Genomic DNA, 122,396 nt, shown 5'->3' with positions numbered 1-122,396 from the left:
GTGTGTATAGTAGTATTTAACTATAAAATTCAATATATTTACTCATTCTAGATGATTTAAACTACTCACTTCTTATAACATGTGAGAGGAATTATATAATATATCGGCGGCTTAATAAATTGATTTTATATACAAATATAATCATCGTGACACGCATGCATAAAGATTAGGTAAGGTTCCTTTGGACTTATTTTATTTATATAAATAAAAAAGAAAGTGTTTAAAAGAGGATATAAAACAAATAAACACAATAACTTTTTTGTTTTTCAATTGGCGTTTATTGTTTATATTTAAAGTCTAATTAAATTTAAATTTGTATAAAAAATATCATATTGAAAAGTTCGTTTTTTAATAAAAACGATTATGAAAGAGTATTTATGACTCAACCATAACTCTGATCGGTAACGGAACAGCTCTACATCTACCTACATACAATGTATACAAAAGTATGGTATAGAGCCAAAGGCAGCAGAGAGAAAACATCATGTTTGGAAAACACTGAAGTTACGTTAATTGTTCCTTCTTTTAATTTGGACACACACGTTATCCAGTCTGTTGACAGGTTGGGGGTCCGTTTTGGAATCGTTTTGCAACGTTCAATTAAAAAGCCCCCGCACCCTTCACAGTTAAATTTCAAATCAGATGCATGCAGGATGTTCCATCGTACCCCATGTGTAATCCTCCACGTGGAGGTCATAGTCGAGGAAATAAGATTTCTTGTCCACTTGTAATTCAAATACAAGAAAAGTATATATACTATCGAAGATTTATCGTGAAAAAAAGTTTATAAAATGTTACAAAATTAAATTTCTAGTCAAATTCACGAGAAAAAATTACTCTGATCAAAACTTCCCCAACACTTTCTTCTTGTTGAGTGTGTTTAGTACGAAAGAAAAATATATTTTGATTTTCATGTTCAGTTAATCAAAATATTTTGAAAAAATATAGAAAATAATTTCCATAAAAATGAGAAAAATTATCTATCTAAAAGAAAATTACCACATTATTTCCTCTTCGTCCACCCAAAGCTCCCAACACTTTGACATTCAATTTTTTTTTACACATTTGAGTATCTTCTAGAAGCTAAATAACCAAACAAATATTATGACGTGGTTAATGTTACAATTCTTTTTAAAATCTCTGTACTTCAATTTTCTTATAAAAAAGAAGATTTCTTTTTAAATTTTATGGCGTAATCAAATAAAGTGGAACGAACTAGTATATTATATTATCTTGTTTACCGAAAACAAAATATATTGTTTTTGCTTCCTACTGAACAAGAATAATTACACAGTATATTTCATTTTCATTGACTTGCTCCTCCTTTTATTTTGCATGCGCGCAGTGACTAGATTTTTATTTTATTCCATTTACTTTAGTTTAGGAGGAAGACCTTTAACAGATCTTGTTTGTTACACGGCTAAAAGTTTTCGATTTATGTACGTGTGATAAAAATTCTGACAAAGTCAAATCGACCAATGTGATCATTTAGCAGTTAAAAATGAGAACTGAGAACATAAATATATTAAAGGATTTATAAAATAATAAGTGTGTCATATTAATTGATTTAATGTAAATATCTTGAGCTAGTAAAATTTTATGATCGTGATAATAGTTAATGTCCCTTATGGCCTATAAGTGAACTCGCTTATTCAATGTGTTCCAAAGTGCTCGTCATTTTGCTTTAGCAGGTGTTTGAATTTTGATTAGCATTGTGATTCACTTGATTAGTTGAAATTTGGACTTGCCTGTTTATTTTGCTCCGTTCATTTTGACCTGTAAAACTTAGCTCATATATATGTTGGATTGAATAAGTTGACTAAGACAAAATCTTGTCAAAATATTTATAATATAATATTTTTTTAGTATTTGATATGTTATATTTAGTTATAATAAAGAATTTTTTTAATTTAACTTATCTCAATCCAAATAACTTTTGAACGAATTAATAATCTATTTAAATTCAAGTGTCCTACTTGATCATTTGTTCGAAGTATAATAATCATAGTTGATCAAAGAACGGTGTACCGCATAGTAGATAAACACGGTGGCTGAGGCAGAAGCCGGTTGTGGTTTGGAAGTGTCAGGGGCAGAGCTACAGTAGCCAAGGGGGTTCGATCAAACCCACTGACTTTCAATAGACTCTATATTTGTATTAAGTTATAAAATAAACGTATATATATTTCCTGCGAAGCCATAATAACTCTGAAGCATTTGGCCTAGAAGTCACCCCGCACCCGATAAAATTGTTTCTACTCGCAGAATGTATGTCCAAATTATGTATTTGTATCAAAATTTCTATTAAATATTATGTATACTGAATTTGATATATCATTCTAAAATTCAAACTTATAAAATTGAAATTTTAACTCTTTAAACTTAACCGGCATTACTAGACACTGTTAGTTAGTAGAGTTGCACAAGAAACTAACAATACCGTGACTAAATCTTTATACATCAGTTCTAGGCATTGAAAAACGTTTAGCTCTATATGTAATTGATAATTGACTGTTTTACATGGTAATGAGTTGATTTTTCGAATGAAAAAACTCAAAATCAGATAATAATATTTATTACTTGACTAACCATATAAAAAATTAACTCTACATATATTCATCGACAACCAAAAGGGAACCAAAAAAAATTGATTCATTTCTAATCCCAAAACATCCTTGACATTCCACTTTGCACTAAGTACTAACACAAGAGATACAAATTAAGTACAGTAATATAACAAAAAGAGAAGATATATAATATAGTACCCACTAGTTATAGTAAGTTTTATTTTCCTTTACCCTTCCAAATACTTTTCTTTACCTTTTCACTACTTGATGGAACTTTTGCTGAAAAAACAGAGTATCTTCCTTTGTCTTGATTCTTCCCACTACCTTTCTTCAAGCTGGCTTTGTTGTTTCCATTACCTTTTTCCTTTGGAATAATTATACTCTTATTCGCATTTCTAACAATATGATGACTTGGTCCTGAAGATGCATCAGACGCCATTGAATCATCAGTATCATCATCATCATCATCGTCATCAACGACAACATTCATTATCTTCTTGCGACGACCTTGTCCTAAAACACCATCTTCATCATCAAAATCGCCTTCACAATTCATCTCATCGTCTTCATCATTCGTAGGTGAGCCAATGTACATTGTCCATCCAGATTCACTACTGTGACATTCTTCACCCTCATTAAAAATATGAGACTTAGGGTCCATAATTTAAAAAACAAAAAAAACAGAGTATCTTAGAAAGAAGTAAAACAGAAACAGAACAAAAAAAGTAGAGTTTATTGGTACATGTTAAAAAGGCAAAAGAAAGCTGAATCAAAACACCTGTATAGAACAAACATGCCCCAATCTTATACTACTTCTGAAAGCAACCCTTAAAAAAAAAAACGATTTTTTTTTGAATTTTATTAAATTTTCACCACTTGGATATATATGTACATGTACAACTACATCGCCATTATTTACATGTACAGAGGGACAGGTAGAAGGTGTCAAAGATGATAGAGAAAACACCTGTTTTTTTTTTTTTTTTACAATAACAAAAGGCACAAAAAACGACCTATCGAGTAAATATAAAAGGACAGAAAATTGGGCTAATTACTTAGGTTGTAAAAAAAATAAATGGTACATATATCTTTACTTCTCTGAATTCTGAACGTGGACTCATTTAATAAGAAGCTCTGCTTTGAATGCAAAATGCAGGGGGAGAGTGCAAGCCTATATGCTACTCTGAAGAAAAATATATATACTAAAAAAAAATTATTTTATTTTGTTTTTTTGTTGTTAATAAAGCTAGAAAAAAGGACCTCTCTCTGAGTGTCAATACTTATTTCTATGTCATGTCAAATAAAAACAAGAGGTTGGGAGTAAATAAATTATGCAGCTTTTTCTTCTACTAGAAAAAAAAAATATTGAAGGTAAGCCAACTGGAGTTGTCTTGTAGTAAGTTCTGTGACTTTACAAGGAGACATAGCTTTTATTTTATATTTTTACTAATGTTTTTTTCCTTGCTAGTACATACAAGTATACTATATGATTCATTCGTAATTCCATTACTTTTTCCTCTGTTTTCGTTTAATTATTTGATATTCGATATTTCTTGATAAATTAATTTAAATTCGTGCTTCTTAATATTAGGCCTCTAGTCAACGATGGACGAGAGCTCAGATCAACTATGAATGAATTATATCCATTTTACCGCACCACTTGGTGGTACAATCTTTCACTCATGATGAGTCATTCTGCAGCTAAAAACTCTTACTTTCCATTTTGTTATACAGTAGCTATATTCTTTTTTATTTATTTCGAGAGTCAAATTTGTTTATTTTGTTTGTGAATTTAGACATGTAAATTTTTAGAAATAAAATTTATATATTTAGAAATTAGGTAAACAACATTTGAAATATTCGTTTGAATCTCAAAAATCAAAATGTGTCCTGTTTATTAGACACTATGTTCTTATTAGTTCATTTTGAAAAGAATGAAACATCTAACAATAAATTTTCTAGTTTTCCTTTAATGAGATTTTTTTTTATCGTCACACAAATATATGTATGATATATTTAAGATCACGAGTTTTCATTTTTTCTCTTAAATTTTACTGAGTCAAACTATATATGTCACATTAATTGAAACTGGGTGGTACCAACTTATTGTTCTTAGCTTGATAGTACTGTCATTGTCAAATAGTGATCTGGAATGTGGTTAGATCTAGAATTTAGGATTGTATTAATTATGAAAGTATTTGTAAGCATTCATGTTAGTTTCTATAAGCTTATTAAAGCCAAAGAAGTCATTTCTTTTTTCCCTCATGGAAGGTGCAAATAAGAGTATTAATTAACCAGTTGAGGATATATTGAAATGGGGCATGTCCAATGCCTCTTAATGACTTTTTAGTTGTTTCTCACATTGTAATCCAAAGGCATGGCTTATTATAAAGAAATGCTAGACAGGCAAGGCCCATCTATTATTCTTGCTGTTTGTCCTTTTGAGAGATCATATCTTGTATTGCACTTGTCTTGGGCTCCATGTGATGTTCTTTTCCAAATTCTTTTTGACAATAGGACAAATATCCCAAGGCTGGAAAGATCCAATCTAATTAAACACTTAGCTCCCTCCCCCTCCCTTCTTTTTATCGCGACAGAGTCAGAATTTTCACTAAAAAATCAATATACACGAGGAGATTCAACATTTGTTATTTATATATAAAAATATAGAGTGTGTAAATTTTTAGTGAAGTTTGTTTGAATGAACCTCTAGTGCCTCTAACTCGGCCTGTGGGTGTTAGAGTGCCGGTGTATAATTTTTTAGCAATAAGATAATGCTTTTTATGTATTCAAGTCAAACATAGATATGACAAATCTTTGTCGTTCACACTAGAAAGGTTTTAAATTTGTTTAAACATATAAAATTCCTTAATTTACTCTCTCTTTTTTTTTTTTATCATGTTGTTATCCTAATTATTGTACTTTATTTACTGTCCTGGTTTTAGGTTCGACCACCCTGAAAAGTGTCTCAACAACACCTTCCTGCTAGTTTCTTGAACTCTTTAAGGCATTTCATTGAGCATGTGCGTAGTTGTAAAGTCCACTAAAATATTGTCATATTTTTTTTAAAAAAAAAAAACAATAATAACTATACACCTAATTAGCTAATTCCCAGACAGGAATAAACATGTTACAAAGAGAAAATAAAACTATTGAGAGTGTAGTTCCATAGCGAAAATCCTGGCTCTATCACTGGTTGCAGTGGTATAGTTTGGATAGAATTAGAGAGCATTTTGGTAGGAAGTACTTCATATGAGTTCGCAATTTACCCCTATCCAATATGAATTAGTTGAGCCAGTGAATTTCGAATATGTCAAACAAAAAAGAGGATCAACTGGTGGACTAGACTTTTTGTGCAGCATTTGGAGAATAAGTAAGAGGCTTTGCTATATACAAAGGCTTATTATAATTTCCAGCAAAAACTACCACAATTTTAGGCTCAGGATCTAGGACATTTATTTGATGTCTTTTCTTAATTTCCTCATCAGTCTCAACCAAATACTCTGTTGAAGCAGAATTTTGGCCACAGAAAATGAGAAAAATTAATGCAAAAGCAATGGTAGAGACAATGACTGCTAGACCAAAATAAATGTATGGAATTGGTGAGCTCCATTGCCAAAATTCAGGTGAAGTGCCTGTTGAATTCATTTTTTGCTTCCCACTTTGTATGTTAGTTGCCTTTTTTTAAAAAGTATTTTTGCTTGTGTTCTGCATGAAATCAGCTAAGTGACTGGCTTTTTATAGACACTAGAAGAATTAACTAATTGTGGATATTGCACATATTTGGATGATATGATTCTACCTGATATATATATATTCTCTCAATCTCACACAAGATTTAACTTGGCCCATCGAACATTTAAGTTTATAATTATTAATATCAAGTTGAAAAATACTTCTTTTGGAAATATGAAAGGGCAGATACGTTATTGGGAAGCTATGCTATTCAAAAATATTGTTGCACCTGTGTCCGATTCTCCAAAAATACAATACATTTAAAGAATCAAACACGAACCTGTCCGAATCCAAATAACATAGTTGGGAAGTTGCATTTGCGGCTCAAATGATTCTGTTATCAACCTTCAAGTCGTTCTTGACTTTTATGGTAAATGGTTTGTTTGGTTAGGAAGAACAAATAATTCAATTTTTCATGTTTGATTGATTAAAATATTTTTCTTACGAAAAAAAAAGTTTCTTAAAAAGAAATAATAAGAAAATGACTACCTAGTGAAAGTATGAAAAAATAGTTTCATAAGTGGCATTCCAAACTCATCGTCTCCCAATCCCCATTATAGTTCCCTTAAATCAGCCCCCCTCGATCACTCCTTTATTCAATAGTTTAGTACTCCACGTTCCATTTCTATAGTATTTTTCTGGATTACATATTGCTCTTTAGACTATCTTTTGCTAATAACTTAGTGGTCAAACACAGAAAAATAAATTTTTAAAACCACTTATTTTCACGGAGGCCACAAATGAAAATCCTGGATCCACCACATGTTTTTAGAAAACATGTTTTGTTCGTAACAAATACAAAGTTAACGGATTATGTTCCTATTCCAGCATAGCTATAGGGAAAAAGAAGCATCACCTATAAAGGGGAGGAAATATTCTATTATATGGAAACTAAGGATGAATCTTGTATGACTTTTGGTTAGGCCTCTGGTCATTAACATGTCAATTATGGTGCCTAACCCTTTAATTTATTCTCTTTATTGCCTACTTTAATCTAATCAAATACTGTACTTATGTTGTTGTCCTTCATACTTTTGTTGAACTTATCCATTAGAATGTGTATTTAAATTCCAATTAACAGTATGCTCACTAATGAGGAATAGAATCCCTAATTTAAAATCTCATTTATAAAGCAGACTAAATAATAGAGTCTGCTCTGGAAAAAAAGGTAAAGGAGCTAGATGGATAATAATTAACATCTTACTTTCACATTAATTATGTACTAGTAATGTTAATCCAGTAATGATCAGATTAGAATTATAAAGAGCAATAAGAATCAAAGACAAATGAATTTAGTGCCTATAGAGAAAGCTCAATAGTTCGATTTTCCACCCGTCAGCCGGAAACACTTATCATCATGTTAAAAGTTATAACTGATACCAACGTAACCCCGATCTGTATACACCCGACCCTCATGCATCTTGCCATAAACTCGTCAAAATCTCTCCCCAAATTTCAAGTAAAGAACCGAATTACTAATTCAAAGTTTGAGAACTATAATAATAACGCTTCAATTCCGAGCTAGTTAGGATTGAATATATGAATTCTCACTATACATGTCGCTCCATATTCAATATATTATCAAGACTCATGATAATTTGACTAGATTTACGCTAAATGTACCCATTTGAGACCAATAAACTAAGATCTAAACATAAATCAACCATCCTGAGTATGATGAAGACAAGGAGAAGAAACAGGCATTGCTATGCAGGTAGGATTTTGATCCCCGGGCATGATAACAAGCCTACTATGATCATGTTGATCACAAACTGGTGCAATTGATAATATTTCAATCTTTTCTGATGAAAGTACCCGTTCAGTGTAGCAGCAACATTTGAACAGGCAAAACAGAGCAAAAATCCCAAATATCATCGCGACCCAACCGTCGACGATGTGAGCTATTGTAGAATTTGATGCAGAGCTTGGAGTGACTTCTTCATTGTAATAGTCCATATGCAATTAAAAATTTGGTAGCTAAATTAAGAAATGTCAAAATAATTGAGTTACTTGGAGAGGGTGAAAAATGGGACTGTTTTAAAGGGCGTTGAATTTGTTGTTTGGCAGAGTTAATTCATGTGGGGAAACAAAAACAGGGGAACTCTAAGAGGTCTTTTTGGCCGTTTGTGCTTCTTAGATGAATTTGGATATATATATATATATATTATTATCACTTTGAAATCCTGTTTGTAAATACCAAAAGCAAATAAATTAGCAAATATACAACTGTGGTTGAGAGTAAAAAAAATATTAATGATAGAACAATAATTATTTTTACCAAAATAAAATTTAAGTGCTTATAAGCTGAATAATTTTTGACTCATCTAACTGTAAGCACTCGAAATGATTATAAGTTAAGCTAAACACTCTTAATATTTTCTCCGTCCGATATTATTTATTATAATTTCTATTTTTAGAGTCAAACTATAAAAATTTTGACATAATTTTAAAATGTATTTTTTCATCATATTAATTTTTTTATAATACTTAAGAATATCTATTTATTTTTTTAAAATATCAAATTAATGTGATCCAATTTACCTTTAGAAATTGATAAAATTAACTTTCGATAAGTGCAACATGACAAATAATTTCGGACGGAGAAAGTAACATTTAAAAAATCATTTCATTTTTGTTCTAAAAGAAAAAATGCATGAGTACCACAAGCTTCGTAAAAAATATCAACAGCAACCAAAAGATAGTGTCTTCGTAGGGTAAGAAAAGGTAAAAAAATATTAATAAAATAAGTCTAGAAGTAAAGGAGTAAAAAGTATTTAAATTTCACACATAGAGATCGAGAATACATATGCATTTTTCCTATTTAAAATAATTAAGAGAGAATTAATTATCTTTTTTCCAACTTTACCTCTAACACTAATTTTGGCCTAACCTCTATTAAAGCCAGAGACATATAGATAAAGATTAAGAGGCCCCTTAACATTTTCTAATTATGGCCTTATTAATTTTTTCTTTTAAGAGTTGTGTCAAATGTTATAAAAAAAATGGGAAGAATAAAACATAATCTTGCTGGAAAATACATATTTTGACCAGAAAAATATATGTTGAGTTTATTCAAATCAAGAAATCAACAAGAATTAATGTATGTTTTACTTGTGACAATAAAAGGCTTCCAAAAATGATATAATCTGGTCAAGAAATTTCTCATTTTTGGTATTACTGTACGTGAAGGTGAAGCCAGAATTAAAAGTTTAAGAATTCACCCACCTGGCTCCGCCCCCGGTGGTACATTATAAAAATTGATATTCATACCACAAGAAGTTAAAAAAAAGAAGAAGTAAAACACATAAATTTCTATTTGAAATAACTTAAATCATTGTAGTAGAAATCTACCTTTATTATGCCTTCAACGTTTTTGAAAAGCTACAAAACATGATGATGGTGGCAACCTTTCAACTCAATCTTGAAACTTTGGGGATTTATAGTGAAGTTTGAAAATGCAAGAAACTAAACTATTAAATGGTAAAGACCAAAACTTAAAAAAAAATTAGTTGGGGAATTAGTGAGCCGTTCCACGTGCCTTCAAACATGTCAACATGTGTACTAATTAACCGCTACGTGTGAGACTTTTTTTCTTATTTTTAACGGACTCACTTTTTCTTCCCACAATTCCAAACTATATTTTTCCACTATTTCATATATACATTTTTATTTATCAATTTTCATATATTAAGAATGCAATGTAATCTATAAATGATGAAATGAGGCTAAATTTGAATTTTAAAAAAGTTAGAATTAACGAACTACAAACTGAATTTTTTACGTGTCTTGAAAATGTGGGCAAGTATACTAGTAGATTATTGCACGAGTAAATTCTTTTTTCTTTAATTTTTTTTTCATTTGGTGTCTATATTGAAGTTTAACAAGTTTAAAGTCAAACTTCAATATGAATTTATTTAGATAAGTCGAGTTGAAATATTATAAATTTTTAAATTCTTGTTACGTAGATTTTCTATCGATTATATCATCAAATTGACTAATTTAAAACCATTTATGCTTCAACTTCATCAAGTAATTTAGTTGGCGTAGTTGCTTTAGATTAGGTGTCCAGATTAGATGTCGTTTGGTAGAAAGAACTATGAAGAAGCAAGCTCAATGCTAAGAGGTTAATTTGCAATTTAAGTTGAAGAAGCAAGAAGCTATGGACAAAATGAAAATGAATTAATTAAGGTTTATTAGCTAGTTTTTATAGAAATAATACACAAAATTAGTACGAATTCTAAATTAATATCGTGGACAAATAAAATTGAATTGTAGTTCAATTTTGGCCAACTCAAGTCTATTTTAAAAGCAACTTTTTGCTACCGCGAGAATTATTTTTTAATTCCTAGCTATTTCTATTTTTCTTTTCTCTGGTTCTGTTTTTTTATTTACAATATTGAGAATTATATAAAATACTTTCAGTTGCCCTTAAATATTGAATCGCAAATTAACTTGTTAAATTGTTCTGCTTTTAGCCTATTTAACTCAAATAAATTTAACAACTCTAGGTCAAATTCACTTTGGTCACTCTACTCATCTAGTACGTTAAATAATATTTATTTATTGATAAAAGCACTAACAAGAAATACACAAGAAACCCACGTTGAAAACGAAAATCACAGCTAAACTTTCAACAAATGAAAATATTCATTTTAGTAAAGTAAAGTCAATTTAATTTGACATGTCTAGAGGAGATTGAAGGTGAAATTATACAAACCACACTTAAAGATTTAAAATCTTTACATAATTTACTCGGTCAAATATTTTTTATTTTTTATTATGACAGCAATTTCATGAAATTCAAAAGAATCTTTAACAATTCAATTAAATTAGTAACATTGTTCACTTTTTTTACTTTGTATTTAAATTTAGATAAAAGAAAAACTTAATTATTAATTTTTTCATTGAAAATTACCACTTTATATTATCAATAATTAAAGGAAGTACATAATTCAAAGTGGTACCCTTAATATCATGTAAAATTGAGTTTGAGAAAGTATCTAGATAATTTAAGAATCTCATCGAAAAAGTTGTGAAATTAGGTCTTAGACTTAACTCACACCCTTAAAGCTAGCTCAAAGGGAGGAGGATTGCCTAAAGCTAGCTCAAAGGGAGGAGGATTGCCTAAGTCTTATAAAGAGTCCACCCATCTCATTAATCACTGATGTGGGATTTTTGTCATTCTTTAACACCTCACCTCACGCCCAGTGAATTTTTGTCATTCTTTAACATCTCATCTCACGCCCAGGACATCTCATCTCACGCCCAGTGCGGGCCCTGCTCTGATACCATGTGAAATTAGGTCTTAGGCCTAACTCACACCCCAAAAGCTAGCTCAAAGGGAGGAGGATTGCCTAAGCCTTGTAAAGAGTCAACTTATCTCATTAATCACCGATGTGGAATTTTTATCATTCTTTAACAAAAGTTAGAAATATATTTATATAAAATCGAAACGATCAAACGTGTTAGAGAATAATATGTATTATTGTGTCTTAGCTTAGAAAGAAATGTTTGACAGATGTTAAATGTTTGACTTAATTTTTTTTATTCAAAGCAGTCGATCCGCCAAATATGATTTTTCTAAAAAAAGAATTATTCAATCGAAACTTCCGGGACATATCTCCAAACAGAATCATGGCTTTTGCTACAAAATCATCACCTCGCTCTTTACAACCTAACAATTCGAAAACTTGTTCTGCAATTCATTTGAAACTACAACAATAGAAGAAGAAAAAAAAGTTCAATTCAACAGATTTTTGAAAAAAAAAGTCAACAGATGAAAAACCTGGATCACATCGCTGCTTCGGTTGATTGGGAGAAAGAGTCTCTCCCTGAGTACCAGGATTTGATATTTCTCTTATTTTTTGCTCTCTTCTTCCCCGTTCTTCGATTCATACTCGACAGATTTGTTTTCGAGGTAGTAGCTCGGTTGGTTGGCTATCTCAACTAATTTTGATTAGTTTTTTTCCCAGTTTTCTTCCCTCCTCTGTTTTTTTTTTCTTTTCTGTTTGAAATTTGAGATTGATTTGGACGCGTGCTTATATTGTTTACTCTGATGCTAGGCATTGGCTAAGCGTATGATTTTTGGAAAGAAGACGGTTGTAAATATTAACGGTCGTGAAGAGAGGAAGAAGATCAACAAATTCAAAGAGTCAGCATGGAAATTTGTATATTTTCTATCTGCTGAGCTACTTGCACTTTCTGTGACTTGTAATGAGCCTTGGTTCACAGATAGTCGGTATTTCTGGGCAGGACCTGGAGATGTGGTTTGGCCTAATTTGAAAATGAAGTAAAGCTCTTCTCATTTTTGAAGATTTTGTATTGATATCTGAATCAGAAAAGGAGTGTTTATAACCTGGTTGATTCGAATTTGGCAGATTAAAGCTAAAATTATTGTACATGTATGCTGGAGGATTCTACTTTTACTCCATATTCGCAACACTTTATTGGGAAACAAGACGCTATGATTTTGCTGCGCAGATAATTCATCATGTAACAACAGTGTCACTCATTGTGTTGTCTTACGTATACGGGTACAGCCATTTGCTCAGCTGTTATAAAAGTGTTGGTGTGAGTTTAGTTTTGAAGAATGTGAACATTCTGTTTTGCAGGTTTGCGCGTATTGGATCAGTGGTTCTAGCACTTCATGACGGAAGTGATGTATTCATGGAAATTGCAAAGATGTCGAAATACAGTGGCTTTGATTTGATTGCTGATATTTTCTTCTCTCTTTTCGCGTTGGTTTTTACATCACTTCGTATAATCTGCTATCCCTTCTGGATAATCCGAAGCACATGGTGAGTTCACTACCAACTGCATTTACAGTAAGCTTGTTTTCTGTTAGTTCATCGTCTCTAAGATTCGTTATTTCTTTCAACTTTGTGCAGCTACGAACTTCTTTATGTATTGGATATACAGAAGGAACGGACTACTGGGATCATACTTTACTTTGTTTTCAATGCATTGCTGATATGCTTGCTGGTTCTTCACCTCTTTTGGTTCAAAATCATACTGCGGATGGTCAAGAACCAAATCCTATCAAGAGGCCACATTACTGATGATGTTCGAGAAGGTAAAAGAATCATCTGCTTCATTGATCATATAAACTTCCAGCATGATAGCTTTTGATCTTACACTGCATTTTTGTTTATGATCTGCAGATTCTGAATCTGATGATGACCACAAAGACTGATCCTTCAGTAGCTAAGACCAAAAGTACAATTCATGGTCCAGGCTGATGTTTGAAGCATTTAAATATTTTGTATTTCTTGTAGAGGCAGCACTACTTGATGTCGATGAACAAATTGAACATAGGGAATTATAGTGAAAATCTTTATTCTGGGTTCCATTCATGAGTTTTGCCTGTATGTATAAGAAAAAAGTTGCACTGTTGGAATTATGTATATCCTGATATGCTATTTGGATGAACTGTCAATTTAATTCGTTTAAATTTCTTCATCTCTGAAGTCTAAACAGCTAAATTGACAGAATATTTCGCCATTGACCAACTATAAACAATAATTTTGAAGAAAGAACATATGATTAGCAAAGCCTCTTGCCACAAATATAACCTAAACAAGAGCAAAATATTGCTGCTTCTCTCACATTTCAACAGGGAAAAGTCAAGAATGAATAGTAACTTTGCAGTAAATTATGTAACAAAAGCTAAGTGATGCTATAAGATGATTCATCTGTAAACTAACCCCACAAATCTTGTCCTATCTTTTCAACGGGAGAATTTTGAGATCAATTTGTCAACATGAATTATGATATCATCTATGCGAGGTCGAACTGTCCCCTGAGGCTGAAGCATCCATGTCACGAATTGGTGAAGGGCTTCTGGATATGGAGGTTTAGGCCCGGCTGGCCACTTTATCTGTGCATTTACAATAGCCAGCTGCAGACTTCCACCAGATTCCCCAAGTGCGTATTCAAAGGGAGATACTCCATACCTGCAATAGAGATGATATATATATTCAGTAACTTCTTATTGATATACACCATGAAAATCACTTCCATGGTCACGAGATATCTCCACCTTTGAAATGTCAATGGTAGGAGACAACTCAATTGACAAAAAAAAAAGACATGAAAAATGATGAAAATTAAACTTGGTAGAATCAAGATAAAAAGTACTGCCTTGATTAAGTAGTCTCAGTGGAAAAAGTAGGGAGTTCTATTTGCAGTGTAAGACCAACCACTTTTAAGTTTTACTAAACAAAACTTGTTATTCACAACCTGATTTTCTCATCTATTTATACTTTGGAATATCAGCTCCGAGTACTACAGCATAGTACAAGCACCTAAATACTAATGCTACGTACATTCACAACAGGTGCAAGAAATAGGATAGTTGAACCAAATCTTGATGCAACCATCAGCTGCGTATGGACAAAGGATTTTCGTTCGCTTCTACAGAGAGCTAGCTTCAAATATTAAGAAGAAGTAAGAGTATTCTTACATTATTGCATATAATGTACAACCTAATGACCAGATATCAGTTCTTTCATCAATATCACATTGGCTTGGGCAATCCCATAATTCAGGTGCTCGGAAGGGTGCGGAAACATGCTCAGCTGCCCATTCCTGTAAAAGCAATAGCATAGGTGAAAACATTCAGCCCAGACATGTTCACAAGAAGGAACTTAAATGAAAATTACAGGCATATAATTAGAGCAGAAAGTATGCATACATTTAAAAAAGTAATACAAGTACCTGCAGCTGCAATGCCTCTTGACGAGAGCGGATTTGCTTTCTTGCAGGACGTGTACTTCCAAAGTCCATTAATACTGCAAGAGGTGGTTGTTCTCTTCTATGAGTTAGCAGGACATTACCAGGTTTGACATCATTATGTGCATAAGGAGGATCAAAGCTATGCATATGCTTGAGTCCTGCACAAAGCTGCATAACATAGTTCCTTAAAATACATTTCTAGGCTCTAGAGATGATTATGTCCTCCCCTTGTATTTAATCAAAAATCCAAGAAAATGTACTGTTGCAAAAATATTGGTCCTTAATTCACCTGACGAAATATTTGAAGAACATCTGAAGTGGAAAAGAATTCTTTCTTAGCTTTCATGCCTGTGGCATTATCTAGTAATGTCCCATCCAAATGTACCGGAAACAACAAGTAAGCTTCATGCTTCCAGGACTGATCTGGACCGGCCTATCCAACAGAGTAAGATATTTAGATAGAATGTAATGGAAATCGAAGAGAATAGGGTACAAGGAAGATGTAAATATGCAGGCATATAGTGTGCAGTACAGCTATAATTCCATAACATCATCATAAATAGCCCTTTCATAAATGACAAATGAGAGTTGCTCAAACTCCATGTTCAATAAGCAGAGAGTGTTGGAAGAGCAATACCTCCTCACTTCCTGTGATTGTTTTCCATTATCCTCCACCACACTCCACCCACCCCCACCCAAAAAAAAACACAAAAGAAGAAGAGTTGGTTTCTCAAGAAGAGAAGTATTACAGAAAAAATCGTTTGACACTCCACATGATCGTCCAAACTTTGGTATTTTCAGAATTCTCACATCATTTTAACTGAACAGTGTGCAACATCTGTTAAGAAATGATTCAGATCCTCAAAGTACATCTAAGAGCTCCTGGAACGGTAACGGATAAGATAACCTATCATGGATGATATCGCCAGTCTCAATTTAATTTTCCACCACCTAATTGTGCAAAGCACTCTTGTTCACACATAACACAAAAACCTAGACATGGACATCACTCATCAGTGTACTACTAAAAAAAGAGATCAGACCACAGAGCTGATGGGGGTGGGGGGTCCAAAGTGACTGCAGCAATTACCTTGACTGCAATGATAGCATGATCAAGGAGAGGAAGCAGATTGGGATGAGTAAATAAAGATGAAACACGGATCTCCTCTTTAACCAACGCCAACTGTTCGCTGTTCTGAATAAGAACCTTCTTCATGGCATAAGTTCCATCATCTGCACATACATAAAGTTTTCAATAAATCTTTTACATAATAAATGAAATGACTACAATAATTGTACACCGAAGTTCAAAGACAACTTATTCTTTGCACCTCCCCAAAGAAAAAGATTCCAATAATCTAGAATGGGCTAATAAACCACCAAAATCTATTTCAGTGGAAATGTCATTAGCAATGGTAGGAAAACCAAGCGGGAAAAAAAATAAAAAAGAATTCCAAGAGCTCCTAAGTTTAGGCAAGGTCGCATAGCCTCCTCTTTATACACTTTCTCAGTAGCAGCGAGTATGTTTATCACACTTTGGACTCAACTAGGTCATGCCACAGAGTATCAGGGATGGTTTTGAGAGTTGGAGTTGTTGGAAAGTTGATAGCACCATTAAGAGAATTTGGAAGATAATACCTGCAGCTATTTTTTTGGAGTATTTGGAATGGAAGAAATAGGAAATACTTTGATGCAATATGAAGTACCTATAAATCTCTAAAAGCTAGTTTTCTTTATGTTGTTGTATAGTTGGGTCTATATGTCCCCAATAGTGTCCCTGTTATACTCTTGAATTTTATCAGCTCATTAGCTCTTAACTAGATATGTATTGGAGCTGATAAGTTCTTCTTGCTATTCTACTTCTGTAACTATTATGCATCCACCTGATGCCAGCAATGAAATTATTTACTTCATCAAAAAGTTTAGGCAAGGTCAGGACAGCAAACTAAATAATTGTACAATAAAGAAGCACATTCTAGAGAACAACACCCTTCCCGTAAATAGTAAACTTGAGCAATCTTTGCCAATTCTAAACTCAGAGAATCATCAAAATCCGAAATTTGAAGATGATTAACCTTACATATACAAATAATACTCCGATCCAATAAAAACAAAACTAGAATAGCATTGGAGGGTAGGAACGCACAGCAATTAAGAAACAAACATCCCAATCCCAGCAACTCCTCACAATTGAAAGATCATATAAGCAATTAAGAACGACTCTAATTATTAGTCACAAAAAACAAAACAAATGCATACAATTGGATAAAATGAACAAAATTCATTATGCACAAAGCTGAAGCAACTCAGTCATGATTAGAAGAGAGAGAAAAAATTACCAGATATATGAGAAGAATCCTTAAATTTCTTGGAAACGCCAGGATTAGAAGGGTCAGATATCACCTCCTTGACGAGGAAAACGTAAGCGAAACCACCCTCGCCAAGCTGCCTGACAATTTTGAATCGATTCTCATTGATCCAAACATCGCCACCACCATTAACGGCGTCGTATAGAGCATTCAAGCCGGAGAACGAGCAGCCCATCTTCTGATCAAATGGTCAGCTCCCTCTTTACTCTTCAGTCTTAGATCTTACACACTCTCTTTTGATATATTCCCGTTTTTCTTCTTTCTCACTCTCGGATCCGTCTCATGTGTGCCTATGGATTGAGTTCAAATCACTTTACTTTACTTATCAAACCCCCGGTTGACTTGCAAAAGGTGAAATGTGAATCCCCTTTTACGTTAATACTACAGACTAATAAATTCACTTGTCTGTTTTCTCCTTGCAACACGCAATGTCGGTGGACTTTCGGCGAGGGTAAAGATGTCAAGTCTCGGTGAACTTTCGTATCAGTAATTGAATCAACCTGCCCCGCCCTATTGACATCCATGATGGAAAATTAGATAAATAGATGTTTAGTAATGTGATATTCTATCACGATATAAAATTTTAAGATGAAATTATGTTTGGACATGTGATTCTATCTCATGGTTCCATATTCTCTGAAAACCTATTATTATTTGAGGTATTTTTTATAAAAAAATTGATTCACAAATTTATATTTTATTAAAAAATCTCACATTTATAGCTACTAACCATTTATTTCATTTATAAATAAAATTTATAATCATATCATTACTTTATAAAATTTATTATTCTCACCGACATAAAATTTATTATTCTCACCAACATATAGTTACTTTACCTAACACCATTCGATTGCTAAGTAATAAAATTGTTTCATTTACTCTAACGCCTAATTTATTACTTCTACCGCTTTGTAATTATTACAACTCAAAGTAATAAGTTGGTTCGTTTTCTCGATCACATGATCGAAAAATGCAGGTTCAATGCGAGGAAATTGCATGCACTATGTGGGAGGATTATATTAAAAATCAGTACATTAAAATTTATGTTCAGTTTTTTTTTTATTGAATTAAAGTTAGATGAAACACTTACATAGGTGGAGAACAAATAGTTTTGTAATAATTTATTATGCGATTTTATAAATTTTTATTTATTTAGTAAGATTATACAAACAATTGAATTATTTTAATAGTTTTACAACTTATGAAATTCTTATGTTTATGAGAGAAAATACCACACACAAATTCATATCGTATATCCAAATAAAACTTTAATTTCATTTTATAATTTCATATTATGATATCATATTATTATGATATCTCGTGATCAAATAAGCCCCAAGTGTTATATGCAAAGCTCTAAGTAGCTAAGTGCCATATGCAAAACTGTTTCAATTATAAACATGAATGTTGAACATACGTTTATATAATTGAATGTTAATTATAAAAATCTCTTTCAAAAAATCAATCAACTTGATCTTGACTCAAAAAATTTTACCCAATCCAGCTGAACAAAGATAAAAATTTATATATCGATTTAATTTTTAACTTCGCGATATTTCCCAACTCCTATAAACAAAAACTTAAAACCTTGCACCAAATAAGTGGAGTTAATTCAGTTAACTCAAAAAGTTGTTTTTCTTCTTTTATAAGTAACTCGAAAGTTATTTTACTGTTGACATTTCATCTATAAAATAACTAAATCGTTTAATGTGATTATTCCGTTTAATTTTGGTGATATAAATTTTTTATATAAACCATTTTTTTAAGAAAATAAGAAACTTAAAAGAGATGTTTGATCATAATTTTTTTTATATTTTCGAGAATTAAACTTTGAAAATATGTTAGCCATAAAATTTTGTAATCCAATATGAATTTTTATGAATTTTGAAAAATTGAAAAAATATTTTTCACTCCGAAAAATAGAAAAAAAGTAAAATGTAAGTCTAATTTGTATTTATGGGCAAACAAAACTGGTCCAACTTTCAAATGATTTATTTTTCATATTTTAACCAAAAATATTCTTTCAAATTTCCCAATAGAACATGGACAAACGTCTGATAAGTCATTCTTCAACCTTTCAAATGGTGAACATCTTTCGAAAAAAAAAATACGTTTAAAAAAATGCGTCTCTTTCATATTATTTTTTCGCTTTTTCTTCTTTACATTTTTTTGAGTTTACACAAAGAAAGAGAAGTGAAAGAAAAAAAAAACCGAAAAGAGCCTTGTCAAATTGGGAAATATTTGTTCAATAAAATTTTTAAAATTATAATTTGGTTGTGTTTGGGTATTTTCACGTGAGAGTATTATCAACTGCACGGAAAAAATTAAAAATTGTGTCAAAGTATAATTAGTTTAAACAATAATTTGTGAAATTGAAAACTTAAAATGATCAACTAATCTACTCGTTTGGATAAATTTTACATAAAAAATAATATTTTAATTTGAAATAATTATGTCATTTGAATTTTTAATTTTAAACGTTAAACTTCAAATTTCACGCTCGGTACATTGCAAACGAATTTCTATTACACAAAAACTATAATGCATTAATTGTTTATACATTGAATAATAATGTGAGAACAATTAAGGAATGCATAATAATGTATGAATCACTTGTTTTAAGTGGAATTATTTTCTGTTTTAGAAAAAAATAAATTGGTGTTAGACCAATAAATTTTAAAAATATCTTTTTTTTTAAAAAAAAAAACTAGTGTTTGGACAAATATTTTTGAAGTAAGTACTTCAAAATGCACTTTTATCAAATGCAATTTTAGAAAAGCTAGCTACCTTTTTAGTTTTTTGTTTATAGTTCTTTAGAAATACTTCTAGCAGTTTTGACCTCCACAACAATTAGTCAACTATTAGTTATCCTTAATCCATGTTTATTAAATAATGTATTTTTCTTTAGTTACCCTTATCCATAATTATTCTTATTAAATAAGGTATTTTATTTGGTTACCCTTATCATAATTATTAAAGAATGTGACCCAAATATTTGCATTTGTGTCGGAATTTTCATAATCAATTTTTTCTATTTTTATGAGATTTTAATAAGATTTGCGTATACTATTTTTTCATTAAATTTCAATTTGTATAGATAAATATATTATTTTAGTGTAATTTCACAAAATTAAAATATTTAATTTGTCTGTTGAACTTAATTTGAAATATCTTTTTATGTATTACTAGTGTGAATTCATATATAGTACGTAGCAAATAAACCAAACAAGCCCTAATAGGATTTCTACACAACGCTACAGGGTTCTTTCCTTTTATTTCCCTCCTTTTTCTTCTCGAGTCCACATGTTCCTTTCCTCTTGTTCTACAGCGACTGGCGAAAACAAAATATCTAACAAACTCAGTAACTTCTCTCAATTAAATTCCACCCAATTTGTATTCTCCTCTTTGCTATAAATATATATTCTCTTTGTCTTCTTCTTCCCGTTCGGTTCACTTAGATCAAAAATCAAGTTTCTTGCAATTTTTTTTTTGCTCTATTACTTGCCTCTTTACTTGATTACAGGTATGATGATTTGCCGAGTATGTTGAACTCTCAAGCTTTTTTATTTCACGATTTTCGTAGCAATTTTTGGTTTTGCATGTAAATACTTGGAAATTATCTGGGTTTTGATTGAATTTGTGATTCAGCAAACTTGTGTACTTTCTTGTTGATCTTTCAAATTAGTAGTTCACTTTATCTATTTACATCAGGAATGAGGAATTTGATCGTGCCCTATTGAATGTTGAGATTTGCCGGCGGTTGACTAGAACTTTTATAGTGGTTAGTGGATCAAATTTTTTAGTTTAGTTCCATTTTCCTTTTAAAGAATTCTTCAATTGTGTTCTTGGTAGCTCGCTTAAACTCTTCAAGAATTCTTTAATTGTGTTCTTGGTAGCTCGCTTAAACTCTTCAAGAATTCTTCAATTGTGTTCTTGGTAGCTGGCTTAAACTCTTCAAGAATTCTTCAATTGTGTTCTTGGCAGCTCGCTTAAACTCTTCAAGAATTTTTCAATTGTGTTCTTGGTAGCTCGCTCGAACTCTTCAAGAATTTTTCAATTGTGTTCTTGTTAGTTCGCTTGAACTCTTCAAGAATTCTTCAATTGTGTTCTTGGTAATTCGCTTAAAGTCTTCAAGAATTCTTCAATTGTGTTCGTGTTAGTTCGCTTAAACTCTTCAAGAATTCTTCAATTGTGTTCTTGGTAATTTGCTTAAACTCTTCAAGAATTCTTCAATTGTGTTCTTGTTAGTTCTCTTAAACTCTTCAAGAATTCTTCAATTGTGTTCTTGGTAGCTCGCTTAAACTCTTCAAGAATTCTTCAACTGTGTTCTTGGTAGCTCGCTCGAACTCTTCAAGAATTTTTCAATTGTGTTCTTGTTAGTTCGCTTAAACTCTTCAAGAATTCTTCAATTGTGTTCTTGGTAATTCGCTTAAACTCTTCAAGAATTCTTCAATTGTGTTCTTGGTAGTTCGCTTAAACTCTTCAATTATTCTTCAATTGTGTTCTTGTTAGTTCGCTTAAAATATTTCTTAAAATCTATTAGGGGAAAATTGTTGTTTCTCTCATTCAGAGTTCCTTGGGATATGGGAATTTTATATCTTGATTCAATTTGTTTCTCAATTTCACTTCTTACTTTAATTTGACCAATTTTGAGTGCTTTTTTTTTTAATATATAAATCATTTGAAATTAATTGTAGATATTTATGAGCTATAAAAAGTATTCTAGATTGGGATTCTTTTCATATAAAAAAAGCATTAGAATATTAATGAATCTGTTAGTTCCATGTCAATCCCCAAATTAGTGAGATTGACTTGTATCCATTTTCAAAGATTCATCATGTAAAACTATTGTTACACCGTTATGCTACTACAACTTTCCTTAACTAGTTCCAGACCTGCTATACTTTGTGACATAGTGGATTTAAAATGACAAAGTTTAGTTTTAAAATACTAACTCAAGGATCATTTTATCTTACTATTGGGAAGAAAAATGTGGTGACCAGTTTTGGGCAGAAGTGTTGGACAGAGTAAGTAGCCAATTGGTGTTGTCGTATGTGCTTCTGGAGTAACCTAGTTAGTGTTGTCCTGTATGCGCTTCTGGAGTAACCCAGTTAGTGTTGTCGAATACACTTTTGGAGTATCCCAGTTAGTTTGTATGTGCTTCTAGAGTATCTCCTTGAATAGTGAGATGTGAAGTGCGTTGTTGCTCTATCTTGTAAAATGCAATGCTCTTCCTACATGTGCGTGCACACAAATATTTGTTTCCTCTTTTGCTTTGATTTCGTCAAAAGCTGCTTTGAGACCTCATTTGCTCATGTTCAGTATCTTTTCAAGGAATGGTACTTTTATCTGATATCTGCAGATTATTATTTTTTTTGTTTAGATCTATCCAAACAAGAACAAAAATTGGAACTTTTTCTTTGCGTATGAATGTGTAGTTCCCCTAAAAGATGTTCTGGGGACCATAGATTACTGGTAATACTTGGATTGCAGTTTTAAATTCCTTATTTGCATCTTAATTTGCAGAATTTTCCAGGTATTTTAATGGCCCAGGATACTCTTTCCAATGCCGATTCACCGCGAAGAAGGTCTGGTCTATTAAGAGATCAAGTTCAACTGGTAAAAAGAAGTACTTCTGCTCGTTATGAGATAGCCCCAATTCAAGATCAGCTATCATTTGAGAAGGGTTTCTTTATAGTACTCCGTGCATGCCAGTTGTTGGTTCAGAAGAATGAAGGAATTGTTCTGGTGGGTGTCGCTGGTCCTTCAGGGGCCGGGAAGTCCGTGTTCACAGAGAAGATCCTGAATGTTATGCCTAGTATTGCTATCATAAACATGGACAACTACAATGAGCCCAGTCGTATCGTTGATGGAAATTTCGACGGTAGTCTTGCTTTCATTCTTTCTTGATTCTAATTGTTTGTTACATACATAATTTTGTTGATGTTGATGAGTTATTCTTGTAGTGACCTTATGTAGCAATTTTTTAATTACATGAGATATCTTTTATTATTCTTGTAGTTGCTCCAAGGCTTTGTCCAGTGGTGAGAATGCAACACGTGATGTGTGGGTTATACACATATCACGGGTTCAAATTCTGCCTCATGCGGTATTTAAGTGAAGAAGATACAGTGATGGACCTTTTATGTACCGCGTTCCAATACACTACTGACCCTGTGGAGATCTCTCGGGTTATCAAAAATAAACAAATTCAGAACTAGTAGTTTAAACACTTCTCAAACTTCGTCCTTAATCTAAATACGTCTGTATATGCATATGAAATACGAAGACATCATTGGACCAACACTTCATATGATTCCCAACAGTATTTAGTTATTTATTTATTTTTGGTCTGCAGTCTTGATGGATATCTCCTGACTCTAGATTGAACTTTTATTTATTAATCTATTAAAAGTCGAATCATAAGAATATGCAGGTTGTTTATAGGCCATGTTGCTAATCAGTGATAAACTAATGGTATAGTATTTTGTGTCGGTTACCTGTAGTTGGTTAATGTGATAATGAATGATAAGAGTGAAATACTAACAATGACTACTACTTCCACAGTTAAAGCATGACCACTTTTAGTAAATGACAAAAAAAAAACAAAAATGCAATAGTATCTCATTGCTCCTTTCTTGAAGTAATGAATAAATATTGGGTGCAGATCCCATTGCTCCTTTCTTTCAGGAATTCTAATAGATTTGTACAGCTGTGGCCTCTCCTTAGTTTTGTTTTTTCAGATAATACTCGTTTAGGTGATGACTGTTCAAGAGTCTAAATCTCTCTGAACTCTATGAATACTGAATTTGGGAACCAATTCTCAAATATATTTTGCAAAATTTTAGAATGTGTCCCATAAGTGAAATTGTGTCAGTGTATGCAACTTCGATGCTTTTGAAGTAAAATAAACAGATGAGTTTCTTGGTGTAACTGTTTCAGCTGATGAAAGGTTAAGCAATCAACTTTTGAAATCCTCGATTTTAAACAACTTTTGAAAAAATCTTGATGTATAGCTGTCTCTATATCAGGCTCACTGGAGGCCCTGTGCGTAGGGTGTTACTGTAGAAAGCCACAAAGTATCAAAAAGAAAACAATGCACTTCTGAATTTGATTGAATATTCTTATATTTTGAGATGTTAATCTCAGTATGTGATCTTGTGGAAATGGTTAGGCCATATTTAATTGTTTTGGATCATGTCAGCATAGTCGGATTTTTCCTGCTTTAGTTTCTAATTATGTTCACTTTATGCTATTCTGTGACTAATGCAATTAAGATGAAGATTTACAGTAACTTCCATGTCCTGGTATTTTTGAAACAGATCCGCGATTGACGGACTATGAGACTCTGCTCGAGAATATACATGGGCTGAAAGCGGGGAAGCCTGTTCAAGTTCCTATATATGATTTTAAATCTAGCTCTCGTGTGGGTTATAGGTCAGTTCTCATTCTTCTTATTTTTATTTCTGTTGTCTCATTGTTTACTTTTCCTGAGAACACTGCCTTTTTGTTCCATGGTGCTAAGGATTGTTTCTTCTTTTTTCTTTCATGTTCCTTGGAGTTTACAGAAGAAAAAATATTTGTTGTGCAAGGGGGTGGGGTGAGTTGGGGGGTTTCTCTGTGGTGGGTCTCACCATATTCTTAAAATTTTCTTGTACTGCTCATTAACTACTTTTGATATTCAAAAGACACTAAGACCTCAGTTTTCTTTCAATGGTATGTGTGTAACATTTGATTGAAGCCCAAGAATGATGTTGCATATCATTCTTAATCTAACCGATATGCAATATCTTCTTATGCGAAGTTCTGCGAAGCATTTGTGTAATTTATTTTAGTGGAGACTGGAGAAGACAGTTGTGGTAACACAACATTCCACATCACCGGCGCCCCGGCCCATTTGGTGCCTAGCACATTCACGACCTGATTTATACAGAGCTGGTGTATAGGCTTTACCTAGTAGACAGAAGAAAATCTGAATTTTATTATCAGAACTGGTTTAGATAAAATATTTTGTTCCCTTACTTGTCAATGTAAAATGCACGTCTACTTCTATCCGATCCCATAACACTTTTGATCATCGATTTCACAGGACCCTTGAAGCTCCAAGCTCTCGAATTGTTATAATTGAAGGGATATATGCTTTGAGTGAAAAGTTGAGGCCATTGCTAGATCTCCGTGTATCTGTCACTGGTGGAGTGCACTTTGACTTAGTGAAACGGGTTCTTAGGGACATCCACCGTGCTGGACAAGAGCCCGAGGAGATAATCCAACAAATCTCAGAAACGGTTTCGTCTCTGTTATTTTCAAATATATCTAATTCAAATTTTTTTGCACATTCTCGACGGCCAAGTACAATGATCTTTGTGGCATTCTTCTAACAGGTGTATCCTATGTACAAAGCCTTTATTGAGCCCGATCTGAAGACGGCTCAAATCAAAATTATTAATAAGTTTAACCCATTCGCTGGATTTCAGAACCCCACATATGTACTAAAGGTCTTAACATTTTTGACCTTTCTGTCTACATTCCATGTATATTGTGCTTATGCAAGCACAAGTTTTGGGACTGATGAGTCTAAATATGTTTTATAGTCAGCAAAAGCTGTGGATGTAGACCAGATCAAGGCTGTGTTTCCAGACGAATACAAGGAAATTACAGAGGAAACTTATGATATTTATCTCCTACCTCCCAGTGAAGATCCCGAAGCTTGCCAATCATATTTGAGGATGAGGAACAAGGATGGAAAATACACTCTTATGTTTGAGGTGACCAATAAGTTCCTTTTCTACATGTTGAGCATATCAGTCAGTAATAATCAGGCTAATTTTAACCTAGTTTTATCATTTTCAGATGGTAAATTTGCTTGATATTGGTTTAGCTACTGATATCCGTCATATCTTCTGTTTGATTGTGATGCATCTATACCGTTAATGAGTACCAAGAATGCTGCCAGCATGTATGCCGGTCACTGTCGTAGTCTGAATGAACCAACTTCTAAAATTCTAGGATCTTCTGCGTATAGAGCTTGCTGGAACAGCTTCAAGAAATATGGCCTTAAGGTGTCCCATATGATACAACAGAAGATATGTAGCAATCAATATAATACAGATTAACTCTTTTTTTAATAGAACTCTGCTGTTCTGTCATAGATATCTGGACACTAAACCATAGAACATTCTATCATGTGACTAACTTCATTTTTGAGAACTTTCTAAATGACTGATCATAATCACATTTCTCTATATCTTGATCTATTAGCATTCTGGTCTTCCCCTGGAAAAGCATTCCTGCACCATGTCTCTCTTTCCTAGTTTGGGTACAATTTTGGTATCTATTGAATTTCTAAAAGCTTTATTGTGAGAAATGTCAAGAAATAGTAATCTTGACACTGATAATCGTGCATCTTCTGATGTTTCTTTCATGTATTTCTTTCAGGAATGGGTTACAGATAGTCCCTTTATAATATCACCAAGAATCACCTTTGAGGTCAGTGTACGGCTTCTTGGTGGGTTGATGGCATTAGGATATTCAATTGCAACCATTTTGAAAAGGAGCAGCCACATCTTCTCTGATGACAAAGTTTGTGTGAAAACAGATTGGTTGGAGCAACTTAATCGCCGGTATGTTCAGGTATGACAATCACTAATTACTAAGTCGCTCTCATCTCATCTTACTATAATTTACTTTAAATGCTTGAATCATGTGATTGCGAAGCAGAATTTCTTGCCTTCTTATCTGTCTCTTGTTTTTGGGAATTTGGGTTAATTTTATTTCATCTGGAGTTCAGGTAAAGATATGTGTCGTAACCTCCTAACAAATCTCTTTAAGGCTGTACCTAGCCAAGTATTAGACTTAGAATGTGGCTAAGGCTGTGGATAATTAAATGTTTTTTGAGGCTTGTGCATGGCACAATCGGCTAAGTTGCTATTTTATTAATCTACTGGAAGCAACGTCGATTTTTTGGGTTGAGACAAATATAAGGATTGTATTTTGGAGAAATATCCAGTTTGGATACAATGCTTGCTCATCATTATCATTGAAGTGTTTACCTTAAACTCTTGTTTGACTTAAAAAATTATAAACGTGACATGAAGCATGATGAAAAATGAAGTAAAGGGACCCTTTATAAGGGGAAAGGAGGAGTTCCCTAAAACCTCAGTTAAAGAAGTTCAACAAATATCAATGAAGAAATATTCTGATGAATGTGTGAGTTCATTTTTAAATCTTCCTTTTGCTGAAGACAGTATGTGAGAATGAGTTTCCTCTTTCTCAACTCTGGCATTGTATAGCCTCGGGAGTTAATTACTATCATTAACTACGTTTTTTCCCTTATGAAGGTGCAAGGAAGAGATCGCTTACATGTAAAATATGTTGCCGACTCGCTGGGTTTGGATGGTTCATATGTTCCTCGCACTTACATCGAACAAATTCAGCTAGAGAAGCTTTTAAATGATGTTATGGTGCGTTAAATTTTAGTTGAATACCAAATTTTCCATTGTTATTTGTTCCTGGTTCTCAATATTATAGTCCATGCAGGCATTGCCAGATGATCTGAAGACAAAGCTGAGCATAGATGATGATTTGGTCTCAAGCCCTAGAGAAGCTTTATCCCGAGCCTCTGCAGATAGGAGAACAAAGTTTCTTAATCGGTAGGTCATAGGCTAAATTGTTATCTGCTTCTCAAAGTATTCTATAGGTATTGTTTGGATGTTTTTACTTTTTACAATCATCACTTGCGTATTTCTGCAAAAGTCATGCAACGGAAAAGCATTATCTGTTCGCCTGTAACTATTGGCAGTGGTATTCCACATTCATACTCAACACAACGAGAAAAACACCTGGCCAAGCTGACAAAACTTGCGGTTAATACTAGAAGATATGACGGAAGAACCCCTGATTCTCCAGCGCCAGTGGCTAATCAGGTAATTATTCGGAGCAATAGGTTCATTTTTTAAAATAATCTTGTATCTCCATAATTTTGGCTACATATTAACGTTATATTTGGTGTGTGAACTGACTCTCATTTACCCTACTTGGGGGCATCTGTTTGACATAGTTGCGCAACTTTAGCTTTAATATAATAATTTACTCCAGGAAAAGGGAAAGAGTTCCATCCACCGTCTTAGATCATTTTCTGAACACCATTTTTTTAAATCAAGTAAAAGGTTTCATTGGTAGTAACAAGGCCAACTTTTTTGGTAAGGATAGTAACAAGGTCAACTTGGCTGTATACAAGTGATATACCAATTCTGAACACCATTAATCGATTCTTATTGATACTCAAGAATGATATCACCCTTTCCTGCTCATTTCTCTCCACTACCAGCATGAACTCATAACCACACCCTTGACAACAGCTACATGCTATCAAGTCTTTTGGTAATTTAAATATTCCCTTACATCAGAATGGTGTAAGCCGTAACTCAAACCAACTAACCTGTGGAAAGATTTACATTTGCTTGGATGTTTGGAAATAGAATCCTGCTGAAAGTTTGTTCAGTAGAATGAAATGAGTCCTTCATGTAGGAGTTAAGAAAACACACTAGGATCTCGTCATCTGCAGAACCAGCAAAGTAAGTTGACTTTGTAACTTTGAAAAGGAAGTAAAATGATGATAAGCTGGCAACCCTGGGGATCGTGACTGGAAATTCCTGCTAAAAGCTGATGGATCCCTTTTTAATCATGCAAAACAGCAAGTCTTTTTTTATGATTTACAGTTGTTCGTATAGATGTACAGAAAGCATATTTGCTTGTTTAATTAATAAAATATTGAGAAGAGACTTTAATTCAAGTCCTATAAATCTTTTAAGTGTTTATACACCCTTGAACGAGTGTGTAACATCTCACTAATCGAGCGCTCTTGTGCCGAAAATGAACAGGGCTAAGCGATCTGCTGAAGCTGTGGGGTGTCAAAATACATCGGCAGGAATATTTGAATGCCTTGTCCCACTCTTTCCAGTATTCTGTAAAACAGCAACTAGGAATAGGGAATATATATCAATGAAATGTCCTAACTGTTGGAATCATTTTTCTCATGGAAATTGAATCCGCATCATCCTAGTCGAGAAATACATGCTGCTTCATCCCTCAAATCACAGAGATAATCAAGAGAGAATAATAATCAAGGGAGCAAACTGAATTGTAGCCATATTGTTTCATCAATTAAATTATGTTAATCATTATTTTTTAAAAAAATAATCCATTCATGTTCGCAAAAAACATAAAAAATTACTTTGTTTCATTGATATGGAGACTTGGTACTGGAAACTTTATCTGCTAAGAGAGTGGAAAATACTTTTAATGTGCACGGGGATACTCTAAAGTACAATGAGTTACATTTTTTTGGGCCAAATATTCTTCTTTTTATATGTTGTATGTTACCAATTTAAGCAAGAACAAAAAACGTGAATGTTGTTTCATATATTCCTAATGTCCAGCAGAATATGTGTGCGGGTTTTCCTTCTGTTTTCCTGCTTAATTCCATATTTCTTATACATCAGAAGAGAAATCAATTTACTACCAGTACGTCCCACTTATGCTGAATTGTTTATAATATGCTCAATCTTACATTAACCTTTTTTGTTCCTTCTTTCCCTCAATCACTCAAGAATTGCCTTTTTTCAGGGAGTTGTTTCTCAACTTACAGAGCAAATTTCAACATTGAGCGAGCGAATGGATGAGTTCACATCTCGGATTGAAGAGCTAAACTTAAAAATATCTGCCAATAAAGTTTCTGCTAGCCAACAAAATTTGGCAGTGCACACTGAGTCTTGCAATGGGTCTGGACCCACTTCTCTTTTTGTGGGTGGGTTAGGCAATGGCTCGTTGGCTGGTTCTCTTTTACCTCATTCATCATCATCTTCCCAACTGGCAAGAGAGTCTTCACTAATGGAAGAGGTATAATACGATCATCCCGTGCTCATCTTTTTTGCATTAAGTAGAGACAAAAGGAGGCATGCGGGTAGTTTGATATACTCTCCCAATAGTTGTCCAATTTTTGCCTTCTCACTCAATATGACCAATTTTTAGAGTGAATTTGGTTATTGCATAATTTATCCATTTGAAAATAATTCTTTTATCTCACAAAGAACACTAGAGAGTGCACGAGTGTTTTCTTTGATCCATCATTTTTACATTGTTCGCCAGTTTAATAGAAAACTTCAATTGATTTGCCAATCTAGGCACCAGAACTTTCAATTGCATCGTTAATATTTACTGTGATGATTTTCCTTATCATTACTTGAGTCGAGGGTCTATGAGAAACATCCACTCTGTCTTCAAAAGGTAGGGGTAAGGTTGCATACACACTACCCCTCCCTAGACCCCCACTTGTGGGATTACATTGGGTATGCTATTATTGTACTTGAGACTGCATTGGGTGTTAATAACTTATGTTTCCACGAACTAAAAGTTTCTCTGAAAACAACCATAGTCCAGATTCAACACATTTGTCTGAAGAATATTGAGAAATTGATTAGACAATTATGCTTCTGATGCAAACATAATTGGGAGCAGGTACTTCTCATTGGGAGATCACAGCGTCAGATCATGCATCAGATGGACAATCTGAGCAATATCCTCCGTGAGCTCAATGGATCTCGCCTAGGGAGAACGGATAGGACCGAGGGGATGGCTGAAGTTGTTGAATGGATTGGTGTTCCTCTGCTTCTTACCCTTGCTGTTGGCGGTGTAGGTATCTTCTTGTTCAGGACCTTATCTCAAAAATAACTGAATCGGCTATGGCTACTGAAAAAGTTAACTATGCTCGTTCAGGACCTTGTCTCAAAAATAACTGAACCAACTATGGCTAATGAAACAGTTAACTACGTAGAAGATGTACATATATTAATAGAAAATTTTAACAGTGTAGATGCATGTTTCTAGCCTTGGTATGTTTGATGAACCAATACATACATGAATAAGATGAAGTAATTGTCTCTAACAGATGGAGCGAATATTTCTTTGTTCGGTCTTTTGTTTTGATATCCTCATTAATTTTTGTTGTTTCGTGGATATGTTTCATGAATTTCTGATCAAGTTAGGGTAAAAATCGACTGATCTTTCATTCTTTATGTCTTGTTACTTATCAGCTGTCAGTTAGATGATTGAATGGTAACGTAAATAAATGGCAGATACATAAACATGTTCCTAAACTAAGTAGAGGGCAATTAAGTGAAACCATCAATAGATCATCATTCAGTCTATCGAAACAAGGAGGAAGTTGTTTCTTGAATTTCCTATACAACTTGATCGTACTCTTCCTACAGTTTCTCTTGAACTTCCTGCCCAAGTTCCCCCTTAGTAGGCTTTGTCGATACCAAAACGCAGCAAGTTGGCCTCTTAGTGGCTCCAGCACTTGCAAGATCCTGAATGCAAAGATTTATCATGATCACGGAAGTAACTTGCAGGATAACATATCAAGAATGTAATAGTAGTAAGTGTGTGTGTGAGATAAAAACTTCAGCTTACTTCTTTTGAAGGAACATAAACGTATGGCATATCAGCTTCCTCACATAGGAGGTGGAACGTGAGTAATGACATCGATAGGAGAAATGTTTCCAGCTATGACACACAATCTGCAGTTCCCAGAAGAAATATGATGTTTCATAAGCTTGTTAATTCACAAAAATGGCATGTAGACAAATTCATGTCACAAATATTTCAGGGTAGAAAATTTACCTTTGAGCAAAATTTGCTAGGTGTGGAATTGATTGTACAAGTGCTTATGGGCTATGCTACAGAGCAGCTAACAAGGTACTGACTCTTTACCGACAATTAGGTACATTGATTTAATGGCTTCAATTAAGACTTAAGAGTCTGGAGTAACTAAAAAGCCTAAAATCTACACACTAGCTATTCTTACTGCGTAAGTCGTAATTATATAGCCAGCTCTTTATGTAAGGGTATTTCAATATCATTTCAGCAGGGGTGTCCACAGTTTGGTGAAAAACCAAACCAAATCGAATAAAAAGAATATAAAAATAACACTCCACACACATTTAACATAATAAATATCAAGTTATAAACATACTTTTAAAAAATAAACTACTTATAGCATATTATTATCGAATTATAGCATATCAAGAAAAAAATATATTTTAAAAAAAATTATAATTAATTATTTAAATAATAATTAATTTATTTAAATAATTACCTTTATTTCTTCAGTTATCTTTTTTAAATCAAACTATTTAATTACATTAATTTTTTCAGTTACCTTTTTTAAACCAAACTCTTTAATTTTTTACTGATACAGTTACCTCTTAGATTACATTTTAAAGTTTAAACAATTTAAAATAAAACAAATTATCATTAGTTAATGTAGTTACCTTTTTAAAGATAATTACAAAATAATAGGAATTTGATTACACCCTAATAACTACCCATCACCATCTAAACCAATACAAGATAATATTCCCTCATTACATTCAACCCTTACACGCCTAAAAGTATCACCAGATTTTCACCGGAACCGCCACACACATAAAAAAATTCATCTTCCCCAAATTTACTGTTCTTCCCCAAATCTTCTACATACACGCCTAAAAACATCACCATATTTACCCATATCGCCGCACGCCTAAACATTCATCTTCACCAAATCTATTGTTTTTTATGAAAATCTTCCACATTTTCACTCACTTATCTGTTCATCCCAAAATTAAACCTTCATACTTAGCATCTATACAATGTGGAAGAGAGGTAGTGAAATCCCACGTAAATTTTTTGATCTGTTATAGCAGTGAATGATATATTAATTGTGTATGAATTTTGTATGACTTATTTCGTGATTTTATAGTGTGGTGCACTAAATGTAATTTTAATGTTGTTAAACAGGAAAATATGTCGACATTGAGATGGAGGGCATCCTATATGATACTTCCACCTATTAATATTGGGGTAAAGGTTTTTCTAGGTCAGATGAGGATGAATTTGAATTTCTTTACAAAATATCCATTATGCATCACTTTGAAAGATCGTAAGATGTATAATGAAGGTCATAGAGTTGTTATTATTGATAGAATAAATTCTGATGTTAGATTATCACAAACTAACATTGATTTGTACTCCAACAATTCTATCCGTTTGATCGGAATGAATTTAGACGGAGTTGTCAATGATAATAGTGATATAGATAATGATGTAATATGTGACCATTTCAACCTATTTGTAGCTGATAATCAGATTTATAATAATAGAGAAACACTTAAGGAGGTTATGAGGAAAGTTGAACTTGTTGAAAAATTCAGTTGTCATGTTGCGCGTTATAATGCATCTAAGTAAGTGTATAAAACTTTTTTAAATTATTTTTTTTATTTGATTTGTTTCACTGTACATAATTGTAATGTATATTTTCTTAATTTCGAAACAGTTATCACCTGAATTGTATTTCTAAAACTTGTTCTTGGATGATGAGGGCATCTAGTTTGAATAAATCAAATTTATTCAAAGTTAGGAAGTATATTCCTCAGCACACTTGTTCTGTTAGAGAAAGAGTTTATACCAGACGTCAGGGGATAACTGACGTTGTAGTTGTCTTGATAATGGAAAAGTATATTGATCCATCTGTTATATACTCCAAAAGATATAGTTGATGATATGTTGAAATTGCATTGCGTTTCGTTGACGTACATACAGGAATGGAGAGCTAAAGAAAACGCAATAAAGTTGGTGCGCGGAGATCCAGCAGAGTCATATGCAAGATTACCCGGTAATGTCGAAATAAGAATGAATTTAAAGATTACCTACTGAATTGGACTAATCTATTTTCGTGTATTCTTTATGTATATTTTTTTTGTATGATTTGGACCGTTATATTTCAGGTTATTTTTACATTTTGGAGCAAACATATCCAGGATTCGTTTTGAAAATTAAAAGGAAAGAAGCTGACAAATTTTTATACGCATTTGTTGCGTTAGAAGCTTGTATTAGAGGTTGAGAATATTGTAGGCCAATTGTAGTTGTTGATGGGGCAGGATTAAAATGTTCATATGGTAGTACAATGTTAACTGCCAGCACAATAGATTCGGGAGGTAATTTTTATCCTATTTAATTTTCTGATTATAGAATATAATAAAATAAGTTGTAAATTATATTTCTAATTGGTACATTTATAACAAACATGTTATCCCTAAATTTTCATTTTCAAGAAGAAATGTGTCTTAACAATTGACATTGGATTTTTATATTATGCAAATTATAAAAAAAATCGAAACAATGTTTCTTTCAAGAATTGTTGAAACTTTTCTTGACCTAGAAAGGTCAACAGATTCGCAAACACATTCATTTTAATGCATGAAGACAAATGTGTTTGTGTTTTCTTCTCCTAAAAAATTTTTAAAATCAAATTAATACGTTTATCATACTATATAATGTCATATACAATCATAAAAAACTTCTATATTGAATGGGCATTCAATTCAACTCATACAAAAAATGTATATCAGTTCATACACAATTCATACAAAAATAATACACAAAAACCAAAGCATAAACTATTTAGTTTTAATATGTATAGTAATAGTCAAAAATATACAACATTGATACATTATTCATACATTGATAGTGTAATAAAACAATATAGCATTTTATACAAACTTAATACACTAATTCATACACTCCTATAATAAAAAAAATATTAATTATTTTATACACAAATAACACAACATAAATCATGTACTATATTACTGACAATTAAAATCAAAATTAAACAGACTATTTTAATTTAAATTTCAAAAAAATCTTTTACTAACCTTTACAATTTTTTTTGGTTTATTTCTTGCTTTTATCTGTGACCTACCAATTTCAGTACCTCTTGCTTTTTTTTATTTTGAATTTATGAACTCATCAACAAAATCAGACTCAGAATCTGATGAGTATTGAATTTCTTTTCCTTTTCTCTTCTTCCCTCTTTCCTTTGCCTCTTTCTCAGATTCACAGGAGATTTGTTTTTCTTTTCCTTTTTTCTCTTCTTTCTGATTTCCTTTGCCTCTTTTTTTTTCATTTTCGATTTTTCTGACCTAGACTTCTCTTTTGCAGTTGATGTTTGAGTTTGAGTTTGTGACAAAATGTTGAAAGAGGGAGCATGAAAGCCCTCACATCTTAACTCATCGTTCAATCTCCTACTTTTACGTGGGATTTCACTATCTCTCTTCGACATTGTATAGATGCTAAGTATGAAGGTTTAATTTTGGGATGAACTGATATGTGAGTGAAAATGTGAAAGATTTTCGTAAAAACAGTAGATTTGGTGAAAATGAATGTTTAGGTGTGCGACGACGTAGGTGAATATGATGATGTTTTTAGGCGTGTATGTAGAAGATTTGGGAAAGATGAATTTTTTTATGCGTGTGGCGGTTCCGGTGAAAATCTGGTGATATTTTTAGGCTAATAGGCGTGTATGGGTTGAGTGTAATGAGAGAAATATTATCTTGTATTGGTTTAGATGGTGGTGGATAGTTATTAGGGTGTAATCAAATCCCTATTATTTTGTAATTGTCTTTATAAAGGTAACTACATAATGTTTAATTTAGCTAATAGTAATTTGTTTTATTTTAAATTGTTAAAACTTTAAAATGTAATTTAAAAGGTAGCTGTATCATAAAAAATTAAAGAGTTTGTTTTAAAAAAGGTAACTGAAAAAATTAATGTAATTATTTTAAATAAATAAATTATTATTGAAATAATTAATTATAAATTTTTTTAATATATTTTTTCTTGATATGCTATAATTCGATAATGATATGCTATAAGTAGTTTATTTTTAAAAAGTATGTTTATAACTTGATATTTATTATCTTAAATGTGTGTGAAGTGTTATTTTTATATTTTTAATTTGTTTTGTCATTATAAATTTATTTTTAAGTTTTGCCTAATACTTTCTAACTTATTTGAAATTGATTTTATATTTGTCTTAACACTTCCCGAAGTAAAAAAAATGACTTAAAATAGGTTTGACCAACTTTTAAGTCAATACAAACACCCTATAACTTGCCAACACTTCGTAATATATTTTAAGTCATTTTATATCTATGGTAAATTATTTTTTATATTTATCAAACACTTTCGAATGTTAAAAATCGACTTAAAAGTAGATTTATCAGACGCCTATCCAAACACCCTCTAAATTTTCTTTGCTAAGACATTTATCTGCTCACTCTTCATTGGTTTTGCCCTGATTTTCGAAGGACTAGAACATCTATTTAATGTTTTAGTATATTGTTTTCGTGGATATTAGACATGTGAAGAGGAGGTTTTTCCATCATCTTGTTATAGTAAAGAGAAATTTGTTGATTCCTAATGTTCATTTAAAATAGTTATCACATGTCTATTTTATTTTACTATTATCATTTATCATCATCAAGTAATAAATCGAACCAAATCGATTGTTTTTATTTGATTTTAGAAATATAAATATCACTTTAATTTAATTTTTATATTTTAATAAAAAAATTATCCAAACCAAACCCCAAAACCCTAACATTCCAGGGGCATTATAGCACGGAACTCAGGTTTGGCCTAGGGCTAGAAGTACTTGTCCATCTATTCTAAAGCATGAGGCTAGATCTAAACACTACAGGACTATCCTACTACAGACTGAGGACAATCATAAAAAAAAAATACACAATTTTCCAGTTTTCATCTCATGCTCACCACAACTCAATTTTGATTTTATGAAAGACGTACCACTTCCGTGATTAACTTTTTGAGGCTGAATTAGATTCAAATTTATTTCTTTCGGTATTCGTATTTAATTTTGAGACAGTTTAATTTTGACTATGAATTCAATGAGAGAAAAAGTGGACTGACCGCGTCGAATAACTTTCACTACTTCTTTAACTCCTCTCTTCAAGCATTTATGTTCCGTAACTGAAAACAGAAGAATGGCGATTACACAACATCACAAAAAGAGTAAAATAATGATTATGGATACCTCGTCTATCGAGTTTGAAGGTTCGTTTGCTGAGTTTTTTTTTTCCAGCGAGTGGTTTAGCAATAGGGGCGACAGCCAATAGCTTCTTTCTCTCCGTATCTTTTTGTGCCGTTTTCTCTACTTCGCTATCACTACCACCCATCTCTCTCTTGAACGTCGGCCTAGGGTTTAACGAATTGGGGAGAAATTGGAATTTGATAAACCACTAGGGTTTAAGGCCAAGTCAAAAAAAAATTCAAGTGGGGCTTTTATGGGTTCCATAAGGGGTGTTTTTGAATATTCGGCTTAGTTGAACAGATTTTATTATGAATTGATGTATGCTGCTTATGGGACATAAATTTTAATGTATAACTTCCGTAAATATCATAGTGTAAAAATCTAAATTACCTTTTATTTCTATTATTTTTATAATTATATAAATTTCATATTTTTTAGATATTTCAGATAATTCGGATATATTATTGTTGATATATTATGTATCAATCTGTTAATTAAGGAAAAAAAACTGTAAAATCAATTTAAAATCTCATAGTATCCATTTGTTTCACTAATTAAGGGGAAAAACTGAAAATTAAATTAAGATTCCACAAAATTACGTTATTTCATTCAAAATTATTATCAAGAATTCAAAATCATATAGTGTAACAATCCAAAAATATCAAAAAAATAAATTTCTTCTTCTTGTTCATCGTTCTCTCTGTTTCATAAAAAAATATGTCGAAATTTTGAAAAGCGGGATGAGTTATGAAGGATTGTATGAAATTATTGTTGGACAAACGATTTCTTTTGTAAATCTTCAAGTTCATCAAATATCTTTTCGATTTTGATTCAAGAGTATCAAAAATTTTGAGATTCTAAATTATTCTCCAGTCATTAAAGATCCTTTCCATTTTGGTTCAAAATTGACGAAAACTTTGAATTTCAAAATTATAATGTATATAAGTATTATTAAATATAAATATTTGACATTTGATTAAACCATAAATATAAGTATATATATAAATATAATGAATTGAACCACAAAAATCACTCCTACAATCATACAAAAGGATCTTGAATTGGAAGGAATTGAGACAAAAATACAAAAAAATCTATAATATAAGGATATTGATGAAAGAGAAGATATGAATACATAATTAATCATGAGTTTAATATTAATTTTTCTATTTATTATTTTTTTATATTAAATATATAAAAAACAATTATTAATATACGATTAAATAAGTTATTTATTGTATACTTATAGTCATATAACATAAAAAATTAAACTATAGCTATATTATTTAAATGTATATTAAAATTTTTCATATTATGTAGTTTTTTTAATGAAATCACCCCATGTTTTGAGCCTACTCGAAAAATACAAAGGGAAACGAAACCCATTGTTCCCTTTGTTTTTTTCTTTGTTTTGCCAATAAATCTTTACGGATTTTACTTTTTTAGCAACTGGCTAGAAAAAATAAGTCACCAAATTAACCACATTACTTTGTAACCATTGTAAAAGTAATTACGTCTTCTTTTCTATTTGTTTGTTTGATTTTAAATTAATACATAGTTTTAAAAAGAAAAAAGAAAGTTTTTGAATCTTAAAATCTATCATAAAAATAAAATATATTTTAAATTTATAATCTTAAACAAATCACGTGAAAGATTAAATTTCAAAAATTGCATCAAAAGAAAAATACATTTTAATTTAAAAAGACTAAACGTAAATAAAATAAAAAAATTAATACGTATTTCTTCCAGTTCCGATGGAACCACACTTATGCCTGGAAAGTTACTGTAACTAGGATTTTGAAATGGTTCCTCAGGGAAATATACGTTTGGTAACTTAATTTTGCCACGTTATCGTTGTGGCTATATAGATCTTACGGCTTTCATTTAATTTATAGAGTTTCATAGCAGTAAATTTAGAATTATACTCCATTTGCATTTTTCAAGAATCTGATTTCATTAATTTTTAAAATTAAAGTAAATTAATTTTGATAAACCCCTAGCACCCTGTGGAGCAATTGGTAGTATAAATATCAACAGTTGATTATGTTATTGATACAACACAAACAAACATGGGAATAATCTTAATTACAAAAGCAATGTTCCTAATTCTCCAGATTCTTATATTCTTAAATGCCTCACCTTACCTTGTTCATTGTGCATTTTCACGACTCCAACTTCCATTACAAGCCTTTGGCCCTGACTCTTCTGCTTTCGACACAAAAGGTGTCGGACCTTACACCGGTGTTGGAGATGGCAGAGTAATGAAATATCAAGGTCCAAATGTTGGCTTCACTGAATTTGCTATTACATCACCGAATAGGTTATTAAATTCCATTTCTAACCTTGATCTTTTTAACAAAATAGGAATTAGCGACTGACAAATTTTCGTATATATTATGTATGTTTAGGACCAAACAAATATGTAATGGCACAAACGACCCAATATCACAAATTTCTTGTGGAAGACCGTATGGCCTTGGATTTTACAACAAAACTGGTGATCTATACATAACTGATGCATATTATGGCCTGTTGGTGGTTAAACCAAGCGGAGGGCTCGCTACACCACTTGTTACAAGCTTCGAGGGCACGCCTTTTTCCTTTCTCGACTCACTAGACATCGACCAGGAAGAGGGAGTCATTTATTTTATAGATTCAGGAGCCATATTCCGAACTGGGTTCGTCACTCTAAAACTTTTAATTGAAAATTAGGCTCAAAGTCCATTCATATTTGTCAATATTGCATTTAACTAATTTTATTTCATCTTTTGAAAAACTGAGCAGCAACAGAGTACTAATAGCTTTAAGTGGAGATACAACAGGGAGATTGTTCAAGTATGATATAGCAACGAAACAAGTCACGTTATTACTAAATAAACTTTCAGGGCCAGCAGGGATAGCACTCAGCAAAGACAAATCATTTTTATTAGTCTCGGAAGCTATTGGTAAAAGAATTCGGAGATTTTGGCTGAAAGGTGCAAAAGCAAATTCATCTGATGTTTTCGCTAACATTGATGGAAATCCAGATAACATTAAGTGGACTGTGTCCGGAGATTTTTGGGTTGCTGTTGTCACCGTGAAAACAAAGGTGTTGATCATTCCCACCATAATTTCGACAGGACAAAGGATAAATCAGTCAGGAAAATTAGTGGAAACGCGTGATTTCACAGCTCAATATATGAGTTTTAATGGGATAACTGAAGTTCAAGAATATAATGACAAACTTTATATTGGGTCTTTAGACCAGAACTTCATTGGTGTTGATGATGTTTAATTTGATGTATGTCTTCTGTTTTCACTAGAATAAGCTTTTTATGATTCAGGCAGCTTTATGTATGTTTACAAGAATAAGCATTTTCTACACGAAAAAAAAATGTTGCTGATCTAGTTATTGTTGGCAGTGGTCCTGCGGAGTATTTAATTAGAAGTTAATACGAACTAATCTGGCTAGGTGTTAACCCCTTCTTTAAGAGATACGCCAATTCGTTGCGAAAAGGTGTAATCAGATCAGCTTCTTACACTCTACTAACGCGGTTAGCTTTGTTCATCGAACTGACACCTTCTTTTTTTTCTATTCTCGAAAAGGTATGTTAGTTACTTGTTGATTCTCTATAAATATTCACGCGTGAAAAGAGCACTTTGAAGAATCTTCCTCCCCATCCCTCTCTATATGTATATATGAAGTTTCCTACAGTTGAAAGCAATTGAAAGTGCTCCATATTTTTACCTAAAATATTTGAAATTATGAATTAATGATCAAGCAACTATTTGCAACATTAACAGAAACCAACATATATCCACTGTAATCCCACAAAGTGGTTTGTAGAGAGAGTAGAGTGTAGAATTACCACTATCTTAATGGTAGAGAACGCATTACCATAAACTATCAGCTCAAGAAAAAACAGTCCAAAGCAGTATAGAAAAAGAAATATCATAGACAATCATGACAAAATACAATAGAAGACCTAACAAATAGTCCTGAACAGTAGTCATAACAAAATAAAATGATAATCGAACTACATATAACTCTCCACTAATAAAAACCAAACACAAAAGGACAGAACTACAACAGTAACACTACGACTAGTATGGAAGAACAAGCGAGACAACACCTCCTACCCCAATCCATGTCCTTCATAACCTCCTGTCTAAGGTCATGTCCCCGGTAATTTTCCGTACAAGGAATTTCAGATAAACCCCTTCCACACTCTAGTTCTACCTGTAGATATAACAGAGGAAGTTAACAAATAAGAGAGACTAGGGTTTTGAGCAATTGCCAGTATAAGTATCAACATTTGGTTATTCAATTTGATACAACATACACATGGAAATAATTTTAGTTACAAGAAAAACAATATTTCTAATTCTCCAGATTTTAATATTGCTAAATGTCTCATTTTACCTTGTCCATTGCACATTTTCAACTCTCCAACTTAAATTACAAACCTCAGGGCCTGACTCTGCTGCTTTCGATCCAAAAGGCGACGGACCTTATGCATGTGTTGGAGATGGCAGAGTAATCAAATATCAAGATCCAAATGTTGGCTTCACTGAATTTGCAATTACATCACCAAATAGGTAATTGAATTCCAATTCTAAGCTTGATCTTTCCCTTATCCACTATTAAACTAAAACAGAAATTAGCTAGCAATAGATAAAATCCATAGGAAAATCTTAGTAGTTTAGTTGGTTGGCTACCTGAACTTTCACCTTATAGATAAATTTTGTAGCTAAACAACAAAACTCATAATTTAGTGACAGATTAGCAACGAAGTTCATAGCTAATTTTTGTAGTGCATATCCTTCTTTTCTCAAAGACTGATAATTTTTGTCATACATTATGTATGTTTAGGACCAAGAAAAGATGTGATGGCACAAATGACCCAATATCACAACTAGTATGTGGAAGACCATATGGCCTTGGGTTTTACGACAAAACTGGTGACCTCTACATAACTGATGCATATTATGGACTCGTGATGGCTAAACCAAGCGGAGGGCTCGTTACACCAGTAGCTACTAGCTTTGAGGGCGCACCTTTTGCCTTTCTCGACTCACTAGACATCGACCAGGAAATGGGAATCATTTATTTTGTAGATTCAGGAGCCATATTCCGGACTGGGTTAGTCGTTCTAAAACGTGTCTCATGTCAAAAATGAGAATATTCAAAGTTGAAATTGAAACAAGAATGTTTGAAATCTAACTTATGTTTTGTTTTGAAATTTTAAATTGAATTGTGCTGTCAACAGCAACGGGCTTCTAATTGCTTTAAGCGGAGATACAACAGGGAGATTGTTCAAGTACGATATAGCAACAAAACAAGTCACATTATTACTAAATAAACTTTCAGGACCAGCAGGGATAGCACTCAACAAAGACAAATCATATTTACTAGTCTCAGAAACTATTGCTAAAAAAATACGGAGGTTTTGGCTAATAGGTGCAAAAGCAAATTCATCAGATGTTTTCGCAAACATTGATGGAAATCCAGATAACATTAAGAGGACTGAGTTGGGAGATTTTTGGATAGCTGTTGCAGTATTAAATTAAAGTACTTGATCATTCCCGCCATAATTTCAACAGGACAAAGGATGAATGAGAAAGGGGAAGTCGTGGAAACACGCGATTTTACAGCTCAATTTAAGGGTATTAATGGGTTAACTGAAGTTCAAGAACATAACTGCAAACTTTATGTTGGGTCATTAGACCAGAAGTTCATCGGTGTTGATGAAATTTGATATATGTCTTTTGATTTTACAAGAATAAGTTTTATGATACATAGTATCATGTACTATCTTATTCTATATGTTAAGTAAAAATGCTGCACAGACCTTTCTTACAGTATCACAATCTGCAAGTTATTGCAATTAATATATGCTAGATCCATATTTTTCGTAAGAGTCTATTAGAAACATCTTTACCCTCTCAAAACCCACACTTTGTGGAATTAAACAAAATTGTATATGCCATATCCTATTAATATTCTAATGAGAGAACTCAAAATCATTCCATTTGGACGGCAAAAGAGAATGGTGAGATGGGGGAGGAATCATAACTTGTACATTACATTGAAGTTTGTAAATAATATGTTTCGATCAATTAAATTAAAATTTATCACCAGATCAATATGATTAGTTGGTATTTGGTAATTCAAATGGATCAATAGAAAGATATTCAACATTACTATCATTCGTAGCGTTTGAATTGACACTTCTTTGTTAATTAATATTAGCATTGATTTAGACTTTATATGACTTATTTACAACTATGAGCTATAATACTTATTGCATCATTCAAAATTCTAATAATTTTAAAAAAATGTAAAACCTTTAGAAATGTTTATAAATTATGTTACAATAAATTAAAATGTATGCATATTAATTGAGTTGATTTGGTTGGATGAGACTCTTTTTTAAGTTAAAAGTAAAACTAAATCAATTATGATCATTTTTTTCAAAATACAAATTAACTTAAATTAAATCACTAATCATTTTTTCTCCATTTAATTTGAATTTTATCTATTTGATGTGATTTATCCATTTTTTTATACACCCATAACACAAACCTACAACAAACTTTGAACTATCTATTTATGTGATTTGTCAATTTTTTAATAAACCCATAACACAAACCTACAACAAACTAGAAATCAAGACAACCACCTTTGGACGTTTCCTATAAGGGACCATAATTCAAGTAGGGGTGAGCGTTGACAATATAGTACATTATTGAAATTCGCAAAAAAAAAAAATTATATTTCAATTTATATTTGTCATATTTGAATTTGTTACGATCATTAAAAAAATATTGTCATATCTATTTTATCATACTATTCTTATTCATTAATGTTTACTGCTAGATTTTAGAAAATGACTTGCAGAATAAGTAATTAAATATTGAGAATCAAACATGGAAAAAACAATAATTTTTTTACCGTACTATATCTAAATTTTATGTTATTGTAAATCAATAGCCACAATTTTATACGATGGTAGCTTACATATACTAACTTTGATTTTTTATGAAACATCTTAATTATATCATATAACACTTTATACGTATGGAACTATTCAAAAGAAAGTACAAGCTCTTTGTTAATCGATTACACAAAAAAAAATATCAATTTAAATAGAATAGTCAAAGTCCAACGTCTAAAGAATAATTTTTGTGCTAATAGTACTTTATATATTTGTTAGTTTTTATAATAATATATATGAGTTGTCTTTGTAATTATATACTTTGATATTTTTTATAATTATAACTTATAATAATTAACAAATACTAAAAACATATCAAATGGCCATAATAATTATCAAATATCATAATATCAAAAATTTTAATTCCAATGTTTACCGTACCCATGTATATATTATTAGCAATAAACTTTTAGGACGTTAAGTTGGATTAGTATTGACATTATTGGTAATTTCAGACGTCAAGCAATGTTTCTTAGAAAACACAGAGATGTCAAAAAGCAAATATTTCCGTGCTTTTACGAGATAAATGATTTAAAGTCTTTGAGTTCAGAATTTTTTCGATCATAGACAGATTTTCTGTTAAGATTCTATAAAATGTCATGACTTAATGTTGAGAACGAATGTGAGTTTGTTAAATACATACATTTTATTAAATAAATAAATCAAATGTATACAACACTCGAGTCAAGCTAGGGGTGGTGAGCAATTGCTAGTATAAATATCAATAGTTGATTTATGTTATTAAAAATACAATAGAAACATGGAGATAGTCTCAATTACAAAAACAATTTCCCTAATTCTCCAGATTTTGATAATCCTAAATGCCTCACCTTATCTTGTTCATTGTGCATTTTCACGTCTCCAACTTCCATCACGAATCTCTGGCCCTGACTCTGCTGCTTTCGACACAAAAGGCGATGGACCTTACACTGGTGTTGGAGATGGCAGAGTATTCAAATATCAAGGTCCAAACACTGGCTTCACTGAATTTGCTATTACATCACCAAATAGGTAACTAATTTCCAATTCTAAGCTTGACCTTTTTCTTATTCACTATTAAGAACAAAATAGGAATTAGCGACTCACAAACTTTACTTTTTCTCAAAGACTGATATTTTGACATATATAATGTATATATGTTTAGGACCAAGCAAATATGTAATGGCACAAATGACCCAATATCACAAATTTCTTGTGGAAGACCGTATGGCCTTGGATTTTACAGCAAAACTGGTGATCTATACATAACTGATGCATATTATGGACTGTTGGTGGTTAAACCAAGCGGAGGGCTCGCTACACCACTTGTTACTAGCTTTGAGGGTAGGTCTTTTGGCTTTCTCGACTCACTAGACATCGACCAGGAAATGGGAATCATTTATTTTGTAGATGCAGGAGCCATATTCCGAACTAGGTTTGTCCCTTTCCTCATGAGCTTATGAGTTAAGCCAGGATTCCATTGAATTGCAACTAACTGTTTTTTGTTTTTTGAATGGCTTTGTAAGCAGCAACAGGTTTTTAATTGCTTTAAGCGGAGATACAACAGGGAGATTGTTCAAGTATGATATAGCAACAAAACAAGTCACATTATTACTAAGTAAACTTTCAGGCCCAGCAGGGGTAGCACTCAGCAAAGACAAATCATATTTATTAGTCTCCGAAGCTATTGGTAAAAGAATTACGAGGTTTTGGCTTGAAGGTACAAAAGCAAATTCTTCTGATGTTTTCACAAACATCGATGGAAATCCAGATAACATTAAGAGGACTGTATCCGGTGATTTTTGGGTGGCTGTTGTCAGCGTGAGAATAAAGCTTTTGATCATTCCCACCTTGAATTCGACAGGACAAAGGATAAATCAGTTGGGAGAAGTCGTGGAAACGCGTGATTTCACAGCTCAATATACTAGTGCAAATGGGATAACTGAAGTTCAAGAATGTAATGACAAACTTTATATTGGGTCTTTAGACCAGAACTTTATTGGTGTTGATGGAGTTTGATGTATATCTTCTGTTTTCACAATAATAAGTTTTAATGATCCAGGCTTTATGCATTTTTACATGAATAAGCATTTTCTACACTTGATGAAACTGTTGCAAACCTTCTTCTTAGGGAAACTTTCACTTTGAAAATAATTAGTTACTCTCCATAGCTATAATTTAATAATTACAATTTATAGTTACATTATATATAGAGAAGAGAGGAGAGAGGCGAGAGGCGAGAGAGAGGGGGAAATGAGCGGGATAAATGTCAATTATATATGTATATTGGATAATTGTATATTATACATATGTATTTGTATAAATGGCAAGAGAGATCGGGAGAGGGAGGAGAGAGGTGAGCAAGACTGGGAGAGGGAGGAGAGAGGCAAGCGAGATCAAGAGAGGGCAAAGAGTGGGAGAGAGGTGAATTGTATATGTATATAGGATAAATAATTGTATATTATACATATGTATTTGTATATCTTGGCGAATTATACAGATACAAACGTGACTATTTATAGAAACTCAAAGTCAACTCATGTAATTAATGTTTAATGTTATCGCGAATGGTAATTATAGCAAACTATAGCTATAATAGATAATTAAATAGTATAAGTTTACTTAGCTGCGTAATTTTTTCTTCTTTTTAGAGAAGGTGTAATAGGCAGCAACATGGACTTAAATTGAAGTCCAAACTTTTAAGGCTAATTTCCAAGATATGAGCCCATTTTACTAACCCAAGGTCCAAATACCCATCTTAAAGTCCATTCTCATAACTGTTATATGAATGAGCCAATAGGATCACACCACGTTGCAAGAAATATAGCACCCCAAGTCAAACCACACAACTAAGTAAACTGTTCCCTGTAAAAGCAGAATTTAGAAGTTATAGTAATTATATTTGTTCCCTGTAATTCTGTTTTCCTCATGTATAAACCTACACGAAACATACAAAAATCCTTTTCTTTGTGTAGTATAATTAAGGACCAAATGTATATATATACATTAGGTAGCAGTACCATGTAAATTTTACTCTCATTTTATTTTTTAATATGGGGAAATTTGGATTAATATGAGCTAGTGTAAAGAATAATTATTTGTACTATATCAAGTCGGCCGAAGAATATCTACAAGACAGGTTACCTGTTATAACAAGTAAAGATAATCTGATGATGTAGAAACCTTTTAAACTGATGATATATATAACTTAAATTTGATTAAGATTTTATTGTTCTTATTGTAAGTTGTCAATAGAAAATTTCTTCTAAGAGCACGTCAGCTGAAAATCCCCCCTATCTCGCTCTCATGTCCACACTTATAGTTGGATCCGTCGTAGATCAAACAAATTACATATTATGATTTCTGAGTTGAAAAATGGATTTTAAAAATGTATATCTAACTCTATCTATACTTGTCTTTCACTTATAGTTCTACCCCAAAGCACTTGATTCTATCGAACCTGCAAACTCATCATAAGGTTCACCATTGTTGTATTAGTTAAATTGTCCTATAAATATTTTTTATTTTTTTTTAATAATGTATTAGAAGAATCATCCTTATTTCTTGATATTCCTAATATTGAGCTCGCATCTAATTATGCTATCCACGCTCTAATTAACCAAACCTGGACGGGTGAGGGGGATGAATGCGTGTTAGATTGTTTCACCTCATGTCTATTTTCTTAACATTAACATGCTAAGGGTGGTTGGCAATTGGTTGTATAAGTATCAACAGACAATTATTTTATTGAGTACCGTAGAAACATGGAAACAATCACAATTACAAAAACAATATTCCTTCTCCAGATTTGGATATTGCTAAATGTTTCCCCCAGTTTTGGTCACTGTCAATTTCCAGCATTTAGGAAATTGGCTTCACTGACTTTGCTGTAACATCACCAAATAGGTAAATAAATTCAGTTTCTAAGCATGACTTTGTTGTAACATCACCAAACAGTGATCTTGAACTTATAAAAGTAACTTCTTAGTATTAAAACTATGCATTTTTCATATAGTATCGATTACCAGTTGGTTCATGTATACACAATTTTATTTTTTATTTTTACCCTTGGTAATTTTGACATTTCTGCTTACCTATTGGAATAGGAATCACACTAGGTGGCTGGTCTAGTTTGAACCATATTGATGGAAAAAACTACAGTTTCTTGAAACAAATGAAATATATTATACACAATTATCAGAGGCATCTGCTGGACTATTGACAAAACAACTACAGTTTTTTCAGAATTTTTTTTTAAAAATGTTTTGGTGCCATGAATGATTTGAAATACTATTAACAATTCATCTTATCTAATTTAGATATTGAAATGGTTCAGCAGGGAAATATGATTAGTAACTTCATTTGGGAAAGTCTCTGTAGCTTAAGCTAACTAATTATATGGTTAGGTGACCACTGAGGTTCGGCATTGAAATTTTCTTTCCATAGCCCCCATTGTCAACTCGAAAAGAGAGGTAAGCTAGTAAATAATAGGCTCTTGATCAGTGACAGATCAAGGATTTTGATGTAGTGGATTCTTAGTTAAAATCCTGAATTTAGACATGTACAGAACCCTGTGTATACATTTTTTTTACACATACAGGTTTTCACACTGTACCAATTAATATGTCCGAATCAGCATAAACTTATTGTAAGATTTATTGTTGTTGTGTTAGATTGTCTCACATTGGTTGAGGGAAGGAACTGTCTTCTTATATGATCTTGGACAAACATCGAGCTAACTTTTGATATGGTTGAGTTAGACCCACAATCTTTCTTTTAATATGATATTAGAGAGGTAGACTTATCGCTAATTCTTGGTTTATTCAATGCTAAGCCATCATCTAATCAAATCTGAGCAGGGAGGGAGGGGGAAAGGGTGTTAGGCACAACTATAATCTATTTTCTTTAACATGCTAGGGGCAGTGGGTAATTGCTAGTATAAGTATCAACAGCATATCGTTTCACTGAGTACACCAGAAAGATGGAAACAGTCTCAATTAGAAAAACAGTATTGTTCGTCCAGATTTGGATCATGCTAAATGTTTCTCCCAGCATTGCTTGGTGTCGATTTCCTGCATTTAGCAAGCTCCAACTTCCATTACAAACAATAGGCCCCGAGGCTTCTGCTTTCGATAGAAAAGGTGGAGGACCTTACACAGGTATTGCAGATGGCAGAATAGTCAAATATCAAGGCCCAAGAGTGGGCTTCACTGATTTTGCTGTTACATCACCAAATAGGTAAAATTTTCACATTAAAAAAGAGTGAACTACCCCTTCATTTACTTGCATGTTCAAAGTTTGATATCCTTTTGTTTTCCCTATATACTGTTCCTCTTCAGGACCAAGGCAAAATGTGATGGAAAAAATGGGCCAGAATTACAACAAATATGTGGAAGACCATTTGGCCTTGGATTTTACTACAGAACTGGTGATCTCTACATAACTGATGCGTTTTATGGACTCGTGGTGGTTGGACCGAGCGGAGGGCTTGTTACACGCGTTCCTGGCTTTCAGGGCAGGAATTTTGCTTTTCTCGATGCACTAGATATCGACCAAAGTAAAGGAGTAGTTTATTTTGTAGATTCAGGAGCTATATTCCTGACTGGGTTAGTTGCTCAAAAATGTATATTATGTCCAATTCAATTTTCCTAATATTACATTGAATATCCTTAAGACAGAGGGGTAACTAACTCGATCAAAATAACTTGAAATTTTTTGGCAGCAATAGGACTAGAATAGTTGAAAGCGGAGATACATCAGGGAGATTGTTCAAGTATGATATAGCAACAAAACAGGTTACATTAATACTAAGTGGACTGTCAGGGCCAGTTGGGGTGGCACTCAGCAAAGATAATTCATATGTCTTGGTCACAGAATATATTGCTCAAAGAATTCGGAGGTTTTGGCTCAAAGGCGCAAAAGCAAATTCATCAGATGTTTTCGCAAATGTTGATGGAATTCCAGATAACATTAAGAGGACTGTGTTGGGGGACTTTTGGGTGGCTATTTCCAACACCAAACAACCTACTACATTTTCACTAGGACAAAGGATCAATCAATTCGGAAAAGTCGTGGAAACATGTAATTTCACAGCTCAATATAATAGCCCTAATGGGATAACTGAAGTTCAAGAATATAAAGGAAAGCTTTATGTTGGGTCTCTAGACCAGAACTTCATTGGTGTTTTTGGAGTTTGATGTCTTCTATCTTTCAAGAACAAGCTTTATGATATAAAGCATTTAGTATCTACACTAAATAAAAAGACTGTAGACCTTACTTACAGCATAACTGTATTGCCTGGACACCAAATGAAATTGTGGACTATTCAAACTGAGCATTTTCATATTATGTCAATTCCCAGTTAGTTGATTTACACAGAATTTTAATTACCAGAGCACTTTGGATATTTTTAGCCGCCTATTGGGATACAAACCACACTTGGTAGCTGAACTAGTTTCAATCATCCACAGGGATCTGTGACTTGTTTCACCATACAATTGGACTACTGGTAGGACTATGAACCAAACATCATCCATCTCATATGGAGTTGTTTTGGATAGTAAGTGGGGTGACCCAGTGGTTTGAGCTTGGGACTTCCATGTTGGAGGTCTCAAGTTCAAAACCCTTGCCAGCGAAAGCAAGGGGTTTGCCTTCTGGGTCGAGCTTGTTGCACCAAGCTTGCCTAGTGCGGGTTACCTCTCCTATGTGGTTTGCGAGCTATTGCATATGAGCAGGTTTTTACCCTGTGCGCACCCAAAAAGGGTAGCGGCTGTGAGTTTCCCTTGTCGTCAAAAAAAAAATACTTTGCTTGAACTATTATTTATCTAGGGATGTCAAATGGGGGGGTTGGGTTGAAATTGGAAATACTACAATGGGTTGAATAGAAATCGGGTTGGATTTTGACCCGCCCAAGTTATTTTGGCTCAAATAGGTTACAAGACGGGTTGGGTCTTGAACCGCCCAATTTGATCCGATTAATCTCAATAACTTAACATATTGATATTTAACTTTTATAATCACAATTTGAATTTTCGCTTAAGAATTTTTTGTTAAAAAAGTAACAAGTACATAGATAAACCATAAAAGATGTTAAATCAATAATTATTCATCCTTTCAAAATAGGAATATATCTTAATAAAAAGTTCTAAAACGGGTTGAAATTGGAGATTGAATTGGGTTCAATTTAGAAATCTCTTCAAATGGGTTAAGCTTGAATGTGTTGAGATTGAACTCAATTCAAATTATCTTGAACCCAACCCTTAAAATTCTGGGCGGGTTACCATGTTTGGATTCATTTTTGACACCCTTAATTTTATCTATCTCTGCAAATTTCCACCATCTCCATAACCTATGAACTTAGCTTTCCCTACCATCACTCCCTCTTTTTATTAGAGCAAAGAAAAGGAAAAATAACAGGTGGAAGCTTGAGATGGTTTATAGTCAGACAGATCCTTTGGAATAATAGTTATTCCTCTCTTTGGTCTAATTGCATTTTTCTAAGGTTTATTTTCATCTATTATCATTCTTCCTAACCGTTACTCTTGACATGATATAATGATATACTTCCTCCTTAAGATAGAAAAATGCAAGGGCAATAATGGCCTTAGTACACAAACCAACATAAGGAGGACCCTGAGCCTTCAGTTTTACTACCTAATTAGTCACCTATACATGAATGATATCAGTCATGGCCTCATGGTTGTTCTTGATAGATGAACCCGATGATAGACAGTGCCCTTTGCCTATAGTAACTTACTAGACTTCAATAATGATGCCAGAGTTATTTACTTAACAATTTCAGGAGCCATTACATGCTCCAGGTTAGACAATCTCATATTTCATCTTCCTCTTTCTAATGATTATCACAGTAAAGGGATTAACTTCATATGCTTAGCAGTAGAATAACAGTGCAACAGAAAATTGCTTGCTGAAATAGGGCCTGAATTACTTTACAGGCAGCTCACAAATACAGGCAAAGGCACAGGGAACAATTAATACTGCAGAAGATTAAATGCGCATGAACAAGCAATGTCGGCTACCTCATTGTAGTTGTTCATATGATCTTGGTGGTTAATAATCTATGAAAACATATGGAATATTTGCATCTGTTCAGACACTCAGAATATCAAGAGGTTTTAGCTATTTGTTTTTCCATACTTGTCATTAATCATGTCATAGTAAACTGCTTACTGTTATCTCTCACATTTTAGGCATTTCAAAACGAAGAAATATATCACATCAAAAACTTCTTACATAACTAGGAATCTAAACGAGCACTTCTTTACAGCACTAGAGAATTAAGCCACTGATTAGTCGCGAAGAGTCTTTATATCATCCACAAGTTCTTGAAGTTCCTCCATTGTCACACTCAGGAGGCCTACAAGATGAAATGCAACATTTAGCATGCAAATATATCAAGTGCATTGTCAGATAATTAAATTGAGTTGGCCAGAATGCTGACCTTTATTGTTATTCATTCTATACAATTCACCATTTGAAACACGACTTCTCTTTGCTCTTGGGTGCTCAGTATCTTCCATCATTTTGGCTGTCAATGTCTCTAATTTGGTATGAAAATCTGATGCAGTCCGTACTAATTCTGGAAGAAACAGCCAAATTAATGGCACCATATTCAATAACTTTTCGATGAATTTACTGGAATTATATCATTTAGACAAAACCTTGCAAAAGGTAAGTTTCAAAGAGATATTCCCTATGAAGGATTCTCAAAATGGAATGTAATCGCCAGTTCAAATCCATAAAGAAGTTACATAATGAGCTGAAGTAGGAAAAGTTTAGAAGCAGAGGCTAGATTAGTCGATTCTACACTCAAATTTAAGAGATGTTAGATAATCAGCACATTATTCATTAACACACATAGAATTCCCACTCCTATTTTTCTCACAAGCTACAACCACACCATACACAAAGGCAATCTTCTACGTAGTCTAAGATGACATGCTAATTTCTGCTCTTTTTCTATCTTCTTTCCTTCTTTGCTGTTTTTCTGTTGCCAAGATAAAGCTAAGTTTAGGTGCAGAACCATAAAAATTGATCACACACATGACTCAGTGCAGAAACTGAATTTACCATACTTGGCTGGACCTCCCTAGGAAGAGCAAGGAAGCGATTCATGACAAGGTGACAAACACCTAGTCATTCAAGGTCTTGACAAAGGAAGAACAGTACCCAATATTAATTAGTAAAGAGAAAAAAAATGCATAGATTATAGTCGATATCAAAGGCAGGTATTGTTCATATAAAAATCCGGATCATTTGCAGTTACATGTATCTCTTGTTCGCCCAGCTGCTGAAGGTTCTGATCCAAAATATGAAATAGGGAATATCTAGTCATAAAATACCACATAAATGTTGTTTTCAGTTTTCAGTAGTAAAGACTTGTATCTAAGGAAAGGTAACCAGACTATGCTTCTCTGTTTCCCAAAACGATGTTTCATGTTTCTCAAGTCAAGAAGCATTTCCAGAGTTGAGCGAAAGATTTACCTTCAAACTTCTCATTCACTGACTGCTGCTGATACAACTCTAATGCTTCAGTAAGAGAGGCAGCAGAGCGACCACTTAACATGGACTGGCTTTCCAGTGCTTGTAGTTCTCTTTTAAGCTCAGCAGACTCTTTTCCCACCTGCATAGATCATAAATTGCAAAGGAATAAAATTATCAATTTATAAAGAAATGCAGCATCTACTAATTTTCTGAGGAATGCCTACCTGAGAAAGTTTTTTCCTTAAGAAATTCAACTTTGAGTCTATTTCCGGATTCTCAATGCAATTAGTATCAAGTGAAGAGGCACTGGATGGTCCGTCCTAGATAAACCTCCCAAAAGTAATATTAAATCACAGATATGAGTAATTACTGTCTACTAACAATCAGCAAATAACGAATCAACTTTTACCAAATAACAAAGTAAAGAATAAAATGCATGAAGCATGGTCACCAAGATTGAGATATCATTCCATTCAGGCATTCTTCTCATCTAAAAAGCTCCATTTAGTCCCAAGCAGACAAATTACCCATAGAAAATTGATACTTATATTCCTTCCACTTTCCAATAATTGTATATGGATTCAACTGCAGGTTGAAGTAGATGATGGTTGTGCACCTTCAGAATAATGTGCCCTGGGAAGCACGTTCTTCAACCCACGTCCATATGAACAACTTGCATGAATCTTCTCCGCTCCTACTTTTTATCCTTTTACTATTTCCTACTTATAAATTTGGACTACAAAATTGAACCAAGCTGAATCACAGTGTTTCCTATCTGTATGGCATCACAGAAAGACTCTAATCATCTGGATTTACCAGGTTCTCCTATTTCCTAGGGAGAGGAAACGGTCAAAGAGCCAGTGGTCAATCATCTCACAGGAACAATTTTCTTTTGTTCTCCAACTCCATATCTGAACTTGAGATGTGCTATTCAAACAAAATTTGACAGAATAATTAGACAGATCACCTCCAAAATTTACTTGATCTCCTTGTAGGATTATAGTAATTATGAAAGACTGGTTTCTTGTATATTGAATTATGAAAAAAGAAAAAAGTTACCATTGCAATCAGCTCTACAGCATGACAAGTGATGGATATGTTAAAGATCCAATGGTAAATTGTTTTGATGCTTAACTTGTTTTAGATGTAAATCTATGTAGACTATAAATATGCAAGTCTTAAAACAAAGGATGGCATATAGAAAAGGACATTTCAAAATTTACTAATTGATGGATTGGTTTTCCAGTATGCAGAAAATGAAACTACACACTTCAATATGAGACAAATGACAGACGAGGTAAAGAAAAAGACACCGGAAACTATCCATAATAGAGAACGTACAGCTTTGGGCAAAGAGAACCCTTGTGGAACTGTAAAACAATGGTGCAAAGAGTACTTCTCCCACATGCTCAAACGCTTATCCAGAGCCAATTGGATTATGTTCTTAATGTTAGTCACACCCTACAAATGTACTTTATTCCTGTCAGTGGCCTGAACTGCTCAACAAAATAATACTCACTCTATCTCAATTCATGTGCCACCACAATTGTAATTTCAAGAGTCAAACTTCTAAACTTGACAACTAGTATTATAAATCACAATAATTAACAACGAAATTTTGCTATGAAAAAAATTGAATGACTTTGAAATTATACATAAATTGGGACAGAAGGAGTAATGCACTAAGGACGCACTTGAGTTAAAGAGTGTGAACACCAACCTTTCTCAGATCTTCGGATCGATCTGTGCCCTCGGTCTTCAGAAGCTTTGCTGCCTCTCTACAACAGAGCACCATAAGGTAAAATAAACGGCACAAGAGATGAAACAAGTAAGCAATTCGACCGAAAAATACATGAAGATAAAGACTGGAGAAGGAACTACTTACTGATGGAAGAAATCGAAAGCATCGTCAACTAAATCGTCTACACAGTTGAGGGCCTCGTTGATGAAGAGTTGGGGATTTAGGTTCAATGAATCGAACACCTTCTCGCTCTCGCTGCCTTCCATTACCAAGCTTCCCAATTTCAATTTCCTCAAGGGTTTGGTGCTTCTGCAATTTCAAATTTCTGATTTCAAGGCCTTTTTGTTCTTTTGCAATTCCCCTCTTCAGTTTCCCGCCAGGTGAGATTGGGCATTTTCTTTTCTCCATTCAATAATTATAATCCCAAATAGGGCAATAAAACTTTATTGGCAGGCTATTTAAGCTATATTTTTGTTTTAAAAATATTTCAAACTTAATATAATTTAGTAATTGTATTTATATTGTTATAATTTAGACTTCTAATTGTGTTATATTTTTATTGTCTTTTTGGAATTACCTTTCATGTGAAGCCCATCGTGGAAAGTGGAGACTATATATATATAAAAAAAATATATATTTTAACATACGATATTTATATTAAAATTCAATTAAATTAAAATTCGTATAATGTTTTTTGAAAAGATATTTTTTATCAAAAATTTTTATATCAAGGCTCGAATCGGGGACATACATGTTGCTCCACTTAGTTAACGGTATCTCATTTTTTTGTAATAAAAAATGAAGAAACAACATGATTTTTCTCCATTTATAATAATTCAAACTTTATTAATTCCCATTGATTAATTATTTAGGAAAATTGTGCCAAAAGAATAAATAATTATCCTATTTTCAGAAGTTCAGCAATATTTTTTTAAAAACTTTCACATATGGCCTCTTAAAAATAATTAATTACTATTCATAGTTATAGTTTGATAATTACAATTTATATAGCTACACGTTACATGGAGGAAAGAGGCGAGCGAGACTAGTAGAGAGAGGGGGCGGGGGAGTGAGAAAATGGTAATTGTATATATGTATATTGGTTAGATAATTATATATTATACATACGTATTTGTATATATGACAAGAGAGATTGGGAGAGGGAGGAGAGAAAGGATCGAGACTGGGAGAGAGGTAAGCGAGATCGAGAGAGGGCGGAAAATGAGAGAGAGGTGAATTGTATATGTATATAATTGTATATTATACACATACATTTGTATAAATGCCAAACGAGATTGAGAGAGGGCAAGCGAGATTGAGAGTGGTGAGGGAGAGAGGGCAGAAAGTGGAAGAGAGGTGAATTGTATATGTATATAGGATAAAAATTGTATATTATACATATGTATTTGTATATCCTAGCGAATTATACATATACAAACATGACTAATTATACAAATTCGAAGTCACCCCACGTAATTAATGTAATGTTAGTCGTGAGTGGTAATTATAGCAAAATATAGCTATGATGAGTAATTAAATAGTATAAATTTGCTTAGCCGCATAATTTTCCCATATTTTATACCCATTCCCATTATAACAAAAATACAAAATGTTTGATATCCTCATGTACTTTTTTTTCTTCGTTTTTGATACTCCGTATTTATTACTAAACTAAACCACATAATCAATCAAATGGGAAATATTTTTTTGGCTTAAGTCATCAGCGTCCCCTTAAAGTTGTCCGCATAATTCACTTAGATACCTCAACTAAAACCATTACCAATTAAACACTTTCACATATTAAAAAATCGTTCATATTAGACGTTTTTTTGATATTCAACAAAAAATGTGAAAATTGTGTGATACACATGCAGTGACATGGCAAAATGACTAATTAAAATATAACATTTGGCATTGGGCCCCAGAAAATTATAAAAAAAACATTTAATATCTATTTTTTTAAAAAAAAAGAAAAAGAAAAAAAATGAAACGTCAACCTATTTTAACCCAACCCCACCCCACCCCAACCCCCTTTCATCTTCATCTTCTTCCTTTAAACACATATTCTCAAATTACAAAATCTTATCTATTCAAATAACTTCAAGATTAAATTTTTAAAAATATGTATACACATTTCATACTAAGAGTGGAGAAGAAAGAAAAATTTGTTGGCGGTTATTTAACTCTACATCGATGACAAAATGAAATTGGTAGCTCCAAAATTATTATTTTTTTCAAAATTTTTAATGTCATTTTTGATAAATTTAATGAATATATATGAATTTAAGTAAAAATATTTGTTCAAAAATTATGATAAATACATATCGGCTAACTTTTTATACGTAAAAATCATTTATAACCTTTCATCTTCTTCATATTTTTTCCTTATTTTTATGAGATTTGAAATAAATAATACGAAGACTTTCTTCAAATCTGAATCTTCATAGTTATTTTTCATTTATCTTCATGTTTGGAAGATATAAATTTTTGTACATAAGAAAAGAAAGAAAAACAATTTTGGAGCTAAAACGAATAAATTTTGCAAACTAAATTACGAAGAAGATGATAGATAAGGGAGTGGGGTGCTTTCATTTTTTTTTTGAAGAAAGTGTAATAAAAGAAGAAAAATATTTTAAAGTTAATTATAATGTCAAGTGTCAATAAAAGAAGAAAAATATATATATTTTTTAAAACAATAGTTTAAGCCTTTTCACGCACTTCATGGAAGTGCAAATGCATTTCTTGCCATATCAGTATTTTGTGTTTAATAGCTATATGTTTTGAATTATTTAGGTGTTCAATAGGTACAAAAGATAGTTAAGGTATCTAAGTGAAATATGCGGACAACTTTAAGGGGCGATCGATGAATAAGAAATAAAATAAAATTTCTCATAATGAGTAACTTATTGGTATTTATGTTCAGGTCCTTCACTATTCCCAAAAATGTCAAAATGATCTAATAAGCTGCTGATATTTTCATCTAACCCGATAATCCGGAAACTGGTAATGTTTGTGCAAAGAATTCGAGGGCTCTTCACGATGACGAAGAAGAGTCCTTGTTCCATTCAAGCTTTATTCGACCTTTGTAAGCAGACTTTTGCGCCTTCTGCAACTTCATCACCTTCTTCTCAAGCTATCCACAAGCTTTATTCGCTTTTGGGTAATTATCTTTTACCCTTTTGCTTAAGAAACCGGTACTTTTCTGTCTTAATGTTTTAACATTTTCATTTAGTGTACCAATTCCTGTTTAATGCGACAATTATGAGCTCCGGAACTGTTTTTATAAGGAAATTGAGGAGGCGAAGTTATTTATGCTCATAGTATTGATGTTAGATGTGGATTATGATGAATGAAGTCGATTAAGGGATGGGGGTTGGTGCTAGGAATAGCTGCCAAATCCCTTGAAAGAGTGATCAGATAGAGAATGTAGGAAAAAACTGCTAAGAAAGGAAGTTGATTTACAAAATGTTGTATAAGTGGCAATAATTAACGTAGAGAAAGTTGCATTTTTTTCACTATTATGGTAATCGATTACTTATTTTGCTGTTTGTATCACATACAAACGTGCAAATTGTGCATGAAAGTAATGGGGATTGTTATACGTATTTAAAATCGAAGTTAAGGAAAGGTACTGTTTATGGTATCATAGACTGTGTATTACAAGAGGTTTAACTTTTTTTTCCAGATACGATTGGTCCTGAAGATGTTGGACTGAAAGATGAAAGCCGAGAGGATGAAAGAGGTCATGGTCTTTTTGGACTCAATGTCTTCAACAGGGTGGATCGCTGGGCTCAACCGATTACATATGTGGATATACACGAGGGTCAAAACTTTACTGTAAGATATCGTTCTTATTTAGCTGCATTGCATGTGTATCTGTCAAATGCATTTACACGGTCTCTCATTGAATTGTTATTTGATAACGATATATCCTCGTGTCAACTGTCAACACGGCCTTTAATAATGTACTGCATAACGACAAAACAAGATATCCTCACAATTTGTTCGTCAACAGTGAGGTTTTTTTTGATCTCCACCATCGAAGCTTTGAAAAGAACATACAAATTTAATTGGATGCATGCAAGGACATTCTAAAATACGCCGACTTTAAAACCTGAATGAACAGGTTTATTTTTATGGTTAAAAAATAATTCTTCAGGTTGCATTGTAAGAAAATTTTAATGTATTGACATCATGCCTTTGTTGCTTTATTTCTAGCAGTATCAAATGTGTGTTTTTTCATTAGATGAGTAATTCAAGCTTATGTAATATCTACGACAAACTCAATTGGAATTGATGTATGCAGATGTGCATGTTTTGTTTCCCAACTTCTGCTGTCATTCCATTGCATGACCATCCTGGAATGACTGTTTTGAGCAAAGTCCTCTATGGATCCTTGCACGTGAAAGCTTATGATTGGGTTGAGCCAGCTTGCATCAGGAAAAGTGAACGTGCTGGTCATCCTACAGGTTAGTTTAAAAAAACAAACTTCAAGTATTTTAAGGGCTTCTTAAATCCTCTCTAGGTATGACGAGCAGCCAAAGAAATAAAGAATTTACATTCTTTTCATTAGAGTACTCACCAAGTGAACTTCAGAGAATCTAAGTATCTGTGGTGTGGATGATAAAGTGGCCAGAAGTCACTTCATTGACTTGATATCACGACCATTAGTTATATATAGAAACTTTTCTAGGTAAAGCAGACAAAACTCATAACATGGAATTTTAGTATATTGCCTTAGACCCTCTCACCACCGAGGCTCCGCAATATGTTAGAGAACTTTTAGATCCAGCAAAGTTTCTTTATGGTCCAGAAATTGTGTGATAAAGAATTTGAAAACTGCAGATGTTCAAATAGCACAGGATTTGCAATCATAGCAATTTAGGATATGCTCAAGTCTTTCTTTTAGCTTCAGCAATTTGTGTGGCACTTGTATTTGACGGTCTTATCAACTCGACCGTGTCCATTATGCTCCATCTTCTGTGACTGTTATGATGCTCAGTGGACTTGAAATTTTGTGAGGTAGCATATAGTTACTTAGATGTCCTCATTTCTTTCAAACAGCATCATGATAAGAGATCACTCTTTTATTAAGTACAAACTTTTTTTATATGGTCTTAATGAGGAACTTTCCTGCACTTTAGAGTTATTTTGAAATTTTATAATTTAGACTTCATGATAAAAGTTCTAAGAGGGTGGTGTATGACTACAACACTTGTCTAGCAAAGTACTATTACTATAGACACTTGGCAAGTGGAAACTGGAGGTAGCTGAAGTTGATTGCGTAGTGAACTTTATCCAATATTCCAAACAATCCTTATTATTAATGTGGAAAACACTCTTATATTCAGATATGTCAGATGTTTTAATCTGGATCTGAACATGTTCTGGTCATGGTGGGCTCAAATGTTAGAGAAAGAGTGTTTTGCTGTCCTGGGCCACTGACATTTGTTTTTTGTCTTCATTTAACTTCATTGGAACAACTTTCCTGGTGAAACCCTTCGTTCACTGTTGAAACTGAAACTTAGTCGTGAATTGACCATCTTACATGTTTGGAAATTGATGCTTCTATGATTCTTGTTTGAACTTGCAGATTTTGCATATTTCTCTAGCATACACTTGGATCCAGCACCACCTTATTGGCCAAATAACAGCAGAATATGCCGGTGTTTAATTTCTTTCACATTAGAATAAACAATTGTCTTCCCGGATTTCTTGCATATGTATGTTTCCCCATTCTTTTGGTTGTGTGATTCTTCTACTGCACTTGAGTTGTCCATCGACTTTGACAAACTTACCGACCCCTTTTGTCTATATTTCTTTCGATTGCATCATTGTCTGTTGAGAGATAGCTCCTTGTTTATTAACGGTCAAATTCCTCCGTTGTGGCCCATTTTCTTTGGCTAGAATTCATACCCACTACTCCTATCTCTCTCTCAAGTGGCCCACTTTCTTTGGCTAGAATTCATACCCACTACTCCTATCTCTCTCTCAAATGACAAATCTGTTCTGCTCCTATCCATTGTTATTTGAGACACAGCATAACCATTCTTAGTTTTTGAGGCAGCTTCCTGTACATCCTCTGCTTTTGAAATGTGTCTTTATTATTCTTTTTACCCACTACTTATGCCATGCGGATTGTTGAAAAACACATCTTTCTTCCCTCTAAGTTCTATCAATAGTTACCATGATAAATTCTTGATCGTATATTCACAAGACTCATCTTCACTTTGGCAAATTGATTCCTGGAGGTGTAAAGCTTTTGCAATTTAGAGGATAGTAATCAAGATTTGATGTACTAAATGGCAACATGGATTAATAACTGACATTCTTAATTTCTTGTTCTTGAGGATTGGCGCTTTTATGATAAATCGCCTTTAGATTTCTATGGATGAATTTTAGGTTGCAGCTTGTTGGCTTTAGTAGCAAGAGAGATACATCGTCTAACATGACAGAACTATCTTGCATTGTTGATTTATTGTAGAGCTTGCATTTTTGGTGAATCCGGTATTTCAGCACTATGAGTTCATGTAAATTGGGTTTTATTTGGTTTTTGGTAAACAATATCAATGTTTTGCTGTTTCTTTTCTTCATTTCATCATATTTATAAATTGATCATGTTTAACATATCTACAAGTGATAGTCTCGAAATTTCTGGTTCCAATTTTCTTGTTTTGGCAACACTTGTTTAGCAAGCCCACTCATTAGCTCAATTATTTTTGCAATCTATCTGCTAGTGCTTGATCCATTTCATTTTGGGGTCTGTAAAGCTTAAGTCCAGTATTTTTAAGCTGAGCTGGACTGAGCCCCATTGAGATTGTATTTTCTTCACCTCGTGTGCTTTGGCAGTTTACTGCTTTGTCCTATTTGTTGGTGTTTTCCTCAGTATATGTTACTTCAAAAAAAAACTCGTTGTTGACGTATATTATTTCACTGATTAAGAAGTATACTCTTAAATGTTTGCACTTCATGTATGTAAGACTATCCTTGTCAAAATCGATATCCACCAGCACTGTGCTAGACACTGAAGCATAGCAGTCGACATGCATTTGCATATCTTTTTGGTATTGCTTATTCAAAGTGAAATAGCATCTCTGAAATTTTCTTCTGGGTATTATCTCTGATACTATATAAAAATTTGTTGATTTTGATAGTTAATATACACACTTACTTTCCCTACTTTTTGCATTTGTAGATCTTTATGATTTACTACATACAAAAAGCATTAAGAAAAAAGAAACATGATGTATTTATTTGACAGTGAGACTGGCTAGGTTGGCGGTTGATAAGGTCGTAAGTGCACCACATGGTACATCGGTTTTGCATCCCAAGAGTGGAGGGAATCTGCACTGTTTTACTGCCGTTACACCTTGTGCAGTTCTTGACATTCTTGCTCCTCCTTATCTTGAAGCAGCTGGCAGAAGATGTACCTACTACCATGATTATCCTTATTCCAGCTTTGGTTAGTGTCTATCCTCTTCCATTTTGAAGCCTTGTCTTTCTCAAGGATTGCTTAGCTTATTCAGATTGGAGTCAAATGTAACCAGTCTGTTCGAGAGTTGTATTGAGATAACCATATAATGCATTTGCAGCACATGGAGATGAAATTGTTGATAATGGAAAGGAACAAGAATATGCATGGCTTGCTGTGGTTGATACCCCAGAGGATCTGTACATGCGCCCAGGAAGGTACATGGGTCCAGACATCCAGAGGTAGCAATATACGTTTTCCTGCATTTGCTTAAGTATGGAGTGTGGATGTTCATGGAGCCCTTTTACTGTGAGCCTACCCAAGATTGACCTATAAATGATGCTTAACTGATGTGTATCTTTTTTTTTCTTCATAATCTTCAAGAAGGCTGTTGATCATGTTGTTAGAATCATGAAAATGCTACAGTATTATATTGTAGTCAAGTCTTTGGCATTGTATATTGGAGTTTGTATTAGTTCCCGCACTGGGTATGTTGTTGTATCAGTTCCATATGATCCATCATCTGCTACCCCCGGCATGTCAACAAAGTATTTCACTTTTGAGACATGGAATTGAAGATCTTTCAATCACTCCAATGTTTATTAATATGTCATTCATCTTAGGCGTTGATGCTGAACTTTTTATTGTAATTGAAAAGTGTACTGTCAAATGTACTCAAGTTTCCAAGCCTTGATTTACAGGAGCAGATAACTCTCCTTGAAGACTAATATTAGATGGTCGTTTTTTATGTTTGTTTCCAGCATTATAATCCTACGAGTAGCTTGGGGAAACTTTGTGGAGTTAATTGTTTGATGTGATAATATGAGAGAACCTCCCTAGTAACATCTGGAGAACTTTAAATCGAAATGAAAAAATCTGAAATATTTGTTAAACATAACAATTTGTTGACTTGAGTGGGTATGAGGCCACTAATCCCCCAACAGCTAGATAAGAGTACGTACTGTTCATGACACTCACAAGAAAATGGAGGGCCCTTGTTATTTTGATTAAGAGAGCACAACTACTACAGACAGGGAACTGTGTTTGTGATACTAAAGTTCACACGCATGAAAGACTTGAACAAAATTCAAAAAAGAACTGCACGAAAAGTCGACCAGATGTAGCTTCTAATGCCTACCTGATCCTCCACGAATACAACATATCTAACAACAATGCCGATTGAGTATACAACAAAAGAAAAACTTTTCTGGATTCTCCCTATCCTTCTTTTAACTTTTGACTGCTTTCTCAAGGAGATCTGAAAGATTCACCAGCATAACGAACATCTCCAAGTTCTTCTTCGATACGTAGAAGCTGTAGTCAGTATAGCAGAGTTTAGCCACTCAACACCAAGCAGAAACTTTTTTATCAAAATAAAATAAAATAAAATAGAAGCATTCACCCTTAAGTTATCAACAAACACAGAATAGCTACACCAAACTAAACATAATAGGCATCAGACATCAACAAAATCCAGCTGAAATGCTACAAGGTATTTTATTATTTTTTTTGGGTAGGGGGGACTTTTATGGAGGAATTTTAAACGACTAGAATAGAATTATACAATCTGCAATGGAGATAGAGTATCCACATAGAAAGCTTATCAACTTCCAAGCAGTCTGGGTAAATTTGCTAACCGCAGGATAAATAAAGGTAACTAAACACTGTGACAAGAGACTACTACCTAAATGAACATATTAATAATGAAATAACTTAAACAGGAACAAAGGCAACAATTAAAAATAAGATGAAAGAAACAAATAAAGAAAGGGAATTAAGTGTTCCAACCTGGTTGTATTTTGCCAGCCGCTCACTCCGGCAGGGTGCTCCAGTCTTTATCTGCATTGGGAGAATTTAAAAGAATATTAATACGCTGCTGGTGGTTAAAAGGGTGGAAACGATTAACCAATGTTAACAGCTGGAAGTCTAGAGTACCTGTCCACTGGCCAAACCAACAGACAGATCTGCGATAAAATTATCCTCTGTTTCACCACTTCGGTGACTGACCATAACACCCCATCCTGCAGCTTTGGAGTCTAGTGCTGCTTGAATAGATTCTGTGACAGTACCGATCTGGTTAACCTGCAACAGTTTGAAAGTTGATGAGCCAAGCCCTCACTACATGACTACCATGTGTCATTCATTTACCAAGAGAGTTCTACTGGGCACGGGCTTCCAACGCCTAATCTTATAGGAGGGATTTATGCACATCAATGCAGTGTTCCTATCTAACAGGACTGGACCCGTGATAATGTATGAATTGCTTTTTTGATATCTAAACTTTTTCCTTCTTTCCCATTCAAACTTGAAATAGAATTAACTATACATGATAACAACGTGATTTAGATTATAGTTCATGTGAACTCTGACGAGTCAAGTGCTTGAGGTCACACCCGAAAAGAGGGACTCAGATTAATCACACCATAAAATACATATGTAAACATCATAGCTATTATTACAGCATAAGCTGTAAAGTATACTGTCTTATAACAAACACATTCATCCAAAAAGGCTAATTAACATACTACTATTGTTCTGTTCAGACCAAAATCTTTCTAGGAATCCCTGCTTGTTAAATACTCTTGAAGTCTTTATACGGGGAAATAATTGTCTTTTCCGGAGAAAATCACCAAATTAAGCACCACTGTTTTAAGGCTATTTTGCTGATAAGTGCCCAGGATCAGCTCAAAGGTATTGAACCTTACAGGTAGCATACTTCACTTAGCTTCTTAAAATTAATGTACAATTACGTTTTGAGAAACTAAGCATTTGAAATGAGAATGAAGCCTACTGATGGAACAAGGCAGCTTTGCTACAGAAATGTGTTTGTTGCTTAAAGACAAATCCTTACCTTCAACAATAATGCATTGCATGCCTTCTTCTGAATTGCTTCAGCAATTCTCTTTGGATTAGTCACCAACAAATCATCACCAACAAGTTGAATGTCAACTGAAGATTGTAGAGATGCCCAAGAGCTCCAATCATCTTGGTCAAAGGGATCTTCAATAGATACAATAGGAAAATCTTTGACAAACTCCTTGTAGAGTTCACAGAGGCTCTGAGCACTAAGTACATGAGCTCCATCATTTGGTTGTTTCTTGAAATTGAGATCATATTTTGCATCTTTTGTCAAGAACTCAGATGCTGCTACATCCATGCCAATTTTAATCTGCACCAATCTTCCAATTAGGAAATCAATAACTTCCGAAGATAAAATAATTTAATAAAACTGCAAGGCCAAAAAGAAAGCCAACCTTGCCGGTGTAACCAGCCTTCTCAATTGCATCCATAAGCAATACTAGCCCTTCCCTGTTATCCTGGACATTTGGAGCGAATCCACCTTCATCACCAACATTGCATGCATCTTGACCGTACTTAGCTTTGATAATTCCCTTTAGAGTGTGGTAGACTGTTTACCAATCAAGTGCGGACAGTTAAATACTATGTAAAGAGATATTATGTACAAGTTTGCAGAACACATAATATGCAAAGGTTACAGGTCATGGGGCTATAGGAACCTCAAGGACAAAACAGCAGTTTGATATACAGAATAGAAAGCTACTACTGTTTGACTCCTCCTAATGCAGATTAACTGAAACCAACACTTTTTGTCAAAGTGAGAGACATAGCCATCAAGAAAGAGGAAGCAATTTTATATTTACGCTATTCTAACCTTCACTACCCATACGAAGTGCCTCAGCAAATGTTGGTGCTCCAACAGGTAGAATCATGAACTCTTGCATAGCCAAATTGTTGCCAGCATGGCTCCCTCCATTTATCACGTTGAATGCTGGAACTGGCATTACAAGTTCTTTGGTTCCAGATATTTCTTGAATGTGTTTATACAAAGGTACTGCTTTTGCTCCAGCACCAGCTCTACACACACTGAGAGAAACTCCAAGAATGGCATTAGCTCCAAGTTTTGATTTATTAGGAGTTCCATCAATCTCCAGCATAACAGCATCAACATCAGTTTGGTTCCTTCACAAGAAGAAAAGAAAATTGTCACATTTAAATGGAACTGAAGAAGTATTAACAAGCCACCAAGGCAGCCATCCATTTCCATTGACATTTACTATTATTGAGAAATTAGCTCAAATAGCCGCCCACCAAAAATTAGTTGGCAATGTACAATATATGTATATGTGTGTAACTGTGTATAAGTATTAGTGGCTGTCATAAATATTTTTGGCGTAACAATACTGCAGTACCATACAAGCAATAGCATCACCGGTGTTCTCTACTAATTGATCTTTTGAGATGTCTGTGTGTTATATCTACCCGTCATCTTCTTTTTCTCTACCTCAACTTGAACCAAGCCAAGCTTCAGCTAAATTCATTATTACTACCCAAATCATATATGCAGTTACCTAAGTAGCCTATTGACAACCAATAAAGACGAGTATTAAACTATAAACTTACTCAGCCCCTTTCATAATAAACAAACCAAAGTCGATTAAACAGTAATGGATCGTACACACATAGTAATGGGTCGTACAAAAACCTATACTAACATAGAAGGACCTTGATTCTGATTGTGCAAGTGCTCTAAACAACTCTCTTTTATAAGTAAAAATGCTCTAAGCAAACTCTCAGCTTGTGAAGTAGAAAAACTACCATGTTATGAAGTACTATACAAACTGATACCGAATACTAATGGAAGATGGAAATATTTACGAAAAGAAGGGAAGAAAACGAAAATGCGATAAATATTTAGTAAGATATAACTTACCTTACATCAACACCAACAAGTTTGGGGCCCAAATATTCGTTAATATTCTTTACAGCATTGAGGACCCCTTTACCACCATAGAGGCTCTTGTCACCATCTCTGAGCTCCAATGCCTCATAGATCCCGGTGGAAGCGCCACTTGGAACCGCCGATCGGTACAGTAGATCATCGCCGGTGACCAGATCAACCTCGACGGTAGGATTTCCCCTGCTATCTATGATCTGCCTTGCCTTAACAGACTTCACCTTGGCTGATGCCTTGGATGCAGTTGCCGATGGTGCAACGGCGACGGAGCACCGGACGGTGGAAGACAACCTCCGAGATTGAATCTTCTGGGTAGCAGGTAATGAGAAAAGCGGCGTCTGTGATGTGGGTTTGGTGGAGAAAAAAGTCTTAGAGAGCTGCGCTGGAGCCAAGGCCATTTCTTTTGTGTGCAACTTTTTTCAGAGCAAAAGCGGTTTTGGGATTATTTAAATGGAGGGAAAAGGTTTATAGGAAAGTTCGCCGAAGGGCGAAGAAAGCAAGAATTTGGTAATGAAAATGGCTTCGATGGTGGTTGGTTTGTGCTTTGGAGGAGACGTTAGTAGTAGAATTGAATATATATATATTTAACTTAGAAAGGCCAATGAGTTGGTAGGTGTAATGGACACGAGCGTACGAAAATACTATTATGTCCGATTATTTTTAATTGAAAAATTATAATTTATAATATTTTTTATATTGTTATTAAATATTTAATTTTTTTATTTAAAATATTAAATTAATTTAATTTTAACTATTAATTAAATTAATTTTTTTAAAAAATAATATAACAAATAAAAACGGATGAAATCGTGTTTTGATATTTGTGGGTTCCATCAGATTTCCTATTGCAAATTCTTGGGCTGCCTAATCAACTTTTGACGAGCAGACAATGAGGAATTGCTTCTAAGAATTTATATCACCTTTCGTTTTTATTTAGGTCGAACATATATACAGACTTTTAAATTTGTCCTGTCAACTTGTTTCATTTTAACTTTTACGTTTCATTTAGACACTTTCTTTTCAAAAGATCAACAAAATGGAGGGTCTGTACTTCTAGTAACATTTAAATAGAAAATATTATATTTATGATTTTTTTATTTTCACTTTTTTCATTTTAAAAGTTAACGTCATATTTTTTTTAAAGAAAATAATAATAATGGATGAACATCAATTTTTTTAAAAAAATATTTTTTCTAGAGTGTCTGTACATTATTGTGTGAAAATAATCGACAAAAGTGTGTTGATTTTCTTTTTTAATAAATTAATTAATCAAAAAATAGCACTTTTTTTTCATATCTAGTTTATTTGGACTAACTCAAATATTAAGTTTCTAATTTTTTATTCAATTAAATACGAGTAAAAAGAACTCATGTTCATTGCTAATTTATAACACCATAAAAAGATGTTGAAACTCGATGGACTTCATTAGGTTGTCATTGATTTTCTTAAGAAAGAAAATTGATGCACTTTTGTCGGTTATTTCTCATGCAAAAATATATGGAAACTCTCAAAAAGAATTTGTTACTTTTTTAAAAAAAAGGAAAAAGGGTCTAAATTATCTTCGAAGTATTGAAAATGGTACAAAATTATTTTCCATCCGTCTATTAGCTCCAAAAAATGCTCTTCTCATCCATCTATTAGCTCCAAAATATCATTGATATCCACATTTGGGTTCAAAATTGACCATTTATTTAACTATTTTAAAATTAAATTGTTAAAATATTTTTTAAAATACTTGGCGCTCAACTTATTGATTATAATTTAATTTATTAATATAATTTTTAATCCAACCCACTACCCACTCATTACTAACTAAACCACACCCAATTAATAAACCAATTATAATATCAAAATCACCATAAATACTACTAAAACACGACAAAATTATAGATCCCTGAAAATGGCATTCAAAATTATTCGAGTCCGAATCGAAGTCCCAATAAAATTTAAGTTGAGACGCTTTCGGAAGACACTTTCAATAGGATTCTCTTTCAAGTTTGAATTCGAAATTTATGATTAAAGGTAAAGAAGTAGTACATCTCGAATTAATTCATGCAATTTTCTTTAATATAATTTTATAAATATTTATGATTTGTTTTAAAAATTTTAATATATTATTTTTAAAAAATGTTTTTTTTAATGAAGTAACATCACATATTTTAAATTTATCTTTATATATCTAAAAAATAAAATATTTCCAAAAAAACATAAACACAAAACAATATTTTAAAAATAAAACTTATTGCAACCTAACATTTAAATAGGTTTAAAACATAGTTTTTTAATAATAAATAAATAAATAATCTGACATGGCATCCTAATAGGACAAAGATAATGTATTTTTTTGTATCAAGTATAATTTGAGAAAAATAGGCAGTTGGGTGATATTGTAGTCCTAAAACAAACATAAGTGATATTCTTAGGTTATTTTTCAAACATGTATGACTATTTAGGGAAATTACTCACTTCCTTTTAAAATAAGTAGATATGTGTTTGGATAAAAGTATGAAGTTAAAAAAAAAGTTGTCCATGTGTTTAGCAAATAAGTGCTGGTAAACACTTCTTTAATCAAAATGTCTGAAATACCTTTAAAAGTTGTTAACATGATAAAAGTTGATTAATTTAATAATAATAATAATATATAATATATAATAAAAAAAATTAATATGAAAATAATAATAATAATAATTATATTAACAATATAATAATAATAATAATAAAGAATAATAAAATAAATAAAAAATAAAATATTAATAATAAAAATAATAAAAATAAATAATAATAATAAAATAATATGAAAATAATAATAATAATAATAATATATAATATATAATAATAATAGTAATAAAGAATAATAAAATAAATAATAATAATAAAAGTAGTATAATAGTAAATAATAATAATATATAATAATAATAATAATAAAGAATAATAAAATAAATAATAAAAATGATAAAATATTAATAATACTAATAATTATTATAAAAATAATAATAATAAAATAATAATAATAATAAAAAAAAAAGAATTAAGAATAAAAAAGTAATATATACATGGTCAACATAAAATGAATTTTAAGTTAAACAAAAGATACTTTTAACTTAAAATAAGTTACTTTGATATTTATCAAACACTCTAATAAGTTAAAAACTAACTTTTAAGTTAATTTGATCAGCTTTTAAATCTATGAGAGACTCTAAAGCATATCAACCCATAGACGAAAAACAATAATGGTTATATTTCCAACTGCATATAAGAATAGCAGGTAGAAACTAAAGGTCTGTTAAACAAGGTGCATATATATACTTTTTGTTCCGTAGAAAAACGGATGAAGTTGTTTTTGTGTTTTTTTTTTTTTTTTTGATAATACAACGAGATGAGTTTTTAAAGAAATTTTTTATGTCATGTTTTTATTTAATTATTTCTTGAATAACAAAGACTAACTAAATAAATAGATGACTTGGTGAAGAAATATATAATCAAAGATCTGGCAACAAACTACTTTTATACAAATTTCATATTTACTTAAAATAAAATATAAATAATGTTTTTATGGAACTTTTGGTTTAGAATTTAAAAACTCGAGTTTTGAAAAAGACTTTTATGTATATTATAATTTATTCTATAAATTTGAAAAAAAATATTAAAATTAAAACTGATTCTAATAAATGTATACTTTTTGATGATTTTAATGTTTTAGTATTAAAAAAAAATAGATCATGAATTTGATGGACATTTGGCCATATATAATTAAAAATTAGATATTTTTCATTTTACTACAAAATTGTGTTATGCTATATTACTATTTTTCATAAATAAGACACATTTTATTTGTAATTCTAAACATAAAGGTCTAATTTGAATTTTCTATAGTCAAATTAATTTTCAAATAAAGTAGAAATTATTTTAGAAAAAAGATGGGTGATATAGTCTATTTTTTCATGCAAAGTGCAAATAAATATGATTATATGAATGCATATAAGACTTCTTGGGCATATCAAACTCTCTTTAATTGATTGTTGATTACGGATAAACATAAAGAAATAGATTAAATTCAAAAAAAAAATATTAGCACTAATCACCCTACATTTTCTTTTCTTTTTTTCTTTTTGATTTTCTTATAATGGGATCTAATATGTGAATTTAGACCATCCTACATATTTGGAATCATGTATAAGGTTTAGGCTTATTTGTTAAAAATATTGATTCTTTTGGAAAACATAAAATCTTAAATATTCTCATTTATTTCTTATTGTCTCTAATAGAGTCGTCAATGTGGGCTAGGCCCGTTGGGCCGGCCTTGCCTAACCCGAGATTTAATAGAGTTGGACTAAAATTTTTGGAGCCTAATTAAGAAAAGGGTTTTTTAACCCGGCCTGAATAAGACTGCTCATTTGGGGGCTTGAGAAATATCGGTAGGCTGGCCCGTGGGCCAATAAAAATTAATTAAAAAGTATAACATAATATTAAAATTTTAAAATAAAGAGAGTCCAAAATCAAAACAATTAGGTAAATATTTATACTTTCAGTTGAAAAAAAATTAATAAATATCAAAGAAAATGCACAAGTACCCCTAGACTATGACCAAAATCCAGAGACACACCTTAACTAAACTAAGGTCCTAATATCCCTGAACTTTTTTTTTTGTAATTTTATACACCTTTTGTCTTATGTGACACTCTATGTGACTTCACGCAATTGAGGCGCGTCGAAGATATTTGGATGCTACGTAAGTCAAAGAGATGCACAAAATTATACAAAAAATAATTTAGGGGGTAATACGACCTTAGTAAGGTGTGTCTTTAGGATTTCGGTCATAGTCTAGGGGGTACTTGTGCATTTTTCATAAATACTATAAATATAATTTATTTGTGAATTTGATTAACAAGTAGTGACATTAAGGTCTCATTCGTTTCTATTAAGATTAAGAATCTGAATTTCAATACACATTTAAATGTTAAGATGTGCATTAAGATCTAGATGTGTAAATCTGAATAAACATCTAAATATTAAAATATTGTCTCTGAATCTGAACACTAAATTATTGGGACAGTTTGTTTTCAATATATGAATGCACATATAAATTAAACGTTATATCAATAAAATATTATCAAAACCTTGTTAGTAAAATATTTTTTTTCATATAAAATAATATTTTGAACTTTTTTTACCGTAACAAGGTAATATGATTTATCTTTTAAGAACTCAACATCAAGTTACATCATTAATATGATTATTTTTTGCACTTAAGTTTTTTGAGAATCTATTATAATGCAATTTAAAATAGTTTATATAGAGTAGTAAATATATAGTTTAGGAAAATATTTTATTTTATTTTAGAAATTTATTATTGTTATCGATCAAATAACTAATAATTTTTTATTTTTTGAAATCGTGTTAAATATTATATCATGGGAGTGCTTATCAATTCAAATATATTGATTAATTTATGAAAGTAAAAGATGTATATTAAGTTAATATGAATAAAGAAAATTATTATGACAAGGATGTAATTAAACATTAATTAAATAAGAAAACAACTTTTATTTATGAGTTGTTGTGATTTAGTTGAATTAGGATAGAATTCTTATTTTTTAGTAAGAATAGTGTTAGGGTGTGTTACAGATCTAATTCATCCAGGTATATCCATACCCAGAGACTTATAAGAAAATAAAACAAATGAACTTAATGAACTGAATCTGAATAATTAAAATTCAGTTCTTAAAAACAAACAAACTTAATGAGGCAAATCTGAATGATTAAGATTCAAACCCCATTAAGTGCAAACAAATGAGGCCTAACATAATATAATATTGTTTTATCGATAATTATGATATATTTGTAAATCATAATTTTATAATTTAATTTAATAATTATAAAAAATATAATTTCAAAAAGTGGGCTGGCCTGGCAAACTTGTAGCCCACATACTTGTGGGCTGAGCCGACCATTTTCTGGCCCACACAAAAAATAGGCTAGCCTGACCTGACCCGTAAAATATCAAAGCTTGTATGAGTTAGCCCGGATGGGTAGGCTAGCCCATATTGACAACTCTAGTCTATATCCATATAGATACTCTAAACTTTTTTAAAACTTTAAATTTTCTCCTTTGTTCCACATTGTCCTCGTACTGCTATTTATTGAAAAACTTTAAATCATAAGCGACTCAATCCATATAAACACTCTAAACTAGAAGCGACTCAATGCCTTTAAAAATGAGGATTCAAATTGTTTGATAATAATAAAATTATTATATACTATATTAATTTTTAATCATATGATCTTAAATATATTATGTGAAATTTAAATTTAAAAATTAACAAAAAAGATAGAAAAAACGAACTACAACAAATAAATGAATTAAAAGATATAGTATATTATTTAGTTTAAGATTATAGAAAAAATAAAGTTTTGCAATATATATAATTTTTTCTAATTCAAATAAATTAAAAGATATAATATATTAAAAGAAGTGACATAAAAATACAAAATAGTTAAAAATTAGGCTCCGATTTATCAACTCCTAGGATTTTTCATCTACACACTTTAACTAAATAGCGTTTCTACATTTTTGTGTGGGAGTTCTCATTCATATATATTGGATAGTTAAATTAATCAAATAAATATATTAAATTAACCAGATATAAAACATGTTATTTCTTTTAGTTATATATCACACCTATCAATAAGTAATAAAATCTTAGAAATAAGTAATAAAATCTTAGAATGAGAATATGTTTGATATTTTTTCTTCGAAATTTGAATAGAAAGTGTTTGGTTGAAATATTATATTAGAAAATTGAGATGTTTAATTAAAATATAATTTAATTCAAATATCTAATAAAAATAAAATAGGAAAACTGACAGAAATTTATCTTTAAGTTCTTTTATTACTATTATCCTCTGTTAGTTTTATAAATTTTCAAAATCTCTCATTTTCGCACATCATATTAATCTATCAGCGTATCATATTAGTGTATCTCAGGCATCAGATTAGTGTATCTCGTGCATTAGATTAGTGTATCATGTATAAAATTTAATGTATCATACTTAACGATTAATGTATCTAGCGAATCAGATTAATATATCAATGCTTATATTATTGAGGGATTTCTGTAATTATAAACTTATAAGAGACAAATATTAATTTTACCTTGAGAGTATGTGATTTTTGTCCTTTGTTCTAATAAATTTAAGAGTTAAAGTTTTGTGTAATATCAGTATATAAGATTTTCTACGCCATCAAATAATTTTTAAGATAAATCATGTAACTAATAAAACATCTTTTTGGATAAAATAGAACAAAGAATATCGGATTTAGAAAACCAATTATTTAAATCATGTTCTATTTTTTAGTTTATGCATCTTTTTTCGTTATATTGATCTTTCAATTATTTTCAGTTAAATCATGTTTACAAGTTGTTTGTGAATTTTCTTAAGGATAATAATTATATTTGTATTAGTAATCATATTGTTATCAACCTTTTAATTTTCAATTTGGGATATATAATATTGCAGATCAAATAACAATTTTTTTTGAAAAAATTCTTCTTGTGTGTACTGATGATCATGACTTTGCCAAAATTTCAAAAGATAACTATGAATTAATTTTAGTAAGAGGAGAAAGAGGACTCAACTTTCCTTTGCTATGTCTTAACATAATTATAATAATGTTCAAAAAGATGTTTTATTAATCACTTAATTTACCATATTTATCTTAAAAGTTATTTAATGGTGTATAAAATCTTTTACGCACAAAACTTAAACTCTAAATTTAACGTTTTTTGAATCATTTCCAGGAGACTTTTTCATCAGCTTCCACAGTCCATTTCTCTCTAATTATATTACGGAGTCATCAGATTTTTAGGTTTCACTTTTTACAGATTCTCAGCCTCTGATTTGCTCTCATCCGTTATTCATTTCAACTTTTGTAATTCTTTCATTTACCAAATTGAAAAAAATAAATAAAAAAATGTCGAGAGTAAGCATCAAACAGATACTATATATATATTCATTTATTGTGTTCTTGTAGTCTCTTCTTTGGCAGAAATAGGGTTTTCGATTTGGTTACATTTCAGCGACAGTGCTACTCTTTGCCAGAAAGTGTGGCAGAAACCTTTGCTGATACTGGGAGTGTTTTCCCTGGTTGTTTCAGGTTTCATATTCGTTGATTGGTTCTGCCGATCAGGCACGTTTATCAGTAGGATATGTTCGATTTTGCTATATTTGATTTTTTTCGGACAGTTTTTTTTTCACGTTGTTTGGAGTTTTGGTCACCAATAGAAACGTGAGCAGGACTTTATTTGGGAGAGATGGAAATTACTATGGAAATTACTCGCATTACTTGTTGAACAAGTACGCATTGAATACCTAGAATTGGGAGCCGATTAATAGATGTTTAGTTGATATAGAATTTTGTGATCCTCCAACTGAAACAGATTCTTATTACAAAATAGTTTATCTTTTATCATTAATTATAATCATATAAGACATTGTATATTTAAGCATTTTAAATATTTAAAGAGTGATATATTGTATATTTAAGCATTTTAAATATTTAAAGAGTGATATAGTAAAATTATCAATTTTATACGTATTTGTTTTCGTGCAGGCAGTCGAACTGTTGCCAGCCTCCCATATATTGCGGCTTGGAGTTTCACAGTGTTACCAACTGGACCATGCCCAAATCAGGGCTGGCGGTAGCAGACAATGACTGCAAGATTTGGAGCAATGTACAGTCCGAGCTCTGCTTCAATTGTCAATCATGTAGAATACCATTCGTTGATGAACTCCATTTTGAATGGAAGTTATGTTCCATTGCCTGCTTTGTACTCTTTCTTGTCTTGTACTTTGTTTGCAGCGTTCAGTGGTGTATTCGCAGGGGAAGAAATCAAATGGATGCCAAAAACGCTAAGCATGAGCCATATTCGTTTGTTCCATTTCCATTTACCTTAGATCAAAGCTTCGTTTGGATGGTATAAAACATTGATATATTGTGCCTATTTCATTATTTACTATTTATTGAATCTGTTTTTGATCAGTTGTGCTTCCATTTGTTTTATCTCTAATATTGACTAACAAAAGACAAGTTATAATCTACCACTAGTACTATTGAACGTCCTAATGCAACGTACTTTAACATTTCGAGTATTGAGTTGTTACTCTAATCACATTTTTTTCTCTCATTCAAAGTACTAAATCTGGTAAAAGCCCTTTACGGGAGTTGCAGCTTCTCCAACAATTCATAATTTCATGTAACATTGTTTCGTTTAAATTTAATACAAAAAAAAAAAAAGCAAATGAGAACAAAATTTAAATAGTGACCTCAAAAAGGCAATGCAGTGCAAATTCCACTGATTAAATTATATCAACCTCTTGTTAATTATTTCATATGGACAATCAAACTGAGTTTTGTTTCGATTGAACCCTTCAACTCCTAGTAAAGTATTCTAATTAGATACGTCTGGTTCAAAAATTGAATTTCTTTTCTGTGTTCTAATTCATCATTTAGATACTTAAATTAACCATACATGATATATCATTTCTTTTAATTTTATTCATCGCCTCATTTTTCACCCAATACCATTTATATAAAAATATATGTAAGTCACGCACTAATTATAGTTACTTGTCACGTGTTAAGAATAATTTTTAATTTATTTTTATTTGATTAGTTTGCTATTCTTTTTCTTTTTCTCTTTCTTCTTCACCTCAATTTTTATTCCATTCCCTTCATCGTTTTCTTGAGAAATTTTGTTTCATGTTCTTTGTTTAATGGTAATAGACTTTGGCCAACTTCTTTACACTTTGTGCCCATTTATATCACGCAACATTCACTTTTACCTATTTGCTATCATTAATTAATTTATTTATGATAATATCGTCAAATAATTAAAATTCAAATATTTAAAATATCACCAAGTCAAAATTTAAATAACCACCTTTTTCAACTCCTTACTCCCCTATCGAGTTTTTCATAGTTTTACTAATCTCAAGCCAATCTTGATTTGTAGGAGGAAAAAATCACTGAATCATTTTGTTTTTCAAAAAAAATAAAGTAGAATAAGTATGAACACGATAACATTAGTTTTTTAAAAAATAATGACCAGAAAGAAAAAAATGAAGGAAGACATAGATGCCCAATAAATATGAATAAAACTAATGATGATAAAGAAGATGATAATTTTTTTTGAAAAAATAAAAAATAATCTAATAAAGTAAAAAAAATTAATACATGGATTTTCATGTTTTTTTTCTAATAAGTCAAATTGGAGTGTCACATGACAATTTTACGTTGGTCTGAAGTTCTAAAGTTTTCATGCGCTCATATTTCAGAACAAGACTAATAGTGCAAAGTTAAAACATTTTAATGAAAATTCAAAATAACTTTAATAATAACTTTATATCTTTCCTCTTTAAAATACAATATAACAATAAAGTTTATTATATCTTGCATGAGCATAAATAGAAGATCGAGTTTTGAGGCTAGGCAATGCACGGTTTATTGTGGGAATGGATAACTGAGATAGATAGATAATCGAAGAATTTTTTTTTAAAAAATCAATAAAAATAAAATTGAAGAGGAAACATCAACAGGTAAAAATAAAAAATAAAAAATTGAAGAGGAAAATTCGAACAGATAAAAATAATAGAATGTATGTATTTGTGTATGGGAACTTGATTTTTTAGTGCCAACAATGTAGGCGGGAGATCATTTCTTTTTTTCGCGGAAGAAAAAGTGTTTGAATAGGACTACAAAAATTCATATATTTTAAATTCATAATTTTAATTTATTCTGTTATAATTTTTACATAACAAATTTGATTGAGTGATTCTTTAAGCGAAAGTTGGTAAGTTGAGTGATTTTGTTAAAAATTTGAAATAAAAAAAAATTAGTCACTTTTACTAGATAATTCTTTGTATTTGCTAATCCTTTGAGATATTTACTCTATTTGTTTTATTAAACACCAATTTAAACGGATCAAACAAATTTTATATAATGGATTATTAGTAAGTTTTGATTATTGTATCTTTCCTTAACTAGCTAAAAGGGTTAAATACTTAATTAACTAATGCATATAAAGTGGGAGTTAATATCTTAAAAGGTCAATTCAATTTAGAGAATTTATTCATTAAACTTTGTTTTATATCAATAAAATCACTCAACTTGCATATCTGTATAAAAAAAAATCACTCAACTTAAATTTTATATCAAAAAAATCACTTAACTAAATTTATCATTAAAATTGTTTTGATATAATAAAATATGTTATATTAATTAAGTTTAATAAGAGAACTTTTGGAATTATGACGTGACAACCTTAATTATTAATTTAATATTAAAACACTAAACCAACATTTTGCAAATCGTTGTAGTAGCAGTGATTTGTTTTTCTGGTGGAGTAAATAGTTGTTATTTCAACAATTTTGCTGTTTTGGTTAATATAAAATTTATATACTGTTTTGAAATTTTTGTTAATATTTAATACCGTTGGTCCGGACTCCTTAAATGTACGATACCTATATTATTTAAATATTAAAAGTCTGAATTAATTAATTTTCTTAATCAAAGAAGTATACGTATTAACCATGATTAAAAAGGATATTTAAGATTCCCTAACTATAGTAAGAAAAAATTCATTTTCCCAACATTTTGAGAACAAATGGAATTACTTCAATTAAATAGCATTAAATTCTTGATATAAAAAGAGTTCTTCTACAGTTTAACAACTTAAGTCACAAGCTCAGTATCAAATTTGTAGACATTTTGTTTTTTATAATATAATATCTATTTTTTGAGAAAGTTTGTCCAACTTTTTTTTTATTTGATATTTTATATCAAAGTATTTTTCAACACTTTTTATTTAATATCTGAAGGCTAATCTATATTATAATTTTCTTAGTAAAATAATTTATTTTAAATTGAAAGAAATTTAGTATATGAAGAAACTTTTCTTTTGGTGAATGAGAAAACTATAGATAATGAAAACAATTTGAATTATGGTGCGAAAAAATTGTGAGATGATTTTCATAGCAAAAATTAGATAGATTTAAGTGGTAATATATCTTTTTTTTTTAATCATGATTAAGGTATTTGAATATTTAAAAATCTGTATTATTGATATTTAAATAAGATTATCAGATTAGTGTCATACATCTAACTTCTAAGTAGGAACTTGAGTAAAATAGAAATGAGTCAGAATCTTTATATATAATGTGGAGCAGTGTGACAAGAAAATAGGAGATATGAAAAGATTATGTTAGATTGCACCTTCATTTTCCACTAGTTACACGAATATAACTTGTTCATTAAAGACCAATTTAAAATGGATCATTTTTTAATATATATAATGGATAAATAAGTATGGAGTATTGAATGTAAAGAGATATATATACATGTATAAAATTCCGTTAAATTAATTGCAAGAAAAATTCATTTCCGTAGCTAACTCCTACCCGAGGGTTAAATACTTAACTGATTAATGCATATTAACCGGTGGAAACAATTCTTTCACCCAGATTTTAGGAATCCGATCAGCTATTTTTATTCAATCACCGGAAAATAGAAATGTCAAGAATTAATCATACAAATATCGAGTTAATATCTCAGATGGTCAACTCAACTATTCACTCAACTTTCAATTTTCACTCAAAAGTTACTTAACTATGCACTTCTTTCTCAGAAAGTCACTCAACTATGCACTTCTTTTTCAGAAAGTCACTGAACTTTGAATTTTAACTCAAAAGTCACTCAACTATCTACTCTTTCCTCAAAAAGTTACTCAATCTATTAAATTATTTTTTAATTAAAAATTATTGATATTAATTATTTATATAACAAACCAAAAATTTTAAAAAATAAATTAAATCATTTAGTGATCCACCCACCTAACCCGACCCATTAAAAAATATGATGACCCATTTTATTTTCCACCGATGGGTAGCTTCGCCCCTGCTTATGGGACTCCTCTATTTTGCGGTGTTCTCTATTTTGGTCACCAATAGAAATGTGAGCAGGGTTTTATTTGGGAGAGATGGAAATTACTCGGATTACTTGTTGGAGAAGTATGTGATGAATGCAGAGCAGATTAAGAGCTGTTTGGTTGATTTCCAAGTTTGTCCGAATATACGTATGGGCAAAGGGGCTGAATTAGAAAATTTATAGGTCATATGCTTCTTAGTTTAAGTTTATTCAAAGTATTTTATCTTTGCTTTATTGCTTGCAGTTGAGTTGTTGCATTTTGCCTTCTCAGAGCAGGGCCAGCAGTAGCTAACAATGACGGCAAGAACTGGAGTACTGTAGAGAGAGAGCTTTGCTTCAACTGTCAATTATGCAAAACAGCATACTATGATATCATCAAGAAACATTGGAATATCTTTTAATTCATCACTCTTTTCATAGTCTTTGTTTGTTGTGTAGACTTCTGTGCTCTCAAAATCAAGAACAGGTCAAAGGGACCCCAAACGAACCAAGTATTACCCTGTTTGAGCCCAATTGGTTTGTTATATTTCCATTTCCATGACGGTCCTTGGTTTGGATGGCATAAAAACGTCGTATTGACATTCACATTGATGGAAGGAGGTTTAAAAAATAAAAATATAGTGCTTAAAATTTGAATTGTGAACTCCTAAACAATTTATTCAACTTCTAATCTTGTATTTAGGTCTTCGTAATGAGTTACATATCATTTCATGATGTTACATATCGATAATTTAAAGAATAGACTTATAATATTCTTATAAAGAAAAAGTCGTGAACTAATAGTAAACACCAACAAAATTCAACTATTTTAGTTTCTTACCAAGAGCTGCTGATCTAGCCTTGAGCAAATTAAACATGGAACGCGCAATTAGCTATATATACTGAAGAAACTTTAAAGAAACAATCAAATAGTGAACGAAGTGTAAATTTTGTTGATGTTTTTGGTCAAAGATCCTGGAGAATGAAAATGGAAAAAACAGATTCAAAAGTTGTAACTTTTAAGTAATTTTTATCTTGATATTTGTTATTTGTTACCCTATATTTTTCTTGTAAATACATTTGCTATAAAGAAGGAACCAAAGAAGTGTTTTTTTTTACGGAATTTTAAAAGTTTTACCAAATAAGAAAATAGTCTGATCACAACTTCTCCCTATATTTTAGGGCTTATCATCTTTAATTATAACGGAGTCAACAACTGCTCTCTAATGGAACTGCTCTTAAATGGCTAAAATATAGAGACTACTACTTAATTAGTTTGTTGTGATTTTGCAGTTTGTGTTTGAAACTGTATAAGTTAATTTTTTCAATTTTCAAAATCTATGCATACAAAAACACAAAGAAATATGGTACGAGTAAGCAATTTCATAATTACGTTTCTTAATTGTGTGACTCTATTGGTTTCTCTGGTAGCCATAGGGTTTTCAATCTGGCTTAATTTCAACCACAGCGCTACGCTTTGCCAGAAAGTGTTGCAGAAGCCTTTACTGATACTGGGAGTGTGTCTACTGGTTGTTTCGATTTTGGGATTGATTGGATCCTTGTGCCGAGTCTCGTTTATCCTCTGGATATATTTGTTTTTGTTGTTTTTGCTTATTGTGGGATTGCTCTGTTTCACGTTGTTCGCAATTTTGGTAACAAATAAAAATGTGAGCAAAGCTTTATCTGGAAGAGGTTATAAGGAAATCAAATCTGGAGATTACACCAACTGGTTGCAGAAGTATGTGGTAAATGAAGAGAATTGGGGGGAGATTAAGAGTTGTTTGGTTGATACCAAATTCTGTCAGCATATACCTACTGGCAAAGGGGCTGATTTTTACAAATACAGACTATCTCCTATTCAGGTTCTTATCTTTTGTCTTTACCCAATATCTCATTTATTAGAGTAGCGAGAATTTAGAATTTATGAGTTCCAAACTTGCCAAAGAAATCATAGTCATGGATTCACAATTTATAATGGATGTCCTAATTGCATGATCCGAACAAAAGTTATTGGGTTCATCCAATTTCCTACGTTATACTCTCCCTTCGCCCCCTAATAAAGTTATTTCTGAAATTATGTTCAATGCATTGATGATGCAACAAACATTTATATAATCAGGTAACACCTATAAGTCTGCTACTTCGTCTCACGAGAGGAAGATTTCAAAAGCAAAAAAGAATATCTTTCATTCTGATAACTTGGAAGGTTATCACATGTTGAAATTTATTTTATGTAGTATAGAAAATAGTTACTTCACTATGTTAATGTTTATACTTTGAATATTTTGTTTTGGTGAGTGCAGTCGAGTTGTTGCAAGCCACCCACTTACTGTGGCCTGGTGTTCCACAATGCTACTTACTGGACCATGCCTAAAGCAGGGCCAGCGGTAGCAGACGATGACTGCAAGATTTGGAGCAATGTACAGAGCGAGCTCTGCTTCAACTGTCAATCATGTAAGACATCATTCCTTGACCACATCAAGAGAGATTGGAAGACATGTTCCCTCGTTAATCTTGGCCTCTTACTTCTCGTCCTCTTTGTTTATGGTGTTGGCTGCTGCGCATTCAGGAACACAAAATCAAAAGGGAAAGAATAGGCAGAATATATGCCCTCTGCATGAACCATATCGGTTTTTTACATTCCCATTTTCCTAGTGATTGTTTGTTTGACTGAAACAAGACACGGATGTTGTAATTATTGTTTATTTCCGACTTCACTTCTCCATCTAATGTTTAGCTATTTGTATGTTTATTTCTAAGTTATATGGCATTATTAGTTTCTAGATAATATTCATTCTTGAGTCTTTGATCATTTGTGCTTCATTCGTTTTCCCCACCTAAGCAAGAAAAGTCATCTTACTGCTCGAGATTGCCCACATTTCGAGTTTTGTGTTATTACTGTTCACATTTTTTTTTCTGATTCAAAGCAGTAAATAAAAATATGAAAAATTGAAGATGCTGCAAAAAGGTGAGATTCTGCTAAAATTATATTTAGTCAAGTAACACCTGCCATCAAACTTAATTTTGTTACCTCTTCCTATCATAATAAAGTGCCCCAACCTTACTCTAGTGGTCAAAAGCCAGAGGATGCACATCATCATCACATATATTAATGAAGCAAAATTACTACCATCTTCAAAGAGTTCATATCTTGTACATGTTTCAAGTGAACCACGCAAGTTTGCTGTAAATGCTACTTTGAAATTTCAGATGAATGCGATCTGATTAAGCATTTGATGTCATTTTAACATATCCTCATTCCCTCCTGATATTGCAATAAGTTATCTCTCAGACCAGAAAATTGCCAGGAAGAAAACAAAAAAAGAACAGAAAATGCATGGAATAGAAGATGAAGGAACCAACAGAAGATCAGGTGTAGCAAGCTGAACAGTATTTCCCACTAAAATTTCACTTTATCTTGGCAAAGGAGAACCAATGAGCCCAGATACATGTATCTTCAACTTACATCATTTGAAAATTCAAGAGTAAACTCCTACTAGTTTGATAACAATTTCTAATCACCATATAACTAGCTCGAAGGTACAAAATATTGGAGGAACACCATGAATTAAGCATGATACATGCCAAAACTACTGCAGTAAAACAGGTTCTCTAGAGTCTCATTTGAGAAAAGTACAGGACAGAAACAAGAAAACATATATGAAGAGAGACGTTAAGAGTTCAAGACTCCACGTTGGTTGCAGCAGAAATGAAGGAATTATGGGAACCAACAGTGAACCACAAAACCAACCAGCCACAAGGCCTCCAAACCTGATATGTAAAAGGTGCACGCATATTAATAGTAAGAAGTCAATGATGAAAGTGAAACATCAGAAAATGAACCTGGAATTTAGATACTAGCATCTTTTTACCATCCAAAACTGAGTCAACCAATCAACTTACCCTATAAGAGCAGCTCTACCTAAGCTCTTTGTCTTGTCATTAAGGAAGTATACACAAGCTCCAAATGATATTGCTACCTGCATAAAAAAGAGTTATCTGTAAATAAAGCTGGAATTCATTTATTTAAAAAAACTTGAAAAGCTTGTCAAGGCGCAGAAATTATCAGAAAACATGATTCAGAATGAAAGCAGCCGAACCACTATACCATCCACAGCTGCTCCATACAAGCCTTGCATTATCAAATGCAGGTCAAACTCTGAAACTGGCTGTATTTTCAACTAAAACATTGGAGAATAACTGCAATTTACATCACTTTTAGTCTTCGACTTTTATACTGTTATGGAGCTAAACCTGAAAAACCTAATGGTCGCTGATGAGTATAGACATTTAGACCCTCGAGGGATACTGACAGGGCCAAGCAGTCATTAGAGGGCTGAAAGGTAGACTTTTTAAACTAATACTGCTTTGTTTCCTGACCTGTTTTGACTTTTTCCGTTTCCCCAGAAAAATACATGGTGCTGATAGCTCATGACCATGCTTATGGTAAAAGCCGGAGCCAGAATGGGAGAATTGCTGAGAGATGTTCCAGAGTACATGATTATTTAAAAGGTTCTCAAGTTTCCTATGGTTGAGTTTGGAAACTTTAACTGTAAAGAAAAGGAATCTTGGTCCTAATTGAATCATAAAATCAGATCTACTCTTAGGTTGGTAAAAAGAAGACTACAACCATATATTTAACTGATGGACGAATCTAGCACCTCCTAGCACACCAAGGGTTAGCCATAAAACAGAGTAACTTAACAAGGGTGGCCCAACACCTGGGTGAGTGTTTTGGACGGCGAGAGGCGACAAAATGCGACAAGGGCCTGCCTCGCCATGCCTCGCCGCTCGCCTTTTTGAATCGAGGCGCCAATTAATACCAAAAATTAAAAACATTTAATTGCACATATAATATTCAAAATTTCAATAGCAATTACATATATTACAAATACTATAATAATTACTATAGAAGAATTAATTTTTTTTCAAAAAAAATAATGGACAGCAGTCACAACACAGTCACAACACAATGAAAGCAGAAAGCATTTTACAGTAATCCGGGACAAAACAGGACAAAACAGAGAGTGAAGAAAACAGAGGAAAAAAAAGAGTAGTGAAGGCAGGGAGCAGTGAAGAGTGAAAGAGAAAGAGACGAATGGAGCAGCAACTCGAAGGAAAGAGACGAAGAAGAGAGCAGCGACTGAGGAAGAGAAGAAGCAGCAGCGACTCGAGGAAGAGAAGAAGAGGAATACACGAAAGTCTGATGAAAGTTTGAAAATAGAAAAAAAAACCCTAATATTATTAAGTTCAAACTTCTTTTAAAAAAAAAATCAAAATGACGACGCCATTGGGTCGCCTCGGCTCGTCTATTTGAGGTCGCCTCGCCTCAGTGGATAATGGCGAGACAGCCTCGCCTCGCCATTCGCCAAAGGCGCTATGGCGAGCGCCTTTCACAACACTGCCTGGGTCTGATTTTGACAAGAAAATGAACATTAGGCCCAACTTAGCCCAAAAACCAGCTCAATTGGTGAGAATTGTCTAGGACTCTATAACAAGACTACAACTCATACACTAACTGTTGTGGAAAAAAACAATACTATAAAGAGGACAATACTCATTTACTTAAACCAGAGCCTCCTCCGTCCTTTCTTCTCTCTAAAAACGGCAAAATACAATTGAAGATGTTCAACAAGGATATCTTGGTGCAATGAGATTCCCAGGCAGCAAGGATATTCGGATGAATATGATCAAGAAATAAGTATTTGCAATTTTTTTGACGAAAAAGATTTAAGTGCTTTGCTCTTTACAGACTAATCAGTAGTTCTTTATTTATAGAAGAATATTGACTTTTGAATTCTGTTCACATACTGTCTTGGGTATCCTTATCTTTCTCTTTCCTTTTTTAATCAATTATGTCTCCTTAGTCCTTATGTTTTCAAATTTATCTACTATTTGATATGATAGGTAAGAGGGGCTTGCAATACATGTACAGTCCATAATTGCAGTAGAATGACCATCAATAACATTAAGAGTTAAATTTGTGCTTTACAAAGTAGTGTAAAAGCCAAACTGTTTTTTATGACGGTTGTGTCCGAGCAAGTTTGCGTGCACCTCGACTATTCCACAGGAACCTGAGCTACCTACCACTAGAACAGAACATGATAACTCTGTCACCAAGAGTGAGACGGATGGGAAGAAATCACCTAGATCTTATTTTTTATGACGGTGGTGTCAGAAGTTGTACAGATCTTTACCGACTATTAGACTTATGTCAGAATAAATTTGCACTGATTAAGAAAGATATTCACTGCAAGATACAGTGTGTTCATAAGAACATGCCCTCCCATCACCTAGGATATTGGCACATCAAATGAGATCTGAAGACTTATCACGGATAAAAATTGAGACAGAACAAACCTGGAATGCAGGGCCAGCTTCAGCAGAGTTCATCACACTCCAGCATGCCATGAATCCAAAGAGGAATAATCTCCTCATGATAATTACAGGTGGTGGAAGTTCCACAAAGCTGAGGAGGTTCTGAACCCATGGTGGAGATTCCTCGACTTGCTTTTTTAGCCTTGTTTTCAAGTTAATCTTTGTCTTCTTTCTATTTATGAAGCTTTTCATTAGTATCTTCTCAAAAGCAGCTTCAATTGATTCTGCACTTCTCTCATGATTGGCATACTGGTTTAACAAAAAGTTGCGCGAACTCCAAATTTCTTCCTCAGAGGCATCACGGCTTATTCCAAGACGTTTGTAAGGGTCCCAAACATTCAATCGAGAAAACTTCGGAACATTACCTTCAGAAATCAGATCGTTAACATCAAACTAGATGTTTCATGCTAGAATATTAATCAAACAACTCGAAAAGAACCAGAGAACAAACTTACACATGTAACTTATCCAATGCCAAAAGAGAAGTTACTTTAACTTCAATTATTTTTCCCTCTGTTATCACTCATTGCTAACATAAAGAAGTTACCTAAAGCAAAAACAGCTGATGGTCTTTCTCGATAATTTGGCACAGACTAAAAGATTAAAGCTTCAGAAGATATATGTGCTCCAGGATTCTTGTTTAAATCCTTCTATCATTTTCAAAGGAATTTTTAATAGAGAAACTTAAGAGATTTTCCATCTCTACAATTCTTTTAATAGAAACTTCCCCTACTAAATACTTAATTCCGAATCAGCATCTTGAGCCTTTTCACATTGTAACACAATTTCAACACTAACCCAAAATCTTACCAGCCACGGAGTTATTGATCTAAAACTATTATAAATCATCAATTAAAGATGTATGTTATATCTGCTTGCAGTTTCCTTTTCACAGTAGCATCAATACACAGAGTGTTAATTAGTGTTAGAAAACCCACCTCCATAAGCCGTATCCGTTGCACATTTTGTACCCTTTGAAAACAAACGAGAGGGTTCCGACCTCTTCGAATTTCCTCTACTCGAACTGCACAAAAGTTTAACAAATAGTAGGAACTTCAACATACCAACAACAAATTAATAGATCCCAAATGCTCAATACGACACAAGACAACCCGCATACAATTTCTCTACGAAGATAATAAGACAACTTACATTTTTTGGCCGAGGAAAGCAGAGGAAAGGGAAGGCTTCAATATGAGAGTTGCCGCCATGAAATTCGTTCTCTCCAATAGAGAAAAAGAACCCTAGATTTTGAACTGATTTCTTATAGTGGAGAAAATTTTTCCATAGAGGCCGTGCCGGCCGAGAGGGTTTAATCCGGTTAGGTGGAAGTTGAAAGCCGTGGAAGAAGAAAGGAACTTCTTGCTAAGCTTTTCGATATGTATACGGTGAAAAATCGAAAGAGTATTAGGCTCTAGATTAAGCTGGGTGCGCATTGTACCCCTTTTTCTATTATATAATTTTTAATTACATTTTTGGTCCTCAAATTATAACTCAATTTGAATTTCATTTATATTGTGGGTCCTCAAATTATTAGAAATTGAAAAATCACTTTGAAATTTTGTGATTTTAATAAATATAATATTCGTATAACAAATACTAATAATAATATATTCCTTTACGGGTGAATATGAGAGAGACTAAAATATGAACGCAAAACACAGTAAATTTGTCACTTAAACTTAAAATCATTAAATTGATACATTAACTTTTAGTTTAATAATCAAGTTTTTAACAATTTTTGCACTTGTATAACTCACATCACTTTGAAGGTTCAATGATAGAAAAATTCGGTTATTTACTGCAACTAGTCTAAGTGAAAGGATAGTCAAATTGCGCTTAAACAACCAGATTAGCCACAAACATTATTATTGAATAATGGTTTATATGCTTCATTATTATCATAGCATTAGTTCTAATCATACTCTATTGAAAGATCCAACAGAAAATAAAAAGTTCGTACAACAAATGTAAATAAACATCCCCTCCCGCTTTGGCTTTGGCTGACTCTGATCGACTTGCCCGCACGACGTCTTTTTTAGAACAGGGACTCACACATAGGTCACAGTCTAGAGCCAACTTGAGAAAATTGTTGTCTCAACACTCTTCTCATCACTTTATTTGTTGCTGTTCTTGGAAGTGAAGGGAGGGCTACTATATGTGAAACCTGCAATATTTTAGACTGGATAAGGAAACATTAACTTCCAAACTTTGTATTACCAAAGCTGAATTACCTTGAATAGAGGATTCAATTTCTTCTGCAAAGCTGAGTTGATAGAAACTTTCAATGAATTCATATTGTCCTTTGACCCCTTAGAATCCTTAAATACAACGGCGATAACTAACTTATCAGGGCCACCTCCAGGTGGTGGCACCCCAACAGCTGCTGTCTCGAGGATACTTTCATCAGCTGCATTACAAACTTTCTCAATCTCCACTGAACTTACCTGGCAAAAGGAATCACAAGCTTCAGTTACAGGTAAGAGAAAACGATATGTAAAGTTGTCTGCAACAAATACAGGTGATAAGCTAGAAGGAGAACCTGTGTTCATAAATACACAAAGGTACAAAGAACAAATAGATGAAAGGGGCCAAGGCCCACTTGTTATGCCGGAAAGAAACAATTTCTGATAAATTAGACCAACAATTATTGTTTTATTTATGGAGTAGTAGTATTGATTTTGTTGAAAATTTGACAAAATAGCCTCAAGTAATAACCTTTTTTTTTTCAAATGAAGTCTTAAAACCAAAGAGACCCTAATAATTCATGATTTTTTAATAACAATACAAGGTAACACATACACCTTTACGCCCCCCAGATTCATGGTGTCATCTGCACGGCCATGTGCACGGTAATAACCTCTAGAAGTACGCTCAAATATATCTCCGTGTCTTCTAAGAACCTGCTAGGTAATTAGTAGCACATTAAGTACTTGTCTGGAAAAAGAATAAAGTACCAAGGTAGAATCAGAAATACTAACTAACTAACCTTTCCATTCCAAACAGGCATTCCTTTGTAGTATACACCATAGTGGTCAGCATTCAGCAATGTGCTTGATGCCCCAAATAGAAGGGGACCAAGAGCCATTTCACCAACTCCGGGAGAATCAAATGGCTGCAATTATAGTTAACAAAATTACTTTGAATGTATCAAATACGCAACATACAATATTTATCTACAATGTAAAGTTTCAACTTTCTATTTAGCAGCCATCAATTGCCACTACCAAACCTGCTTATCCCCTGTTCGTTAGAACCCTGTACTAAACCAAGAAAACCACATTTAGGTAAAGTTAGAAGTTTTCCTACTCAAATGTATGCGGCACCAATTTATGAATAAAAAGGAAGCTCCCTTTCTTTACAACCCTCAACCACCATACATCCCTCTCTCCCGTGCAAAGAGAGAAGGAGAATACAGATTACTTTCACTGCCGTTTGCATAATAGAATTCTACCCAATTCCTGACCAATCCTTTTTCATATTCTCTACTCTATGTGAAGTGTTCTAACAGGATTTAACAAAGAAGATGCTATTTTTGTCTGCTTTACAATTAAGGAATTGGATCACTGTCCAAGTCCTTCAATTTGTAATTCTCCGTAGGTGTTGACAAGCTTTATCCATCTCCCGATCTAATAATTCTACCGATGTTTATTTTTCACCTGTTTCCTGCTCTACCTTCAACAACATTCTAATCTTTCTCCTATCCTCACAGATAATTGAATTATATTTGAAATTCTTCCAGTGCTTTCTTATCTTCCATAACACATTTAGTGCTGATGACTTCCTTATTACTCCATTCAGAATTACCTGTCCATGTGTAATTTCTCCTATCCAACTGCTTAGCAACATCGAAAATATAGAGTTAACGACAAATAGTATGAGGGGCTTTCAACACTCGGTTCATGAGTGTGACTCTCCCTTCTAGAGAAATTACTTATTTTTTCATGTGGCAAACCTTCCTTTCATAATTTTCAACTATCCCCTGTGAAGTTGCGGTAATGTAAATCGCTTGATGTTTACTAGTGGAAACCCGTAGATGCAGTATATGCAAAAGTTGAAATTTATCGAGAGCTAATGTATTAGAATTGCTTAACAGACTCCTACATAAGACATGCAGCGTTTGCATCTTTAGGAAAGAACTGGTCAGTTTCCATGAACTCTTGCATCATTTAATATGACAATCAGTCTTTATTGTTTGAGAAAGGCTGAAAAATACTTACTCTAGGGGACCCATCTTCGCCAAGAATGAATAGACTACAACCCATAGCTGCTGTGCTAAAAGCAGATAAAGATTGTGGTTGCAACAACGAACCAGCAACGAATCCACCACCAATTTCTGTCCCGCCACAGATCTCTATTACAGGCTTGTAATGAGCTCTTCCCATCAACCAAAGGGATTCATCCACACCAGATGCTTCACCAGTGGAGGCAAAGTGACTGCCATCATATATAATTTAATTAAGCTAGAAAAATGTTGGAAGTATCTCTGGAGCGTGCGAAGTTTTGAAGTTCCACATGGATTACAGAAGTCAAATACAATTCTAAAGAATAGATATGCCCAAGACCAAATGAAAGTAATTGCATGGATGACTAGGGGGGTGAAAAGAAAAGGAAACAAAATAACACATAATTTCAATAACAATATATTGTCTCTGTAAATCTCTAACTGTTTTGAAGATGTTTAAGAGAATTACCAGATGGATGACCAATCATAACCAGCAGTGCAATTTGTGGATTTCCATGCCCTTACAATGCTTGGGACCACGCCAAGCATAGTAACTTTAGCATCCTAGATAAGTCCTTGAGTATTTTAGATAGCAAAAAATGGTAGAATCCCATAAATGGAAAATTTGTAAGGAGAAGTGAGCTTGTATATAGTAAAACCCAAAATTTCAATCTGAAGTACTTCAGGGTGCTAGCCTTCAGAAATCTCAAGTTAAATGATTATAGGATTAGGAAAAACAATAAAAGAATGATGTCTGAAATACTAATTCTAATGACAGAGTTGGTCCTTGGTTGTATAGACACAAGACAGAAAGAACAGCAAATCTATCTAATTGGTCCAGCAAGCGTTGTACCTAAAGTTTGCACAACTCCCCTAATCATCTAGCTTGAAGTATTGAGCAGTATTCAGGAGTTCCTTGCTTTACGTAAGACAAATCAAGTATGCACTAGTCAGATTCATAAAATTGTTGTTTATCATCATCAACATCGCCACCACTATTTATTTGGTATTTGAAATGGATCTACAGTATTAAATTGCATCATACCTGAACAAACTTAGCGAAGCCAGAACCAAGGGGGGAGCCATTGTACAAGGCCATGGTTGCTCCATTTAGCAAAGTGGAGTAAATTAGCAAAGGGCCCATCATCCATCCAAGATTGGTGGGCCAGGCCACCACATCATCTTTGCCAATGTTCAAGTGGGACCATCCATCAGCAGCTGCCCTAAGGGGTGAAGACGCAGTCCATGGAATCGCCTTTGGTTCCCCTAAAACACATTTATAGAGAGTAAATGTAATAGTCTTGTATTAGTAGTTCTACTCCAAAAATTTTCTTAATCCCTCATGAATGAGTCGACTAAGCAGTTTTTACATTATTCTGATCACAATAAACTGAACTCTTTCGCCGTAATTATCACGAAGTGTTCTTCATTAAATGTGGTAAAAAAAGAATAGGTCTTTTTCTTTTCACAAGGTAAGATATTATTGATAAGTAAAAGGGTCCTTCATCCCACGAGAGATAATGAATGAACATATACATTTTTTATAAGGTATGAATGAACATACACATTTAGTCACTAAAAACAGAACCTTAATTTTAAGCGGTAACCGAGAAAATTTTGACATCAAATCATGCAGTAAGTTAACAAGACAGACTACTTGCAATGGATATCAAAATACCTGTTGTTCCAGAAGAGAAAAGGATATTTGTGAATGCTTCAACAGGTAGTTCCACCCCAATGTACTCAACCTCCCTGCTATTTATAGAAAGAGATCATCAACTTTTTATTCCAGTGCCAGAGAGAGCTATTTTTAGCTAGTGTAAAATGAAAAACCATAGTTAGTGATGTATAACACGATTCAAGGTAGTGGCTTAGATGGTAAAACATCCTATTATCAGGATTGAGAAGAATAGGTATGTAAACAAAAGCTCAATTTGAGTAAAGGACTATCATAATGCTTACCAATTTGGAAGTCCTCTTGGCATAAGCATCAACATTCAGAATCTGTAATAAAGACAAGCAGGTATTGAGCAGTATACTTTTCTTTTGACAGGCTTGGTCTTTGGTATCTATGATAGTAAAGCTGGAATGGTATTGGTTGTCTTAGTAAGTAGTGAAGCTGGATGTTCTCTTGGGCCTTGACCTGTGTTATCCATGATAGTAAAGCTGGGGTAGATTTTTTATTTATTTTATTTCTGCAACTATTGTAAAACTGCAGGTTCAGAGTGGAGTGAAGCAATTCTGGTGTATTGCTGCTGATGTCTTTGTAGTGATTTCTGATGATTTACAAGTCATTTGAAAGTACAAGAACAACTATGCCTCAATCCCAAGCTCATAAAGGGGGAGGACTAAAAATGTCTTCACTTCCCTATGGATGTGGGACTATGGAGGAATATCTCAAAAGGTGAAAAGGGTTCAATGAGAACATATCAATCAGGATGAGTGAGTTTTTGGGGACATAAGAATGCAAGAAGCTGAGAACAACATTTTCTAATTTGTATACAAATTCTTGCCAAAAAAGATGCAAGATCCAATGGATATGGAGTATACATGGGAGAAGAGTGCATTGGGATTTGAGTTTTAGGAGGAATTTGCAAGTCTGGAGGTTAAAGAAATCAAAATTTGGAAAAATTGCTTCACCATAAAAAAAATATATGTATAGTTATGACCTATGAAGAAGGGGGGTATGGCATATTTTCTATTAAGTACTTCTATGAGAAGATTTTTATTAGAGGAATCTTTTCAGCATATTTCAGTATGGATACCGAGAAAGATCTGTGTTTTCACTTGGCTAGCTGTGAGAAGGGTGATCCTGACAGTGGAAAATTTAAAGAAGGGAACATTAGTGGTGTTAGTTGGTGCTTCATCTGTAAAGAATCAGGAGGACACATAAGTCACCTCCTTATATATTGTTGGATAGTATCTTGGTTATGGTGAGAAATTCTGAGATGCCCAGACTTGAGCGGGTGATGTCGGGCGAAAGAAAGAATGTTTAGCAGGGATTCTAGAGAACATAAGAGAAGATGCAGAGTATGAGATGTTGCTCCTCTAACACTTTTATGGACCATATGAAGAGAAGAATAGGAGGGTTTTGAGAGAGTAGAGAAAGATGTACATTGCAATTTATCCGATGAATGGGAAGATTGAAAGAAAATTGCAATTTTCATTAGACTGGCATCAAACTAGACAATAAAGTCTTATAAGTAAGAGAATAAGGAAATCAATGGGAAGGTAAGGAAATAGGTTATCTAAGTCATTATGATCGTAAAGTATCTCGGGGTGGATTTCAAATAGTAGCCGCATCAAGTCCTCCCCCTTTGATAGACATCAACTGCACACAAATTCCACCTAAACATTGTGTTCAACTTTACTAATAATATTATTGGAGATCGGATCTTGAATCCGTTAAATTTGAAATGTACATCTCCATAAGTTATAGAAAAAATAAAGCTTCGAAATTGAATGGAATGTTTTGCAGGAAAGAATCATAAGCACCAGCAGCAGAAGTTTAAGAAAAGATTATGAACTTTCGCGCTTTTGAAGTCAAGGTGATCATCCAAAAATTAAACTCAAAATAAAGATCAAAGGTCATTTCAAAATTTAAGTAACTTTTCTTCTATTATATATTTTTACTATTTACTAATACCACCACTGCTACTACTACTGTTATCACTTTAACCTTGTACTTAAGCTCGCAGTCAGATGAGATGAGTGGTTCTACATGGGTTAACAGACACCAACTCGAAAAACAATAGTATGTGTAACATAAGCCCCTGAGTCGCATTATATTGTCTATCCGTTATAAGCCAGCTAAAAAAGGAGAGTGAAGTTATACCAGCAAGTTCCATGAACTCCACACTGCAGGTACATGTGCATGTTCAAGGAATAGTCATAGTTAACAGGCTAACAGCATGGATCTAAAGAATGATGAATTTTCAAGGTACTTGTGCGCTAAAAGTCTCACAATTTCGTCTCTCTAAAGGATAACAGAAGTGGATTATATCAGGTCATCTAGTTCTGGCTCATTTTTTGTGTCAGCAAGGAACGCTAGATAAAAGTATATCCTTAGTGCAGCAAAATCCAACTTTAGCCATCAAAAAGAGGGAAATAATTCCATGAAATAACGTCAGAAAGAGGAAAGCTTACTTAGATTTGTCTACTCTTTCTAGGAAGTCTTGCCATGAAATGTCACCATCACGCAGTTCTATGCTCAAAGTGGAGCTTCTATTGGGAATTACAATTGCCATCGGTGATTGAGCATCAATCACTTTACTGCAGGTTAGAAATCTATGTTATGAGGGTGAAACCGTGAAACAAATAAATAAAAGAAAATGACACAGGGCTAGGATATCACCTGTACAATGGAAGTTTTTTGCCACCACGGCTAATGAAATCCTAGGAGAATAGTTAACCAAAAAGAGTTTTAGCCCATGAATGACTGTTGGAGGAGAGAGTGATCAAACATAAAGAATCAAAGACTTAAATTCCTGTCAGAATTTCGAAGGATAAGGACAGCCTTCAAGATGAATTCAAACAATCTCTGAAGGAGATATGGTCATGGGGTGGAGTCATGAGCATTAGCCGCAATATTCTTTTTTCCAGATGAAGTACTACCAGGGCATTGATTCAATTCTCAAATTTCACCATAGCATATGAATTTAATATCCCTATGTTTTCACTAGGAACTCTTGAAAGATTAATCAACCATTAACTACAGGTTCTCTGTGAGAATCCTAGTAGTTCAGAACTACAAAGCTGACACCCCAGGTAGGTTAGGTTACTCAAGTTACCTTTTAATTCCAAACAATGCATCCAAGATTGACAAGCTATACTTGGTAATTCATCTCCAACTTCCTCAAAGCCACAAACAACTTAGCATTCTCATATTTAATGCATTCATCCAAATTAATTATTCAGAAAGGAACCAAAATTTGGTGTCTTCTTTTTCTTTTGCCACTTAGTCAACTTAATAATAACTTTCCAAGAGCCATTCTGCAGATATCTAAAGATAGAACCTCTTCATCTATCATGTTTAATATAATATGAATCTTAGCAAAAGATTCCATACATCCTATTAGCATTATCTATGCATCAAATTCATCTGCAAGAATCTCTGTGTCAAGAAGTATTATTAAAACAACTAATTGCTTCTTCCTTTTCTATTAGGTGGCAGTGAGTGCAGGTATAGTCCAGGCATGGAAAGGAAACTCAACTAGTTTTAGTTACCAAATGGTTTGCAGAACTTTTTATCTTCCTATCCAATAATTTTTGCTTACAATATGTCAACTAGAGCTTCTCTTCTTCTCCATCCACAACCCTACTGCAATAACTAGGTTACCTATATCACCGAACAGCTCTGATCTATCCAGTATTATATACTTCCCTACATGAAGACGCAGTTATATATGCTTGAAAAGTAGTTCTGGTTATACTTGAAATCGGAAACAGTGTTCAGGCACATAATTTTGTTTATTTCCAGCGAAGGAGGAATGGGGTCAACCTGAGTGAAAATAGCCTTTGCTTTTGATATCATGAGCCTCGTTGCAATTTCAGTTGGAGCAAAACTGTCAGCGATTGAGACAACCACATAACCCGCAATAACAATGGCCAAGTAGATCACTACGGAATTGACATCCATTGGCATATCTATGGCAATGGCAGATCCTTTGTCCAATCCCAGTGTATCAATGCAATATGCGACTCTCCTGTGATTTAGAAAGGTTTTTACAATTAGTAGTCATAACTCATAAAAACAGAACAAACATATAACAATTACATCTTAGTCCCTAATAAGTCGGGTTAGTTATATGAATCTTCTCTGACCATGTTTCTCCATTTCAGTTCAACTCATATTATCATCACATACCAAATAAAAAATAGAAGTGAAAAGATAAGTTAATTATATATGAACAATAGTAATAGTAATTACAATAATATAAGAAGTTCACTATATTTTTACTGGCATATAAATATATCGTAAGGTCAAAATACTTCAACCAAGCAGTAGGTTCAGATCGACATTCTCAACTAGTAGATATCATCTATAGGACTCTTTTTCTTTCATTTCGTCCTATCTTTAGATAATTCCGCACTAATTCCAAGAAATTATGTCTTTTCAAGACATTTTCCTTCCATCTGATTTTAGGTGTACCTCGTACCATTTAACACCTTCACTCACCATAGTTTCACACCTATGAACAGATGCATATGTAAGTGATGCAAAACATGATCAACCATCTCAAGCAACTTTCTTTGATTTTATCCTTCTGGGTGCTAGGTAATTTTTCATTTTTAGGGGGAAAAAGCGGATCTGCAATAAAAGAAAAAGAAAGTGGCTACTAAATAGGTTTCATATAATTGAAGGTAGCATTTATCCATTCTGGGAAAAATCAGATTGCTCAACCTCACAATACTCAAAATTCTCTTCTTTCTTCACAACAAGCATGGAGTATATATCAAATCAGTCTCTCATTCTTCCCAACAAAACTTTGCATGTCAGAGTTGGACTGCTCTAAAGTTTTACTATTTTAGAAGGCATAACCCAGTGGATACAATTATACAAACATAACATGTTTAAGGCCATAATTGTCTAACCAATGCACTGTGGAAAATAAGATCAGAAATGCTTTTCATGAGAAGTTAAGGAAATGGAAACGCATTTGCAACAGTTCACTCGGGGTTTGTTTGATGTAGAAAGGAGATCCCAGTCACCCCATTCAACAGTAATTCGTTGTAGAATTGAATAGAGCAGAGCCATTATTAGACCATGCACCCGGAGTTCCTGGGTGGCAGCCAGTCTACCCAGTTACCTCTCTAAAGCCTTGTCGTCCAGTCATCGCCTACTTTAACAAGAAGTGATTTGATTGTACTACTGGCATGTGCAAAAGATTCACTGACTTGATGCTCACACATAAGCGATGCCAATGGTGTGTGAACCTTGTTAGAAGTCGAATAAATTGGTTCATAAGTGTTTTCTCTTGTTTTCAAGTAACATAAAATATTGTTTTATATGTCCTTGACACCATCTCACAGCAATCCTTGCTTAAGTTTCCAGATTTTCGTTCCAGTCCAACTCACAAGCAGACCAGGAAACATATGATATAAACATTCAGATGCTAGTAGAAGATCTGAACATCAATTTACAGCATTCATCATTTGGTTTTCCCACCTCCTTGACTTAGTAATAGACAAATAATAAGAGGTAATATCCACGGTGCAGCCTCCCACCCTTTTTTTTAATGTTTCTTTGGGTACAATATTTCCTATATTACTAACAAATCATATTTCCCCATGTATCACATGGAATGTGGATGGCTCAACACTGGAACTGCTGAGGAAGTACATTTATTTAATATACATGAACTCCTAAACCCCTCCCCCCATTCCCCCTGCCGAGGCAGAAGTCAGTAGTGGTCTTCTCCCACTATACTCCTATGGTGACTTCAACCTCATTGTTTGAACTGGAGTCTCTTGCCACTGGATCTTGTTGATAGTGTGCATCTTAACATTTTTTTTTCAGATATGTGCCATGACCAGAGCTGAGTCACCTTAAAGTCATAAATAGTCAGCAAGTTCAGCAGTACGCACAATTACTAAAGGACCAACATTTTATGATGAACATAATGATATATTTTAGGCCATTCAGCAGGAAGACTCAGATGAAATATTTCAGATATCCAAATAACAAGCAAAAGTATTCTGACTTGAAAAAACAATTGATATATGTACTACAACTTAATTTTGTAATCCACATTAACAAAAATCATTGTACCATACTGCAGATCTTAGTTCCTCAAGAGTCAATTTGGTAACAGGTGCCTCATCATCTCCTTCATCACGTGTTATCACAACTATGTCACTTAAACTCCTCTTTGCATTCAACCTCAAACAATTCTTGGCAGGATTTAGACGTGCCCCAGGAAGCCATTGACCACCAGGGTGCAAAGGAGTTTCATGCAGAATACATTCAGGACTAACAGAGAAAAAAATATCCATTTCCTCAAATACGATCTTCCAGTACATCTACAAAGATATTTTGAGACGGAAAAGTTTCAGTAAGAGGTAAAAAAGGACACTGCATCAATATTTACTCATTCACAAACAAGAAAGTAAAGCTGCAAATAATGCCGGCAAAACATACAAGTACCTCCAAGTTTGAGACTGTAAATTCTTGAAAATCAGAGAAGCTTGAAATAGGATTTTTATAACTTGACCCCAGTAACTCCTTTCCTCGCCGCTCCAATAACTTACCAATGTTAGTCAACTTAGCAGCTTCCCTGTGCCAGGAGTAACACACCATCATCATGAGCAAGTAAACACAACCATTCAGCAACTTCACACAAACTAATTTAACTTAAAGTTCATAATACACTAACGCATATCCAAATCTTTAACAATTATCAACTGTTCACCTGACTTCATCAGCTTTTCAATTATGTGGCTTGTTTTAGAATACGAGGGTCAAACTAACTAATATTATAATTCGGATATACAATCTTCAAAAAGAAAATGAAATAAACTATTATACCATTAGAATTCCTACCCTAAGTCAACGGGTTAACCATTCAAAAGTATTTGAAAAAATCATAGTGAAAGAAAATCTTCTTTCACGCCTTAATTGAAACAGGGATTAGTAACATTGAACAACTCGCACAGTTGAACTGAAGAATACTAACGGGTCGGGCAACCAAGCAGGCGGGTCAGGTCCATAGTCAAAGTAACAGCCATAATACATCATCTGATGGAAGGCGAAGGGAAGGTCCGGAGTAAGAAGGTATTGAGAAATGTGCCGCCATGTATTGGTAGCGTCAGCTCCGTATTTAGCAACTATCTCAGTGAGCTTTCGGTGGAGTTGGGCGGCGGCGGCGGTGGTGGAGATTCCCTGCAATGCCTGAATATCCTCGACGGTGACAGAGCGCAGAGGTTGATAGCATGCCATGAGATTCGAAAAAAATGAGAAAAGAGAGTTTCAGAAAAAAGCTGGGTGAATTCTCATGCCTCTATGTGGATTGTGGAGTCCAACAACTACACGTAAACCTGGTTGTCAAACGGTTACTTTGAGTTGATGGAATGGAATTGATTGTTGGATTGGACTCTTTTAACTGTATACCAACTACTGCGTCTACCTCCATCTAGAAGTACCTACTATCCCTAACTTTTTATAACATATTTTTCACGAGAAGTAAATTGCAATTTATAATATATTTTTTTCATATTAATATTTTTATTTGAAATATGAAATAAATATAATTTGATTTCACTTTATAAATTATTTTAATTAACTTTTTTTTTTAAAATAATATAACAATTACAAAGTGGATGGGGTAGTATCTTTGACAGACGGTTGGCTATGACAACAACGTCCTATTACCCACCAAAATGATACTCCCCTCTGCCCGTTCCATGTTAGATAAACATTTTACAAAAATATTTTTTTTATATAATTAATTTTATTTTTCCTACTATTTATATAACTTTGGAAGTTTAAACTTTTGAAGATCAAAAAAAGTTTCTTTTCTTAAGAAACTAATTAATATGAATAAAGGATAAAATAATAAAGTTAATTAATCTATTATAATTTATTAATCACGGTGTAAAATAGAAAATGAGCATAAAATATGAAACGTAAGGGAGTATTAAGGAAATATAAAGGATAAGAGATTTTATTATTATCTCGTGAAATTATAAAGATTATTTTTTAAAAAAAATGTTTTACTCAATAGAGCCTTATTGGGGTGTGTAAATCTGACAACCAATGATGGAAGCTATCAAATTGAGAGGTAAGCTATCAGAGATGATACCATTGGTTGATGGAGTTGTACATAACAACTGGCAGTGGCAATTACATGAAGGAAGGAGATTGGTTTTTAGACCCCCACAAGTCCTGTTTTTGTTATTTGAGTCCTTAGAATTATAGTTTGATATTTACAATTAGATCCTTAATAAAATCTTCGTCCCTTTGTTAGATCTATTTTTCTTTTAAAGAGAAAGGACAATAACTGATCACATTTATTTTATTAGCATGATGAACAGCTCATAGATCAATAATTAATATAGATTGATGGTATATATTTATATAACAATATAGAGTTGTGTACATATGTTTGATTACAATATTTTAATATTATAATAATTAATGAGAATGAATAATATAATATAACAGCTAGAAATAGCTATTGGTAAATATTACTCCAACTTTCTTATGATGCAAATTTTAAGTGTCTGTTCGTTTTCAATTTGAGAGGCATTCAGCACAAAAGTGACATCTATTTCATGGTGTAGACCAATTCTGATGGAATGTAGTTACATTGGTTTGCAGTATCATTGAAAATGCAGGAACCAAAATGCTGCATTTCTTCAACATTGGCACCTGATAGAAATGTCAAGAATAGAAGGGCTAGGTACCAACTGCTTGAAAATCGATTCGGAGTTGTTTCTATGAGGAGTCACACCCTTTTATATGTGTCACATGGCTGAACTTATGTTGGATGTACAAAGAGAATTCGAAAGCATGGAGTGATGTGCCAAAACAAAGTTAAAAAATTGAGGCAAGAAGATAGTTCATTAGAACTCATCAAAGAATTACAGCAGGCTATCTTTAAGAATTCATCTATACTATGGCCAATTTGTTGGTCATTACAAGGGAGACTAGTTAATCTGAAAGCAATTTGACAGTGCCTGTTGTACCAAAACGTCTACCTGGAATGACTCTTGATGGTGATAAAATTTCTGCAAAAGAAAAGTTGTATGAATCTGTTCCTAGCCGACTCTGCAACCACCCCTTGCCTCCGGAGAAGCCATCAGTCATGATCCAGCAGTTATTGAAGCCAAAGCTCGTCAGCGATTTAGCAACTGTTTTAGCTGAATCAGAGTACCTGAAAATAAATAACAGAATATCATTGATAACTAAAGTTATACAAAGATGCAGATCGACTATAAGACCAGAAGGGAAATAAGAGTGGGGTATCAAGTAGATTATAAGAAAATTTAGAAAAACTCACGAGTCCATTATCACGATGTTAGACCCTTTGTTGATTTTCTTGAGGAATGATATCTTCAGAGCCACTATTTCAGCTTCCACTTTCTTCGGATTCCTCACAAGACTCTTCACTTTACTCTGCAAATCTTCCAAACTGAAATATAGCAGGAGAAAATATGCACAAGTATAAACATACTTATCTGTTGATCTTTTCCATATCTTCCCTAGGAAGTTCAGAATGAAATGATTTCATGCACAAAAGAAACAAAAAGATGGAAGCAAGTATCCCCTACCAGGTTACTTCTCACTAGCATAAGAAGTCAATTTACCGCCTCTCAATTAGTTAAGGAGAATGTAGCGAGGAAAGAGACAAATAAATAAAAAGGAAATGTTTGGTTCAGCCATTATCAAGAACCACACACAGTTTGTTCTGGACTGAGAATCCTCAAGAAATTAAAGAGAACCTTGTTAACCCTTAAGATAAGTAACATAATAGACTTATTAGTCTTTATGCATGTCATTCTAGTATATTTATCTAAACAAGCTTGTTTCTGAGATAGAGCAATTTGAAACATTAGAATGGCAGTGGAAATGATAAAAACACAGTTCATTATGGTTTGTACCTCTCTTAGAAAATAGCAGTTCTACTAAGCGAGAATGTAAACTTGAAGAAACCCAACTTACGGGATTTGAATCATCTTGTTTTTAGCACTAGATGGAAGACGAGGGATTCCAGCCTTATCCTTGTCCTTCTCAGTTCTAATATCAATCAAGACATAATTCTTAGAACACATATTGTCCAGTGTTTGAGCAGGAGTTAGTTCACCTGGAAATGGCATTCCAAAACAAATTTCTGAATTCCCAAAATTAACAGGAAATCGAAAATAATAATAAAGCTACAAACAACTAACTTGGTGTAAAAATAATGCTATTAGAACAATTGTGAACAGAATTTCAAGTATGATAATGATTTTAGTCACTCAAGATAGCTAAATGAACCAACCTACCAAGCCAATCTGATTTTCGTCACTCCAAAATTATGGTTAAAAGCATGTTTGTTGGTTTAAATTTGTATACCTTTTTTTAGAGGGAATGGGTTTGCACTGTACATCTCAATGGTCTAAAGCAACAAAATTAAGGGAAATAAACAAGAGAAATAAAACCCATCCAATTACCCTTGTAACCACGAAAGCTGAAAGAGAGAGCGGAGAAGACAGGGGGAAGTAGAAGATATGCCAGGAATAATGTGCCACCAGCCACTGCAATAACAGCTGGATCAGTTGATGAAATGGTTTCAACTGTGGATGTGGCAATTGGTTTGGCCCCTTCGATCACCTTGGATGTCTGTTGAGCTGCATCAACTACTGTCTGCAACCAAACAATCATGCATCTCTTAAAGTTGAGTAAAGAAAGATGAAACTCAAATCACAACCAACGCCGAAAGTCCAAGATCATCCTATCATGGCCAAAAATGGTATAAAACGAATGAAGTATTGAAAATGTTTTTGTTCTATACCAAATGCTAGTAGCTTTGTCAACCAATATACTTCTTCCTCCTACATATAATTTATATCCATGTTGTTTCTTATAAGTAAATTTCTCTAATCAAAAAGAAATGATGGTTAGCTGGCAAATTATTCACATTGCACATATGAATTTAAATGGACTTAAAGCCTTGTCAAACATGAACTATTATAGCCAAACCTTAGCTGCAGTCATCACTGGCTCAGAGTCCATGCCAGCACTCTGCATTGCCTCTTGGGCCTTCTTAGTGGCATCCGATATGACAGGAGAAGCATTCTTTAAAACTTCCTCTCCTGCCTGCTTTACTAAAGGTAATGCTGCATCAATCCCGGGTTTCACAAATTCAATCACGGGCCCAATCACTCCGCTTACAGTATCAAAGATGTTCGAACCAACCTCTTGCGCTTGATTAACTACCGATTCTACCTGGAAAGAGAAAGCTTCCAATAAATTGCTAAATACCAAATCTCAAGAAACAAGTTTTATTCACAAACACAACACAAAACTTTGTGGAACTGTACCTGCAACTCCCTCCGTCTCAATTTGTTTGTCTAGACAATTTAAATGTCTAGTTTTTTTAGCAACTCTACAATTTCATCTTTTTCACATAACATGTTTAATACCATAACATTAAAAAAAAACATTTTGATACATTTACACATATCTTTAGTGAAAGACCAAGATCATTTTGATACATTCCACATATTTTTACCATAAAATTCATAAACTATGTATCGAAAACTAGGGATGGCAATTGGACGGATTGGGTAAAACTAGGCGGGTGTTTAAAGACAATAAGACCCTACCAAATCCAAAGTTGCTTGGGTCAACTTCAATTTAACAATAACAATACATCAGAACTGCATGCAGTAGAAATTATTTGACCAAAAAAAGATATTTGAAGAAATGGGTTTTAGGGGGAAAATTGTGATGGGTACCTGATTAAGGGAAGAGACGATGTCTTCCTTGGGTAAGTTGATTGCTCTTGCTTCATGGGTCGCAGTGAAAAGTGGAAAGAGGAAAAGTGCAGTGGATGTAGAGAATGATACTGATACAGGTTTTTGAGTAAGTTTAGGAAGACTAAAAACTTTAGGTGGTGATGAAGTAGAAGAAGAAGAAGAAGGAGGAGGAGGGGGCAGAGGAAGAGGTGATTTAGCGGTGGCTGAAGCTCTAAGTGCCATCACTTTTCAGCCTCTTTGCCACTGCTTGCTTGCAGAGTCTTATTGATTATGATGAATTAATGGATTTTGTCCTACTAATTGAAACTATGATGGGCAATGTGTGATGAGAAATTGAGAAACAACTCTTTAACGGCTGAATTTGATGTTCCTCTTCTTTGGTCCTTATTATCCGATGTGGCATTACAAAATACTGATGAAGCTATAAGATGATGACACGTGGATTGTAAGATGAGAAAACGTGGGGCCCTATCCTTCTCACCATTTGCTTAGACAATAGTGCTTTCTTGACGTCAATTTTAATTTTGTTTCAAAAAGTAGACAGTAGTACTGGGTTGTGAGATTAGTAGTACAACAATTTTGTTTTTTCTTAAATCAAAGTGAAATTCATGGTAGTTATTTTGATTAATTCAAGAGATGTATATTATTTTTCATTAATAATAAGTATATTAGATGATTTTATTAACTAAGTCTAGGACCTATGGGAATTGAGACCTTTCATTCTTTAGTCATTCCTTATAACATTGTTGTTTGTTCAACTTTACACAATCGATTTCATTTCATTCCATAAGTGAATTAGGAAAGATAAAAAGGATATGCAAAATAAATTACTTTATGTGACATTATTTTCTTTTTGATTAATACCAAAAAAAATATCATATTTTCTTTTATGTTAAGTATTTAAAGGTATAATTTCTTCTTAATTCTTATTGGTCCCATTTAATTTTCTAATACATTTATGAAGATAGAAAAAAATAATTACTTTTTTAAAGAATAATTTGATAAATATTTTAAAATCTTTATGATTTCTTAAATTCTATATCGAGTTAAATATTATCATATAAAATAAAACAAAGAGAAAGTCTTATTTTCGATAACTTTTAACAATAAATAGTGCTGAAAATCTTACTGCTATAGTACTATTGAGCACACTGTTTCAGAATCCTCGGGGAATATGCCAAAGTACATTACATATATGACCTGAAGTAATCAGCTCCGGCTTAAGCATAATAATAGCTTAAAATAAAAATAAATAGGGTCATAAATATAAAATTTTTAATAATTTTTATATAAATTAAATTTTTTAAGTTTTTATCGGATAATATAATTATTCTTATGATTATTTTTTCATAAAATATAATACTCTAAATATGTCAAATTTATTCTAATAATCCCTTTATTTTCATGAAATATTTAATTTTTCTACAAATAGTATTTAATATTTATTAAAAAATACTAACTTATAACCTATTATTATTAAAAATGAGGCGTCTTAAATTTGGTAAAACACATGTTTTTTTAAGTACGATCGAGCCACCCCTGAAAATAGGTCGTTTTGGTCGTGGTGAACAACCGACTCCATAGATAAGATCTTAATGGACATCCGTGTAATTTTTTGGCAAAAATGATCTCGAAGTTCTGAATGACCAAAAAAAATGATGGACTATAACACACGAAAATCAGCAAAATAGGAATTTATCTGCTTTGGGGCTCGTTTAACCTTGAAAATAGATTGTTTTGGTCGTGGTGACTAACCGGCTCCATAGACAAAAATCAGCAAAATAGGGAGTTTATCAGCTCTAGGACTCATTTGACCTTGAAAATGGACCGTTTTGATCGTAGTGACCAACCGACTCCATAGATGAGGTCTTAACGGATGTCCGTGTAAATATTTTGACAAAAATGATATCGAAATGCAAGTAGTATAACATGACATAATGTTGATAAAATTCTCTGCAAAAACAACGTTGAATCCAGATTTTGCTGCCAATACACACTTTGCAAAGACCTTTAGCCACTCACTAAATTTTGCTTCTTTTTTTATTTATTTTTTTGGCTATTATCCGATTAATTATTTATTTATATATTTATTTTTCTGAAAAATAATTGATGGCCTATTTAGCCTTTTATTTATATTTTATTTTAGAGAAGAAAAAATAAAATTCATGGTCAATCCTAATTAGCGAGGTGTATATTTTGGGCTTTAAACTTGCAAGTTCCGTTTGGGAGATCAATGGACCACCAGTGTCTAATCACCTTGGGCCAAAGACCTATTAGCTTTTAGCCCAACACAGTAAACCCACATTGAAACCTAGATCTGGGTTGATTGAGCTCACTAATTAAGCCCAATTCAAAAGTTTAAAGATAAGAGGCAATCAACTCCTTACATGGGACTTCCCGGCGCGAATTCGGACTTGGTCAGGCTCCAAAGTGGGTGTGGGACACCACGTGAAAAACAAAATAAAAAAGAACTTGTATTATTTGCTTATAAAATCCAAAAATATTATTGAATGTTAAAAAGATAAGAAATCTCATTTTCTTCGGAAGTACAAAAAAATTAGCTCTATTTTCTTGGTTGCGCATTTTCTTTTGAAACTACTGGTCATTTTGAGCGCACCTCAACTACTTTACATGTTGATCAGAGATAGCAGATACCCCATGGGGACACTAACCAGAATTTCTGCAGCAATATCTAAACCATAAATATTGGAACAATCAACAATGTGAGGATTATTTTGAACAGTGCATGACAAATTCCACCAACAGTTTTACGTAAGCACCTGTTAAAAGTACAATTAATGAGAATCGGAGTATGAGAGTATTAAAATGAGAATGTTCTAAGAGACTAACAAAGACATACACTATGTGACAACAACAAAATATTAGTTTTTCATCTTTCTGAGAGGAGAGAGAGTGAAGTCTAATAATCAGAAAGAAACACTAAAGAGCTCTATTCATTTTTGGACTTTTGATGAATTAATTTTTGTTTGTTTGTTGGCTCTTGGAAGTACTTAGCCAAGGGCATTAACCTTTTATCATTTTAAGTTAATCCTATAACAAGGCATGACAAATATTATTTGTAGTTTAGCACCTAATGTTTCAACATTTCAGCTCTATTATCAATTTTTCATATCATAGCTAACTTATAATAATTTAAAAATACTATTGTTTTATCCCTAACTACTTGTTCATTTTTACTTAACACATTTATCAAGAAAATAATGATTGATATAATGATTTTACTGTTCTGCCTTGTAAATTGATAGAATTCTAAAATCAATTTTCTCATTCTAGTTTTACCTTGTTCAAAAACATTAACAACAATGATATAATATGAATATTAATAACAACACTTTATGTAAATATCCTTAAATGCTTTAGTAACTAATCTTATTTGGATTTACACTAAGCAATATGTTAAATGAGTTCAAACGGAATGATATGATCAATGAAACCTAATTTATAAATTGAGAGCGCAATTTTTTGTATTTTGGTATCAATGATGACGTCATTTATAACACGTATTTTTATAATAAATATTACTCTTTCAACTACTAAAATATCCAAATAAGGACAATCAACATTCCATTATATACAAAAAAAAACCAATATTAGTTTCCCCAACCACCTAATCATAAAACTAAACCCCTTCTAATCTCCTGTCTAACTAAGTATTAGAATGGAAAACTCACAATCCCCATCAAAGTCCTTAAACAACTCATCCAAAAACATCCAACAAAAAATAAATCCAATTTCCTCAAATGATGGAAAGAGATTTATTGGAGTTAGACAAAGGCCATCAGGCAGATGGGTTGCTGAAATCAAACAAACTTCACAAAAACTCAGGCTGTGGCTTGGTACTTTTGACAAAGCAGAGGAAGCTGCTATGGCTTATGATAGTGCTGCACGTCTTCTTCGTGGGAAAAACGCGAAAACAAATTTCAACAACCATGGAATCTTTAAACCTAATGAAGAGAATTACAGTTTGTTGGAAAAAAATCCAAGATTATATCAACTTATGAAACATGCCATCATGAAGAAATTTGCAGGGAAATATCAAAATAATGAATGTTTAGAAACAGAGGAGGTGGTATTAGTTGAAGAAAGTATAAATAAAGAAGAGATCTGTGCGATTCAATTACAGGGAAGTTCAAAGGTTTATTCATCAGTGATTGTCGCTCCTTCTTTTAGTAATAATGAAAAATCGTATCAACTTTAGATGTTTCGATCGTTAAAAGTATTAAATAGTTAGTTAGGTTGTTATTGGCTTTTCTTTATCATATTTGGTTTGTTTCTGCTGAGATTAGTTTTAATACAATACATATATTGTTCACTTTTTAAATACCAAAGTTTATATGATTTTGGGATATTAATAATTTTCCCCATTTCACTCAGGTGTTAAACTTTAAAAGATTGTAGATTCAAATTATTAAAGGAGCAAAATATGAGAGCTCCAGAGATATAAAGAAACAAGTGTGTAATAATCACTAACAGACAATGCAGTATTATATAGTGATCAAACTTTTATAAGAAATATCTATTAGGATTAGTTTTGGAATAATTACACAAATTTTACCTTTTAGTTACTTATTATCATTATTCCTGATTATTAAGTTTTGTAAATCTTCAAAAATTTCTCATTTTTCTTTTAAGGCAAAAATGTCATTGATGTATCTGATGTTCCATTAATGTACTCAACCCTCTTTTTAATGTATCTAACACATGTAATTGATCCTCTTTTTAATATATCAGTGCTTTCATTTTTGATTGTTAATGTATTTGAACCCTCCATTAATGTATCCAACCCTCTTTTTAATGTATCAGTGTTTGGATTTTTTAGCCATTAATATATTAATCCCTTTTTAATGTTTTCAACGCTATATATTGTATCCATTTGAAAGATTTATGTACCTATAAGTTGTAATTTTTTCTTTGAAAGGATGTGATTTATTAGTTTTTGTTGTTGACTTCATTAAACTGTTACCAATAATTGGGCTTCTTATGGCTTGTCAAAATCGATCCATTCTATAAAAGGGCCTGGCAGTGACATCTTTCTAATGTTTCTTGACCTCACTGGGCTCAAGCGGGTCATTAGGTGAAATATTTTGGGACGATGCTTTTGATAAGTTCTTTTAAAGAAAATTTACTTAGAGATATGATCGACTTGATGTAAATATTTAAATAAATTTGGGTCAGGTTTTTTGATTCTGAATAAAAAAGTTAAATAAAATTTATTCTAATTATTGAGATGGAGCCACATATTTCTTTGGAATACACATAATCCAAAAATTGACATAAGAATATATATAAATTGTGATAGCTCGAGATATATTTATTATTTTTCTATTTAATAAATGTTATCATTCTTTAATTGTAATCTAACTACTACCTACTAACTGGTTTAAGTTATCTCTAAATTATATCATAATCAACATTTCAGTATAAATTTTGCTACTTAATTCGTTCTTTTTTTATATATCATTTTTATTATAAATAGTTGATCTATAATATTTAACATTTCATAGAATCAATGTATAACTTACAATATGCTTTCTATTTTATTTTTCTTTTGAGTTATTAGTTTTGAAAATATTTATTTGATCAACATAGAAAAACTAAGTAAATAATTCATGTTGATTGATCAAATTAATCGATCAAAATAAATTAATTCATATTTATTAATAGAAAAATTAATTTTAAAAAAATTAAATAAAAATATAATAATAAACTTATTTATTTTTTTTAATGCGCGATAAAATAAAAATTAGCGATTCATAAATAAAAACGGTGTAAGTAGTACTTTACTAGCGGGGTGTGCATGTGGCGCATGCAAACAAAAAACCTTTCACTATCAAAAGATGTCATTTTTTTGGCTGTAAATGGATATGTTTCCATTCATAATTTGGCATTATTCATGTTTGCTTAATGTCAAATATTTCTATTGCTCGTTTCATATTTATCCATCATTTTAAAATAATTTATTATTATTATTAATATATTCTTTGATTTTTTAAATTTTAAAAATTAAAAAAACTAATATAATATTCAATTAATATATATTACTAAAAAATCTTATTAAAAAACATATAAAATTTTTAAAATAAATAAATAAAAATAAATCGGAGAAATATAATTGCGATTGTCCATTATCACCTTAAACATTTTTTTAAATTCCACTTGTCATAAAATGTTTGATGAAATGAGGACCCCTTGTTTTTTTAATCGAAGAACTGTGCAATATGATAAAACTTCGTCACATGTAACGAAATAGTGTTTAAACTTTTATGTTTCACATTTTCTAATGTGGTCCACATATTAAATAATTATTTATTTCTTAATTAAATAATAGAATTAGGTAGTTCCTTGATGGAAGAAATTAATTATTTTGAGTTCCTAACTTTACATCATTTTATCAAGTAAAAAAGTTCCTAGGATTAAAAAGTAATTGCCTAACAATATATGAAGTGTGGCAATTTTCCATTAATTCGTACTAGAACCAAAAAAAGTGACTGTACACAATTAATTGATTTTCTGAAGTCACTCAAATCCAATTTTTTTTTTTTTTTTATAATATTTAAGTAAATTGAGAGTTTGAAGTTCATGAATTTTTAAATCGGGTAAAACTTTATCGAGAAACGGGTTCTAATTTTGTTACTAAACCAAGAGCCTACTTTCTTATTAGGATTAATCCAATACATATTTCTCATATATTTATTAGATTTTTATAAAATATTGAAATCACAAAAAATTATTTCAAACTTTAAAAGGTAAAATATGTTTGGAAATAACTCAAAACTGAGTTATTTTCCGTGAAAAGTTTATAAAATGGAAATAATGATATTAAAAGGTGCAGAATTCTGTAAGAAATAGATATTTATCTTACTAAAATTGGAGTGTTTTTCCCCTAAATATATTGGCTAGACCATTATTAAGATGTTATATATAATAGTTGCTATGTTTTCTATATTATCTTCTCTTTTCTTTATATTTATTGTACTTGAACCGAGAGTTTTTCATAAATAATCTTATTACAACATAATGATCAGTTCTGCATAAATATTTTATCCTCCCCCAAACTACACTTTCACTGTACGCTACATCACCACTTCATAATTAAAAAACCAAATAGAAAGAAAAAGATAATAACAACATTTGTGTTATTCTAGAAGTTTAATATGTGAGATATCTTAGATAAATATTTAACTCAAGAAAAGTATAATCAAATTAGGATTTAAAGAAAAATTACGATGATAATATTGTATTTAAAAGTTTTGTTCTTTTATTTTTGAAAGTGATGAAGAATATTTTCCTTTTAGTGATGCTATTGAGGTACAATGAAAATAAAGATAATTTTGATAGCTCCAACCTTGTTGACTAGGTTTCTAGTTATGCAAAAAGAATATGATACCACATTCCTATGAGTTCAGTTCACTTGTAAAGATTCTCTGACGATTTCTTACTTTAAATACTTTCATCTTTACTTTCAACATATTTCCCACATTCAATACTTCCTTTACTAGGTTAACTTTCAAACCTCCACAACTAGTAACAACTTTTCACTCACTAATTATGAAAGTGACACTCAATTAAGTACTTGCTAACCAATTGATTCTTATCTTAATCTAACCCAAAAAACACAAAAGAAAAGAAAATAGCATAATATTAATTAATTTGACATTAGTTGACAAATGGTTGATAAAAGTTATGACTCATTTGTTTCTATTAAGATTAAGAGATCGAATTTGAAATACACATCTGAATTTTGAGATTTGATCTTTAAATCTGAACACTAAATAACTGTGTGTTATTTGTTTTCAATATTTGAATATGCAAATAAAATTAAACATTATACTAATAAAGTATTATAAAATTTTTATTTCTAACGAAATATTTCATTTTTGTTTTAAAAACATAAATTAATAATCATGATTTGAAATATTATTTTTTTATTCAAAAATCTTGATAAAATTAAACATATTATTGCAACCGGTGTTCTTAAAACACGTCGATATAAGAAAATTATTAAATAAAAAACATATATGAAAGAATTTATGAAAACTTACCTGCTCAAAAGAGAAAAAAATGATGTTTAATTGAGAAAAGAAAGAAAAATTTTCATTATGAGATAAAAATTAAGAGTCTCCAACAGATCTGATCGTTCAAATCTATTAATTAGTTTTTTAAAAGTAAAACAAATAAATTTAGTGAATTGAATCAGAATAATTCAAACCAAATTATACTAATTTAATAAAATAAATCTGAATGATTAAGATTTATACCTTCATTAAATGAAAATAGATGAGATCTAGTTAGAAAAAAATGAACATTAACATATCAAAAGGACCAATTGGTAAAAAACATGTTACAAGCTTAAAGTTTAAATTAATCAGATTTTTCAAAAATAGCAAAGCTACTTCAAAAATAATGCACTTTTATAGAATTAAACATAAATTCAATATAAATGAATTAAAATATCAACGTTGAACCATCGGTACAACATAAAAATCATGATACGTTAGGTACTTTACATGAAATCAAAAAAATGAAACACGAAAAAATAAATCAGAACGCCCGAAAAAGTTCGTAAGCATTTCCCAACATGTACTTTTCGCCATATAATGAAAAAAAAACATAAAATAAACCGTTCCGTTTTCGAAAAGATAAACTATGCAAATACGTTGACATAATAAATAAATGATTATTTAATGACAAACTATGAGATTTTTATTTCTTTTACAGAAATAATAATCGTAAAGCCAAAAAAAATCTTCACATAATTAATATTAATTGTGGTAAGATGTAAATGTAATAAAGTTTTTTAGTTACATATGATAAGTATGAGTGTTAAGTGCTAAATTATTTAATTTTTGAAGGTACAACATATAAAATAGAACTTAGATATTAAGAACTTATATGTAAATTCTATAATATAATTAACAATATTCAGAATACTTAAATATTAGGTTTAGCTAAAGTGCTTAATGCCAAGTGACCAGGCGATATCTACGATGATGCAGTACAACTGAACTAATGCAGCCAAATACATCATATATATATTTTATTAAGAAAGGGAAAAAAAATCGCTAACAACATATAATTAAATGACAATAAATAATTAAAATAATTATATGGAATCTTCATACCTATTATCAGGAAGACATCAAATTCTACGCACATTAAGAAAATCCAGAAAAAACAACTAAAATATTAGGTTAATTTCTTCATGTGTTCACTCAATTAAATTTATTATATCATAATTTAATTTTTTTCAAAAAAACAAACAAACTTGTAACTCTGGCGTGAAATCCAACAAATCAACCCTAAAAAAAAGTTTAGGTTATACCTGGCAAAGGAAGAAAATTCAGATAGAAAACTTTTTTTCTTGATATAGATCTTAATAAACGCAAATCCAACTTAATCAAAACCTCACAAAATTCAGATAACATTTTTTCTTTTTAGTTACATAGATTTTAAAAAACGCAAATCCAAGTAAATTGAAACCAGATAGAAAACTTAATTTTTTCATAAATAAAATCTTATATGATGCAAATCCAAATTAATTGAAGCCTCACAAAATTCAGATAGAAAACATCTTTTGTTAAATAGATCAAGGCAAATCTCCAAATTAATCCGGCCTCAAAAAATTCATATGAAAACGTTTCGTTTTACTTAAATAGATCTTAAATAACGCAAATCCGAAATTAAAAGAATCAAAAAATTCAGATAGAAAACGTTTCCTTTTACTTAAATAGATCTTAAATAAAGCAAATCCAAAATTAAATGAATCAAAAAATTCAGAGAGAAAACATTTTTTTACTTAAAATAGATCTTAAACAACGGAAATACAAAATCCAAAATAATTGAACTAAAAATTCAGATTGAAAACATTTTTAAGATCAACAGATCTTAAACAACGCAAATCTAAATTAATCGAGACCACAAATCGAATACCAGGCAGAAAACAGAAATCCATATCGGTGCCCTAACAATGTGAGGCGGGTTAAGCACTGGATGCAGAGGTTTATCGATCGCTTCCTGTTGCTGTATTTATCGCTTTTCAGGGAACAGATCGATGAACCGCTGCCTCCAGTGTTCTCACCCAACAACCAAAAAAAAAACAGATCAGTTATCCCCGCTTGTATCACATAGATCTAACCTCAAATTGACTTCGAAAATGACGATATAACAAAAAAAAATTATACATATACACTCACATAAAGTTTAAAAAATATACAGGAATCTATGGCAAGAGAGAGAGGAAAGGGGGTGAGAAGAAGATAAAACCCAGCTGGTAACTGAAAAGGGCAGACTGAATAGCTCTGCCATTGATGAACTGTCACATTTTATTTATTTTATTTTTGTATACTGATTGTGGTGGTGTTTATTAAAGCTGAAGATGTGGGGTTATTTATATGCAAACCTGGGTGGCTTTAGGGAAAGTGAATGACTACTTTATCCCTGGATATTAAAGATACTGACCAGTAATATTTGATGAAAAGGGTCATTAGAACAGTTACGTCTTGGAATTCTGAAAGTGACGTGTTTGTACAAAATTTATTGGGTCAATTGGAAGAAGCTTGGGAATAGTGTACACGTGTTTGGATCCCCATCAAAGGAATCTTTTATTTTTAAAAAAATATACTCTATAATCTTAAATAAAAATATTTTTAAGTATTAAAATATCTTTTTTGTACATTAAATATGTCCTTGTAAATTAAAAATAGTTTAAGAGCCCTATTGGATTAGCTTTTTAAAACGTAGTTTTTAAGTAAAATTTAAAAAGACCTTTTTTGTGAAAAAAAAATATAAAATAGGAGGTTTATTTTTTATTTTTAAGTTATTTTTAAGTTTGTCAAACACTTCATAACTTATGTTAAATATTTTTGACTTATTTTAATTTTTTTTATCAAACACTTTCTGAAATTCAGAACTGACCAAAAAATATGTTTGATCAATTTTGAAATCCATTCAAACACCATCTTAAGAGTTAATTACATCATATCTCTACTATTTTCTGAATTACAAAAGATCTTGTAATGGTAAAATCTGAATACATATCAAAACGTCTACTTACATTGCTCAACGTCCAAATACATCACGTTTCGATTTTAGATATATCACTTAACGTTTCAATATATTGCGTTTGTCCTCATATGTCATGTAAAATAATGTATCCAACTGATATGTAGTATAAAATAATGTATCATGTTGATGAACCACGTAAATTAATGTATCCAAATATAGGACAGAGCAGAAATTCTTGTAATTTTTCAAATGGTAGGAATTGTTTAAAAATATAATGAAATAAGTTAATTATGCTTTTAGGTAATTTTTTCTTTAAAATAACTACAATAATATAGGTATTTAGTTTTTAAAAACAAATAAATAGGATGAAGGAAGTAAATAAAAGAATGTTTTTTTTTCATATTCCTTAAATAATTTTTTTAAATAAGATATTCTGTTTAAAATTTTCTTATGACAAAAACAATTTCGCTAATAAAAGTAACAAAAATAAAGTTCACAAGTAACATTTCATCTGAACACATTTTATTTTTATTTCCACCCTCTTTGCCTCCATCTCTATTACCCTTTTTTTTTTACTTTTTAACTCATCTTTCGTAATTTTTGTCTATATTATACATAAATATTTTAAATATAATTTTTTTTCTTGAACATAAGAAGAATAAGTAAAAAAATTGTGTATTTCTCTATATAAAAAATATTGTTATTCACAAATGTCTTCTTTCAACGTGTTGGGAATTAGCATTATAATATTTTCCATGTATAATTTTTATCATCGATTGTTATAGATTATGATAATGCAGAACGTATAAAAAAATAAAGGTAGAAATCAACTTTAGCCGATAATAGTTGTTTGTTTAATATTGTTGAAGATTGACATATCATAGATTTTAAGAGTTTTTTTCAAAAGTTATTAATTTGTTCGCAAGTAGTATTAAATTAATGATAGTCTAATCAAAAGTGTAAGAAATTTTTTATATTTGTTCTAGAATTAAATATCTGTTGAAAATAATTTACACCAAAATTCCGCCATGAACAAAAGCTTTAAAGCTAAATGAATTCCTTTAAATAATTTTTTTTAAGCTTAACTACTCATGTTTTTTGAAAGTAAAATTTCTCCAAGGTGTTTTAAGTTAATGAAGTCCTGTGATAAATTTATTTGCATAAATTCGGAAATTACAGTTGGAAGTGATATTTTCAATCAGTGGCGAATTCAAAATTTTCGTTTAGGGGCTTCAAAAAATAAAAGTATAAACATGTAAATAAGTTTTTAGAAATGGGACCCTTGAATTTTTTTGGAGTTTAAAACCACACTTTTAACAGTTTTAAAATGAAAAATAAGGCTAAAAAAGCTTGAAACTCAAAACTAATTTTTTCTTTAAAAAATAAATTGAACTGAAAAAAGAAAAATAAACAAATATTATTGTAGGGATTTAAACCAGCTTATTATTCATGGAACTTGCCATTGAACTATCTATTTTTATTTGTTTTTGAAGAACTCAAAAAATATATATCTATAAAAATACAAAAAAGTTATTTTATATATATCGTGTATTTTTTTTTGCCGAGTGAATTGAGATTAACCTCGTGTACCCAACTTAGATCTGCCCCTATTTGTTATATTTGAAAGTGATCCTTACGCTAAACAAAAAAAGAAAAAAACGAGTGTTGTATAGTTTGCAAGCAATTTAAGTGATTAAATTGAAAATATAAGTGATTAAATTGAAATTATATGCTCCCTCCACCTTACTAAATTAAGAAAATATTTATTAGTTTATTTTTTCATTTATTTTTAATCGTTATAGTTTCTTTTTTTAGAGTTAAATTATAAAAATTTTAACTAACATTTTACGATGTATTTTTCCTCATATTGATATGTAAAAATTGTAATCTATAGTACTTTTTATAAGTTTTTGAATCTCTAAATTTTTTATTTAAAATATCAAATTTATGTAATACATTTAACTTTAAAAATTAATCTAATTGACTTTTCAAAAATATATATATAAAAAATAAAAATGGATGGATAGAGCACATTACTCTTGCAATTAATTATTTTTTAAAGTGTTCACAGTTGCCAGTTGTAGATTTCTAAAAAAGATTTTAAAAAATAAATTATTAAAATTATCTTCTTATTTATAATTTTTTAAATATTATATAATATAAAATGAATAATGATCAATAAATAAAAAATGAAAAAATATTATACTTTATGTATGTAGTTAAAATTATAGCTTGTTACTCATTAGAGTCATCAAACTAAAATATAAAAATACTAGCATGCATAAAATATTTTTATGTTCATTTAATATTTGTACTTATTATACAGTTTATTAATTACTAAAATGGTTAAACTGAATTTTTTAATGATCTATATATAGTGAAAAAATTACTTATTGTTATTCTATGTTTGTAATTATGTTTATATAGTTTGTAAGTTATCAGAGTAAATAAATTAGAATAATTATATTATGTACATAAAAATGACAATTATGTTCATTGTTGATTTCTGCATGGCTAGGGTTATCGTACCGCAATCTTGTCTAAAAGACACATATCATAAATTTCTTTTTAGCATGTTATATGAAATTTGTTTACGGTTACTAAATTGTTGTCGTGCTTTAATCCACATATTATATAACATTTTATTATTTTTGAAATCTTTTATAGTAAATTTCTTTTTAGTCTACTGTAAATTTATTTTTAGGATTTCTGTCGCGTTTTAATCCATAGATTGTATAACATTTTAGGATTTTTGAAATCTATTATAGTCCATCTTTTTAATATTATCTTCTTCGTATCAACAGACCATAAATATGATATATAGTCACATTTTTTATTTTGATTGATCAACTCTTCAAGATCCTTCATGTACCACTCTCTAATTTTATTTATATCAAAATTTGTGATACGTTATTTTCATCTAAAACTCGTGAAATATCAATTATGATTTTATTTTTTTCAATATTTCCTTGTTTTAATCGTTTTGACATATCCAACCTATCATACAATATTCAAACATTAAAAACACTAAAAGCATGTCAAAGAACATTGAAACTTAAAAGTACTCCAGAGATATCAAATTTGTCAGAAATTTAAGATCCATCTTTAGTCATCAAAGTAGTTAGCTTTAATCATTCCCATAAATAAAATGGTTATACATGAACACATCTAAATTTTATATATATATATATATATATATATATATATATATATATATATATATATATATATATATATATATTGTAGTTCTATTTAAACTACTGAAAATGTGAGTTTCATATTTAAACTATCATTTTTTAGTTTGAGAAATACATTTCTCTCTTTTATACCACTCTCATCATAGTGTGTGTAATACAATCTTTCTTTTATTTTAAAAAAGGGAAAATGGTCAAATATGCCTTTGCAATATTTGAAAAAGTTTAGATATAGTCTCCGTTTAAAGTTTGGCTCACTCATGTCCTCGCCGTCCAACTTTTCACATAGGTATGCCCTTATGATTAGTTGGTCAGCTGGACATATCCAACTCATTTTCTATTTCTTTAAGTGTCACATGGAATTGTTATGTCATTTTAACCTTACCATATGACATTTATACTTTTTAAATAAACTATACAATCCATTTTCAACAAAATGTTCAAATTTAAAAAAAAAATTAAAATTGTTCATTTTAAGATTATTATATTTATTTGTGAGCTTTTGGCGTTAATTCTATTTTTTTATATTATCCCTATTTATTATTACTCAATTATTCATTTTCAGGATTTACCAAAACAAAATAAAAATTTGAACAAAATTGTTGAAAACTTGTCTGGTAGTTTATTTTAACTTCTTGTTCCGGCGAACGAATAATCATTGAATCGTCCTCTTTCCCGACAACACATACAAAGAGACCCGTCAACAATCAAATTCAAAATACATGAACGTATTTGAAGATCAAAATTTAGTAAGATACACAATATTTCAAATTAAAATATATCTAAGTAATTAAAATTCTAAACTAGTAAAATAATTCCTTTTTATTTTTTAGCCCATTCTAGTTCAATTAATTTGAACCCTAACTGTTAGGTGAATTAATAATTTATATATATATATATATCTTAACTTTATTTATCTTAAACTGCTCAAATTCAACCTAACTCACTTATTTATCACTTCTAATTATACACCAGGTTGACAAATTCAGTCCAAACTCATTTGATGACTCATTCAAGTTTTAATGAGTTGATTCTTGATCATGCGCTATTTTATAAGGGAATTATGTGTATTACCAAATATATATTAATTAATTAGTTAATATAGTTATAATTTGCTTTATTGTAATTCATAATCTATTTTTAGCTATAATTATATTGCTCAATTTTTAGTTTTGTATAATTTGCACATTTGTATATAATTTGAAATTTGTATTATATAAATTTGTATAACTGTTTACACTTTTGATGTTTGTAATTGTATAAATTTGTTATTTCGAATTTATATAAAAATAATTGCATTATACAAATATACCCGCAAATTATACAAACATGTTAATTATACAAATTCTCAAATTATACAAACAAGACAACTTAAACTGTAGCTACAATCCGTAAATATGCAAACTATATCTATGATGGAACATAATTAAATTTATTATAGTGACTATTTGCGAAAATTTCCCATTTTATAAATGAGCTAAGTTTGGACGATCCATTCACTATAACAAAAAACAACTTTTAGCGGCAGTAAATAAATATATTAATAAAGAGTGTTAAAGTCTTAAACGGCGTTAGTTAAGTGTCATTAGATTTAATGTCGTTAAAGCCTTTAGGGACATATATAAAGATGCTCATTGTTGCTAAAAGTACATATTTAGCGACAATTGCTAATTACTGATAAAAATTAATTTTAATGTAGTAATTTTAACTCACGACAAAAGCTCACCCAAAATCAACTCCAACAACTCATTTGTAACCCCTAGACTCATATATACAAACCAAAAATTATTTATTTCGATTCAGACTCATATATAAAAATCAAATTTATTTTTTTAGATATATATTTCACTCACATATTCTAGATCTAGATATCGTTCGACTCCGTCTCATTGCACAATCAATATATCGATGTGAACGTCTGTATACACCCTCAGAGTCTTCTCAAATATACTTGCTAGGTTGACACTTAGATTTCAATGTCTAACAAAATTACATTATTTGTCTCAAAATAATTACTATCTTAGTAAAAATTAAGTCTATTATGAAATTAATAAATACAACGTGTAGTGGATAAAATTAAATTATTTCTATATAATAAATATCTTTTGAAAATTGATAACTATTTTTGAAATGAAGTAAAATGGTATAGTTCAAGAATATACTAATTTTTATCTTGAATTTTTAACTTTAAACTTATTTTGTGACTATTTTTTTACTAAGCTTACATTTATGGAAAAACTGCATAAGTTGGATACTTATTCAAATTGGACCACTTCAATACCAGACTATTTACTTGACTATCCCACTTGTTCTATTCGGTAAACCACTATTCATAAAGATGGCAATCGAGCGGTGTAGGACGAGGCAGTGCAGATTGAGCTTAACTCAAAAATTTGTAATCCACCCTGTCTCGCTCCGCCTGCATAGCAATATTTATCATTTCAATCTGCCTCATTCCGTTCGCATAATTTTTTAATATTTTTTTTAGTTATGTTTAATGCTAAAAATAAAATTCATAAAAATAAGATTTATTTTTTAATTAAGTTATACAATTTAATAGGATAGTAACTTAAAATTTTATTTTTTACGGGTCAACTGGAAAACATGTAAGAAATTGTATTGTTTTTTGAGAAAAGGGTTTGATATACCCCTCAACTTTGTCATTTAGAGCTGATATACCCCTTGTTTTTATGAAAGTGACTCATATATACCCCTACTTATAAGCAATTGACTCACATATACCTTTTTTCTCTAATGGAAATGAGAAAAAAAATTAATTTTAATCTAATTTTTTATTATTTTTTTCTAAAAAATATAATCCCATATGAGTAAATTTAATCCTCGTCAAACATATTTTTTTTGACTTTTTTTTTGTTTCAATGACTAATTTAGAATTATTATTTTGATAATCAAATTTATTTATGTTTCACTAATATTCTTGTAAAACTATTGTAGATAACCAAATTTTTTTCTGAGAATATAAAAATCAAATTACAATATAGATAAAAAAATACTTTAGATTTTTTTTCTTTAAACTAAGAAATGAAAGAAAAAATAAAATAAAAATAACAAACTCAAATAATTATTATAAAAGAAGTTAAAAAATAATTTTATGTATGAAAAAAATGAAAATATACCTTAAACTTTGATAGAAGAATCATATATACCCCTAAATAATTTTTTTAAAAAATTAAAAGTAAAAAATATAAATTTTAAACTAATTTATTAACTTTCGTTAAATGAAGGGTATATGTGAGTTCATTTCGTAACGGTAGGGGTATATGTGAACCGTTTGTATAACGGTAAGGACATATATGAGTTATTTTAATAAAGAGGGTTATATCAGCTTCAAATGACGAAGTTGAGGGCTATATCAAACCCTTTTCCTTT

At 31.9% G+C, this 122,396-nt stretch overlaps 17 protein-coding genes across 41 annotated transcripts; 9 read left to right on the top strand and 8 right to left on the bottom strand.

The window, feature by feature from the left end:
- Positions 1-2,556: 2,556 nt before the first annotated feature.
- Positions 2,557-3,725, bottom strand: LOC104646602 (protein SOB FIVE-LIKE 3-like). The gene has a single exon (XM_010320594.3). The coding sequence runs from the start codon at positions 3,223-3,225 to the stop codon at positions 2,782-2,784; it is 444 nt and encodes a 147-aa protein (XP_010318896.1). The 5' UTR covers positions 3,226-3,725; the 3' UTR covers positions 2,557-2,781.
- An 8,266-nt stretch (positions 3,726-11,991) lies between these two features.
- On the top strand, positions 11,992-13,695 carry Asc-1 (alternaria stem canker resistance protein). The gene is given in 6 exon segments (NM_001247391.2): positions 11,992-12,216; positions 12,362-12,588; positions 12,677-12,832; positions 12,911-13,096; positions 13,187-13,371; positions 13,460-13,695. Coding segments are annotated over 6 exon segments (927 nt in total). The 5' UTR covers positions 11,992-12,075; the 3' UTR covers positions 13,492-13,695.
- A 125-nt stretch (positions 13,696-13,820) lies between these two features.
- Positions 13,821-17,913, bottom strand: LOC101265629 (uncharacterized). The gene is made up of 6 exons (XM_004236039.5): positions 17,372-17,913; positions 16,123-16,265; positions 15,322-15,465; positions 15,015-15,200; positions 14,761-14,885; positions 13,821-14,251 (listed from the first exon to the last, which is right to left on the bottom strand). The coding sequence occupies exons 1-6, from the start codon at positions 17,574-17,576 to the stop codon at positions 14,026-14,028; spliced, it is 1,029 nt and encodes a 342-aa protein (XP_004236087.1). The 5' UTR covers positions 17,577-17,913; the 3' UTR covers positions 13,821-14,025.
- Positions 17,914-20,611: 2,698 nt separating this feature from the next.
- On the top strand, positions 20,612-34,540 carry LOC101265909 (inorganic pyrophosphatase TTM1). Of its 20 annotated transcripts, none has more exons than XR_011220096.1 (17): positions 20,708-20,927; positions 21,116-21,185; positions 22,931-23,288; positions 24,727-24,841; positions 25,494-25,689; positions 25,786-25,899; positions 25,996-26,169; positions 26,840-27,034; positions 27,742-27,864; positions 27,941-28,053; positions 28,203-28,326; positions 30,029-30,301; positions 30,920-31,097; positions 32,104-32,158; positions 33,242-33,304; positions 34,043-34,115; positions 34,228-34,540. XR_011220096.1 is itself a non-coding variant. In XM_069295295.1 (15 exons), exons 3-15 carry the CDS (start codon positions 22,949-22,951, stop codon positions 33,258-33,260), a joined length of 2,019 nt encoding a protein of 672 aa, XP_069151396.1. In that variant the 5' UTR covers positions 20,708-20,927; positions 21,116-21,185; positions 22,931-22,948; the 3' UTR covers positions 33,261-33,631. The 20 variants fall into 20 exon arrangements, 7 of the variants coding, with proteins under 7 accessions (XP_010318899.2, XP_004236088.3, XP_069151394.1 ...); XR_011220097.1 differs by having other exon boundaries at positions 20,789-20,927; positions 22,941-23,288; XR_003246099.2 differs by lacking the exon at positions 21,116-21,185 and having other exon boundaries at positions 20,612-20,927; positions 33,242-33,320.
- Positions 31,518-37,624, bottom strand: LOC101245048 (H/ACA ribonucleoprotein complex subunit 2-like protein). Of its 2 annotated transcripts, XR_002027406.3 has the most exons (4): positions 37,338-37,557; positions 37,214-37,273; positions 31,874-31,980; positions 31,518-31,770 (listed from the first exon to the last, which is right to left on the bottom strand). XR_002027406.3 is itself a non-coding variant. In XM_069295297.1 (3 exons), exons 1-3 carry the CDS (start codon positions 37,477-37,479, stop codon positions 31,745-31,747), a joined length of 228 nt encoding a protein of 75 aa, XP_069151398.1. In that variant the 5' UTR covers positions 37,480-37,624; the 3' UTR covers positions 31,518-31,744. The 2 variants fall into 2 exon arrangements, 1 of the variants encoding a protein (XP_069151398.1); XM_069295297.1 differs by lacking the exon at positions 31,874-31,980 and having other exon boundaries at positions 37,338-37,624.
- A 1,752-nt stretch (positions 37,625-39,376) lies between these two features.
- Positions 39,377-40,721, top strand: LOC101266207 (protein STRICTOSIDINE SYNTHASE-LIKE 10-like). Its single transcript, XM_004236041.5, has 3 exons — positions 39,377-39,654; positions 39,743-40,012; positions 40,119-40,721. The coding sequence occupies exons 1-3, from the start codon at positions 39,404-39,406 to the stop codon at positions 40,606-40,608; spliced, it is 1,011 nt and encodes a 336-aa protein (XP_004236089.2). The 5' UTR covers positions 39,377-39,403; the 3' UTR covers positions 40,609-40,721.
- An 819-nt stretch (positions 40,722-41,540) lies between these two features.
- Positions 41,541-43,232, top strand: LOC104646646 (protein STRICTOSIDINE SYNTHASE-LIKE 10-like). Its single transcript, XM_010320796.4, has 3 exons — positions 41,541-41,912; positions 42,187-42,456; positions 42,584-43,232. The coding sequence occupies exons 1-3, from the start codon at positions 41,659-41,661 to the stop codon at positions 42,882-42,884; spliced, it is 825 nt and encodes a 274-aa protein (XP_010319098.3). The 5' UTR covers positions 41,541-41,658; the 3' UTR covers positions 42,885-43,232.
- Positions 43,233-44,991: 1,759 nt separating this feature from the next.
- On the top strand, positions 44,992-46,368 carry LOC101245347 (protein STRICTOSIDINE SYNTHASE-LIKE 12-like). The gene is made up of 3 exons (XM_010320797.3): positions 44,992-45,322; positions 45,456-45,725; positions 45,820-46,368. The coding sequence occupies exons 1-3, from the start codon at positions 45,072-45,074 to the stop codon at positions 46,307-46,309; spliced, it is 1,011 nt and encodes a 336-aa protein (XP_010319099.2). The 5' UTR covers positions 44,992-45,071; the 3' UTR covers positions 46,310-46,368.
- Positions 46,369-49,243: 2,875 nt separating this feature from the next.
- Positions 49,244-50,644, top strand: LOC101266500 (protein STRICTOSIDINE SYNTHASE-LIKE 11-like). Its single transcript, XM_004236042.5, has 3 exons — positions 49,244-49,528; positions 49,630-49,896; positions 50,013-50,644. Exons 1-3 carry the CDS (start codon positions 49,272-49,274, stop codon positions 50,485-50,487), a joined length of 999 nt encoding a protein of 332 aa, XP_004236090.1. The 5' UTR covers positions 49,244-49,271; the 3' UTR covers positions 50,488-50,644.
- A 1,677-nt stretch (positions 50,645-52,321) lies between these two features.
- Positions 52,322-55,964, bottom strand: LOC101266808 (protein MIS12 homolog). Of its 2 annotated transcripts, XM_004236043.5 has the most exons (7): positions 55,680-55,964; positions 55,515-55,572; positions 55,136-55,255; positions 54,019-54,114; positions 53,795-53,933; positions 52,752-52,889; positions 52,322-52,667 (listed from the first exon to the last, which is right to left on the bottom strand). In XM_004236043.5, the coding sequence occupies exons 1-7, from the start codon at positions 55,799-55,801 to the stop codon at positions 52,600-52,602; spliced, it is 741 nt and encodes a 246-aa protein (XP_004236091.1). In that variant the 5' UTR covers positions 55,802-55,964; the 3' UTR covers positions 52,322-52,599. The 2 variants fall into 2 exon arrangements, with proteins under 2 accessions (XP_004236091.1, XP_010318901.1); XM_010320599.4 differs by lacking the exon at positions 55,136-55,255 and having other exon boundaries at positions 55,680-55,946.
- A 2,504-nt stretch (positions 55,965-58,468) lies between these two features.
- Positions 58,469-63,754, top strand: LOC101267102 (plant cysteine oxidase 3). Its single transcript, XM_004236044.5, has 5 exons — positions 58,469-58,695; positions 59,221-59,372; positions 59,842-60,004; positions 62,797-62,997; positions 63,128-63,754. The coding sequence occupies exons 1-5, from the start codon at positions 58,542-58,544 to the stop codon at positions 63,250-63,252; spliced, it is 795 nt and encodes a 264-aa protein (XP_004236092.1). The 5' UTR covers positions 58,469-58,541; the 3' UTR covers positions 63,253-63,754.
- Positions 63,755-63,980: 226 nt separating this feature from the next.
- LOC101267392 (enolase 1, chloroplastic) lies at positions 63,981-68,353 on the bottom strand. Its single transcript, XM_004236045.5, has 7 exons — positions 67,739-68,353; positions 66,680-66,987; positions 66,261-66,415; positions 65,858-66,175; positions 64,942-65,088; positions 64,795-64,845; positions 63,981-64,320 (listed from the first exon to the last, which is right to left on the bottom strand). The coding sequence occupies exons 1-7, from the start codon at positions 68,158-68,160 to the stop codon at positions 64,255-64,257; spliced, it is 1,467 nt and encodes a 488-aa protein (XP_004236093.1). The 5' UTR covers positions 68,161-68,353; the 3' UTR covers positions 63,981-64,254.
- A 13,487-nt stretch (positions 68,354-81,840) lies between these two features.
- LOC101267692 (tetraspanin-8) lies at positions 81,841-83,511 on the top strand. Its single transcript, XM_004236046.4, has 2 exons — positions 81,841-82,585; positions 83,027-83,511. The coding sequence occupies exons 1-2, from the start codon at positions 82,064-82,066 to the stop codon at positions 83,318-83,320; spliced, it is 816 nt and encodes a 271-aa protein (XP_004236094.1). The 5' UTR covers positions 81,841-82,063; the 3' UTR covers positions 83,321-83,511.
- Positions 83,512-84,099: 588 nt separating this feature from the next.
- On the bottom strand, positions 84,100-88,538 carry LOC101267977 (protein CHAPERONE-LIKE PROTEIN OF POR1, chloroplastic). The gene is made up of 5 exons (XM_004236047.5): positions 88,254-88,538; positions 88,040-88,125; positions 87,084-87,466; positions 84,627-84,703; positions 84,100-84,494 (listed from the first exon to the last, which is right to left on the bottom strand). The coding sequence occupies exons 1-5, from the start codon at positions 88,310-88,312 to the stop codon at positions 84,344-84,346; spliced, it is 756 nt and encodes a 251-aa protein (XP_004236095.1). The 5' UTR covers positions 88,313-88,538; the 3' UTR covers positions 84,100-84,343.
- A 415-nt stretch (positions 88,539-88,953) lies between these two features.
- LOC101268267 (hexanoyl-CoA synthase) lies at positions 88,954-100,514 on the bottom strand. 4 transcript variants are annotated; one of them, XM_026030087.2, is made up of 14 exons: positions 100,002-100,514; positions 99,473-99,602; positions 99,098-99,348; positions 96,827-97,031; positions 95,681-95,721; positions 95,473-95,598; positions 93,005-93,081; positions 92,372-92,592; positions 91,796-91,890; positions 91,322-91,538; positions 90,091-90,216; positions 89,906-90,004; positions 89,336-89,548; positions 88,954-89,283 (listed from the first exon to the last, which is right to left on the bottom strand). In XM_026030087.2, exons 1-14 carry the CDS (start codon positions 100,262-100,264, stop codon positions 89,164-89,166), a joined length of 2,184 nt encoding a protein of 727 aa, XP_025885872.1. In that variant the 5' UTR covers positions 100,265-100,514; the 3' UTR covers positions 88,954-89,163. The 4 variants fall into 4 exon arrangements, with proteins under 4 accessions (XP_025885872.1, XP_010318902.1, XP_025885873.1 ...); XM_010320600.4 differs by having other exon boundaries at positions 88,954-89,268; XM_026030088.2 differs by having other exon boundaries at positions 93,005-93,078.
- A 1,354-nt stretch (positions 100,515-101,868) lies between these two features.
- On the bottom strand, positions 101,869-105,166 carry LOC101268560 (calcium sensing receptor, chloroplastic). Its single transcript, XM_004236049.5, has 6 exons — positions 104,767-105,166; positions 104,009-104,254; positions 103,480-103,672; positions 102,989-103,130; positions 102,327-102,458; positions 101,869-102,200 (listed from the first exon to the last, which is right to left on the bottom strand). Exons 1-6 carry the CDS (start codon positions 105,007-105,009, stop codon positions 101,978-101,980), a joined length of 1,179 nt encoding a protein of 392 aa, XP_004236097.2. The 5' UTR covers positions 105,010-105,166; the 3' UTR covers positions 101,869-101,977.
- A 3,300-nt stretch (positions 105,167-108,466) lies between these two features.
- On the top strand, positions 108,467-109,006 carry LOC101245636 (ethylene-responsive transcription factor ERN3-like). The gene has a single exon (XM_004236457.1). The coding sequence runs from the start codon at positions 108,467-108,469 to the stop codon at positions 109,004-109,006; it is 540 nt and encodes a 179-aa protein (XP_004236505.1).
- The last annotated feature ends 13,390 nt before the right edge of the window (positions 109,007-122,396 follow it).

This window comes from Solanum lycopersicum, chromosome 3, assembly GCF_036512215.1.
Source record: "Solanum lycopersicum chromosome 3, SLM_r2.1".
Taxonomy (NCBI): Eukaryota; Viridiplantae; Streptophyta; class Magnoliopsida; order Solanales; family Solanaceae; genus Solanum; species Solanum lycopersicum.
This window is presented reverse-complemented; position numbering and strand designations above follow the sequence as displayed.

Coding starts and splice junctions, on each gene's coding strand:
- LOC104646602 (XM_010320594.3), bottom strand. CDS start 3,225: ATGGACCCTAAGTCTCATATTTTTAATGAGGGTGAAGAATGTCACAGT.
- LOC101265629 (XM_004236039.5), bottom strand. CDS start 17,576: ATGGGCTGCTCGTTCTCCGGCTTGAATGCTCTATACGACGCCGTTAAT. Junction 15,466..16,122: donor ATGCTATCATTGCAGTCAAG/GTAATTGCTGCA, acceptor TCTGTTGGATAG/GCCGGTCCAGATCAGTCCTG. Junction 15,201..15,321: donor TTCTTCAAATATTTCGTCAG/GTGAATTAAGGA, acceptor TATGTTATGCAG/CTTTGTGCAGGACTCAAGCA.
- LOC101265909 (XM_069295292.1), top strand. Junction 23,289..24,726: donor CGTTGATGGAAATTTCGACG/GTAGTCTTGCTT, acceptor TTTTTGAAACAG/ATCCGCGATTGACGGACTAT. Junction 25,690..25,785: donor TCCAACAAATCTCAGAAACG/GTTTCGTCTCTG, acceptor TTCTTCTAACAG/GTGTATCCTATGTACAAAGC.
- LOC101245048 (XM_069295297.1), bottom strand. CDS start 37,479: ATGGGTGGTAGTGATAGCGAAGTAGAGAAAACGGCACAAAAAGATACG. Junction 37,274..37,337: donor CTTCAAACTCGATAGACGAG/GTATCCATAATC, acceptor TTCTGTTTTCAG/TTACGGAACATAAATGCTTG. Junction 31,771..37,213: donor AGTGAAAGTTATTCGACGCG/GTCAGTCCACTT, acceptor CTTTGCATTCAG/GATCTTGCAAGTGCTGGAGC.
- LOC101266207 (XM_004236041.5), top strand. CDS start 39,404: ATGGGAATAATCTTAATTACAAAAGCAATGTTCCTAATTCTCCAGATT. Junction 39,655..39,742: donor GCTATTACATCACCGAATAG/GTTATTAAATTC, acceptor ATGTATGTTTAG/GACCAAACAAATATGTAATG. Junction 40,013..40,118: donor GGAGCCATATTCCGAACTGG/GTTCGTCACTCT, acceptor AAAACTGAGCAG/CAACAGAGTACTAATAGCTT.
- LOC104646646 (XM_010320796.4), top strand. CDS start 41,659: ATGGAAATAATTTTAGTTACAAGAAAAACAATATTTCTAATTCTCCAG. Junction 41,913..42,186: donor GCAATTACATCACCAAATAG/GTAATTGAATTC, acceptor ATGTATGTTTAG/GACCAAGAAAAGATGTGATG. Junction 42,457..42,583: donor GGAGCCATATTCCGGACTGG/GTTAGTCGTTCT, acceptor TGCTGTCAACAG/CAACGGGCTTCTAATTGCTT.
- LOC101245347 (XM_010320797.3), top strand. CDS start 45,072: ATGGAGATAGTCTCAATTACAAAAACAATTTCCCTAATTCTCCAGATT. Junction 45,323..45,455: donor GCTATTACATCACCAAATAG/GTAACTAATTTC, acceptor ATATATGTTTAG/GACCAAGCAAATATGTAATG. Junction 45,726..45,819: donor GGAGCCATATTCCGAACTAG/GTTTGTCCCTTT, acceptor CTTTGTAAGCAG/CAACAGGTTTTTAATTGCTT.
- LOC101266500 (XM_004236042.5), top strand. CDS start 49,272: ATGGAAACAGTCTCAATTAGAAAAACAGTATTGTTCGTCCAGATTTGG. Junction 49,529..49,629: donor GCTGTTACATCACCAAATAG/GTAAAATTTTCA, acceptor GTTCCTCTTCAG/GACCAAGGCAAAATGTGATG. Junction 49,897..50,012: donor GGAGCTATATTCCTGACTGG/GTTAGTTGCTCA, acceptor ATTTTTTGGCAG/CAATAGGACTAGAATAGTTG.
- LOC101266808 (XM_004236043.5), bottom strand. CDS start 55,801: ATGGAAGGCAGCGAGAGCGAGAAGGTGTTCGATTCATTGAACCTAAAT. Junction 54,115..55,135: donor GGTTCTCTTTGCCCAAAGCT/GTACGTTCTCTA, acceptor AGGTTTATCTAG/GACGGACCATCCAGTGCCTC. Junction 53,934..54,018: donor TAAGGAAAAAACTTTCTCAG/GTAGGCATTCCT, acceptor TGATCTATGCAG/GTGGGAAAAGAGTCTGCTGA.
- LOC101267102 (XM_004236044.5), top strand. CDS start 58,542: ATGTTTGTGCAAAGAATTCGAGGGCTCTTCACGATGACGAAGAAGAGT. Junction 58,696..59,220: donor CAAGCTTTATTCGCTTTTGG/GTAATTATCTTT, acceptor TTTTTTTTCCAG/ATACGATTGGTCCTGAAGAT. Junction 62,998..63,127: donor TTATCCTTATTCCAGCTTTG/GTTAGTGTCTAT, acceptor ATGCATTTGCAG/CACATGGAGATGAAATTGTT.
- LOC101267392 (XM_004236045.5), bottom strand. CDS start 68,160: ATGGCCTTGGCTCCAGCGCAGCTCTCTAAGACTTTTTTCTCCACCAAA. Junction 66,416..66,679: donor ACTTCGTATGGGTAGTGAAG/GTTAGAATAGCG, acceptor ATTGGTAAACAG/TCTACCACACTCTAAAGGGA. Junction 65,089..65,857: donor GCAATGCATTATTGTTGAAG/GTAAGGATTTGT, acceptor AAACTGTTGCAG/GTTAACCAGATCGGTACTGT.
- LOC101267692 (XM_004236046.4), top strand. CDS start 82,064: ATGCATACAAAAACACAAAGAAATATGGTACGAGTAAGCAATTTCATA. Junction 82,586..83,026: donor ACAGACTATCTCCTATTCAG/GTTCTTATCTTT, acceptor TGGTGAGTGCAG/TCGAGTTGTTGCAAGCCACC.
- LOC101267977 (XM_004236047.5), bottom strand. CDS start 88,312: ATGGCGGCAACTCTCATATTGAAGCCTTCCCTTTCCTCTGCTTTCCTC. Junction 87,467..88,039: donor AACGGATACGGCTTATGGAG/GTGGGTTTTCTA, acceptor TGATTTCTGAAG/GTAATGTTCCGAAGTTTTCT. Junction 84,495..84,626: donor GGTAGAGCTGCTCTTATAGG/GTAAGTTGATTG, acceptor TTTACATATCAG/GTTTGGAGGCCTTGTGGCTG.
- LOC101268267 (XM_026030087.2), bottom strand. CDS start 100,264: ATGGCATGCTATCAACCTCTGCGCTCTGTCACCGTCGAGGATATTCAG. Junction 97,032..99,097: donor GAACTAAGATCTGCAGTATG/GTACAATGATTT, acceptor TCTAAATCACAG/GAGAGTCGCATATTGCATTG. Junction 92,593..93,004: donor TTTCTCTTCTGGAACAACAG/GTATTTTGATAT, acceptor AATGTGTTTTAG/GGGAACCAAAGGCGATTCCA.
- LOC101268560 (XM_004236049.5), bottom strand. CDS start 105,009: ATGGCACTTAGAGCTTCAGCCACCGCTAAATCACCTCTTCCTCTGCCC. Junction 104,255..104,766: donor TCGTCTCTTCCCTTAATCAG/GTACCCATCACA, acceptor TTCTCTTTCCAG/GTAGAATCGGTAGTTAATCA. Junction 102,201..102,326: donor AACATCGTGATAATGGACTC/GTGAGTTTTTCT, acceptor ATTTATTTTCAG/GTACTCTGATTCAGCTAAAA.
- LOC101245636 (XM_004236457.1), top strand. CDS start 108,467: ATGGAAAACTCACAATCCCCATCAAAGTCCTTAAACAACTCATCCAAA.